The sequence below is a fragment of the Hippocampus comes genome, unplaced genomic scaffold, assembly GCF_001891065.2.
Source record: "Hippocampus comes isolate QL1 unplaced genomic scaffold, H_comes_QL1_v1.1 scaffold111, whole genome shotgun sequence".
NCBI lineage: Eukaryota > Metazoa > Chordata > Actinopteri > Syngnathiformes > Syngnathidae > Hippocampus > Hippocampus comes.
Genome location: NW_017805698.1, coordinates 3,859,161 through 3,982,336, shown reverse-complemented (window position 1 = coordinate 3,982,336; position 123,176 = coordinate 3,859,161). Strand labels below are relative to the sequence as shown.

The 123,176-nt window shown below is 41.3% G+C and overlaps 3 protein-coding genes across 5 annotated transcripts; 1 reads left to right on the top strand and 2 right to left on the bottom strand.

Annotated features, from left to right (window-relative positions):
- Positions 1-5,097: 5,097 nt before the first annotated feature.
- On the top strand, positions 5,098-89,418 carry LOC109523406 (glypican-6). 3 transcript variants are annotated; one of them, XM_019882544.1, is made up of 11 exons: positions 5,098-5,320; positions 5,502-5,697; positions 31,322-31,480; positions 36,379-36,770; positions 42,679-42,844; positions 61,016-61,146; positions 64,812-64,955; positions 65,785-65,814; positions 87,159-87,295; positions 88,107-88,282; positions 88,897-89,418. In XM_019882544.1, the coding sequence occupies exons 1-11, from the start codon at positions 5,318-5,320 to the stop codon at positions 89,100-89,102; spliced, it is 1,740 nt and encodes a 579-aa protein (XP_019738103.1). In that variant the 5' UTR covers positions 5,098-5,317; the 3' UTR covers positions 89,103-89,418. The 3 variants fall into 3 exon arrangements, with proteins under 3 accessions (XP_019738103.1, XP_019738106.1, XP_019738104.1); XM_019882547.1 differs by having other exon boundaries at positions 5,100-5,320; positions 5,499-5,697; XM_019882545.1 differs by lacking the exon at positions 65,785-65,814 and having other exon boundaries at positions 5,102-5,320.
- A 3,150-nt stretch (positions 89,419-92,568) lies between these two features.
- dct (dopachrome tautomerase) lies at positions 92,569-99,162 on the bottom strand. Its single transcript, XM_019882527.1, has 8 exons — positions 98,659-99,162; positions 98,285-98,584; positions 97,804-97,904; positions 97,376-97,542; positions 97,110-97,289; positions 96,896-97,031; positions 96,620-96,821; positions 92,569-93,733 (listed from the first exon to the last, which is right to left on the bottom strand). The coding sequence occupies exons 1-8, from the start codon at positions 98,939-98,941 to the stop codon at positions 93,561-93,563; spliced, it is 1,542 nt and encodes a 513-aa protein (XP_019738086.1). The 5' UTR covers positions 98,942-99,162; the 3' UTR covers positions 92,569-93,560.
- Positions 99,163-119,932: 20,770 nt separating this feature from the next.
- sox21b (SRY-box transcription factor 21b) lies at positions 119,933-122,167 on the bottom strand. Its single transcript, XM_019882529.1, has 2 exons — positions 121,939-122,167; positions 119,933-121,854 (listed from the first exon to the last, which is right to left on the bottom strand). Exon 2 carries the CDS (start codon positions 121,836-121,838, stop codon positions 121,092-121,094), a length of 747 nt encoding a protein of 248 aa, XP_019738088.1. The 5' UTR covers positions 121,839-121,854; positions 121,939-122,167; the 3' UTR covers positions 119,933-121,091.
- Positions 122,168-123,176: the final 1,009 nt, after the last annotated feature.

The following is a 123,176-nucleotide window of genomic DNA, read 5'->3' as shown; positions in this document are numbered from 1 at the left end:
ACACACACACACACACACACACACACACACACGCACACTAATGTAAATTTTGCAAGCAGTCAAATTTGGGACATGCTTGGCCGAGAAAGAGACACAGCACACACTCTATCCCAGGAAACATCTTCAAAGCCAGAGAACGCTGGTCAAAAAGAATAAAAAGTAACTTCCAGGAGTAATGGCAACATGAGTTTCACATTTCCTAATTTGTCAACACCCCACAGAGAAGAATGGAGTTTATGATTAATAATCATGATTGCACTTAATGCCACTTGAGACGTTTTGCTCACAAGCCTACATTGAACATTTAGAATCATTAACTGAAGGGAGCCGTCCTCCATATACGCCGTTGTTTCGGTGGCTTTAAAGCTCCGCTTGTTTGACAAATAAATATGCAAATTACAGCCCCCCTCCCACCCACCCGCCACCCCCCATCCTCAGGCGGCTTGCTTTTTATCCTGAGAATAATGGCTTGCAAAAATGAACTTGTACCGTAATTGTTTTTGGGTCGCACCAACTGCCAAGTCTCATTGTCAGGCCAAAAAGATTTCTGGAACAATACCTGTGCGCTGGCAGCCCACACGGTTCCTGTTGACTGATGCAAATTACAAGAGCAGCAAGCGCAAAAGCTTTTTTTTTTTTTCCCCCTTCTCTCTCTTTAAATTTATTTATTTTTGATACCTTTTGTGGGTAACACAAGCTGGAGGAATAACAAGATAAAATAAAGATCCCGGAGCGAATAATTAAAGCTAGAGTAAGGATCTGCAGTTTCCTGCTTCCGGACGCCAGCTCTGAAATGAAATTCATGTTTAGATACTGTTGTGAATATAGTCAACAGCGGTAAACCGGTAATTTCTATTTAAACCACCTCGAGAAGTTGAATACTAAAGGCAAACAAAAGCCGTTTGGATATTAACATCACGTCTTTTCAATGTGCAGCAGAGTTTTCTGTCTCTCTTCCCGCTTTCATGCAATTACAACACATTTTCATGAGTAAGAATGCTTTCCCCTCAAGCTTTTGCGACAACATTGTATTTGCACAAAGAACGCCCGTCAGTCTATGTTCTCACATCGACATTTTGCAAAACAAATGGAGTGAAACTGTGGAGCAGACAGTTTGGAAATGAAACCAACATACGAATATGATCCAGTCTAAAAAAAAATTCACGTAAGAATGAATTTAGTCATTCATTCATATATTCTTTGTCCTAAGCGTAGACCGACTAATATTAGTGTCGTATTGATGAACTGAAGAGGTAAGACTTCCCAATGAATAGTATTGCTGTCTGTCTGTTTTATATTGCCCCTTGGTGGAAAAGGCGGGCACACCACAAGGAGCGGCACAACAGCCATTCAATTGAATCGTGTGACAAAAACGATGTCAATCTTTTTAATTGTATCAAATTCTGAACAATATTTTGGAGGGTTTTGTTATTCCTTGCTGAAATATATACTAAAGCAGCTTTTTGTGTGTGTGGGTGTTGGGGGCGGGAGGTGAGGGTGTGTGTGCTGGAACGGTTTAACCCCTGTGCAATGCAGGTACACTTCATGTACACCTGACATGCGTTGTGTTGCAAAAACAAATGCATGCCATGCATGGGTTTTAAACCTGTGGCATGCATTCGTTTTTACAACACAACGCATGTCAGGTGTACATGAAGTGTACCTGCATTGCATGGGGGTTTAATGGCAGGTCCATTCATTTCAATGGGGAAAGATGATTTGAGGTACGATTTGAGGTGTTTTGAGTTATGAGTGTGGTCATGGAACAAATTCAACTCTTATCACCACTGTATTTTATTAAGAATGTTTGCATTTCAGTATTCATACAACTTTTTGGGCCTTATTTTCTGAGTAAGAATACTTGTCTCAAAGCATGCGTACCTGTTTTGTGACATTTCATTCGTAAGAATGCGGGAAATGTGTCAAATTTTGAGGCACGATTTTACCATTAAGAAAGCCTGCCTCTTCACATACACACATTTTTTGGGACTCAATTTTATTAGTAGGAATGTTTATCCCAAAGTCATTACCAGTGATTTGAACAAATTTTTTTAAAAGTCACAACGAGCAAAGAAGTCCAGCCGATGAAGGCTAAATGCTAATAGAAGCCATTTGTGTTCTCGTCTTTTAGTGCGCAGCAATGTTGGACGGCCGCAATTTCGAAAACGGCAACATTCTCGTGGTGAAACAACATCCCAGGTGTCCTGGCTGGTCCATCAGTAGTGCACACTACATTAAAAGGTGATTTGGACTCACAGCATTTATTTTTATTTTTATTACATAGGGAAGCAGTTAAGTTGATTTTGAACAGCTATTTTTAGCATAAAATAAATTGGTTTGTTTTTTTCTGGTACTCTTCCACTGCTGCTCAACAAGGGGATACAAAGTGGGATTAAAAAAAATATATACTTGAAATTTTGGGAACTCGTGATCTCTTTAATTTGGGCTCCCAAGTCCCAAGTCAAGTTAAAATTTAATTATTTTATTTCCATAATATATGAGCAAGTGGATGGACATGTTCGAGCATTTTTTTTGGGTATGTCTGCAACCTGATGCCTGATGCATACGATGCATGATCATTGAAAATGCATGAGGTTTCCTCTTTTGCATGCTTTCATACTCTCTCCGCAATGTTGATCATAATGTCGGACGAATGCTAAAATCACATTGTGAATATTGGATGAGCAAGTAACGCATGATGTAGATATGGAGTTTACGACTACAAGTTACCAGTACGCCAGCCATCTATTTTGCATGAAACAAAACATCTGTTATCATCGAGGTAAAACGGTGGTGGTTTCTCGTTCCCTACGGAATCATCTCCGCTGCCGTGGCAGCCATGCTAATCCACTGTTGATCTACCCCTTCGGATCAAGATGCAATCGATAATGTCATGAAGGCTTTGCCTTCTGCTCTTCATCGCAGCCTTTTTATCCATCACTGACTTCATGCACTTTGATACCGCATTAATGTGATTTCCTGTTTGGTGGAGCATAGAAAGACAATGGAATGGAATATGCTTACAAACAATAATCCCTCGCTGTACAGCACAAACGGAGAAAATTCACTGCTTCCTTGCAATTGGATTTCCATGGTACAGTAATTGCATGTAAATGCATGATTTTATGCCCCCTAGTGGCAATGATTAGCATTGGGATTACGTCAGAATCATCCAATCAGCAGAGTAGTAAGTGCTTTGAAGAGATGGAATGGTTGTTTCTCAACATTGATTCATGATACGTACTTTGATTCATACATTAGTGACACTCTGGATTTTTTTTTATTTTATTTTATTTTTGGAAGGCCTGGGGAAAAAATTGGCTAACTCAGTAAAGTCGACCACAAAAATTGGTTGACACAAAATTTCTGCCTCGAAATTATAACAAATAATTTAAAAACTAATTAGCACCATTTGCGTCGCCCGGAAACATGTTTGGCTGTGTCCGTGTTTGCCGCACGTTATGTTGCAGATGGACGCATTTAGTCAATGTTATCATTGTTGCTATGGAGGAATACGCACAAAAAAGATGCCCATGGTTTGGTTAAAGTTTCAGGCAATATGTACAATATATCCTATCATTGTTAGTTAGAAGACATTCTGTGGTGTTTGTTGACTACATACTGTAGGTGGTTTGGTTCTATCGAAGTAAACTAGCACTCAACAAGCTAAAGCCTCATCACAGTTTTTCCCATCTCTACTTTACGGGAGCAAAGCATCTTCTGCTAAATCGTCATGCCGATTAAACTTGTCTCATGCGTGTTGAGGCTTCTCCGGCTAAGTTAGCTTGGCTTAGCTTCCTTCCCGTAACTCTTTTCAACACATTGCTAAGCAGTGATTAAGTGTGAGTGTAAAGTTGTCTGATTGTTTTGGGAAATGTGCACTAAAAATAAATACATAGCAGGTGAGCGTGACAGTTGTGGCTGGATCTTTCTTTTTTTGTTTGTTTTGTTTTTTTGTTTTTAATAAGTCTCCCTATGTCTACTGCCAGCGGGCCATTGGAGCAGATATGAATGGTTGCGCTTGAACCGGGAAGAAAGAATGACACCAGATCCTGCCTTATATGAAAGTCAATATGAAAACATTGTTTACTTTGAAGTAAGTCTCGTGTCAATATATAGGACATCAACTATGGCAAACTTAAGCGCAGCACGGTGGCTGACTCGGTAGCGCATAGGTGGCAAACTCCGGTCCTCGAGGCCTGCTTTCCTGTATGTTTTCCATCTCTCCGTGCTGTAATACAGTCATCCCTCGCTACTTATCACGTTTCGGTGCATCGCGGATTTTTCAAAAATATTCATCATCAAAAAAAAATAAAATAAAATTGCGAAAATGCCGCAAAAGATCCGGGAAAGGCAGCGAAAGTCAGCAAAACAACAGCGAGTCACGTAGAGCAACATATACAGTACTACATGTATATTTCATGTTTATGTTTACTGTATTTTGTTTATGCACTAACCTAACCTATTTTATACGTGTGTGTGTGTGTGTGGAGAGAGAGAGAGAGAGAGAGAGAGAGAGAGAGAGAGAGAGAGAGATATATATCTATATACAGTATATATATATATATATATATACACACATACACACACACACACAAACGATCAGCTCATCAGCAAGCTCTGTAGGAGGCGAATAAGGATTCAGATCTTTTGTATCAGGTGTGTTGGAAGAGCTCGCTCAAAAACAGGCTGCATTCGTTTTTGGCTCAATTATTGGTTTGCCTTTCAGCATTGTTGTTTTCATCCATAGTTTTATTCGAGGAACTTTTGTCTTTAACAGTTAATCATTTCTATTCTCACAAAATGTAATGGGTAAGAATCTAATCTCTCGGCATTCATTCAATAGTTACAGTGAGGCTACAGCACATTTTCACTAGGAGGACTACTTATTCTTTTTTTTAATAGGAATAATATTGAAAGAACATTGATAGACACGTGTTATTGTAGGAATACAGAGAAACAATCACAGTGACACAGTTGTGCATCAGAAAATAGATCAATTCGGACAGCCAAGCATTCACATGAATCTCAATTGCCCCCTGCAGTACTTTTAAACTGGTCTCTGCTGTTAGATTCCAGTCCACATTTTGTGAGCTGCTTCGCACCGCCTGAGCATCCGATGCGCGGCGCACAGAGGAGGCTCTCCTCTGCACCCACTCGCACAGCAGTTGCACTTGAACGCAGCGCGCCTCGGCTCTCAGTCCGGACCGCACGTCTGCTGCAGGGCTAAGACAAGTTGAGCGCCAGTGGCGAGAAGAGCACTTCTCTTCTCTGGATCCATGTGGCACATTCATGCGCGCCATCTCTCAAGCGGTGCATGGTGGGGGCTCTTAATTAAGCACCCCTTGCTGCATTTTAAACCCATTTTCTCCTTAGGGACATGTGCTTCTACTTGGCTGTGCAGACACTAACTGAGTAAAAGATCCAAGTACCAGTGGATCCTCCTGTTGTTATTTTATTTCTTTTTTTTGTTGTTGTTTTTGTCTTTTTTTAATTAGTAGAGGATACAGCAGGGAAGCTCCTGGATCTTTTTATCCAAGTCCACAATGCTCAGACTGGAGATGCTCGTTTACACTTTTTCTGCGCTGTGCATCGCAGCCAAAGCAGAATTGAAAGCACGGAATTGCAGCGAGACGAGGGAGGCTTGTGTAGCCAGGGGCTTCAGCTTCACGCATGTTCCACTCCAGGAGATTCCAGGTAAGACTGCAATGCAACTTGAACACCAAGATGTTTATGTATGGGTTTGGGAAAAAAAAAACAACTCAGTTGTGCTCATTTGGGGTTTGCTGCTGAGTTTGAGGGTGGAGCAAGACCTCAACCACTTGTTCAGTTTCCATGTGATAAACGAACGTTTTCAACCTCCACTGCCAAAAGTAAGCCCTACTACACAAGCTACACTAAAAATACAATAGAATAAAGTTGGACTTTTAACGAAACCAAATGTAGTCTAATCCAAAAAAAAGAAAAAAAAGAGCGGACATATGGGGGGGGTTAGGCATCATATCACGAGAAGGATCAACAGAATAATGTAGTTTTACAAGAAGTAGGTTCTAATATGTGAAGTGAGACTATTTTGAGAAAAAAAGTCACAGGTAAAAAAGTGGAACCTTGTTTCATGAAGGTTGGTTTATTTACATAATTTCAGATAAATTGATTCAGTTTGATTTTTTTTCTTCTTTCCAATAATAGCACTAGTTTTATCTCTCAAGAAGGTGAAAAGTGCAGGTGATGATGCTATTAGGAAGCCCGAGAGAAGGTGCTGCTGTTTGGGCGGGTCATCGGCAGGCCCCGCCTTCCACTCTCTTGTCATCCCCACACACAAAGGTGACTTAGTTTTGGGGCTGGAATGGATTAATTGTACTTCCATTCATCTTAATGGGAAGAATTGCTTTGGTTTGAGAATATTTCAGATTGTCAACACAGTCACAAAATTAATTAAGTTCTTAAACCAAGGGTACACTGGAGAAATTCTGCAAGAAAAAAAGTTATGAGAACGGCCAAAGGACCTAAAACGAAAATGAAGCAGTCGTCAGAAAAAAAAGTAGAGCTTTTGAGAGAAAAAGAAATAACAATCAGAGGTAGTCACATCCGTAAATGTTGCCGCTCACTTCACTAGCTCACTTCACATTCACTAGCGGCCAGGCCATCCATCCGTCAAATCTGTCATCATCAATACCCACAATCATTTTATTGCTCGTCCATTATAGAACACTGTGAAAACAAAATCAAATATTTTACAATGAATATTTACAATCATCTATTTGACTCAAACATTCACTGAATAAATGAAATATAACATACCGTTTTAGGAAAAAAAAGTTGCCATGTTATAAGATTAAATTCATATCAAGAAAATAATGTTGTCATATGATGAGAAAAGAAAAACCTTTTGTGAACCAGTGGGAATTTTGACACTCATTCAGTTTGAATTCCAACTTTATTCTGTTCAAGTGAGACTTCTTTTCTGGGATGAGGACACATTTCCACCTCTTCTTTCCTTGTAATTTTCCTTTGTTTTCATTGAATCGTGGCCCTAATATTCCGTCGCAGAGGTCGGCGGTCAGCCTGGGTATCTTTACTTCCTCGAAGCACGCCAGTTAATTACGTGCGAGCTGCTCTACATGACGATAACAATATTTAATCCTAATGTGAAGAGTCCCTCCAGGCGGCTGCGGTGAGATTGCCTGCCTGCTCCGTGCTGGAGCCAACCCTGCGTGCATAGATAATGGATAATGAATGGTCAGCCATAAGCAGATTAACTAACCCGTCCGACCGTACATTTTAGCGCCAACGCCAGGCGGACTTGTGGCTTCCACTTGCTTAAGTGTCTCCAAACACAAGGGACTCTTTTTCCACATGATTAAAAATGCTATAAAAGGCAATTAAAGCGCATCTCACTTGCAATTATATTGTATAGCTGGCTGAGAGACTGACTGTGAGGCTTACCAACTGGAGATGCGAGACTTTTCCCACACTTGCAAGTCATCACAATACAGTTAATATAGCTTAGCATTCTGTCAATGAATGACAACAAACCAATGGCACAAATCTCCTGTTCATCGGTGGAAGCCAACATCACAAAAAGGGATCATCCATATCTATATTGATACAAATATCAATACAGATACTGATATCACTGAAATGGTGCCAGCAGTAGGCTTTTCTGTCAGAAATTGGTCTTATGATCGTGAAGGCCAGGGACGGTTTGAATGCCACGATGGAGCAAAATGTAAAAAAAAATGTTAGTCTGCTTGCCGGTGACTGCCGAAGTGTCCTTGAGCAAAATGCCATCCCCACCTCCCACCTCAAGTGTGCACAGCAGCACAATTGGCGCCTCGCCTTTCTGTGAATTTCTCCTTGTGTGCCTACACGTGTGATGTGCGATGTGATGAGTGCATTTAAAAAAAAAAAAAAAAAAAAGATGCAAATGCGATGCGTCAAAGTCCACGCTGCGGAAAGAAAGACGAACTATAGCCTTTGCATTTTCGAATTGTCATCTTCCTCATTATCGCTTGCGCAGGTAAAAAAAATATATATCCTTCTTTATTAACTATTTTAAAAATAGAAACACTTGAAATGCAAAATGTTGCTTTGTAACTGACATTTCATTGTCAGAATCAGATGTGTGCTAAATACCATGTTTCACATTAAGGTGCAAATCAAGTGGTTAAATCGGTCATGAGGCTAAAAATGAAACACACTTCCATCTAGAACAGCACTATGATATATTGCTCGGTTGATACCGCTTGACAGTATTATTAAAATTGTGAATTAGTATACTTACAAATCAGTTAGAAAGGATCAAATATCAATAGTTTGTTCTTTGATTCAATTCTGGGCTTGTATTGAATTAACAGGATGACACTATTGATCCCCCAAACTAACTTTTTACATTCCTCTCAGCTGGTAACAATGTGTAATTAGTGCCAACATTCGGAATAATCAATTTACATACGTGAATGGACAGAGTTACTTCCGCATTTAAGTACCCCGATTTAAACGACAAACAGGGACAACGTCATGATGCAAATAGACGTCATTTTCAGATGTTACTTTCTACAGTACTTCCTGTACTACAAAAACCAAGATTGATTGTGAAACAGCATGCTCAGAACACAAAACAACGCCCCGTTCAAAAGTTTATGCAACCCAGTATTCACATTAGAAAAGGGGGTAACCCAGGGGTCTTGTTCGGGTTTTTAAAAGTGGAAGTGAAATTGAAATTCAAAATAATGGACTTATTTTGTTATCATTCTATAGCCGCTATCCACTGAATTTATGTTCGAGTGCAATGCTAGATACATTGAAGATGCTTTCAGAGAGCCTATTCACCAAATACCGTTCGCTAAGCTCTCCATGGGGCACTACGACCTTTTGGGCTGCAGTTTTTCAATTTTGTGGTTCACTTTGCACTGATGCCAGCAAAAGCAAATATTTCACATTTTAAATGTGAAATGAACGTGTGAAGAGGATCTGGAAGTCGATCGTCACCAGTCATCAAACAGTCTAATTTGTAGGAGCGTATATTTGCATTCTCTATTTAATACAATAAAAGTAATTTAATCAGAGGACTGTGCTCATGACTGAATGCAGGTTTGGAGGTTTTTAATTAGGATAAAGGTGAGTGAGCTGGCTGTTGTTTAAGCGTTGCCTAGCAATGCATCTCACTGCACACGCGGGCACGTCGTCACCTTCTATGGCTTTGATGGCCAGCCGATACTGTTTCAAATTAAATCAAATGATTCAAAGCCTAACCTTTGTCACCATTACAATGACTGTGGTTGTAAATGGTAATGATAGACAAATTCCAAGCTACCTTCATGAGTCGATCACCAGGCGGTCACTAGCGGACCACGGAAGCAATTAATTGACTCAAAACGCGCAATATGAGATGACGTTTAACCATAAAGAGGTGCTAGACTTACTACAGCCTCCTGGTTGAGAAAAGTCTCGGGGACAACGTGCAATTTGACAGGGAACGCCCTCATTTCTGGGTCACCCCACCCAGTATGTGTAAATTTCACGAAGCTGTGGCCCAAAAAAAAACGAGGTACAGACAGTAAAAAAAATGCTGAAGTTGTGGTGCAAAGACAGAAACATTCGAATCAAGAATTTATTCACACCAAGTGGTCCCTTAGCCCTCTACGTTCACCAGATGGCGCTGCGTTAAAAAAAAAAAAAAGTTGTTAATGGTACTTGGAACCTACATTGTCATGCGTGTTGCCATGATACCATGATAATTCATCGAAGTCAGACAGACATATTTGGGATTATTTCCCCTTAGGGAGGTCTTATTGCGTGCCATTGTACTTTGTAATTCATGAAGCATCCCCCGTCACCTAAGGCAACATATAACATTTTTTATGGCTTCTCACGATTTAGTATTTCCATCATTTTGCTTCATGTTGGGGCAGCACCATAGACTGATGATGACGTAGTATGTCTGCCCCACAGTTATGAGGTTCTCCGGGTAGCCAAACTTTTTCACACATTCCCCAAAACTTGCATGTTAGATTCATTGAAGACTCTCTAAATTGCGTGAATGTTTTGTCTCTCTGTGTTCTGCGATTGGCTGGCGACCGGGGCAGTGTGAGCTCGACTCCACTTTCCCTATAGCTCTACAAGTATGAAAGTGGCTGGATTTTCCTTCATGTTAGTTGAAAATAGTCCAATTCAAAAGCAATAAAATGCTTTCGTTTTTCTCCAATTTCTCGCTGAATTCCTGAGAGAACACTTTGCGTTGTGTGAACGTGGGAAATGTAATAATTCACATTTCCGAGCATGACGGTCCACATTTCCAATTTTTTTGCGTTCATTGGCACGACGAAACTCGAGAAGAAACAGCTGCTAAAAGCACGACGGCGTTAGCGGCGTCGTTCAGTCATGTGTTCCAAACAGAAACAGCTGTGGTTGGGGGGAATTAAAGTCGGCAGTTAAGCATAAAGGTGAGTTTGCAGAAGTGATGGTTTCATCTAAAAAAACTTGGCACGCGGCGAGCATAGCATGGGTGTTTTTCATCCTGCATCAGCAGAAGTGTCTCACTGGGAGGAATTTTGTAGAAGCCAAGCTGAATGGGATGAAGAGTCAAGATATAGTGCTTATTTCAGATGATCTCCGACATGGGATGTGTTTGGACCTCCTAAATGCATTTAAAAGCACCACTTCACTTGAAGGGACACAATTTCCTGTACAATCTCGAGCTGGTTTGAAAATTGTCACTTTTGGCTGGCACTGCCAGAGATGTCAATTTCTTGTGGTTATTTTTATGGTTGCAGCTTGAAGTACATTGCACGGCGATTTGGTCACTTCCATCCAGCCATTTTTTTTTTTAAATCACTTATCGTCATTTAGATTCCCAGATGGGCTGGACACCAGCTGACTTTGGGTGAATCACAGAGTGCATTGACAAACCACCATTCACAAGGCCCGTCCTGAAATTTCACCTGAGAGCCGTAATGGCGCATGATGCCAGACTTTTGTTTTAGTTCCCATTATTTAGAAGTATAGTAGTCCATAATAACAAACTATTGGTGTCAACATTTCTGACAGGCCTTTTGCTTTGCACACAGCTAATTAAAAAAAAAAAAAAAAAAGTATAAATCATCCCATCTGGCGCATCTACGGTTGTGTCGATGAAGCCAGGCTGCATGTTTGATAAAAGGCCCACCTGTTCACTAGTGCCTGGAATAACTAACCCACTCGCACCTTTGCATCCGTGTCGCTGACATCACAAGCGGTCTCGGAAAAGTGAGTGAACAATTTCATCTCTCATCTCCAGATGATGTCACCCCTAGAATAGACGCCCTTTGATCAGCTCCTTTGAATGAGTCATATTGAGGCGAGGTGTTATAAGCACCTCAGCAAATTTGCGCCGGCGATGGCCGTGTCCTTGAGGCGTGCATCCTGCCGACTTCTCACTGACGCTTGACGTTAAAAATTGAAAACATCTATGAATAGGGGAAAAAAAACGTAAAAAGATGACAGCACATTGTTGGTTTTTGAGACGTGTCGCTAAGGTAAATACTGCAGCATCTGTTGACCGAGCAATTAGCGCTGTTGGAGTCTGGCTCAGAGCTGCTGTCACACTCGATTAAGTCATGCGGACGAAAGAGCAGCCTTCATATGGCTGCCACAATCTCTACTGTACAGGTTTCTATTTCATGAAACAGCAGTGCCGGTTCCATTCATGCGCCTTTGCTTGCCTTCACAGACATATTAGGATTTTTCTGATGTATCGCACAGCAGACACAACACGGGGTGACCAGTGAGCTGTAAAAAAAAACGTCTCAATTTGGATTTTCCAGAATATAGGCATTATTCATACTTCAATTAATACACTTGATCCTTAAATTCCACATTTTTGTCCACTTAGGCCAGAAAATATTTTTCTAAGGCAACAGGTAGTCAATAGTTTGACTATATGTCCATGCATTGCTAGAGCAGGTGAGCTGGAGCCTATCTCAGGTGAATTTTAGTGATAGGTGGTGTACTGTACACTCTGGACTGATTGCCAGTGTCGTCGCATAATTGCATAACCATACATTGACACGTTTAACTGAGAGTGATGGACTCAGCTATTTACTCAACCCACCATTTCTTTGTCTTTAACAATATGCATGCCTGTTAGCTTCTCAGGAAGGTTCCTCCTATTTTTCTGGGAATAGCGGGATAGTCACTCTCCCGGGAGGAGCAACGAACAACTTTTGGTAAACATGTTTGTGCAGATACACATCAGAGGTCAAAATGAGTTTTGGGTTCATATTTTGTCATTCTACAATAGCCAAGTTTATTTGTAGAACCCTGAATCACATTAAAGTGCCAAATGGCTTCGCAGACTTACAAAGATTGACGACATCCCCTTGTCTGAACTCTTCAACTAAACGAGACAAAACTAAAATACGACCCATTTGGGAGGAAGAAAGGATGAACCTTTGAGAAGGGACATCAGATGCAGTAATTCCCTTTTGTGGATGGCCAAGCTGCAGTGGATGCTGAGTGGGCAACTTCTATCGCTTAGTATGGTGCTCTACAACGTGAGTTACAACAGCATGAGAGTCCATTTCATAAAATGAAGAGCCACAGGTAGACACCTTTTAAGGAGATGGTTCTTTCTTTGGATCTGTCCCTTGTCGGTGCATACAGAATCTTTGCAGCAACATCTTCACTTCAATCTAAATGAGTCGATGACGTCCACTTTTTACAATAACAACTAATTTAACACGTTGCTCTCCTGACTACAATTAGGAAGATCACAAAACATTATTCACACGACCCACCATGCGACACCATTCAAACTCTCAAACGACGACATTTGCCGATTGCAGTTACATCAAGTCTGAATAAGCACAGCTCAGCGTCCGTCTCACTTCACTTCGTGGTGCAAGTCTCGCAAGATTTCCCACAAGATTATCCAACGCTCTTTTTAAGATGACAGTGCTCCATTTCTTAAACGAGGCAGCATTCAATACAACAGTCATAGTATTGTTCACTTGGTTACATATGCCAAAAGAAAACCTCCCGAAAGACATTGTCGTGAAATGATGGTAGAAAGCCGAATGAAGGTTGACCGAATGTTACGGCAAGTGAAGATTTTGTCATTTTCAAACAAAGCATTACTCGACAGAGAACAGTGTTTTGTTTTTTTTTTTAAACCAGCCCTGTGAGTGCTGTTTTACTGCCATCCTGCTGCCACGTTATTTGGAAAGAACAGTTAAGGTTAAGTTCTTAAACGTTGAAACCTCTTTCTGTGTACCTTCTTTTTTGCAAATATCTCAGGTTATAATATGAGCACCTGCGGCTTATAGAGAGTTGCGGCTTATGTGTGTACAAAATGTTTTTTCCTTTAAAAATGTAGTGGGTGCGTTTTATAATCCGGTGCGCTCTGTAGTCCAGAAATTACGTTAGCCTGTTTATTTAAAAAGCAAACTTTATTCTTAAAAATCAGTGTTTAAAAAAAAAAAAAAAAACAGAACAAACACTTCAAATTAATGATTTGCAAGCGTTTTATGTTAAGTGGGGTTGTCAACACCTGTTGAGTGCAACTCATAAAGTAACTTAGTTCTTTTAAAATCAAGTCATTAGTCAAGTAACAAAGTTACTTTAAAGTCAAGTATTACTTGAAACTACCATGAAACAGTAATTTACTAAGTTACTTTTTCAAGGTAAATGTGGCCACAACGTCAGGAAACTTGTTGAGTTGAATCAATAGCGCCAACTACTGGTCTAAAATTCGCCTCACTTGCTTCAAGACACGATCAATCAACAGTAAATTTGACAGATTTAGTTTGGATTAGTTAAGTGTTGAAATGTCTTGGAAATTGCTGCTCTGAACCATTTGATCCAATTCTGGGCCGTGTGCGGTTTCCCAGTTTTATGTATTCCAAACTCAACAAATTTTTGACAAAGTATCATGCTCAGCCTCAGCATGATTCACGAGTGCACTTCATGCTCGCAGCCGCCCAGTTTTATTCTGGTCAAAGCGATGCCGCAGGATTCAGCGGAGTCAGGGTGAGAAGGCAAACTCTTAACAGCTCCGCAAGTGTAAACTTTTTGTCAGCGCAAGGCCACGATTCAGCCTGCAGATGAGCTAGCTTGAGGCTGTTTGCCGATGCATGCTTAAGAGAAATTTCAAGATATTCTTTTGTCAAACCTTTTTGTACATTGGGACCTTGAAAGTTCTTTCAGAATTGACCCAAACCTTCTGAAATTGTTCAAAGCAACCATCGTGGTTGAAAACACAGTATATGATCTGACCTCTGTGAAACTTTATCCCATTGTGCATCGGAGGAAAAATTGGGTGAGGAGCACAGAACAGGAAATCTGCCACATGAAGTGCAACACATAAGTTTTTTGATTGGAGCCTCAGGCTGTTTGAGTTCAGCTCATAAAAAAGAGAAGCCAATACAACAGTGTTACTTTTATAATTTAGAATCAACGAACTTCTTCGTCCACACGTACGATAGTATATAATGTCAAAATGACACTAAAAACCTTGCCTGTACTGGTTAAAAAAAAACAAAAGCTTTATTGTGGTGACAGTTTGACATCAGGAATGAATTTATTCTCGTTCCAAATTTCCGTCCGAAGGAGGAGAACACACGTGGTGAGTAGAATAGCTGACAGTTAAGAAACAGCGACTCCAAGTCCGGGCTGCAGTGTGTGCTGAAGTGCACCATTCCTCGTTGATATAGAAGCATATTGCACCATCTTTTGATTTCTCCGATAGCTCCGTGTCACGGTCCGCTCATTGGAGACGGAAGCCGGGTAGAGGGAAGCGTGGTGTCCGGGTCGCGGTCACTGAGTCAGGTTTCGGTGACGCAGAGCGCGGCAAAACGTACAAAGGATTCGTTGGTCCTTGTGGGAAGTTCATCCATCTTGTTTGGTCGAGAACTTGCAAGAGCAAGATAAATCAATGGGAACGTGGTTTGAAATGATGAGCGCGCCGGCTCGGTTGCCCCTCTTCCGGCGTGGTTTCCATCCTCGGTACAGAGCAGCCGCCTCTCCGGCTATTAACTCCGAAAAACTGTGTGGGTTTGTGTGTGTTGGCGAAAAAAAGCGCGTCTTCTCTCGAGTAAATAAGCGGCATAGGATCGCCAAAATATGAATGAAAATGACGACAATACTAAGGAGCGCATAACCGAGGCAGCCAGTCATGCCGGCGCCATCTCGGAACAGATTGTGATCGACTCTAGCTTCAGCGCAATAAGCAAACGCTCAGCGTCACTGTCACAGGCATGCCTGTAGGTAACAAGGTTTATTTTTGTCATCCACACAAAGAACGGTATTTGTTATCAGTGTAAAAATAGGGTGCATCTCAACCCCCCCCCCCCCCCTAACTGTTGTCTGGATTGAGGTAGCGACAGAGATAAGATGTTACGATACGGTTGAGGCCACATCACAATAAAAGTCGCATCCGATGCCATCGTTTGTTTATTCTCAGCCATGAGCTGGACTGAAATATGAGTGTTGATATGATTTGATCCTTGGCCGCTTGCGTAAGGGCACAAATGAGCTTCGCTGGAGTGTGTAATGTGCACAGGTTTTCCCGCATCGTGTAATGGAATGGGGAGGATTAGAAAGGGTAAATGGGAGCACCTGCATGGTAGGGATGGGGTGATTAGGAGTGGCCGATGATGTATTACGAGACCCAAATGACCTTTGTGCCCGTCACACATGCCGCGAGACGGATCTGTGAAGAGCTGTCATGTTGATGCTTTACAATGACGCCTTTGAACTTCGATGCTATGCTTCTGCTCCACTCGCAAATCACCTGCAGTTTGCGCCTTCATATAGCAGGATCATCGTTCACGGGGACGTGTTATTGAAAAGCGTCTTCTTAATTGCTTGTTGGAATATAGGCGGGTCTCTTGAGTGCGTGCCCACCTGTCAAGTGGGAAATAACAACACAAAATATTTTTCGTAACACGCCGATGTCAGTAATGTTTCCAAAAGCAAGCCGTTCAGCGTTTCTATAACGTTACGCTGCAGCAGCTCATGAGCGTTACCACACCACAGGAACGTTGCCTGTGAGCTACCACACAAGAAGTGCAAAGCGACATGAAGTAACCATTCTGAAAAGTAATGAAAACATTTTTTATAAAGCTCCAGGGAGCCACTAGATGTCGCTAAAGAGTCACATGCGGCTCTGGAGCCGCGTGTTGCCGACCCCCGGGCCAGGTGTTTCCTTATTCGACTGTGCTGTCAGGGTTTTGGGGGTCCATCAACAATCAGGTTTCAAAAAAAACAAACAAACGATATATAAATAAATGGTGAGATAAGAAAAATGTGTTTATTTATAATTTGTTTACTGTATACGTTTACACAATGCACGCTGTATTTTTATCCATTGCTCTTCTTGTTCTTTCTCAATTTATTTAATGTTTTGTATAATTTTAAAGTATGTTCAAAGACCTTGCCATACATGCTAAAAACATGTCTCGGGAGTATTTAGGGTGTTTCTATACTTGGGTTGTGGGGAATGGAATGCAACCCCTGCGAAGGAGCGGGTTACTGTTTATGCTAAGTTTCAGATTTGGTGTTTCGTCTGTGAAGACATGCATTCGTACCCATTATAGGTTCAGCCAACATCAAAACTAGAAAGCTGTCTACGGTTCAGAAAAAAACAAACCATTATGAAGCTGAGAAAAGATGGACAGTCATTCCAAAACATTGCACAACCACTGGCCAAAGCCGAATGTCCTGAAGAACAAAGAAACTACTAACAGCTACCAAGTAACAGACCTCCGACAGGTAGATCAAGGAAAACTAGAAACCGCCGATGACAAAAACATTGTAAGAAACCCCTAAAGCAGCTCTTTGTGACATTAGCAAAACATCCAGAGGCTCGGAGTCAAGGTACCACAAAGAACTCTTTGCAGAACGAACAAAAGTAGAGAACTGCGCCAGTATCTTTTGGTGTCTAACCCGAATGCTTTCAGTCCACAGCAAAAATAAAAGCAATGGTGTAATATGTCTTCTTTAAAGGCTATTCTCGCACCTCTCAATGTAATCTGATGGTGTCACACTCATCCAGGAGGAGGAATTCAAACAAATGATGGCATTTGCTGCTGCAGAGGGGAGTTTTGTTTGAGCACCGACACCAAACTCGCATCTCATCTGTCGTGCTCGCGACGACCAAAACGGCCCCCCGATGCTCGCTCTCCGCAGAACCAATGCAAGGCGTCGTTTGCCTTGCTTTGCGGCGCCGCGGCCGCGAATGACGCCGTCCGCATAAAGAGCAGGAGCAGGGGAATAATTGAATTTTATAACCTGCGCCGAAGCGTGGGCCAAAGGAAGGATGGATGAATGAGCAGAGCTGGGAATTGTCTTCACTTTGTTTAACATTGTATTAGTAGTTAATGTCCCAGGTAGTGATGCATGCGCCCTTATAAAAACAATCAGTCGCGTTCCCATGCACCTTATGATATATTTTAACAGGGGCATGATAAAACACTGCGAACCAAAGCAAATATTGCATGCAAGTCATTTGACAGCGTTTTGGAGAGAGCGATTCTCACATATCATTATTTCAGCTGTCAGTTGGCACTTACCAGCAGTAAGTGTTGGCCTCGAGGTTCCCTTCCAATTCCACTTAATGCGGTTTTATATAACATAAAATAGCACGTTAGCATGTCTGACTCACCACGCTGATGTTTTTGTTCAAATCTCCCCTGTGGCCTTCCTACGTGGACTTTGCATGTTCTCTTTGCGTAGGTCTCAGTTCCCGCTCAGTGATGCTGTAAATGTTGGTCCCGTAGGAATGGTTGTCTGGCTCTATACATGCCCTGTAATTGACCGGCGACCAGTCCAGGGTGTAATCTGCCTTTCGTCCCATGTCAGATGGTGCCAGCTCACCACGACTCTGAACAGGATAAGCAGGAAGAGCAGATGGTTTTGCAGATGCAAGGGATCCAAAAGGCTAAGAAAAAAGACGGGGGGGGGGGGGAAACCCCATATGCCACATATACTTTAGTTTCTGTGGGTCCAAAAATTATGCCTACTCGGCATAAATGCCGTTCTAATTCAAACAGAAGACATCGTAAAATGTTTGCCTTTGTGATTTGCGACGTCGGCAGGGTGGAGTTAGTTTTTTTTCCCCCTACATCCGAAAAACATAAATTCGGTTAATTGAACACTCTAAATTGTCCACGAGCTCCAGCTCACGAACGAAGACAAGCGCGATAGACATAAGATGGATAGACGTGATCATTTAATAAATCTCTTCAGACTTAGTGAAGCAGCGTGTAGCATGCTGCCCAAGGTAAGTCTCTCGCGCAGAGTTATCGGGAAAACAATAGCATGTCCGAGATCACACGGCGGCTCCTGTTGTGGGAAAGCCTGACAGCCGCTGCCATGTTACTCAGAAAACCTTGCACGGCGCATCTGCTCCATATAACCTGGAACACAGGCTGTGCTGTTAATTGTTTTTCTATTTGGTCGCCAGCTGCCCAAAGAAAGTTACGGTCACAGATGGATTTCAAATTCATTATTTCAGGTTCAAAGTTTTTAAACAGCAAAAGTACCTCATTGAGAATGCATCTCCATAACCAATCTGCAACGGAAGATTTCAGTTGATTCTTTTTGTGGGTTTTGGTGTTCATCCAGTGTTCCTTAGCTCCAGACCCCAAGGCGGTGAAAGAGGCTTGTTTTTTTTTCTACCTGTGTCAGCTAGCTAGAATTACATTTTAGGTTTTGAAAGCATTGATTTATTCAGCTAAAATTTGCTCTTTTACGCAACATAAGATTTGGGAAGGGGATACAATTGGTCAATACAAAAAGTTACTTATAAACTCATGATGGCCATTTGTGACCCGCAGGACGATATTTTGTGGCCCACTACTTGACATTGAATTTTAAAGAGGAAGTCAGGCCAGTGGACTATCCAAAAGGAAGATGCATTTCGGAGGTGTAGGTATAGCTAGCTAAAAACCGCACGACACAAATGTCTCGGACCACTGCAGACGCAAACAAAAGCGCTCAAGTTCTGATACAGCAGGAGAGGGGTGACTTGTGTGCCACGAGATCCCATTTTAGCCACGCCCCAAAAAAGCAGGAAATCATTTCACATTTTCAGAAATGATCTTCGGTAGCCTATGCTGTATTTGGGAACCAATCTCTGAATTTACCTTACATAATGTCTCAATTGTGATGCTTTAAATTAATAAATGACCTGTATTTAAAAAAATAGAGTGGATAAACGAGGAAGTACCCTTTAGCATTACACATTGTTGTTTGACGCTTCCCATTGGTGAAACCACTACAAGGTACTATTTCTAGTTCCTGGATAACATATACAATTCCCACAGCTTGAAATGACAACTATAAACACACTGCCTATCCCTCCCCTTTGCAGTACTGTACTGCATGCATTCTCCATTTTGCAGCCGTGGCCCTTATTCTCCTCCTGGATAACAGCCCCCAACAGCGACGGCCATGTTATGTTGGTTTTCTCCTGTGTTATTTGTTGCCATTAGTCTCATGTTTCCAACAATGGGTTCATTGCAGCTTGTTTATTTGTAGGTTCACCCTGTACTATTTTTGAAGTGTTAAAACCGAAACTGAGGTGAGGAAAGCTACCTGACAGCGGATGGAGTGATTTCCCCAGACATTAGAAAGTTACTGTGTCAATATGTTTGCACCCTGTCAGTGTCGGTGGTGTGAAAGTAATTTTTAGCATGAACCAGGAGGCTTGAGCTTATTTTGTTGCTGTTTCTTTATGCATTTCAATTGCGTTTTGATTGTTGCAACCTTGATTAAATTAATGGAAGTAGAGCTTTTATATATATATATATATATATATATGTAAAAAAAAAAGGTGAAGACACAGACTATTGTTTTTCTTTCTTTCTTTTTTTTCCATTTCATTAATTTAAAACCACAAGCTGCCTGCACCGCATGAATCATTCAGATCATCACGGTTGGACTATTTCGATCATAAAAATCAATTTCAATAAAAAGTAATCTCTTTAGCCTGAATGCTTTTGATGCAGGAGGGAATCATCATAATTAAAGCAGGGTTTTCAGTTGAAAATTACAAATTTGGTTCCTTGCCGGGACCCAAACTGACTAAAATACATCGACATCACAGATACAGCAGCTCGGGTGTGTTCTGTGATTGTTTTGCTGCACCGCGCACCGGGTGCCTTAAATCTGTGCAGCGAACAATGAAATCTCATGAAGATCAAGGCATTGTGGAGGGAAATGTGCGACTCTGTGTCAGCAAGTTTGGTCTGAGCCACGTGTCCCAAAACACCTTCAACTGTGTGTATACCGTACATTAACTAATTAGTGCACAAGTGCATTTAAATGTTTATGGAAGGTCAAAATTAACTTCACCTGCATTTTTGGCTCATGGTGAAATTTCAACTTGTATAGCGCGTGTCCCAAACGTTTCTTGTAGTGTGTTTGTTACATATGTCTGCTTTCTTCAAGGCCTCACCTACATGTCAAATCCATCAAAGCGCCTTGTTGCGCCCATCTATCTTTAGCCAGCGTCCTGTTAATAGCGACACTTGGCCCTTGCACTCGCTAGGTTTGTTTTGAGGCGAGGGGAAAGCGGCCTGTGAGCGGAGTGCTGACGAGAGGTTAGTCCCGGCACTGTGGCGAGGTTTCAGCGCTAATGAGGAAGCCGTTAAATTCAGAGTGAAAGGTAATAATCGGTAAAGTGCCACCGGCTGCTGCCCCGCGGTGCCGTCGCCTCCGCTAAGTGGATGCAGAGCATGTTGGCATGCATGTCTAAGCAGCATTTGGACTGAAAATCCATAACAGCCTCCTCCTCTTTGAGTCCGTACTTTGTAATAATCAACATAAAAAAAAAAAAAGTAGACACCATGTTAGATATGCTGATCATCATTCCCAAATCTGTCGAACATGCACACACACCCACATTAATCTTAACTGCGTTGATATTGGTAAACCTTGCAGCAGTATTTTGCGCATGAATATTCCATGGCCATTAACCTCCAGGTTGTACATTTTATTTGTTGATTTTTCGTCTTAACTTGTATTTATTCAAGCACCTCTGCTTGGTGTGTTGTTGTTTTTTTCCCCTATTTTGGCCTCATAAGAGTTTATTTATTTCCCTTCATACTGGTAACTCCAGTGTCAGGGAATACTGCGACAATATTAGCGCCACAGTAATATTTCGTGAAAAAGCGAAAATGACTTTTTTGTTTGCCTCGGATGACCTCCTGACTGCTCATCATAAAATATGGATGCACTCTGTTCAATGGGAAAAAGTGGCGAAGCCACCAACGGGCCAGCAGCATTGGCAACATTTTTATTATATATAAATATTGATCAGTTTGCCTGAAATGGGTGATATATAGGTGAGGCAGAGTGTATTCTGCTTATTTGAACGAAATTTGTTCACATTTGGAAACCAGTTTCTAGCACAAAAAAACCTTGACAACAAACACGTACGGTGTGGCTGGAGTGTTACGGCTTTGAATGGGGGTCCACTTTCTTCACATAACTTCTGATCCGATGGATATTGTTGTTCTATTAAGACTGCTTGTCGAGGCTTCTCCTTGTTTGGAATCAGGCATTTAAAAAAAAAAAAAAAACGAACAAGAAAAAAGAAAAGAGTGCAAAATAAGTCAATAACTATGTCTTAACGCTGGTTGAGTTGAGGTGTCATGCAGACATCTTGTGTGATGACATTTTTTGGCCGAATTGCAAAATGGTGAAAGGGAGTGGAAGAGTGAGATGCAGTCTATCAGACACAGTTATTAGCCGAAGGCTGACCAATGACATGATTCAATGCATTTATATTGATTTCAAAATAATTATTCCGCACACACAGCAGTTATCTCTACTGTTTTATCCCAAGGTTATGCAAGATAAATCGCGTCAGTAAAAAAATGTCAATATTGTCTTTTTATTAACGCCTCAATTCTCAAAAATATGTTTCACTGTAAAAGATGATTGTCAGAATCTGAAAATGACGGCTGTGCATACAATCCGTAATCAAAATCAAACGGCAAAAGATAACCTGTTTGTGTCCAAACGACAGAAAAAACAGAACAATGAAGCTATCCTTGAAAAGGACAAACAATGACTACACCCAACTCTTTCTTCCCAGCATTGCGCAATAAAAGTGAAATACTGTGAGCACTGTGGCATACGCCAGCTATGGAGATGCTGTTAGCCTCTAACCAACTAACAACCCTCCCCTCCAAAAAAAAAGTTAACCTAACACAACTAAATCGTCCAAGTTAAAATTATTGCTGCCGAACCAACCAAAAAGTCTTGTACAGAACTAGCTATTCAAATATAAATATAAAGTTAGTTGGTCAGAAAGTTCAACTAACTAACTGAGCTAGCTAATGAACAAATGAACCAACTGACGCCCGAGGAGCCAACAGAATTTAATAAACATGACTAATTAGTGAAAATAACTACCCATTGTCCAAATCCTAAATATTACGCAGGGTCTCGCAATGTAGCTGGCAAACTACAGAACAAGCTAATGAGCAAATGAACGAAGGAACTAACCAGCCAGCCGAAACTAACAAACAAAGGTGGTGAAATGTTCTTCTCCTCACAGTACTTTTTTTTCATAAGGAAAACACCCACTCATTGATTCTGTACATTTTTTTTACCACCTCCATAGTGCATGTTGCTGTGAGATAGGTTGACATAGAAAAAAAAAATGTCACACCTCCTTGGTGGATGAAACCCTTTTTCTCTATATTGCTTTCTCCATCATGTCATCTCTCCCGAGGATAAAAAAGATTCGCGTCCTACACTCGCATCGTATTGCTTTCATTGTCAAATGTTTTATGTTGCCGGGAATTCATTTCTGTCTTGGATCTGTCCTTTTTTTTCTGCCCAAGGACAACCGGACGCCCCCCTGTCTCTACCTGCAGAAGCCGCCAGTTATTTAAAGCGCAGCCTGTCTTTCATTATGACTTGTGACATAACCCAAAATGTGATATAGTGTCACTGGAATTGATTTGATGAGAGTTTGAATTTGAGGAGGGAACTTGGCTATTCTGTACACAACGCCTCTGGAGACATTATTAAAAATGGAAAGGGAAGAGTGTGTGAGGATGCATTGGCTTATGCATGCATACTGATGTTCATGAACATTATAATTCACACTCATATCATTTACATCACATTGTTAGGATATCTATTTTAAAAACTGGATTTCTGTGGAAATGTTAGGAGGCACGTCAGAGTGTAGAAGCTTAACACGCAGAAAATGACAGTAAACATTCGTGATTCAGCCAACATAATGGCTCAGTTATAAAAATGACATGATTGCATGCCAAACTGACAGTCGATTTGGTTTGTACCGTATGCAATTTGATAATGCTGAATGACGTCGGTGATAATGATGATACGGTGTGTTGTAAGAGCTGTTACACATGCAATTTAGAGAGTGAATTATTTATATCTGCTTCAGTGGGGCGGTAGTAGCTCAAAGACAGGAGGATCACGGATCAGAGTCACGCTGCACACTAAAATGTCAATTTGTCAATTATTTGACGGAGAGATGTTAGTTTGCTTCCTGCCTATTATCGAGGTGCCTTTGAGCCATGTAGAGTTGCCACCTCGCAGGTCAAGTGGTGCGGCACTTCATGTCTCTTTTACCCTGAGTGCTGTATTTTCGTGACGAGCGCAAATCGGAAGTGAGGTGCTGTCTAAATCTGCGCAGGGACGGGCTGGAATTTGTTTTCATGTTTTCGCAGACAGATGGAGCTGGGCGCAGTTTGAAATGTCTGTTTTGCGCCGTTGTGGGTGTGAACACAGCCGGTTTGATTCTCCTGCCACTACTGAACGAACTAGTGGGAGAAACAATCCTTTATGCAACACCTCATCAGTTTTAAGTTGGTTCTTCCTAATGAACAATATAACCTACAAACAAAAAAAACAACCAACCAGCCAGCCAGCCCGCTAACAAGAGGATGAATTAACATTTGAAACTACAGTATCCACCCATCCATTTTCTGAACTGCTTAATCCTCACTAGGGTGCATGCTGGAACTGCTTGCCTGTGAACTCAACTCAACTGTATTTATAAAGCACTTTAAAACAGCCATCGCTGTGTACAAAGTGCTGAACATGGAGCAAATATCACACATACAACAATAAAACGGGTGAAGATTCTGAGCAAGTAGGCTGAGGGGTTTTGAGTACAGAATCAATAGTTTTAAATAGTACACGTGGGTTGTGGCGGTTAGCCTGAATTAGGTTTGATAAATATTCTCTTTTGGCCTCTTTAACTGTGATCTGGAAGTCATGCCAGCAGTCTTTCCAGATTTGATAAGAGACCTGCAACTTCTCTTTTTTCCCACTTACGTTCGGCTTTACGGCACACCTGCCTAGCTGTGCGAGTTCTGTCATTAAACCAAGGCTCGGGTTTAGGTTTTGAGAGCACAGTTTTTAAAGGAGCTACCGATTCCAGGATAGTGCTGCTTATAGATAGAATTGCTTGCCACCCCCCCTTCTCCCACCACAAATAAAATATGGCACTCACCCTTAAGGACAATTTTAGTGTGATAAATTCACCCACCATCCATGTTTTTGGAATGTGGGAGGAAACCATAGTACTCAGAGAAAACACACGCAGGCACAAAAAGAACCTGCAAACTCAAGACAGGAAACGCCGGGGCCCGAAATTGAACCCATGACCTTTGCGCTTTGAGTTAGAGAATCTTTAACAGTCGACCACAGCATATGCAGTATAAGTACAGTCAAACAGCAAAGGCAAGTAAAGTAACAACACAAAGGCCTGTGACTATCACCGTGAATGGATGAAATAGTGTTTAGGTGGCAGCAGATGGCAGAGCACACATGCTTCACATCTCTCTGGCCAGGTACACCGCTGATTATTTTTTAAAGCTTCCTGCTTTATATGCCACGCAGAAAAAAGGATACAGCATAATGGTGCTATACTTGTGGCGCAATTACAGCTAAGTGGATATAAGAACACGCGCGCCGTGTCTTAATTTAGACGGCCTGTAAAAAGCAGTTACTGTTTGTCAGAGCGACAACTACAAATGGATGAGAGTGCAATATGAGTGTTGCGAATCAAATTGACAGATAATATGCCTTTTTTTTTTGGAATACTAATACATTTTGGATATTTAGGATGATGCGCACCCTTTGGCTTGATTTACTAAAGGTTTGCATGTGCATGTGACGACTCATGCAAACAGATGCGAAAGCTGAACTACGTACTAGCAATTTGGATGGCTGATTTTTCGTCTTTAAATACCGCATCTGAAATGCTGGCACAAACAACCGCGCTGTGCTAATCATGACCAGGAGGCGCAGGCGAAATGAGAGACAGTGGAGAGAATGGATCTTTTCACTTTGTCTTAATATGTTTGAAATATGCTTGTTGCTCTTATGTTTACACTTCCAATTCTCTCACTTTAAATTTAATTTTGCTTTTGGAGTACGCTCGAAAAATTTGTATGGTGCAAACCATCTTTTGTCCAATATGCGTTATCTATTAGAATGAGTGCAAATGCAATTCATGGCCTGTTATTTTGGATTTTAGGAAACAATCGCAAGCTTAGTCAATCATGCACACCAACTGCACGTGTAGTATGTTGCAATAAATTTGCAATTTAGTGCCCGATATTTAGGATCTTAGTTAACCAGGCCCCCAATGTTAATGCTCACATTTGATTGACACTGTCAGAGTTTGCTGTATGAATCATACTGAGAGTTGTTTCTAATATTTAGACTAATGAATTGAATAGAGCTCTGCATCAGATCGCTGACATGCAAGTGATGCAGAGTAATTGCAACTCGTGATGGCAGTTTGCAAACACACTAATAATAGTGCCTCTGATTTCATGCTTAAACTGTTTTGCTGTAATTAAAATGAGTTAAAGCTCATTAGAAAGCTGCACATGCTCTTGTTAGGCAGACGCACGACGATTGGCTCAATACAGGAAGGTTAAGCAGGGATACATCTCCATGCTTCAAGCCTCTTTTTTCTGTCTGACAATTAATACGGATTCTGATGTGAAATAATTCCCTCTGAGTGCCTTGCTCAGGGTCGTCGACAGCTTCCGATGGGAATCAAACTTTCCATAGGACCAGCCAAAACAGCCATTAGCACGGAAACAAATGATAGCTTTGCTGTCAAAGAAATGAAGCACAATGAACAACCTTGAAGAACTCTCAATGGGTTGAGAAAGTATGTACGGTATTAGAAACTGTACTAATGAAGGAAAGAAAGCTAAATAGCTACAAAAAATGTTAAATAACTAGCAAATGAACAAAATAAAACAAAATCGTGAACAAATAAAAAAAAACTACAAAGAAATACAACGTACAACAATAATACAGTGATAAACGTGGCTAACTGGCTCACATAGAAAACATAGAACTAGCAAGACTACTGAACTAATTAAACGAATGAGCAGTACTAATGAATGCAAAATAAAAAACTAATTGTTTAGGAATATTAAAAACCAGAGCCATTAATGCTAATACAACAACCATTAATCCAACTGGCAAAACTAATAAACTAACAAGACAAACTAGCCAAAATAATAAACTGGAAGAACAAAAAAACAAACAAACAAAAATAAACAAATGAAATGTCAATCATGAAACGCACGAACAAGTGAATCTAAGTAGCAAAGTTAGCAAATGAGTGAAACTAGTAAAACTAAAATGAACTGAACTTTATTTGCAAAATGAACAAACAAAACTAACAAACCTATAAATTGACAATGAATTTTTTTTTTAATTAAAAAAAAGACAACCGAAAATTGGCATTAGATAGACAAACTATTAAGCGAAAGTAAAAAATGAACCAAACATTAGCACGTTTATTGAACAAAAGTAACAGAATGATTGATCCACAACCTTTTGCTATCATGCGTTACGCTTAGCACGGGTCATACGGAAAAACGGATTGTCATCTTAGTCACACATCGTCAGTTATATAATTCTGTCATTTATTATCCATTATTTTGTAATATATAATTTAGGTGATCTCATGGATGCGGGATTCTCCAGGATAATCTGGAATAATATAGGAATGTACCGGTAGTACGGTGTGTGCGATCGAAATTTAAAGGACATCTACTTTTTTTTTTTTTTTTTTGTCAATAGCCATTTAATTTGGCTTTTGAAAGCACACATGTTCCAGTTGCTAAGAATGAAATAACTCCCGAGATGCTCCTCCAAGATGCAGCGAATGACAACAGCTAACCCATTAGAGTCCAACGTTCAATTCAATTTTTGTTGTTGCTTACCATTTTTACACCACAAAGCACTCAGAGGTTTTCGTTTTTTTGGTTACTTAGTTGCTTGGTAACATCACGTATTAACCCATGGAAGATTGGGATAAAGGCCTGAATTAAGAAAATGATAGTTGTTAACGTCAGCTCACATGATTGTTCCGAGTGAGGGAGCGAACAATCGCTCTAAGTGGATTGAGCTGTGATGGAAAAAGAAAAAAGTGATGTGTGACGTATAAGTGATGTGTTCCACGTGTTTAAGAATAAATGTGATTTCCAATATATTTTTCTCCATTGTAAATGTTTTTTGGGGGGAGAGGTGAGGGGGGGGGGTGGGCATTGGAAAATAAGGTCTTCACTCCTCCATCTTGGCTGTGTGATACGTTGTTGGGCAGACAGACGATCCAGTGAGGCCACAGTGGTGTTTTAACCTTGAATCGGAAGGGCAGAGTACTCCGAATCTCGGTGTCCCTTGAAAGCCCCTTCCCCATATGCAGTGCGTTGATATATGACGGCCTTAGTGATGTTGGAGACTGCCAGAGCACAATGAAGTGATGTTATGTCACGAGGCTGCTTTCCTTTTTTTCCACTCCCTACTAGACATAACTAATGAAAAGGTTGCAGTCGGTATTTGCTTAAGATATCACACATCCTACATACACTTGTTGTATGAAGTGTATAAAACCTGCAACAGCAAATTAAAATCGACAACGCATCCATAGTTCCAAGACTGCTTATGAGTTCTCTTGAGATACTTTGATCCCAGACCACATACTTGATGTGTGTCTCAAGTCCAACCCTAAAGTGTAATTTTCTGTACTGGAAAGTCTGAGGACATTGTGTGTGATGCGGCAGTATGGATTGATAAGGTAACCCAAGTGAGTCGGGAGCTCAGTTTAGGATATGCAGTAAATAGCGTCAAAAAAATGAAAAGACAGAAAATCTCTTGATGCTGAGAAAATTGGCCTTTCGGAATCTCTGCTGTGAGAGCACTTGGAAAGTAAGTGCTGCTTTGTGCACTCGTCCTTTTGACAGTCATTAGTCACATTTAGCGCAGGGACTGGTGCTTACGTCGCCACATATCAGCGGCAGCTACTAACTTTTGAGGAAGTTGTACTTGTCTCAGTACTTTTAATACAACAGACTATTTACGTTAACTTCAGTATTGGTGTTAAGATGAAATGCTACTTTGACTGCCTTACACTGAGCTACTTTCCATTGGCTGGTTTACCTCTGCCGTAGTGTTGCACTACCAGTCTCGTACCAGGAATTTTCGCCCAGGAAAAATGATCCCATTATTGCCAAAAAAAACCCAAAAAAAAAAACAGTACTTCGGGTCAAGACATAAATAAAAAAATGCACTCCAATTCTGTGTCAGACGAGGCGCCACACAGCGCATCCACCATGGCACGGAAGGTGAAGCTCGTCTGTGACAAGGGTCAGCTGGTTAAATCCTTCCCATGTAAATAAATAAATATCAGAATCTGGATATTTATATTTTACAGTGTTATACATTTGCTGTGGCTTCGTCCAGCGCCCTCCATTCATTGACGCGCGCTATACGTACCCGCTCGGCGACGGCATCCGCGCTTATCAAATTATAAATTATAAATCCTGTCTATTACTGTTGTAAAATACAATACATGCGGTCGGTTGGTTCGCCAACTATCAAGCAATTAGAAGCTTAAAGCACACAGACGTATTTTTTTATGCATATATAAAAGTAATGGATGAGTCGCATCACTCGTGCCATGTAACAGATGATTTATACTTGAATATTTGCCTTATTGTCGCATGCGCAGTCTTTGTTTAATGATGTTTTAACTGACGTTTTTATCGTGTTATCATTCCAGTACCGGTATCGAAGCATTTTATGCAGGTGTCAAAGTCAACGTTTTGGTATCGTGACAACTGCTACATAACTAATGATGTGAATGCACAATGCCACAATGGCTGCGTGAACACACGATTTCAACATGGCAATGTCCTGCTTCAGTGGGTCGTATCTGAAAAGGACAGGCGAGTAAATGCAGGCGCAATGTTGGACCTCTGAAGTGCCAATTTGCCTACGAAAGGCATTTGATCCTGGCTTTCCACAATTCCCTTTCTCAAAGGCAGCCAGTCTGCCTGTGAAGAAGGAAATTCTTCTTCCCACCCATTCAGTGTCAGGTCCAGTTCACACAGACCAGCTGGATGTGGAAAAAGCTGAATATTATTAGTTATTACTAACATATAACAACGCTATTAAACATAACTTGAGCAAATTTGTTATTCAGTATGTATCAAACTGGTACCTCTGAATTCATCCGTAAAAAAGTAGCTCTCGGTTTCAAAATGTTTAGTGACCCCCCTCGATGAAGTCAAATAACCATTTTCACAATTTAGTTCTCCGTGAACCCAATATGCATGTTTTCGGAATGTGGAAGGAATGGCCTCCGCACTGTGAGGGCAACGTGCTCATGATTAATTCTCCGCGTGGGTTCTGTGAGCACAGATGTTGAGAACATTGTTGTGCACAAAATAATACTTGGAGTATGTCTGGAGGTCGACCAAATATGTCAATGAATCTTACTTATTGACATGATATTTTTCCTGGTGAATTTCTTTCTAATTTCTTCATCGCTAGTGTGGCGGTTCAAACGATTCCTCGTTTGCCGAGGGGGTCGGCGCAAAGGATGACATGACCCGGAATAGCTGTTTAGAAATGGATCGATGCCGAACAATAGTCACTGACTGGTGGAGGAGCTAAAACACCACGTAGCCATAAACGTGTTCAAATGGGATTCTAATGTGTGTGAAAGAGACTGGTCAATGAAGACGATCGAGTGTGGAAATAAGATTATGTAAGCAGTGAATGTATTCGTCAAGTTTAAAGATAGACTGAAGTTCCCAAGATTTCTGGAGCGCTTTCTGAATCACTGCTTAGGGGGAAGAGAATGATGGTGCATCATTAACTTCTCCCCAATGTCATTAATTATGTAATGCGCAGCCGAATCTTCTGAAGGGGTGTAGCGCCTTCTCTCCCACTGATTTATCTTTAACTTAACTTTAACTGGTGGCGTCAACAATGCAATTCATTCTCAGCCCGATCAGGATGGTAAAGTGCAAGATGTACGTACATGCTGTCACACTAAACGCAAAGTGCCAGTTAGGGAACTTTTGTCTTCTTTGGAAATTATTTTGATGCATGCCTCCAGTCTTTAGATTGGAGGCATGCATTTATTTCCCTTGAATACATTTTAGATTTGGTTATGTGCCATCATGCTGCACCGTTGATTATTCCTGGAAAGAACGTGCAAGAGAGAGAGAAAAGATTTTCCAGGATTCTTTGTGCCACGTGCCAAGAATGTCACTGTAAATCTTTGTAGTCATTTAGCTAAAGAACATTCAGCAAAGATGACAGCCATGGGAAAACTTGGCCAATAAAGAAGTTCCGATGTTTTTGTAGTGGTGGGACTTGATATAAACAAGTATGTAATTAATTATAGGCTTCACATTTCACCATAAAAAAAATACGGTTGTCCCATTGAACATTTCATGCATTCATTATCCGAGCCGCTTGTCCTCACAAGGGTTGCGGGCGTGCTGAAGCCAATCCCAGCCGGCTTTGGGCAGAAGGCGGGGTACATCCTGAACTGGCTGCCAGCCAATCGCAGTCCCATTATTAAACGGTGTTTGCCAATTCAATCACTTTTTGGTTGGCAAATAGGCATAAATATTCGTGAACGTCATCTGTAAATCCATCAATCCATTTCTTTCGCGTTGTCCTCATGAGATGACCTGGAGCCGATCCCAGCTGACTGTTGGCATGAGGTAGCGTACACCCTGGAATGCTCATCAGCCAATCACATGGTTGCGGTTCGGCAAATCCAATCAATTGCCTTCCCAAACATCTTATTAAAACTGATTCATGGAGTTTGCTGGTAATATAATAAAACAAGGATTAAAAGGCAAAAAAGGTGAATTAAAACAGTTTGGTTTTATTTTAATGTTTATGCTAATGGGCTAACCTTCATCATGTAGGCTACAAATGCCCATTTAAAGAATTTTGATGGTGTCTGGTGGTTAATATATTTGCCTGACTTGTTTAGCGTTTCTTTTCACAGGCGAACATCTGCGAGTGTGTCCACAAGGCAACACATGCTGTAGCCAAGAAATGGAGGATGCCTTCGGTCAGCGGAGCAAACAGGAGTTTGGTGATCTGGTGGATGAGATGAGTCATACTTTGAGGAGCATGTTCGTATCCAGACATCAGAAGTTTGATGGTAAGTCACCTGTGAATGTTCAGAATGTTTATCTTGGTTGCCAGCATTTTGGACCTGGTTATTTGGTAGGTTGTATACATGCTGCCGTAATTCCCGTGTCTATATTCACAAGATATTTTTCTCAAAAGAGTGGTTTCTCTTTGAAGTTACTCCGTTTTTTTTTTTTTTTAATAATTAAAAAGGTACCAATCTAAGTGCTAGAAGCGCTATGCTGGTGGAATGAGATAAAACTGTGCATGAACAATACCGTACGTATGGGCTACAACATTTTGGTTCATTTTAATAAAATGTTCTGTGAAAATTTGCAGCGAAAATGAGGGGTGTTTTGGCCAACTTGGTTCTGAGGCTGAGTTCGATTGATTCTATTTCCATTAACTGTAATAGGAAAAAGAGCTTTGGTTCACAAACATTTTGGTCCGTAAACAGAACTATATAGTGATTTTTTTTAATCGAGGTTCCACTGCATGTGAGATCAGAAACTAACTTTGTTAACTGGTGATAATCTGCATCCAACAAAACGACCGGTAAGCTTTTGGCTTTGACATGATAGCAATGGGGCTGTGGGGATGTTGGTGATTCTGCATGATCGTGTTTCTGACAGTGTTGACTCCACTGCCATTGTCAAAGCAGAGTTTCTGGTACCGCCATCCATTTCGCAAATCACTGAATGCTTACTTGTTACACCCGTAGTATTTGCTAACAGTCTTGCGTCAACACAGCGTGACTCGCGTATCGTGGCTTCCATGGCAGCGCATAAGCTACACTTCTGTCAGTGTACGCATCTCGGAGGGGAATTCATAACCGGCGTGAAGACAGAGAAGCCATGCCACTTGCTAAGCTATCAACATGTCGTTTCAAAACACCAAAATAAATAATTGGGTGATACGGTCCACCTGTCACAAAGGTCTCGCTGGATCCACCTTGTAGCGGAAAGTAACCACCTTTGAACACAAAATAGGGACCAATTATTCTGTGCAGTGCCACAGATATTCACCTCATGTGGAGGTGACTCGCAGTCCAGTCTACTGACATGTTTCTCGCTCTGCATTTATCTTTTTTTTTTTTTTTTTTTTTTTTTTTAATGACGAACTACAAGGAACATGAAAAAGACTGTCGGTGTTAATTTGATAAAAAGTTAACTGTTTGTAGCGCTTCACTCTATTCCCCTCAACCCCTCATATGGAGATGAGAAGCCCTTATTAGTATGCAAGATGGCAGAGTAGCCTTCCTCTCGTTGGATTAAACAAAACACAGCTTCTTGCTCAGCAGATTGACAAGAGCAGCCTAGAGCCAAACTTTGCATTATTAACCTCTGTTTCATGGTCTTGTGGGCCGAGCTGTGAGATGAAGCCCCCACAGCGACTGCCTTGACCACTGGGCTGATGTTACATGAGGCGGAGGGGGGAGGGGGGGCTTCATTACTCAACACGGACACACTCTTACCTCTTTACCTCCTCAATGGAGTTATCTCCTCTTAATAAAATATAATAATCCCTTTGGCCCCCCCCGACATGAGACTGTGCGGGGAGGGATGTCGTATTACCTCACATGGCGAGGTGAAAACTCTAGGAGAAAAAAATAGCCACCTGTCTTTTTGATGTTTAAGGTGATTTCAATGGCGCGCCCGGTGGATTGCAGCATATAAAACTTTCATTTCTTATTAAAGTTGTGCCCATTAAGTTTTAATTCCTCGTTGACTTTGGAGCTCTTGACGTTTCCTTGGTAACAGGAAGTATGGCTTTAAAAGGATACCTCACACTCCAGTTGAGAATTTGTCTGACGAGACGTCCGAAAAAAAAAGTTGTTTTTGTGTTTATAGCAGCCGTCAGATTAATCCATGTCATTGTTTTGTTTTTGTTTTGTTGTTTTTTTTAAACAGAAATATGCTTTCATATTATCTCTGTAAGGTGTCCAAGCAGTCCTTCGGAGGGTCCTATAAAATATAAATGAACCACAAATTTTAAAAATAAGCAACAAACTCCATCTTTTTTCTTGCGGCCACGTCACACTTGTTGGACCGATGGTGCCTGGAAAAAATAAAGGAGGCTTATTATAGAGCTTAAGTTTTTAATTACAATTTCCTATGGTATTAATTTCAAATTGGAACATGCTAAGCTGATAATGCTTCACAGAAAGACCCAATCGGATTTACTCGTCCAAACTGCATGAATGCACTCGAATCGAGGTAAACTTCAAGTACCACGTCATCAAATAAGACCGTGCTTCCCCAGTATTTATTGAGCCAGAGCACCAATTTTACATCAGACAAGATTCAGATAAAACTGTCAAAAAAAGTATGAATGCTGAAACAATCATCTTGTCTCAATTTACTCACAAAGTCACTGAGAGTGAAATCTCGGCCCGTTCGGTTGCAGGAAGTCACGACTTACTCCACTGAAGATATATTTGTCATTCACGAGTAATGATTTCTGGGTAAATGACGCGAAAGTGGATGATTTTACGCAGCACTCACGATCGTTTCTCACAACACACTGGATGGGAATCGCTTCGCCAAGTAATATCATCGACGACAAATGCAACTTAATACACCGCTGTCAATATTGTGTTCTTTCAAAAATATTAAAGCAACAACAACAAAATTAAATAGTAGAACATGACACCATTTTGGTAATGTCGGAGCTGGAGTGAGGTCCGCCTCTTTCATCCAGGAATGTATACTCTCACTCTCCAATGGACATCATTCCTGGAAGCACATGAATAAATAAGCATTTTTATATATTGTGATCTACTGCTGTCGATGGATAGTGAATTTCACAAGCAGGGAAGGGAAGACTTCGGCTTCGTCCATGCGGATAGTTCCCTCTTGGGGTTTACTGCCATTCTTCATAATTTCATCAGCGGCAGAGCAGATTCTGGTTTGAAGTTTCGCCTTTGTTCCTTTGTGCTTCCACCCAGTATTGATTGCTATATTAAGTGCCATTCATCAAATTAAAGTTTTTGAAATGGAGCGCGTTTTGTCAGGATAGAACAAAAGCAACGTAAATGGACGCGGGTGATTCACTGGTAGGAGATTGGAGAGGAAAGCGTAAATCTAGATACTGCATTATTTATTAAGCTTGTGCATTTGTGAGTTCATCCATTTCTCTGCTAAGCAGCAAAGGCGCGAACGAGATGAGTGTTCGTGTTGGTGTTGAGCCGAAACATGCCCAAACGGCCATCCCATAGTTCATGTCGGCGCTTTTTAGCACTGAATTAACGCCTGGCATTGAAGGCCCACCTACACAGTGATGTTTTCCTCTCGAAGGAGACTTTGTGAAGAGCATGCCTATCAATGTGTGGGGAGATAGCGGATACATTCCAATCAGAAAACCTTTCGGCAACCTCTAAGTTTTAAAACAATTGTTGTAAAAAAACCCCCCCGAAAAATATTTCCAAGCTTTTCAGCAAACTGCCACGGCTGTCAGAACTGCGTTGTCATTAATAACAGCGCAAACTGCAGTTGATGTGTTGTTTTGGCTCTGTACAATAAACCTGAAATGAATTTTGACAGATTTGATCTGCACTACACAGACTGTAAACATTAAAACTTATTGCTTCCCAGAAACACGCTTTGTGTGGAGCTCTTGTTCGTACATCTTCAAAGATAGTCATAAACAATGCTGAGGTTCAAACTGAAAAAACATCTTCCATCTCAATAGGGTGGTGGGTGGGCTGGAGCCCATCCCAGCTGACTTTAGGAAAGAGGCAGGGGCACACCATCAGTTCTCCACTCTCATTTGGAGATTTGGCCCATACACTTGCTTTTTCCTTAAATGAACTGTTTCACGTGTAGCCATGACAAGTTCATCATCATCCACGTCAATATTTTGGAAATGTTAAAATCATTACAAGAATCAGATTCCTCCCGCTGAACTAGACATTCAGTCCTAAGCTGCTCTTCATATTTGTGCTCTGCCTGATAATATTTTCCAGACTGTCATTGTGAGCTGAGTGTGGACTGTCACTGTCCACACTAATGTTGGCAGGCAGCTAACGCAACATGACTTTCAGTAAACTTGCGAACAAATAAACACATTGTGCTTGGGCTGCCTGCCAATATGCTTCACGGGCTATTTTTTAGATTTGGGTTTCAACAAGTAGCTACCGCCTAGCTCGGCGCATAGTCGCAATGGTAACAAAATATATTTTTTTGTTGGCGCACACTCAAAACAGGCTGATATGTGTTCCTAACCCACTCACGGGGTAACTGCAGCTTTTGAGTGGATTGGGTTGCTTTTACTCAAGTTAGGTTAAATATTTTGACTCATCAGATTGGGTTGAAGATGAAGGCGGTTGCCATTTTTGATGGCTTTGGTAACTTAGGTTGAAGTCAATTTAATGTCGCATTCTTAAAAAATTGTGGTGGTAGCTCAGTGGGTAACACCCAGGCAGGGTGAATTGCCCACCAACGGAAAATGGGTGGGTTGGGTCAAGGGTATCTGCGATTAAAAAATGTGCCAAAAATTTCAAGTCAGTGACTTGACAAAGGAAAGTGGCTTCTACCTCTGAGAAAATTGCTGTAATAACATGTTTATTATTTCTGACCACAGTTATGCAAATTACCTGGTAACCCATTTTTTTGTTTACTTGTTTTTTTTTCACCTCATGTTGGATTAAATCCTCAACCCAATGTAACCCAATAGCTCTTTTGGAACCTGCGATTTCACCCAATTAGAATTGCTTTTGACCCAGCAGTTTTAAGAATGCACACCCTGCGGTGAGGGGATGTGGGCGGAGTGAATACTGGCTCATTTGCATGAGAGAGGTCCGCCCCCTCAATGATGGCATTGAGCGCCCTCCCCCCACCAAACCCCCCAAAATAGGGGGTGAAAAGTTGGCAGGAATTGCCGAGCAAGAAATTTACACCAACAAAGTTACTCATTCAATTTTCTTTGCAGAATTCTTCTTGGAGCTTCTGGAGAACACCGAGAGGTCCTTGAACGAGATGTTCAAGCGGACGTACGGCAAGCCGTATATGCAGAACGCCGAGGTTTTCGAGAACCTCTTCGCCGAGCTCAAGCGCTACTACACGGGGGGCAACGTCAACCTGGAGGAAATGCTCAACGACTTTTGGTCGCGGCTGCTGGAGCGCATGTTCACGCTGCTCAACTCCCAGTACGTCATCACCGAAGACTACCTGGAGTGCGTCAGCAAGTACACGGATCAGCTCAAGCCCTTCGGAGACGTGCCCAGAAAGCTGAAAGCTCAGGTCACCCGGGCGTTCATCGCTGCTCGCACTTTCGTCCAAGGACTCTCCGTCGGCCGCGAGGTGGCTCAGAGAGTCTCTAAGGTAAACTGTAGAAGGCCTAAGAATCAACAATTTTTCTTATTTTTTTTTTTTGTGCATCATCCGCAGATTTTAACACGCCCGAGGTCATGTTTGCTGTTTGCGTTACGAGCTGGCTTTTCTCTGCTGTTTCACTCTAAACAACTTCTTGTCTCTGAATAATTTTTGTGTAGGTCTTCAAACAGCTTAAAATGTGCAGATGTTGTTTTCCAGAGGTGACATGCAAAAGAAAAGACAAACCAAGAAGTGGTCAGTGTTTTTGCAAAGTTTTCCCACAACATCTACCAACCATAATTAAGACGTCCGTCCTTAATATTCTGTTTGATGTAACGTACTGATTTAATGCCTCTCCTGCTTCTATACCGGACTGCCCCAGGAGTGTTTGCACTTTTGATCATATACAGGGTGAGATTAAAGGAAGAGGCACCGGGCTAAATCTTGGATTAATTTACAGCAAGTGTCACTATGCAAACGCACGAACGTAACTCCTGTGTGTTAATTTCACTCTGCCATCACTTGTGGTGATGTTCCCTCTCAAGCAATCTCAAAGGACCTGTTATACGTGTTGAGTAAAAGTGTGAGCAGACACCTTCCAGTCAAACCAAAAAAGACGTGATCACGACTTTAACCAAGCGAAAACACTTCAATTCCACTCCAGACTCAAATCACATGGAATCACCTTCATCATGTCACTGATTTGGAATTTAACCCCACCAAGCAAACTACGACACTATCATTAAACAGTTGATTGATACTAAGGGTTTAAAGCCAAAGACGTATTTGTTAGCGACAACTGAATGAAAACATCCAAAAAGCTTTTCAAAAAGGAATGACTTTTGTTGTGAAAACAACACAAAGGAAAATCCAAGATAAGCAGGCAAACTGTTCTATAATTTATAACTGACTGTCCTTTCAGTGGACTTTCTCAAAGCACATAGAAGATTCCCCCTTAGGCAACAGACGTGATCATGGAAGTAAAACATACAGTACTGAGGACTCAGAGCAGTGAGTGCTTTGTAAACTCAAAGGGGGACTTTATCGGCTGAAACTAACAATGAGCCAGATATGGTTTCAGACTCTTAAGGTCTTTCTGGTTAAAATTCCAATGATTTATGATCAATCATCATTGGCATCTTTAGAACGATGTGTAAAGAGAGATCTCTCTTAACCCCCTTTGGAAAAAAAATACCGGTACAAATTTTCAAAATGATCTGTTGATTGGACTGACTTCCATATTCACTGTTGACACTTTTATGAACACGGTTCAATATCCATAAACAAAATATTTGGTTTCAGATACATACATTTCAAAATAAAAATATCCAAAAGTGATGAGGACCAAGGATGAAGCCCTGAGGAACCACATAGTCTGCTTTGTATACAATGGATTGCAAAATTTTAGCGCTCCACCTGCTGCATGTCACACAACATGTTTAAACAATACAGGGGCTCCTCACTTAACGAGTGAGTTCCACTCCTACAGTGGCAACATCACATAGTTGCAATGTAATGTAGTTGTTGAAGTGTCCATTTTAGGATTATTATCCAGCCATAAAAAATGACCTTGCCTGAGTGATTTTGTCTAATCGGTGCTGTAGTTGAATAAGGTATACTATACAGATTGGGCATGAAATCCTCCGTCCATTGTCCCAACGTGTATGCCATTAATCGCTTCTCACAGATTGTCCTTGTTTTTCTGGTTCTTTAAAATAATTAAAGCAAAAATTCCACAAAAGTTAACTAAAAAGCAAAATGTCCCTATGGTGCTCGATGAACTGCGTGACATTTTACTGAAGGAGTTCCACAGTGCTTCAGTGATGTCTACTGTTCAGTGTCCCCTTCTTACATTCTCTCTGTCAGTTGCTTGACCTGCGTGACCTAACGGAGCACTAATGTACCAAGTGGGCCGAGGTGCAACACGCGCGTCACTCAATAGCAATCACTCACAGCCAGTGAGTCACAGGATGAAGGAGCATGGAGAAGAGCGAGAGGCCACCTTCTCATATGTTCGCCTCCGTCCCTTCCTCTTTATGAGCAGAGCAGCCTGGTCATTTGCTCGCTGCTGCTGCCACTGCTGCTGTTTCCCAGCATGTTGATGCCGTAAGAGATGAATGTATGTGTGTGGCAAACAGCCGTAGGTGAGTGCATGCCGGCTGTGTCCAATTCATCCCTGAGATATATGACAAGCTGGAAGGAGAGTGGAGAGAGCTCATCTTCTTGTTTATTGTGAAGAAGTGGGCCCACGGGTGTCACACATTTAACTCCGAGGCGGAGAGGCGTTCTTATATCTAGCACCTTAGAGCTGCTATCGCCACTCGGCTGGAAAGAGGTAGCAAAGGGAGGGGGAAGGTGGGAATACGCATGCGGGTGTTTGTATTGATGCGGCACACCCTGGATGCAATGATAGAATGCACACTGCTTCTGTCAAGTCTTGGGCACATCCCATCATTCTGCTGTGACGTTAACATGTGCACAAACATGGATCTGTGATAGATTTATTGAACAAAGCCGCAGCTCCAACAAAGCCTTCAATGGAATATTTCCAAGACTGCATATCAAGGCTTTATCGGGCCAGTATTGTGCAGGAGGAGTCCCCGTCCAGCCTCGTCCTTTTAAAGCGCTTCCGTCCCAGCCCACCCCCCACCTCCCAAAAAAAAAAAAACACGCCCGCGCAAAGGCGGGGGGGGGGGATAATTAATACCCTACAGACGAGACAGCGCTTGCTTTGAGCCATACATTCACATAGCACTGCTGATCCCCATCTTGAATGGCGCCTTTTGCAACAACCACAAGCAAGTCTTATCATAGAAAATATTTACATTCCATATACAAAGACGCCGTCTTGAGTACGTGGATGCCGCGGCCGTATTGGATGTGACAAAATGAAGCAAATTGTGAATATTCTTCCTACTTGGAGATGTATCATCAAGCAAAATATGTTTGATTGAATGTTGTTATCCTAGCTGCGATCGATGGCCACCGAAATTTATGTTGACATTTTAGTGCTCACATCAATGTCTGAAAATATTAGAACGATCGCCCAAGTATTACGCATTTTAGGGTGTCTTCCTCTTCATAGAGCCCCTCACTACAAAGCTTATGTCACTTCACGAAAGAATTGCGTCGCCCATAAAATACAAAACACATGACATGTCTTGCAACATTACATCATTGGCATCTTTAGAACGATGTGTAAAGAGAGATCTCTCTTAACCCCCTTTGGAAAAAAAATACCGGTACAAATTTTCAAAATGATCTGTTGATTGGACTGACTTCCATATTCACTGTTGACACTTTTATGAACACGGTTCAATATCCATAAACAAAATATTTGGTTTCAGATACATACATTTCAAAATAAAAATATCCAAAAGTGATGAGGACCAAGGATGAAGCCCTGAGGAACCACATAGTCTGCTTTGTATACAATGGATTGCAAAATTTTAGCGCTCCACCTGCTGCATGTCACACAACATGTTTAAACAATACAGGGGCTCCTCACTTAACGAGTGAGTTCCACTCCTACAGTGGCAACATCACATAGTTGCAATGTAATGTAGTTGTTGAAGTGTCCATTTTAGGATTATTATCCAGCCATAAAAAATGACCTTGCCTGAGTGATTTTGTCTAATCGGTGCTGTAGTTGAATAAGGTATACTATACAGATTGGGCATGAAATCCTCCGTCCATTGTCCCAACGTGTATGCCATTAATCGCTTCTCACAGATTGTCCTTGTTTTTCTGGTTCTTTAAAATAATTAAAGCAAAAATTCCACAAAAGTTAACTAAAAAGCAAAATGTCCCTATGGTGCTCGATGAACTGCGTGACATTGTACTGAAGGAGTTCCACAGTGCTTCAGTGATGTCTACTGTTCAGTGTCCCCTTCTTACATTCTCTCTGTCAGTTGCTTGACCTGCGTGACCTAACGGAGCACTAATGTACCAAGTGGGCCGAGGTGCAACACGCGCGTCACTCAATAGCAATCACTCACAGCCAGTGAGTCACAGGATGAAGGAGCATGGAGAAGAGCGAGAGGCCACCTTCTCATATGTTCGCCTCCGTCCCTTCCTCTTTATGAGCAGAGCAGCCTGGTCATTTGCTCGCTGCTGCTGCCACTGCTGCTGTTTCCCAGCATGTTGATGCCGTAAGAGATGAATGTATGTGTGTGGCAAACAGCCGTAGGTGAGTGCATGCCGGCTGTGTCCAATTCATCCCTGAGATATATGACAAGCTGGAAGGAGAGTGGAGAGAGCTCATCTTCTTGTTTATTGTGAAGAAGTGGGCCCACGGGTGTCACACATTTAACTCCGAGGCGGAGAGGCGTTCTTATATCTAGCACCTTAGAGCTGCTATCGCCACTCGGCTGGAAAGAGGTAGCAAAGGGAGGGGGAAGGTGGGAATACGCATGCGGGTGTTTGTATTGATGCGGCACACCCTGGATGCAATGATAGAATGCACACTGCTTCTGTCAAGTCTTGGGCACATCCCATCATTCTGCTGTGACGTTAACATGTGCACAAACACGGATCTGTGATAGATTTATTGAACAAAGCCGCAGCTCCAACAAAGCCTTCAATGGAATATTTCCAAGACTGCATATCAAGGCTTTATCGGGCCAGTATTGTGCAGGAGGAGTCCCCGTCCAGCCTCGTCCTTTTAAAGCGCTTCCGTCCCAGCCCACCCCCCACCTCCCAAAAAAAAAAAAACACGCCCGCGCATGGCGTCAAGAAAAAAGGCAGGGGGGGGGGGGATAATTAATACCCTACAGACGAGACAGCGCTTGCTTTGAGCCATACATTCACATAGCACTGCTGATCCCCATCTTGAATGGCGCCTTTTGCAACAACCACAAGCAAGTCTTATCATAGAAAATATTTACATTCCATATACAAAGACGCCGTCTTGAGTACGTGGATGCCGCGGCCGTATTGGATGTGACAAAATGAAGCAAATTGTGAATATTCTTCCTACTTGGAGATGTATCATCAAGCAAAATATGTTTGATTGAATGTTGTTATCCTAGCTGCGATCGATGGCCACCGAAATTTATGTTGACATTTTAGTGCTCACATCAATGTCTGAAAATATTAGAACGATCGCCCAAGTATTACGCATTTTAGGGTGTCTTCCTCTTCATAGAGCCCCTCACTACAAAGCTTATGTCACTTCACGAAAGAATTGCGTCGCCCATAAAATACAAAACACATGACATGTCTTGCAACATTACAAAATGCCAAACTTTGAAAAATGTGCAGGACTCTCGCATGCAAACATTAACGTATTCATGGCGTAGACGCCTGCCTACCGAACCTTATGTTCAGTAATGATGTGATAGGCTGTTGCAGATAAGACTGGCCATCAATCAAACCAAAATGACATCACTGTTTATTTACATTTTTAATGTCTTAGTGACAAGCAACTCAACAATAGTGTTTCACAACACAAAAATAGTACCGGGTGCCGAGACCTACAACACAGCCCGCTTTCTTACAAGGCTGGATTGATCGTAAGTGAAATGGGTGTCAGTAGGCACTTTGTTATGTTCTCTGGCTGTACACTAGGCGGCAGTGTTGCTATAAAGAAAATACAGAAGCATTTACAGTTCCACACACAGTGAAGGTATGGTGAAGAATCTGAAGTTTTATTTTACTTTATGTTAACTGTTTTGTTCAGCGCTTTGTTAGAGCTGCCGCTGTTGTGAAAGCGCTATATAAATCAGCATGTATTGTATTGCATGTATTGTAAGAATCTGAAGTGTGTTTGGAAAGGGTGAAAAACACATATTACACTCAACAATCTAATTTGCGGAATGAATAAGACTTATACCATTCCATTCCTGCAGCAATTGTCAAGTATGATTATGTCTTTTCCAAAGGCGCTCACAGCTCCACTCTTTGTGTGCTCTTACAGGTAAGCAGCACTCCGGCATGCATGCGAGCGCTGACCAAGATGTCGTACTGCCCCTTTTGTCAAGGCATGCCGGCCGTTAAGCCCTGCAAGAACTACTGCCTCAATGTCATTAAAGGCTGTCTGGCCAATCAAGCCGACCTGGACCCCGAGTGGAACCATTACATCGGTCAGTGTGCTTCATTTCTCACTGCTCTATTGGAGTTGATTCCCCTCATGTGCTGCTGAGCGCATGTGACTAATAATGCGATGGAGTTGGATACGGAGGCCAAAATAGAAACCTTTGCAGGTGACATTGTTGTAGTGTGGAAAACCCTGATTGGAATAAGACTCAGGAAAAACAAATGAACCGATATGATCTTTGATAAAGACAATAGAGTAGGACAGAATGTTGTACATCTTGATTTGTCTCACAATTGGGCAGTTCTAGTTTCGCAGAGGCAAATTTGAAATGTGTCTATTTCATACTAAATTTTATTCATTATTCGAGGGGATGGAAATTCTGCTAATTTCACATGAAAAATTGACCCCAAAAAATGTACATTGCGGGATAAACATTCAAACAAATGAAGTTTGGGCCCGAATTCATGTAATTTTGACCGATGTAATTTTTTCTTTTACATTTTGACAATAATAATGTATGTACCGGTATGTTTTGAACAACCTTTCGTTGTTAGCAAAACAAGTCATTACAGTGTTTTACCATGCCCATCTAACAAATGAAATACATAAAAATGCAGTAACTAAAAATGTGGCCTTTCTAACCGTTTTAATGAAATAATAAACAGAGGCTGTTAATGATTTGGCCACATTTAGATTAAAAAAGAAATCTGTAAAGTAACTCACATGGAAAATAATGGTCCATCTTGATGATGCATATGCCTGTGTAGGCTAAAATAATTTGAATCAACATTGTTGTTCTCACTGGTGAAGCTTACAAGAGTAACTTAATATGGATGAGAACAGATGGTCGATACCGCAATGCTTGTCTTGTCAATTTGACAGTTTGTGTAGAGTGAACTTGACTTGGAGGAGAGCTTTGCTTTATGTTTTGACAACACCGGCTTCTCCTCGAATGAGAAGTTATCTTTTTTTTTTCTCCCCTCCCTGATGTTCCCTCATTGCACACGATTTTCCTCACCGGATTCTTCTCTCCCGTCAAGCCTAATGGGGATTTGTAACCGGGCGGGGGAGCAGCCCGTCAACTTGAGCGCTGGGAACATGTTCCGCTGCTGAGACAAAGAGCGCAAACATCAATGTAACATTTATATATTAATTTCATATTCCATGAAAGGCCTTTGCTGGCGCACATGACTCCAGCAGGTAGCACGTCGTGTCAAGGTGCGACACTAAAAAGGGTGACTGTGCTGACAGCCTGTGGCAAAGAAAACACTGAAATCCCATCCCGGAGTTGAAGCTCTTTCCTTGAAGTCATACATTGCCTGCTTGCTCTCTGGGGTTACTTTGGGTCGTTTTGGAGGACAAAACATCAAAGTGTGCATGTTTTATCTGACTATCATTCACCAGTGTGTGCTTCCACAGCGAGATGACTTTTTACTCCTTATTTTGTTCTTACCTTTAAATCCTGTGTATGCAAGTGTTACAGCCTGGCTCTGCACTGGGCTGGAAATACATATTTTAGCGAGTCACGACTGAGTGAGAAGTGGGGAGAAAAGCAACAGAACGGTAACGGTTCAACCGTCATTATTTGTGGGTCTGGTCCAACTTCTCACACTTGATCACATCTATCTTCTTTAAATGGTAAATGTTGAGAGTTTTTCGAGAAGCTTTGCATAAAACAGACTTGATGCAGCAGAATGGAGAGAATATCAATAAAAGTAAATGCAGCCTTGGCTTGGTAATCACCGTTCCAAAAGTTCTAATAGCCTGAAACAACCCCAAATGCACAAAGATACCCGGTCTGTTCTAATATTGCCTTGCGAGCGACCCTCCTCCGCCCCCCAACACATCCCAAAAAAAATGCTATTTGGCTTATATACAGTATTAGCCTATTTTGGCCATTTAGTGGGATATTGCACAAAAGTGTTTATAACACGTGACCAAACCCGACAACAATGCCGCAAGAACTAGTATAATAACTGGTTTAAGTGAAACTAAAGCTAAAACGTTTTTTCTTTATGTTTGATGTTTCGGGACAAATGTTAAACACGTGTCATTTATTTTTACAAATTTTATGAAATATGTGTTAAGGGATAAAGCGGATCAGAAAACGGATGGATGGACGGATGTGTTAAGCATAGCAAAGGTAAAGGCGGCAGTGAGTCAAGTGGTCGTTGAAGAAAAACGCGGAGCCAGGCTGGGCAGCGAGGCACTGGAAGAAGACAAACAAGAACAATTGATTATGCATCTCACAATATGATCATTTATGTGAACACAAATGAAGCCTAAACATGAGATATTGTCATTGGCGGTACTTCATGATGACATATTGTGTCAAACAAAAGTCATTATATACATTTAAAGGGACCTACGGATCCTTTGTCTTAGTCCCCAATGATAGGGTGCCACCATTTATCAGTACCGGAAGGAAGTGCTTTCACCTGTTTTGCCGAATGCCGAAGTTGGTTGCACATTTTCTGGATTAGTATAGTCGAAACTTCCACAAAAGTGAATTTGACAGAAGCGAAATGCCCAAATGCACATTGCTTGGAATGATTATTTTCCTCGAGTTCTTCAAATAGACACCGTCCCAATTAGTTGCCAACTGCATCATCCACTCCAGACAAGTAAACATCTCTTTCAAACATTACATCTTCTCCTCAGTAAAAAAAAAAAAAAAAAAAAAAAAAAACAAGACTGGGAAGCTAACGTTCACGCATGGGCATTACAGTCTTAACTGCTGAACTGATCATCATTAGTTCATTTTTAGTCCAATGATAAGCTGATTAATTCAACGTTGTCACCTCAACAAAACACAAGCGCAAAAGGCAACGAGGTGTGTTGGTGACTTGGGTGGCCAGACAAGGCAAAGAGTCAGGCAGTCAGTTAGTCGGATGCTTGGTTAGCCAGTCTGTGGGTTGGTCAGACAGTCAGTTAGTAAGTTAGTTATTTAGCTGGTTGGACAGCCAGTCTGGCAGTCGGAAAGTTCCATTGTCGGTTAGTCATTGGGTTAGCAAGCAGAACAGTCAGTCAAGTAACAGATTGGTCAGTTATTTTGTCTGTTCGTTTTGTCAGTAAATTGGTTATTTAGCCATCTAGGCCATTCGTTGGTCAGCAGCTGGTTAGTTTAGGTGGATGGTCGGTTAATTAGTCAGTGAATCCGTCAGTCAGTCAGTTGGTTGTTTAGCTAGGTGGTTGGACAGGCAGTCGGTTGTTTTGTTGGTCAGACGGACAGTTAGTTTTTAAGCGAGCCGATTGGATAATGAGATGGTCTGTCAATCAGCCATTTGGTTCTCGAGTTGGTCAGTCAGTCAGTTGGTAGATCAGTCATCACTTAGTTGCTTAGTTAGTTCATCTGACAGTCAGACTCATGATTAACTCACAGAAACACACAAACGAATGTCCATGTTATTCATTTGTTCATTTTATACAAGTTTCACCTTGGCAACAGGCAATATCTGTGCCTCACTGGGTGATATCCAGTTTTGTATTGTGCCTTATTAATGCAGGAGCAGCTTTCAGTCTGTCTTCATCAGGCCTTCTCGTGGTCAATGACGCAGCGCTTTTATGAGTTTTGCCTGTGACATTTCAAGCTAATTTTAATGGGAACGATCTTTCGATTAGCTTAAGGTCTCGCCATAAAAGTTCTTCTGAACATGGACAGACAGAAATATGTGTCGAATTTGTATAAACGAAGCCATAATATGCAAAAATGACTTTATATGCCCGGTCTCTGAGGCTTTGGGCTGTGGGGTGGCGCACAGCGTCAGCTAAAAAAATCCATCTCGATGGTGCGCCGTTCACACCAACATCATATGTCTGCTCCACTGAGCACAGACGACAAGCTTTTGGAGAAGGTGAAAAATAATCCAGGCAAAAAATGTGAAAGCCTTTAAACTCAGACGCTGCACCCAATGATAGCTACATTTTTTTTCCAAGCAGACAACAATCTCTCGCTTCAAATAAAACACAGCACTTGACATTAACGAGACCTCGCCTCTTATTCCTTCGTGTGTGTGTGTGTGTGTGTGTGTGTGTGTGTGTGTGTGTGTGTGTGTGTGTGTATGGGGAGGGGGGGGGTGTTGACAGTTGCACCATCTGTAAGTTCTAACAGATGCACTGCTTCTGTCTGTACTAGTTATACATTCAGTATATTCCGCAAAGATTTGACATGATTGAAAGAAAAAAAAATCCATCTTTTCAAATATGCAAATGTATCCATAATACAAATGACACTGGGGTGCCTTAATCACCTCCTCCCACGGTCTGACCAGTCCTGCAATTATTCATGAAGAGATTTTCTTTTTCAAAACAGTATGAAATCCAAGCCCTCATGCACCCCCTTTTTTTTTTATTTCATCAAAACAAGAGAGTAATTAAATGATCCAATCAAATATTTCATTCACGCTGACTGGAAATTCCAAGGTTCCATAACATGTAAATACATATTTATTGGGACCCTTATGATTGAACAAGAATCTGTGCCAGGATGCTGGTTGGCCAAAGGCGAATTATGGAAATTTCTGTTCCAGGGTCAAATTGTGTCCATCATCAAAGCTTTATTAAGCGTTCAGGCAATGTTTCAATAACCATCCATCCTTCCATCCATCCATTTTCTGATCTGCTTATCCTTACAAGGGTCGCGGCGCGTGCTGGATCCGATCCCATGCGTGTTCGGGCTATAGGCGGGTTGCCAGCCAATCACAGGGCACACATTGACGAACAACCATCCACACTCACAATCACACCTAGGGACAATTTAAAGTGTTCCATTAACCTGCCACGCATGTTTTGGGAATGTGGGAGGAAACCGGAATACCCGGAGAAAACCCACACAGGCACAGGAAGAACATGCAAACTCCACACAGGAAGGCCAAAACCACAATTGAACCCTGCACCTTCGAACTGTGACCCCGACGTGCTAACCAGTCGACGACCTGGCCACCCTCAATAACAATATTTTATATTTTTAACTAGAATACCGGAAAGTAAAGAAATACACACACACACACACACACACACACACACACACACACACACACACACACGCACATTAAAAAAACAAAAGGGGAAATATTGGAACATATACATCGCACTTCAACTCATGCTCACTGCAAATCTAGTAGCTAATTAGCAATTAGTCTCATTAAACAAATACCGATCTGTACTGAGGTCTCGTGATGTTTTTGAACTGTCGGACTTCTGGGACGATGGAATTACCAGGTGCATTCATGTACATGTTCTGTGTGATCGCACCAGAGAACATGATGGATGATTACTTAACATTTTCTTTGTTTGTTTATATTTTTGCACATTTGTCTCGAAAGTCATTTAATCTGTTTGTTTCTTCTCTCGTTACAATGAATAAATCACAGTCCAGTGAATCACACAACAGATTAAACGGGTTCTGCTGAGTCCGCCCCTCGTTAATCCATTTTTTTCCCCCCGGACGGCAAAGCATCCGAGGCGAACTTGTCTGTTCCTCCAAGACGACGATTGCTTTGTGTGTTAATTATGATAACAGATGCGTATTAAACAACGTGATGAATTTCTTGTTCAACCCCTCCACCCCCCGCTGCCAATAACTGTAATATCATATTTATGCTACCACTGGATGTGTGCTTTGCAAAAGCCGAACATTTACGTTTTAATGAGAGCGGGATTGCAATTTAATTATGTTAATTAGACCAGTCTGGAGCCGCAGCTGTCTGTCTTTAATCTGTACCTGAGAGAAGTGGAATATTTGAAATTGCTATTGAGTAATTCAGTTGCAGTTCATGTGTTATTGGGCACAAGTACTGGTTTAAAACACACAAACAGTGATTCGAATTCCAAAATGAATGTGTGGGGATAAAACTTTCTTTTGATCCTTATCGGGCATTTTTTGAGGGGGGAGTACATTTGGACTAGTTTTATCCGGTAGCGTAGTTGTACATGCGACTGACTTTTGTGTAGCCTTCATGGGCTTGATTGCCCACTCAGTTTACGGTCAAACTAAATACAACACAACTGGAATTACTGTACTTATTGTGTACTTAAAAAAACAACATGGCGTTGTCTTAATGGTCCATTTAGCGTAATGCGAATGAAACAATGCAAAACGCTATAGATGGGACAACGGATATCATCTGTGTTGCCATAATATCACTCTTGAAGCAACAGATACTTGAACACAAAATGTGGAGCAACACAAGTTGATAGACAATATGACAATACTCAAAGATATTCTATACACGTTGTAAAAACAAGACCACTATTACTGCAGCTTATTGAGTTGTGAAACGACTCTTCGTGTGTGTCTCAATGTCAGTACTGGCCCCAAATGGCCCAGGCACGCATAACAGAAGGCGCAGCACCATGTCCATTGAGTTAAAGAAAAAAAGTGGCATAAACTGTTTAATTCTTGTACATTCTATTTAATGATGTTCCCGGTCCATGCTTTTATAAAGAAAAATATTATACAATACTGTTTTTCTTATTGATAAACACATTATCCTTGCTTTGGGGGGGTTGGTTGGAACCGATTGGCCTTTTTTTTCAATGGGGAAAGATAATTAGTGTTGATGATGGTGACTTATTTTTTACATTTTCATATTTGTTACGAGGGCGTAAGTGTTACTTAGAAACACGCCCGTGTATCTGATAGAAGTTTTATCACAGTGACACCAGTGTCTGTGGGACGTATTATTTTTGAATCCTTTATTTCTTCTGAAAAGCCTCGAACTTCCCTCAATGAGACAAAAGGTTTCATATGCACATTTTTTTCTGTCTTTGTACATGACAGTGCTTTTTGAACTTTCCACAGCCTAACTGTGGTGAAACATGTCGTGGGGCCAGTTATTTTGTCGGAAGTGGAGACGCATTTTCATAAATAGCTAGCTTACGATGGATTTAATTGGTTGTTTATTTCTCGCTTGATGGGTGGGCAGACACTTCAGAGACGCATCTATTTGTACACTACAAGCCATTAAAAAGTCATTTTCCCCTCCCAAAATGCCCCTTTTAAGCCAGAGGTTTTGTTAACAGTGTTCCATGGCATATTTTACCAGCAGTACCTCAGCCTTCGGTATATTTTCACTCTTCCTGTTCAATTTTACTGAGGCTTGCGCCTAGGGCTCTTACGTTCAAGAGTATGCTCTGAGGCAAGGGTTAAACGTTGCTACTGGTGTAGACCTGCAAAATCCAGCCTGGCTCGGTGACCCTCCTTCCCAGCAGGTTTGAAACGGATCCAATTATCAGCTTTTGTGAACGAGCGGAGGTGGAAATGTAATTGCGAGTTATTAATATTTCAAATAGATTAAGCCGACTCCCACTTTCTGCTGATAAAGAACGAAAATGACAGGGGCATGAGTGGGCAACTGAAGCGGGAATAAAGCTAAATCACGGCCATTGTGTCTGATATTATACGTTTGCAACAGTATTATGTGGGCCTTAGGTTGCAGCTTAACATTGTGCGTGAACCTGTGTTGGCAAGAAAGAATGGCCTTGATACATTTACGTGATGTCATTCAATGGAAAGTTTGTTTTTGAAGATTTTTATTTCTACATTAGGACTTTGAATCGGCAGTATGTTTTGACAAAAATGGTACTTTCATGATGATTCTGGGAGACAAAAAAATGTCCTGCGATCACAAATAAACAAAGACAGACTTCACAGCAGGCATGCAAACAATATATGCAAAATGTTATTTTGCCAAAATGGGAAAAGCCTAATGCACAATGTTGTGACTTGGTTCGATGGTGTGAGTCATTGTCCAGTAAGTCAATGTAATTCACATGCAGGCAAACACATTGCTCGGATTCGATTTCATCATTGCTTTGTGTGACGGTCTTTATTGTGCACGTCGCCATGTGTCAGTCCGCTCAGTGGTGCACAGAAAGTTGTGCAAATTGGCACATCGCAAGTGTCACATCGCATGTTATGGACGCCTCACTATTGGTCTCTTTTTGTCCGTTTTACAAATTATGTTTGCATACTTGTTCAAATAAACAGTGATTCTGATATTGTAAGATCATTCGGTTGTAATTTAGATTTTTAACCCAATACAATGAAAATAAAATTGATGTTGGAGGTAATGGTCAGCTACTATGAAATTGATAAGTAAAAAGGGTAAAATGATACAACTTCATGAAAAAGGCAAAGTTATGAAAGGAAGAAGTAGAACAACAAAAATATTGGAGGTAATGGTCAGCTACAGTATATGAAATTGATAAGTAAAAAGGGTAAAATGATACAACTTCATTAAAACATCCATTTTATCATCTGTTTTATCCTCACAAGGGTGGCGGGGTGTGCTGGAGCCCAGCCGTCTTCGGGCAGTAGGCGAGGGACACCCTGAACCGGTTGCCAGCCAATCGCAGGGCACACAGAGACGAACAACCATCCGCACTCACACCTCGGGACAATTTAGAGCGGTCCATTAACCTGCCATGCATGTTTTTGTAATGTGGGAGGAAACCGGAGTACCCGGAGAAAACCCACGCAGGCCCAGGGAGAACATGCAAATTCCACACAGGAAGGCCGGAGTGGATCAAACCCACAACCGCTGCACTGTGAGGTCGACGCGCTAAACACTGGACCACCGGACCGCCCCTCATTAAAACATTGTGAATTAAAATAGGCTGGTCTGTGATATGAAATCCAGTCATGTTCTTGATGTCATTTTAAAAATATGGAAATTCAGACAAATTATTCTGGAAGTGGATTTCTATAGATGGCTCTGCTATGGGCTCACCCCCCGATCCTTTTCACCTTTTTTACCTTGTTTGTTTGTACTTGTGAACCTCCATGTGTTTGTTTTACTGTCTAAAAATTGGCATGGATGTACAATTTCTTTGTGGTTTAGAATCCCAGAGTGGGACTCACCATTGTCCTGTGACGTAAGGATAAAGAGATTTCATGCTTAGGTCAAACTGTCTTTGTGTCGTTTAACATAGAGGTTCCATATCAAAGCTAAAAACCAAATATGTTTTTTTTTTTTTTTTTATGTACGAAAATTTTGCAATTAAAAATATACAGTCCCTGCCATAATTACTGACACCCCAAAGATATGTTTTTTTTAGCTTGAAGCGTCGAATAAATTGATGTTTTTGTCTTCAGTACTGTAGAATCAAAATAAAATAAAATAAAAAATAAAGAGAGGAAAATCCAACCTTTATAATTAATTTCACCTTTAATTAGTTAAACAATAGGCTGACATCAAATAGTATTTATTTGAAGATTTCTTAGAATAACGGCACCTTCCTACTCATGCCAAATAATGTATGTGCCGGTGCACTCAAGTCATAGAGTTAGAGCACAAGAGATACAAAAAGAAACTAACTAACCTAACAGTACTTAAAGCCAGTTGGGAGAAACATCATGTCTCTTAATGTCACCATCCGTAAGTGAATTTAACAGCTTGAAAGAGGTCATATGGCAGAGTGAAAAACAAGTACTTAGCAGGCGACACTCTTCTTTTCCAAGCGCAACGTGTCTTTTGTTCCTGAAGCCTTAACAGATGCTCTGGGTTTCAACAATGGCACTAAAAACCATTTTCACTTAGCCCTCTTGAGTTAAATGTGTCTTCGGAATGGCCGTTAGTGTTGCTTAAAACTCCTAAATGCTTTGTAAAACCCCAGGGCGCAGGTAAGAACAATATGTTCACAGTATGTAGTTTGGTAGTGCAGTACTTCACATCAGTAATATGCAACAGGAGCTCCTTCATTGATGTGTGATCTTTCAAGATGAGTTCCAACTGACTTATGGCAAACTTCCCCCTGGACTGGTTGTCAGTTAATCACGTTGCACGTATACAGACAGAAAACCATTGACACGCACATTCGCACCATCCGTGAGTGGGAAGAGGAACTGCACCAGCACTGTCTGGAGGAATTCAGGCAGGGGGTGGGGGGGGAGAAAAAAAAAGCACAACACCATCAGTGACAAATATGTGCATTCAAAAAAACAGCAGTTCTGCTTAACTTTTTGGCTTTGATGTTGTGTTTCAGCACACCGTGACAAATCCGCAAATGAATGACATTTACGCAAAGCCACCACTAGCTAATTAAATCAAAACCAAAACCCACACTCAGGGAAAATACATAAGTCAGGACTAAACTCGAATGGCATTCCAGCTGTATAATATGAAATTTAACTATAATTTCCCGCAAAATTGCGGCTGTGGAATCAGCTAAAAGGTTTCGAACCGTTCAACATTAGTGACTCATCAATTTCTTAAGGGCTCGTCTCAGTTCAGGAGTATAAAATGATGATCTCTGGGTGTGTTTTGCTTTGTCTTTGGGGTTTTTTGTTGTTGTTTTTTTGTGGCTTTTTGGTAAGACGAAGAACAGCGGAATGCAGAGACAGAGGAAGTTTAAGAGAGCAATAATTAGGAGACTGAAGAGCGGGTGGCGGAGGTGTTGACTGCTAACGTTAGCTGCTAGCACAGCTAGCACAATAGCTGCACGTTTATTGGCTTGCTGCTTTATGCGTCATTAATGTTACTTTACTGTATTTTTTTACAGTGGTTGCGAGACAAAAGTTAACTTCTGACACTCGTAGATGCTGCTGTATGAATCAAAGCTTGTTCTTATAAAATCTCGCCTGTTTTATGATGGTGATGCTGGAACCAATTATTTCTATTTCCTCTATATCCTCTACGAATTATTTTTATTTGCAAGTGCTTGACCATATGTTGTATAATGGATAGCTTCTTACATGTATATTACTTTTACATTTATTTATTTTTTTATTATCAGGCATGTTGTGAACCAAACCTATACTGCTTGAGAGTGAAGTGCTTCATCAGTTCCACAATTTGCATTTCATTTGCTGCAGAGCGGGTGACCTGCGTTGCTGCTGTGCTGGCCATAAGTGTAATTCAAAGTAGATGAAGGCAATTTGCCCACAGCTTCCTCCTTGCTTGCTAGTTTGTTTCAACTCCATTTAATCCTAAAGTGGAGCGCAATTGCATTCATGGACGTACTCTCATGTTTCTTAAGGTTCCAGCAAAATTCTGAGTGATGGTGGGAGGTGCAGTGCTAAACATGACTTATGTGATGTATCGAATTAATGATAATGCACCGCATAGTCATTATGTCAACTGTTTGGCTGCACTAACGGTTTGTCTAATTGTATCCATCTTTAATACTTACGCCAAACGCTGGATCCTTAAATGCTCTCGTAGGTTGTAAAATGTAGAATTCAACCAACATTTTAGATGAGTTGAGTCAGGCTTGAACCGGGGTTCCCATGGTGACATGTGGCAATTGTATGTTATTTTATTTTATTTTTAACCAATCTTTTTCAGCTGCCTGTTTATGTAAAATGTTGGATCAAAATGCCTTTTTTTATGCTGGGACAGTTTTGCTGTGCAATGGGGGAGTTTCTTCCTCTTTTCCATTCGAGGTCATCCCTGCGCGTCATCCCTTTCCATTTTAGCCTAACTTCTGCATCCTCCCTCATGTCTTCATACTGTCTATCGGTCTTCTCTTAAGTCTTCCTCTCTTGCCTGGAAGCTCCATCGTCATCACTCTCCCAACAATACACTAACCATCTCTCCTCTAGACGTCTCCAAACCATCTAAGTATGCTCTCTCCAAGTTTGTCCCCGAAACTTGTCACGTCGGCTGTGCCTTTAATGAGCTCATTTCTAATCCAATCCAGCCTGGTCACTCCGAAATAAAACCTCAAGATCTTCATTTCCGCCACCTCCAGCTCTGCTTCTTGTTGTATCTTGGACGCCATTGTCTCCAATCTGTTCATCATGTTGAAATACTCCCTCTGCTCAACGCAAGAAAGTAATTATTTACTCGAGGAAAACAGATAGAGTTAGAGCATATAGGTCTTTTTAAATACATAATAAACAAGCGGAATTCAATAAATCGGATTATCATCAAAATAAATAAATAAATAAATAAATAAAATAAAACGTTTCTTTCAATTCCTCATTTCATTCAGCGAAACTCATAATACACACTCATGAAACACATCGTGAATTTTCAGAAGGAAGTCTGACCAGATGTGTGTTGTAAATGAAACCCAAACCACCTCTTAACAAGTGGAAATGGGTTATTTTTGTTTTCCTCCCATTCTTTTTTTTAAGTACCATTAGTTGGTTGGCTGCGCCACAGATGAGGTGCACAAACCAAAGTGATGCCACAGCTATTTTTCATTCCACTGAAAATACTCTCTCGAAAAATAGACTCATTCACTTTCCTGACTTCTGCTCTGCAATTTCATCGCTCCTATTTAAACGCACATCAATATTGTTGAAGTGCACGGACGAAAAGTGTCTGCTGTGCTGTTCAAATAGGTAGGTTTTAAACCAAAGTGATGTGCATATTGGTAAAGCTGACGTCTATTGTGTTGCTTCAGCATGGTGCCAGTGCTCTACATGAGGTACGGCTTCTGATGTTGTCTTTAAAAGCCCAGGGCTCAGAATAGGACCTGTCTATCTCTAAGGCTGTGTCTGCATGATAAAAAGATTTCTCACAGTTGGATGCTCGCCTATCTCTTGCATTGATGCTCGGAACATTTGGCTGAGAGTACTAACTATGCCATTGTGGTCCAAATGCAGACGGGCCAATCACAGTGCTCCACAGAACACAGGTCTGACGCTTTGTTGAATTCAATAATATATTTTAGAACTTTATCCATTTTGGGAAAACTTTTGCCCTTTAAAAATGTTCTGGGTGTCTGCATAAATGACACGTTATGTAAATAAGTCGGAGGAAACCTCAAATTAGCCTAGGTAAGGGCAGGCTTTGGTTAAATCTATCCAGTCAGAAGAAGCCCTCAAAAGGAACAATTTTGTCTGCTCTAAGATAAGCAATGTACAGTGATACCTCTAGTTACAAACGTCTCTTCATACGAAATTTTCAAGTTACAAAACGTCTCAACAGGAAAATATTGCCTCTTGTTGCAAAATACATTTAAAGATACGAAAGGTAAAAATAAAGTATGGGCCGCTCGCCGCAGCTGCGAGTTTCCTGAACGCAAAATCCTTATAGCTGCTCTGCCATTGGCTATTACTTAGGATCTTCCTAGCATCTCATTGGCTAAGAAAGACCTCCGTATGTGTCAATATGTGTAGAGAAGATGTGTGTCGATGCAGCGTCTTCGTCATTCGCCCAGGAGGTGTTCTGATAGTTTTTACGTAAATGTGAATCACCCAGAAAAAGTGTTCACCAGTCGGGCGATCGCTCACTATGCTGATGTTTGCATTGGACATTTTCGAAGGATTGTTAAAAGCCGACAAAAGCAAACGGCCTTGGATCAGTTCTTGACAAAACACCAGGCAAAAATCACTTCTGAGAGAGAACGTGAACTATAGAGGGCAAAAAAACGTTGAGGGCACAGTTCAAAGTTAAATGACCATCATTTTTATTCTTTTCTCTATTGTTTGCTTTTTACATTATGCACAACTCTCATTTAATGTGCCATCATCTAATTGTAACATGTATTTGTTACATATTTTGATGCATTTTGATGCTTTAGAAAACATTTATGTCTGAATTTTGCGGGGGCTTGGAACGGATTAGGGCATTTACATGGAAAACGTGTCTCTACTGACAAAATTTTCTAGTGAAGAAATTTCTTCCACAACCAATTCATTTTGTAAGTAGAGGTACCACTGTATCTGCATTAACTGTAAAATAAGGGTATGCTTGTTCGCTGCTGATTTCATATGAAATAATGATCAGCATGCTAGCTCCAAACTTACTTTAAGGACGAGCACAATGTTTAGGCTCGTTAACCAAAATGCGAATGTTATTCTCTTTTTTCACTCCTGCTGAAGTTAGCAGCAATGGCTCGCTAAATGCTCCTTGTTGCAGCATTTGCACCAGGCTGTTGCTTTTTGCTTTGAATGATTGGACTAGAACAAGCCAGCTTTACAGGAACAATGTTAATTCTCAACTATCTTGATTGTCAGGCGATACCTTGGATGACTTCTGCAGCAAAGGTTTCTTTATGTGCCCGATTTCCTTGTGTCACTTTAACACAGTGGCTGTAACCTTCAAAGACGCATCACACACCCTTCTGTTTAAAATGTCCTTTCTCCATAATGAAATGCAGGTAGTGGAAACCCATGTTGAAAGCTTGTCAGACTTAGTAACTAAGGGTATGTCGTTCCCCACATGCCACAACTTGTGGAACGGTGGGCTTGTCTGTGGGCACTTTTCTGTTACTTTGAGGAGCCAGTCTGATAAGTGTAAGGAAAAACATCAGGGGTCATTGGAAATGGCTGCCGTCATCGCCGTTGCTAGAGGCAACGCAACTTTCTTATTAAAAACTACGACGAAAATGACTTTTTTTTCCCCAGTCAGCTCCTTTGACCTAAATTGTCGCTACATGCACTCGACAGCTTTCAAAGTCATGCTAGATGCTTCTAATTTTTTTGTGCTGCAAGCGAGCGAGCAGAACAACCCAAGCATATTTACATGGTAAGCAGATTAAACTGGCAGCTGAATGAGAATGTCAACTACCGTCTGAAACAAAACCATGCGGCGCATTCAGTGTCGGGAAACGCTCCGAGTCGACTGATCATCATCGCCGCTCGCAGGCGAGTTCAAATTTTTTGCTTTCCAGATGAAAGTGTCATTTACTCTTAAAGCCTCAGTGAAGCCAACCACTGAAGTGCTACTTCACAAGGCCATTTGGCACTGATGCGGTCTGCATATTAACAACTCACAGGTGCATCATGGGATATTTCCCGTCCACAGTGTCAACAAACATTTTTTTTAAACAGGCATAAACATAATTGGTGAGGAAAGGAGTAAATGGAGCCCAAGCTGAGCTAATGTATCTCAGCCATTAGTGACCTCAGGCCCCCTAAAAAATGACAGATGGGACAGAATCTCTCTTCAATCAATAATGAATGTACAGTCTCCAGTTTTGTTTGAAAGGCAACATCCATATATCATTTTTCCATAGCGCTTATCTCGACTGGCTTTGGGCAAGAGGTAGGTTACATTCACCCTGGACTGGTCGCTGAGTTCATTGCAGAGAACTTGTAGACAGACAGCTACGCTCATATTGACGCCTCCAGACAATTTAGAGTCCTCAATGAACCTAACATGGACATTTTTACAATGTGGGAAGAGTAAACCTAGGCAAGCAAGGGAAGAACATGCAAACTGCACACAGGAAGGACGGAGTCAAGATACAAGCCCCAAACCTCACAAGTGCTAACCATCAAGCCAGCTGTTTGTTTCTAATTAAGGAAGCCGAGCCCAACGTGTGGGAAAAGACCTTTAACGCAGGCAGCAGTTCGTACGCTTTACTGTATGCATGTGGTGCATCACCCCATTGTAAAACACAAATGTCCCAAATTTTTGCAACCTCACTGAGGAATCAAGTGAATCCTACTTGGCAGAAGTTAAAGCAGCACAAATCCACGCCTGGTGTATTTAGCACTTAATGGTGTGGACAGGCGCTGCAGAAACCTAAACTACATGTATATCCACTTAAAAAGTCAATTTTCAATGTCACCCTTTATTTTTTCTACCATTTATATTGGAAAAGCATTGAACTACTTAAGATCGGGCTTTGTCTTTTGGTCTTGGGGCAACTGTTCAAGAGGGTCTCATCTCTGAATCGATGAGATTTCAACTCAATGCTGTCACCGATGTATTTATTCTTAAGACAAGAACTGCAGTCCAACCACTGACATGTATTGAGTCATATACTTTTCCCCGAAGCCAAAACCATCACGGATTCCCACATTTCCGCAATTTGGCACTGAAGGTACACATTTAGGTCACAGATTCTGTCATATTTCTCAAAAGCAACCAAACTGCTGCTTTGCTACTTTAAGATATTTTCCGAGTGACAGCAAAATGTTTGTTGTTTGCCAACTATAAATTCCTTATTTTTTTAAACCATGTGGTGGATTTATGGGTAGACGTTGCTCTCTAATTTACCTTATGTCATCATCACCTATCAGACAATTTCCTGTATTATTTCTACCATTGTCTCGCATTTCATCGATTTCTAGATATGTAGTTTTAAAAGTCCGAACCAGGTCTTGACCTCAAACCAGGGCTGAGCAGTTCCAGTCCTGGAGGGCCGCGATCCTGCATGTTTCCCGTCTCTCCCTGTTGCAACACACCTGATTCAAATGAACAGGTTCAATATCAGGCTTCCACAGCTCTTGATGATGATCTGATGATTGTTAAAATCATGGCCTTCACTTTGTCTCTTTTCAAAGTCTTTGTCTTGGTCTCACATTGCATCACCATTGGACAAAAATGTGTCTCATCCCATCAAAATGTTGCACTTAGCTTGGAAAGATCTCAAAGTCTTGGTCTTTGCTTGGTCACGTCTTCTTATAGTCTCTTATTTCTTTCAATGTTTTGGGGCTTGGTCTCAGATTGCCTTGGTCTTAGTCTTCACTTGCTCTCAAATTGCCTCAGTCTTGGCCTCATGCCCCAAATGTCGTGACTTGGAAAAGTTATCTTAAAATCTTGTTGACTCGGTCTCCCTTACTTTCACATTGCATCGGATTTAAATTGGTCTCCTCCCCTCAAAGACTCGAGCTTGACTTTGTCTCAATGCGTACTTCCTTTTTTTAGTTTTTTTTAGCAACTACATTGACGCTCAAAATGTTCTACTCTAAATCTTGCGTGTAATTCACTTTCAGTGGCTGAAGACAAGCATGTTTTGTTCTTAAATTCTGTAAGGAATCAAACACTCAACTGCGACAGCAGCGAATAAACTGCCACAAGTATTCATGCCAAATGGGGTAAGGAAAGCAGAAAAATGTTATTCCACCCAAAGAGAAGACAGCTCATGGGAAAAGTAGTGATCGTGCGCTACATTGCCATTTGAAGTGGGTGATATTTGGGAATTATTCCATTTTGATTCCGTTGTTTAACTCAGAACTGCCATTTAAGAGTGCGTGTTGCATTAGCAGACATACCATATGGGGGGCTATCACACATTCAAAGGACTCTATTATACCCATTTTTAGCTTTTCTTTATAGTGCAACCGCGCAGGGGACAGCGGTGCTCTGATTGTGGATGTGCTTATTACTTTACATAATTTCAATGTGCTGGTTTTAAAGGGGTTAAACGGGTGCAATTAATGGAAAAGAAAACAAAAGTTATCCATGCAGACAATGCCGCAAGTGTCTTGACTTCAATGAGGCTCTGGCTCTCGTCCACACAGTCACATTAATGAGGCGTTGACCTTCCCGTAGCGCCCGCAGCCAGTAAGAATAGGTGCTTGGCTTTTCCATTAAATCAATGATTCATCAGCGGGTTTTGGTCGCATGGCGCCAAACGAAATCTGCTTGACGTGACGGGGTCAATCAACATCAAAATTACATTTACCCTGAAAGGCATTGATGCCTTCTAATTTGGTGACGGTGTGGTGAGACGGCAAGAAATTATGAGACAATGCGTGATAATAAAAGAGACAGAAACACATGCTGTGTGAGGCGATCAGCCTTATTGATTTCGAAAATCGGGCTGAATTTATATATATAAATCATTGCTGCCATATCTGACATTACTGTGTGGCGCTATGGGATAATACTTGCAAAACAAATGCTCGGTCTATATATTTTTTCTTTGATTTTGATGTCTTTCATGTTGTGTTAATCTGTTCAATTAGTCCAATAAAGCTTCATAAAGCCAAAGAAGAAGCAAAAGAAAGCATCATTTTCTGCTCGCTTAACTGTGGCATCAGGAGATACTGTGAGGTGTTGCGCGATATGCTGATGTATTATGTGATGTCATCCATGGAAGCAGTCCATCTGCCCCCCCCCCCACCAGAAAAAAAATCTCCCAAATGTGAAAGAAAAAGCAAAATATGTATAAAACAATTAACTATTCCTTTTTGTGATCAACCGAGTTAATCGAGGCTTCGCTTCCTTTTTTGGAGACATGCAGACAGCGAATGTGGCACATTAGCTCAAGTATTAATTGAGTAATTAGTGTAACAAGAATGTCAGCGCTAAATGGAAATGACTCTCGACAAAATTACGTTTCATTTACTGAATTAGTTTTTGAGGTCATGCACATCTCGTCTATCTTAACCCTCTTATCAATATTTACAATGTTACTGTAATGGCGTTTTGCACAAAAGTTTATGGACAAGACGCGAGGCTCTTCTCAGCACATAAATATTCATATTTCATTATTTGATATGGTTCATATCATTTTAAATTCATAGCTTGGGATAATTTCAGTGTCTGCATTAACTGTGTCCCCCCCGCTCCCCGTCTCGTGCCAGACGCCATGCTGCTCGTGGCTCTGCGACTGGAGGGACCTTTCAACATCGAATCCGTCATGGACCCCATTGACGTCAAGATCTCGGATGCCATCATGAATATGCAAGACAACAGCGCCCAGGTCTCCTATAAGGTATTCTACGTCTTGTCGCCTACGCTGTGGCAGTACACCAGCCTCGGGTGTATAATTCGACACAATATCAGTTTAGGCGCCGTGCGTCAATTACATGTCTGAGTCTGGTTCGTTTTCACGAAAACGAGACTTAGAAAAATGGAACATAAAAGTGACTCATTTCGACCTTTCTCAGAATTGTATTCCAACAGATATGGAAATCACAATATGCTAAAGTGTTTGTCTACACTACAGCATGACATTAAAACCACGTAACACCCCCCCCCCCACACACACACACACACATACATTGAGTTGAGAGACTTGTCAAGGAGAGGAGAAGTAATGGCTACTGACAAAAGTATTTTGTTCACATTTGCGTTTTTTTTAATCCTACACACACACATTCACACACACACACACACACACACACACACACACACACACACACACACACACACACACACACAGAACAAAAACAAAACAGATGGATCTATACAAAATGTTTGAGCTTTTGAGAAGTTTCATGCACAGACGACAAAGCTGTCAAAATGATCCGCAGTGACACAGAACTGCAGAAATTCGAGAAACCATTGAACGACGGCAGAAAGGTGGTCGCATTGCACGTACGCCGAAGCTCATTATCTTGAGGCGCGCGCACAACTACAGCCCTGTGCTTCATCTTTTTGCGAAGTCGTGCGTGTCCTTCAGTCTTCACAAGAGAACGATAACAATGAATGTTTCAAAATGGTGATGTTTTCACTTACAAAAAAATGCAGATGAGGGGCCAAAGTGACACCATTTTTGTCAACAGGCTTGTCTTCGTGTATATTAACACCAGAATGTTCGAAGTTTCATTTTGCTTTCTTTGCTAAAGAAAAAATATAAATGAATTGAAAACAAAAAATGAAATGTTTTTAAAGTTAAAAAAAAAAGCATCACTTTTGGTCACGATCAATGCACAGTTCACGAAGGAAGCATGATAGAGTTCATTATTTTGAAGGGCACACATTCAATTACTGGATTTCCACATCCACACGCATGCCTCCTCCGTGGTGTGTCTTTCAGTGTTGACAAATGAACGATGAAGCAGACAATTTCAAACTTCCCAAAAGTTTGTTGTACCCCCATCGGGTCTCCGTCACTGATAAATCCGTCGAAAGGTTCTTATTTCTGTCACAAGTTGATCATATATGCAAAATCAGAGTTAAATTCATGACGCATGCCTACCAGCCAATTTTGAGTGTTGTATGTTCATGAATTACAATTCCTTCGAAATGGTGGCGGTTGGCCGCGACCTTACAATCTGCATAAGACTGATTTTTTTGTGGAGGGGACATGCTACGATATGGAACACAACCGAAGATCATCATTGCATTGAATAGAAACTTATAGAATAGAAACTGCAGGGATCCCATTAATCACAACAACTACTTTTCCTAGAATGCTGACATGTATTTTTTATTATTTGCTGTTGTTTGTTTCAATGCCCGTCTATCGAAAAAGGATGGCGACCACCAAACATAAAAGTCGACCACAATGAATCTTCAGTTGTCAAAACCTTAGTTTACGTTTGCGGGTGAAGGATTTTCTTGGAATTTCGCAGTCAGAGAATATAAAACAGACACAATATGTTTTTGTTTTTGAAAAGGTTGACAAGCAGTTTCCAGTTGCGCGAAAGAAAAATTCCACTGACGTGAAAACAGGGAGTGAAAACACCACAATTTGTAATTGTTTTTATGTCAACTTGTCTCATGAAATCTATTTACAAAAGCTTGGGGTGTGTTGACACGAGAACAATCAACAGTAATTGAGTCAAATCAGGGGGTTTTTGTTTTTCCGCTTTGTTTTTCAGTTCCAGATGACAGCGTTGTAACACAGAGAGCTGCATCAGCAGCCAGTTATTTTTCTTATTCACAGTAAATGTACACCGATTACCGTCATTGTCTTGAGCGGCACAAGCGAAAAAAAAAAAGAAAAAAAAAACAACAAAAAAAAAACCCCGCCTTGTGCTCTTCCATTCTTGAATGATTGTGATGCACTTGCACATGAGGACATCCTGCATTTTGGAAACGATCATTCTTTCAGTGTGCGGTAGTGTCCAGTGTCCCTGTGTAATCAATGAGCCCTTATTATCTTGCCAAAATACCTTCTAGCCCAAAAACACATCCACAGTGGATTCAGAACATGAAACATGGTGTGAATAGAAATTGTAAGATGTTCTGAGGCATTATTAAGAGAAAACAGTGATGTTTGCTTTGTGATCAGGCAAAACAAATTCTTTTATTAAGAATTGGATTCAAATTAATGTGGAAGGGATTTCATAAGAGCTCAATGATTCAACAAAACATGGCAATAAATAATATCATGAGATCCCTATTCAGTTATCGTCATCATCAAAAAATTTCACAAATTCTGCCACTTGTATGGAAACCCATGAGCCCAACTGTCTCAAGTATTGCCTTTCGGCTGCGCTGTTTCAAGCTCCACTGATGTCCACCAAGCTTCATTTAAGGCCGGGGTGTCAAACTCATTTTTGTCGTGGGCCACATTGTAGTTAGCGTTTCCCTTGGAGGACCGTTATGAATGTGAATTTTTTGAAACCATATACATGTTTGACCACCTCCACAAATTACATACACAGTGAACGACAAATAGATGGATAACTAGTTTTGACATCAGAAGTCAAGAATAATGCTTTGTTATGACATTACATATGAGAATTTGAGATTTTGGTCTAGATTTTAGCCAGCATCATGGAAGTTGACGTATTTGATTCACTTTCGCGGGCCACATTAAATGATGTAGCGGGCCAGATCTGGCCCCCGGGCCTTGACTTTGATAGCGGTGATTTAAGGGATGCTACACAGGATCTCAGTTGGGTTGATTTCAGGAGATGGGGGACGACCACACCGAAAACTGTTCGACCTTTGTCCTTTAAATGAGGAAAATGATGGAATACCAAAGTGTCCTGCATTGAAACCAGTTTAGAGGAGAGTCGGTGGAGGCCAGCGATCACCAACCCCATCAGCAAAATCTGCAACGCGTGACAATGATGCTAATCATTTGAATCAGGTCTATTGGAAGAGGGAGACATCTCAAACATGCAGGATCGGGGGCCCTCGACGACCGGAGTTGGTGACCCCGAAACAGCCTGTAATGTTTCATATTTGCATTATTGGTAACATTCCTATAGTTCTTTGGCCTCTTGACATGTATTTGATATTGAACTTGGAAAATACCTGAAAAGTCAGATTTAGGCATTACATTACTTCAGTAAGAAATCAGTAGTTGATGTGATTTTTTTTTTTTTTTACCACCCACAAAAAAAAAAAAAAAAATGTGGAATGCTGGAAAGATATTTAGATTCCCACATGTTGTTGATGTCAGTTGGAATTCGAGTCTTCTGCAGGCTTTCCCCATACAACACATCCAGTGGCGCTACTGTATATGTGGTGTTTTTCCAAAAGCTGTAAAACTTAAATAACGTCAGTGGCAGCCCAGCTGAATTACCGTCAGCGTCAGCGTGGTTACCTCAGCATGCGGCCCATTATATACCAGAAGCGTGTGGTGTTCAACCAATGGCAAAGTCTCCGAGCAAACATCATGTTTTCCCTCATTCTCTCCTTCCCAAAAAGTCATTTCGGATCCTGACCGTCGGGTGCCCGTGTTTTTTGTAATTGCAGGCTTTTCAAGGTTGCGGTCAGCCAAAACCCGCAGGAATGACTAGGTCTGCCCGTGGCGTTCCGGATGTGTTCAACGCCCGCTTCAGGCCATACAACCCAGACGAGCGTCCCACCACGGCAGCTGGCACCAGCCTAGACAGACTGGTAAGGGCATCAAGCAACACTTGCTTTCCGCGACATAAACACCATTTGTCTTTCTTGCAAGCTGACGCCGTTGATTAAAGCCAGTGATTTGCTGAGCTCCCCCGCCGACGGCAATTCATTCCGCGGACTCTTCCCGCATCTATTGATCGCCGTTTGTTAACGAATCAACCACCCCCCTCCCCCCGGAGAGTGAGGTGTGCCGTGACGTGCCCTTCTCCTGCCTCTGTGTGCTTGGCAAACAGAACAGACAAGGCTGAAGGCTGTTTTCCGAGGGCTGACCACAGCCATTGTTTGCTGCAAAGCCAGCCCTTTATTTCATATCGGGTGGGCTGCGTGTTTGCGGGACTGGACGTTGATACGTGCATTTACCATCTCCCAACAACCTTGAGGCCTAAAATGCTGCGACCGCGGAAAAAGGTTAGCGTTGACAGCCAAATGAAGCTCAGGAACAGTTCTCATCATAGCGTGCATACTTGTGCAGCCGCAATGCCTTCCTTGCCTCTCCTTCACAAACCTGCGGCAAATGGTTGACATTGTTCAGAAATAAAAGTAAAAGTGGTTTATTCCGACCGACCGCTTTAGTCACTAGCCAATTTACCCACGCTACGAAAAATCCAGTCTCTTTATCCTTTGCCTTTTTCTTCCTCAATGTTTGCTTGTCTGATTCAATACCAATTAAGTTTTTCAGCTGTCCATTTGCCAGCTTTTGATGGGGTTTTTTTTCCATGCATCGTATTCATTTTGTCCTCCCATCAGCTCATTTATCCACCTACACAATTAATTAAGACTTTCTTTTTCTCCCCTCTTGTTTCTCTCTTCTGCAAACCAGAGGATTATTTGGAAAACCATGCAACACAGCGTAAGATTCAACATGTTTCTTCTTTTCTACTTGGGGGTGGGCATTTGAAAGACTACAGGCGTAAATGAAAGATCAATTCATTGTTATATATCCTGTATATTTTTTATTTCGACTATCTTGGGCTGACTGGTCATAACCTCTGTTTCGACGTAACCGCCTTCTATCCATCTATTTATATGCTTATAGCACTTGTCCTAATTAGGATTATGGGTGAACTTAATCCATCCGAGTTTACTTTGGGAGAAAGCTGGGGTACACCCTGGACTGGCTGCCAGAAAATCATAGGGCACATTTAAAAAAAAAAAAAGAACTGTTTACACTCACGTTAACTCATATGAATAATTTAGAGACTTCAACAGGGATCAGGGTAGGCAAGCGAGGCAGTGCTGACCCATGCTGTCCGTTCAGCTGCATATGAAGAGTTAAAAATAAAATAAAATTAGGCTTTCATAACATTAAATATCAAGGGAAGACCAAATGTTCTTGTTTTATTTTAAAGATGAGAGATCTGGGTGGGGGCGGGGGGGGGGGGGAATGACAAAAACAACCCACAGGAGTAGTATGCACGTCACTAGTCTTCAATTAAACTAACATGCATGTTGTTGAAATGTGGAGAACATGCAAACTTCACATGGGAAGAACCGAGCCATGATTGCTGCCTGCTAGTCACTTATTGAGCAGAATAATGGTCCAGGGTTACGTTGCTGTTAACGCCACGTCCCATAACTACGGTGCTTGAGTATGAACATAATGATAAAAATGAAAGCACGTTTCAAATAGTGAAACAGATAAAGTGTACATTTTATGAAAAAGGGTGATAGGAAGTGAACCAAAAATGAATGAGAACGTTTTATAATGTTAAGCTTATAAAGAGCATTTCTACTGGTCAAAAGGCTGAAATTTATCTTCCCCCTGTCATTTCAGGAATTTGAAATTCTTGGAACTGATAGTTCCTGGAACTGAAAGGTTCCAATCAGTCAATCAATTATGTTCGACGCTCCAAACCCCGATCTCAAAGTTTCCTGGACATGTCACACTCGTAGGGTCGATAAATTATCCGGAACTAAATTTAGCCAGGTGCAAACACTTTCCCAACACACAATGGTCCTCCCAAAAATTCCTTGTTCCGAAATAAACTTCCTGCTGAAGTTAGTTGAAGAAATGTGTGATAGTTTGTACATTTTCTTGCGTTAGTGTGCTTTTGCTATACCACTCAGTCATGTTGGTTTTCTTTAGATAGCAAACTAATGTGATTTTTGCCTCATTGGCTTTGACATTATCCCAAAATTTTATAACCGATCTATATAACAATGAATTGATCAGTTGTTATGACCATCACCACTACTTCTCCTTGTTTTACCGCTTCAAAACAGCAATTACTACATACGTAAATGTGTCAATATCCTTACTAATCTCTGTGATTAGCAGCATCTGTTGAGCACATAACATCAAATGGTTTGATGCAGAAGTTCATGCCACCGTGCCGCACAGCATCTGCCTTTAAACTTTGTTTTATTACAACAAAGTCATTAAGTCATCACAGATAGCTCGACCATATGCCAGCGTGTCCTCATGGTGGTGAAGGCCCCTCAACACACCTTCCTCAATTAACCTCTCTATTCTGGAAATATCCCCTGTCCGATGTTAGTTAATAGCACGGGCAACAAATCAGGAGGTGACCTGGTCTGACAGAGCGCTGCGGCCAGCATCTGCTCTAATGGTACAGCGACACGGGCCCGCAGCCAAGCGGGCATGCGGGGGCTGCTTTATGAATAATCAGCCGGGCATTCAGACAAGAAATTGCAGGAACAGACAGGGAATGTGTCATATACGTGAACTACGCCGCTGAAAATGCGGAAAATAGCACAGCCAAGGCTGCCAAGCTATAGGTGACACATCAGCCCATCGTGATTAAATCGGCCCTGTAATCCAGAGTATTATTGTATCATCATATCATGGGCAACAGTTATGCTCACGCCATCAAACATGACCTTCATCTTCGTAGTGAGTCATATTGTGAAAAATATTGAAGTTCGTTAATGATGCCGGAATTGTTTTGAATGTTGGCGGAGGTGTTTGAGGTCATATTTGAAATACCATGCACATCTGCTGTGAACTCACTCCGGTGGCTTACCTCCAGCTGCTCAATATTAAACAGTGAGACGTTACCGACACGAACAGCAAGGACGTTTATGCGAAGCGGGGATATACTTGAAACTGTCGCCAAAGTCAGAGAGTGGACAACTTTACGTAGATTTCTATTGTATTTTTTTCAAATCTGCACCAACAGCCGACCAACTTACCCCACTTACTACCGTACAGGACCTGTGCTCGTGGCACTCACTTTTGGTGGCAAGTGACTCAACTTACTTCACCAGATGCAGCAGTTTGACAGATATAATTATTAAGTATTCTTAAAAAAAAGCCTTCGAGTTTATTGCCACTCTCAGCTGAAGGTCACTGTCAAAAAAAAAACATAAATCTAAGAGAATTACACATTGTGTATGTAAAGTCACCACAGAGCTGCTCACTATGAGAAACTCCACAGGCTCACAGACTTACATTAGCATCAATGTGGTTTTGTCGTTACTCAGTAAGAAATGGATATTTGAACACAAAAAGTGTAGCAACACACATAGACCACATAAACATACTCATGGGAATATATTCTTTATCTGCTGTGAAGAACAACTGATATTACTGCCTTGCTGAGAAGCAATCCTTCCTCACCAGCTACCTCACCCATGTACCAATGTGAAATCCTACCTACCAGTTACTCCCAATGCACCTTATTCTACCAATTTACAAGACTGCCCATCTCCAATCTAAGAATTTACCCACCAGTTATTACAAAAGTAACCTTCCACCCAAATTTATGCTACCCATATTATCCTACACGAGTACTACCAAACTTACTTACCCAAACCATCGGCTATCACACACAACCAGACGAACCCTTACTTCCCTAAGAATTGATCTACAAACTGGTGATTTTGACTAATAAAAGTTTAAATTAAGGTGAAAACGGTCCATGTCGTGAAAGTAAACTGATCCGCGCGCTGGCCCCTAAAGCAGAAGAATGTAATTTTTTTTGAAAGGTGGTCTGCGCCTTTTTTTTTCCCTCTGTTTCCCTTTTCTATTAAAATACACCATATTTTATTCAGCGTGCGACTGCTCTGGTTGAAAGGTTTTCCCGGGACATTCTCTTTTCATGCGCAACATAAAAGGAAAGGAAAAGTTGAATCGCAGTGCCAGTTGTGACTCTTTGAAGAGAATCTGACATCCTGTTATTGTTTTGTGCGGCTTTGTCTCTGTTACAAATAGAATTACGTGTCACACAGTCCAGCAGCTGCTTTGCGCAATCATTAGTGGTGCAGAATTTTTACGTCTTCTGTTGCATCGGCGGTATAAATGGATTTCATGCATAGAGCGCATTTTTGTTTTCTCTCACGTTGTCCTCCTTTACATACCGATGCATCATAATTACCCAAAGTTTTATTTGCCCTTTGATAAGAATGTCTTATGTGGATCTACAGCCTTATGTTTGTTCGCGAAGGCATACTGAATGGATGTCAGGCAGGGGGCGGGAAGTTTGAGCAGCGGTGTCCACCTCCAGCTCAATGAGCCATGATGCTTTAATTGCCTGACATTCTGTCAGAGCAACACCCCCCACCTCCACACCTCCCCACATCACCCCCGAAGCCCAGCCAGAAATGGAGATCATGAAACTCCAAAGCTACGATAAAGGCACCGCAGACCGTTAAGTTCAGAGCCACATTATAGATAAGGAGAGAAGCATTTAATTTCGCAATGGTTACAAGTTTTAAAGGACTTTTGTGTCGTTTTGTACAATACACGGTCTGCCATTGTCTAAGCATATACGGCGGTGACATAAAAAGTCAATAGACGTCCGATTCTTTTTCTTAAATGAAAGAAATGATTTTATCATTTAAATAGTCTGCCCTCAATAAATTCAAACAACTTTCACAAAGGAGGTGTCACGAATTTGAAAAGCCGCTTGACTTCAAGTTCAAATTTCTAAACCGTTACAATGACGCCTGTGGGGGCAGGGGACCATGTGCCTAGACAAATGCTAAAACCTTTTTCATTTGTGGAGGCAGCGCTTCTGTGTGTACTTAGTACAAAAACACAAACACAAATACCCCCCCCCCCCCCACAGATCTCTTGAACAACTTACCACTTATCAGAAGCCGGCGCCATTGGCTAACATTAACCCATTCATGCACCCTGTAACCTGATAACATGATAAGCTGTCCACTGTAGTAACCGCTGTCCCTGCAAGTGGCAATCTGCGCATCCTACAAAACATACTGCAGCTCTGCTGACCTTTTTTTGACGAGTTTGCTGGGGTGCCGCACCTGTGGATGATATGGTGTTTGTACATCGCAGGACCTCTGCTTATGATGGTATTTTAGACCGTGTAGTCTGGTGTCCAATCTATCAGATCATGTAATGGGTGGAGAAACTCTGGGGGCAGTTATGATGTAAATTAGCCCTCGTCTTATCAGTGCAGCCAACATAAAAAAAAAAAATAATAAAAATAAGCGATTTGGCTGTTTTTTGTCACACTTTAGCACTCAAGAGAACAATTAGTTTACAAGCATATCATATCCAAAGTCAGATTAACAGTGGAAATAAGTAAACAAAGTAAAATAAAGGAAAACAGGAAGAGGAAACCAACATTTTATACAGTAGATCACTTGTGTCAAACTCAAGGCCCGCGGGCCATATCTGGCCCGCCGCATCATTTTATGCGGTCAACTTCCATGGCGCTTGCTAAAATGTGTACCAAAATTTCAAGTTGTCACATGTAATAAATAGGCATGTTGAGCTATTGCAAGCATTTTCTTCTTTTACATTATTACAGAAACTTAAACAACAGGGGAACAAACTACTCTCCTTGACTTTTGTTTCAAAATCTATTAATTGTGTACTTTATATGTAATAATACGAGAAGGTGATTCAACGTTTATACACTTTCACAGTCATAATGGCCCTCCGAGAGAAACTGTCACTACAATTTGGCCCTCGACAAAAATGAGTTTGACCCCCCTGCAGTTGATATTCTTGTTACTTTTGTGCGGCATGCATAACAAAACACATTGCCCTTATGATCATTTTGTCAGTAAGGTTCCGGTTAAGTACTAATATAGGTAACAAAGCAACCATAAAACTTTCTACATTTCCAGCTCTGTTCATTAGCACACATTTTTTTCCTTTAGGCTTGACTAGTAACCTTCTGTTATGGCATCCCAATTTACACAAAACCAAAGAAGAAATACTAAATGGTTTAGCTGTTCACAAAGATGAAGTCTCACACTGGCTTCTTGTGTGACATCTCCCATGATAATTTTTGGGGTATTTGACTTTGGAGCTCTCAGTGTATTTGCCATGATCTCTTTTGTCATTTTTTTTCCTCCTTTGGAGTCCTTGTTTTGCCTATGAGAATGGTCAAAGCTTGATTATTGTGAACTCACCCCCATGGCAAAAGCTATCATTGCAGACAATTTATAGCTCCTTTTTCTTTGTAGAGATATAATTTACTGCCGTCTCTCTGCGCTCGCCTCCTTGCCATCCTTTGCCATGTTAAACATTTCTTTGTACCACTGTATGAGGCTTACATTGTCAGTAGACAATCAACAGCGGGTATCCACCGTGTATTTAGGCACACACACCACAAGGTTTGTCCAAGATCGCCACCGCAATTCCAAACAAAAAAAACAGACAAACAATTCAAAAGAGGCATACGCTGCCAGACATTTCTGGTAAAAAAAAAAAAATAAAATAAAACATGTGGGTTCACTCGATAGAGGTGAGCATGTACGATGACAAACAAGACAAACACAATGGGTCCCTTCACTGAAGCCGTTTGTCACTGTTTCCTTGTTCCTTCTCAATTCCCCTAAGGTTTTGTTCAAGGAGATAGAATTTGCTTAAACTTTCCTGTCACTGCATTTTTCTGCATGGTGTATTAAAACAAAGTTACTAATTCCTGTTGCCACAATCACCCACCCTCACCCAGATGCTTTGTGTTGAAAAATAGAAAACGTGTTACTTACAGCAATATCCAAACACACACATGGACCCCTGAGACTACACTCTTACCGGGCCTCAAGTCAAAATAAATATTCACGATATACTTTGCCGCGGGGCATCCGTCACACAAATACTGTAGCTTTGTACAAAATAAGGAGATTCGAGATAAAGGGTTTAGAACTGCAGAAAGCGGAGGTGGAAAAAATACTAAGAGTTGGGTTGAGCATGTCAAAATAAGACTTGCAAGTCTGTATTCACACGGACCTGTGTAACCCACTTAGCAGTTTAAGTAAAAAAAAAAAAAAAAAATGTGTAATGAGTCTATCAATTGGAACTTGGGCAATTTGGACTCGCATCAGAAGAACCCACCCATACGTTTGAGCAACAATAATGACATAATACAGATCACCAGGTGTGGAGTGAGTGGAAGTTAGCACGCCTTTGTCGTGTGAATATCGAAATGGTGCGTGCCACTAGTCCATCGATTCAGGGTACACGACAGTTTCACCTGTCCCAAGTATCCTTTCAATGAGACACACCACAGATGGCCTTTGGATCAAGGATCCCACATCTGACACTATTTGTCTCAGAACTATGAGGAGTAGTACCATTAATTTAGGTTTGAACAAGGGTCTATTAGGTTCGAAAAACTGTACAGTGGTACCTCTACTTACAAAATTAATTGGTTCTGGAAGAAATTTCTTAACTAGAAAAGTTTGTAAGTAGAGATGTGTTTTGCATGAAAATGCCCTAATTCGTTCCAAGCCCCCCCCAAAATTCAGACAAAAATGTTTCCTAAAGCATAGAAATGCATCAAAATATGTAACAAATACATGTTACAATTACATCATCGCCCAATAAATGAGAGTTGTGCATAATGTAAAAAACAAAGAATCGAGAAAAGAATAAAAATTATTGTCATTTAACTTTTAACTGCGTCCTTGTCGTTTTTTTGCCCTCTTTATTCCATGTTCTCTCTCAGAAGTGGTTTATGCCTGGCATTTGGTAAAGAACTGATCCAAGGATGTTTGCTTTTGTCGGCTTTTAACAATCCTTCGAAAATGTCCAAGGCAAACATCAGCATCGTGAGCGATCGCCCGACTGCTAAACACCTTTTCTGGGTGATTCACATTTACGTAAAACCATCGGAACACCTCTTGGGCGAATGACGAGGACGCTGCATCGACACTGAACTATCTAGCAACACACAAAGACACATATGTTAGAAGTCCCTCTTAACCAATGGGATGCCAGGATGATGCTCGGTAATAGCCAATGGCAGAGCAGCTATGAGTATGTTGTGTTCAGGAAACTCGGAGCTGCGAGCACCGGACCTGACTATTTTTACCTTTCGTGTCTCAAAAATTTCTTTCGAAACAAGAGACAATATTTTCCTGTTGAGACGTTTCATAACTTGAAAATTTCATCCGAAGAGAAGTTCGTAAGTAGAGGTACCACTGTATAGGCTACCTCCCTCTTCCACACAGGTATCCCATTTCAGTGATACTCTTGCTTCACCCATCCGCACGTTTCGCACCGGGATTCCCATACTCAAGAGTCCCTTCACCTTCAGATGCCCTCCGAGCAAAGTGCCCTACTTCTGACACCATTAATGCAGAACTCTGGTGAGTAGTACCTCCGCACCAAATTTGAACCAAGGGCTATTCAGTTTAAAGAAAATGTACACTCACCAAAAGTTTTTGGCATGCTAACCAGAAAGTTGAAACCACCGCTAAACGCCCCACTTCTGCCGCCATTAGTCACAATACTCTTGGGACTGGGTCATATGGGTTTGGAAAAACCTTTTTCAGTCACCGCAACACAAAAAAAGGCCTCTTTGGGCATGGCAGCCACATCCTGTACATAACCATGGTGACAGAATGCATCCCTACAGAACCGCAAAAATAAAAATAAAAGTCAGCCACCTTTAATTTCCCTCAGGGATTAATAAAGTCTGCTTTAAATTTGAGCCCGAAGGCGGAAGTCCTGTTGTTTAGGTCGCTTCGGTGCAATAAGGTGGTGGTGCATTGAATTATTATCTTTCACTCTGCAAGACTTGGTCTTTTGTTCTAGTTTTCTGCATGCTTGCCTTTATTTTGTAGTCCTATGGCCTGCCCAGCTAATAAATTGCTATTGTTGAACGTGTGATTTATGATGTGCGCTTGATTGAGCTCAATTTTTTGTTCTTATTGTATATATTTATGATTTGTTTATGATTTGATCTGCTGAGTTTTCTGAGCTGCATGCCAACGATCCTGTTCACAGCTCAAGTACAGCATGTGTTGATTTGGCTAGCTTAACGTTGCGTTAAATTTATGTCTCTCGCTTTTCTCTTTCTTTCTCTCTTATGTGCTCAGCAGGACACACAGAATAAAACATCCGAATGTGGTTTGCGAAGTGAGGGGAAAAGAAATTAAAAAAAAAAACAAAACAGCCACTCCTTTCCCAAACATCTTAAACCTGACATTATAAGCAGCCCAGAAATATAATGCTGCGTCAAGCCACTGGGAAATTCTTGTACTGGATCCAGTTTAATGGAAGCGAAGTGAGCCTGTCACTGTCCACAGCTTCGTTCTCGCCAAGTTGTTGTACCTAGCAGGCCATGTAATTATGTAGATTCCAAAGATTCTGACATGTTTCTTCATAGACCGCGAGAAATAACTCGTCTATGAGCGCACATGCCGCAAGTGCGGCGTTTAATTTAACCTTCGCAGCATTCTCGGTGAGGAAGTTTTATTTCGAGGCATTACCTCTACTTCCCTGGAAATGAGTATGACTTTCTAAATGGGGAAAGTCATCTTCGCTTCCTAGCGCAGGCCAACCACCTGTGAGTTTGCATTTTATTTACCACAAGAAGGCTCAGAAAAAGTCAGTGCTATAGTAGGACACTTTGAGCATTCTTGCCGTTGTGGGCTGAAAGTTGGAGACATTTTAACTTGGAAGCTGGAATATGCTTTGGAGGCCTGTATTTTTTTCATGCAACATGGTGGGTTTGCAGGAATTACACAAATGCCTTATTATAAAGTGTTGCACACATGTAAATAAAAGTAATCGTAGCAAGATTTCAAAATTGTCCATCTATTTTTTTGTGTGTGGTTAAGATGTATCAGTTTGAAGATTTTCCTCAGCCTATTTGCCTTAACTGGGAACGGGGCAAATAATAGTGAACGGAGATAATGAGTTTGATTGGTAGTTGTCAGGTTTAAAAGCTTTTCAGAAAAATATTGTCATTCATCCAGGAAACTAAATTAGATCATCATATTGAGCGTCGATGCGCTCATGCATTCATACCAAAGTATGGCTCAAGCACATGCCAACCTAAAAATCTGCTAATGTGGAAAGTCAAAACGTTTACAGCTTTGGCTAACTACAACGTGCAAGTTAGCATGAGCATGTTATGTTCACATGTAGCTAACCTCTTGAAAACATAAAACTATACAGCTCAGCATACTAGCATTAGAATGTACACACGTTACAGTTTGTATGCAGCAGCAGTTTTTCCATGAACCAAAAACTCCCATCTGTCATGTTCACCACTTTGACCTCCCAGGTGATGCACATTCCGTGAGTTTAAAATAAGAGCATAATTCCTGTTGCGCGGGTCACTCCTACAAAAGACCGAACAGCACAGGGGATTGATAAAAATGACATTGATTTTGAATGCTAGCCAACAAAACAGTCAAGATAGCAGAAGGCAAGATGGAATTGGTCTTTTGACCTCTCTTTCTCTCACTGTCAATGTTCTCTCGATGAAGTCCGGGAGTATTTGAGATTAGGCTCTCGGACTCTTGTGGCAGTCAAATGCATTTTTCTTTCTCAAGGTCTGAATTCATTACTTGACCATTTATTTCACAGCCAAAGTGTACTTCTATCTTTTGTGTGAAATTTTCCAGTGAACAGAGGGGAAAAAAATTGATTCACGTATTACAGCTGCTGCCATGGCAGCCAATACCATTGGATGATAACCTGGAAGCAAGAAAGTTCATCAAGTTCGCGCACACCTTTCACCACATTGACAAACTTAAACTGCAGTTAATTCTTACTTGTTCAGCCAAGGAGGGGCCTACCAAAACGTCCAATGCGGGCTACACCCACGACGACAGCAATTTGCAAGGCAAGGGCAGGGACACAAAAGTGGGACACAGTAAGGACGAGGTGATCTCAACCGCCGCAATTAGCATGCTGCTCTTGATCATTACACCCAGGCATGTAGGAGTTTGCAGCTTGGGTAAATAATATCAGAAACGGCCTCACAGTCATCCATTCATTTTCCGATCCGCTCACAATGGTCGCAGGGGGTCCTGGAGCCTATCCCAGCCGTCTTCGGGCAGTAGGCGGGGGACACCCTGAACCGGTTGCCAGCCAATCGCAGGGCACACAGAGACGAACAACCATCCGCGCTCACACTCACAGCTAGGGACAATTTTGAACGGTCAATCAGCCTGCCGTGCATGTTTTTGGAATGTGGGAGGAAAACGGAGTACCCCGAGAAAACCCACACCACCTTTCACTCTAACTCTCCTCTTGCATATGTGCAAGGAGAGTGAAAGTTTCATTTCCCCTTCAGGGAATATATTGAGTACAATAAATTCAAATTACATTTAGAAAGTAATTTTCCAGAATAAAAGGCGTAATATTCTGAGAATATGACTTTCTCGCCTTGTTACGGTTTCACTAAAATATCATTTACACCACTATCCCTGGACACCCAAAATGTTCAGAACGCCTCAACAATAAAACTGCAGATGACAGCAATGCTATTCCCAAACGTATGACTTCCTGTCTATCAAAATAACAAATAATTCTTAAGATAGAATTGCTACGCCAACAAAAAAAATAGCTTATTGCTTCACAGCATTTACCCCCAAGGAATTTCATCATGTATCCTAATTTCTAGGATGAAACGCCTTCCAGCAAAACGCTTTCAGACACCTTTGTCCTTCCTATTCCAGAAAAAAATTGATTTTTTTTTTTTTTAAAACTTCAATGCTTGGTGCTAAGGTACCAAGTGCTCCAATTTGACACAATGGAGTAGACCATAACATTCAACAGTCTCTTGCGAAAGAAAGAGTGAATGAACTATCTTTATTTATTCAGAGCACACTGCAGGGAGGTTTGATTTAAAGCATTATCAAGCATTAAATAAAGGCCAGGTTTTGGTGTATTTTTTTTGCCTCTCATGTCACACTCCTGCTGGACCAGACTTTCTCAGAACCACCCACCAGGAGCCCCGTGGTTAGCATTGTTGCCGCACAGTTCTGCATCTGAATCTCAACTCGGAACACGTTGTCTGTGCTTGCATTACACACGTTAATCTTGCCATTCAAAGTGACATGATCAAAAGATATCTGATCATGCAGGAAGGTGGGACTTAAAACAGAAATTCACCGCAGTGTAGGCTGGATGAATGGAATCAGAAAAACCCAGCGTAACTGTTCAAAAAAAGTTGAGAATTTCAGCAATTCCATTATGGCTCTTTGCTATCAGGTCGTCATTAGCATTATTTAGTAAAGTATTACAAATGTTCAGTGCAGTCACAACACAAGCCACAGTGAGGTAGAACAGTGGGCAGACTGAAAGGTCAGTGATGTAATTGTGTCCAAATTCAGCCCCGCCATTGTCCTGCATGTAGATCATTCATACTCGTCATCGTGCTAATGAGGCACATTGGCCCTTTAACACTCCAGGCTAGCTACTTCTCAGGGGAGCTCTTTCCACGTGGCCCATTGATGACGGCTCCATTCCCCGCCGAGCATCGCTTCCCTTTAATCATCCCTCTTGTTCAAACTTCCACTGTCGTCGCCGCGGGCGAGTCACAAGTGCGAACTCACCACTGTTTCATCAATATTCTGACGTTTCTATTTCCTTGCCGCAGGATTGTCGTGTGATACATTTTCCTCACAGTGATGGACTGTACCGGCCATACGGGGTTGCTGTCACGGGACTTAAATAGTTTGAGGCGATACTATGTAAAACACGATACTGAATTTGACCTACACTGACAACATAAAGAGGGGGAAAAAATGCATCATGCACCCTGACAGTTTTCTAAACAGGGCCTTTGTTGACTCTGGCATAATTATTGGTACGTATGTACCCTGCTTTAGCTTTTGGCTTTGACATAAGAGTAGTTCTGTGTTGTGGCTGCCAAGTGTGCAGAAATTCCAGTGAGGTTTTAGCCCAACTGTGGTGTTAACAGTAAGGCCAAAATGTGAACAGCTTCCCGTCAGACACATTGTCGGACGTCGGGCAGTTGAATAAAAATTGATTTGGTTCTGTAATTTTCACACATGAAAGCTGGACAGGCACTCTAGTGACCCCAAATGTGCATGTACATTCTAAGCCAGGGGTGTCAAACTCATTTTTGTCGTTGGCCACATTTTAGTTCCCGTTTCCCTTGGAGGGCCGCTATGACTGAAACCAAATAAAAAAAAGTAAATTATTAACGATTTATTCAACTATTGTTTAAGTTACTGTAATGAGGGGTTTGGTTACAAGAAAATGGTTACAATATGTCTTATTTATTACCTATGAGAATTTTAAATTTTGGTAGAGATTTTAGCAAGCATCGTGGAAGTTAGCATGTTTGATTTGCTTTCGCGGGCCACATAAAATGACGTGGCGGGCCAGATCTGGCCCCCGGGCCTTGAGTTTGACACCTGTGTTCTAAGCGAATAAAACATAACTTTTCCATACGACTGTGTGTCCCCTTTAAAGCGAGCTACCATGAAAGTGCTCTCTCTAAATCCAGCGTGCAGTGTGATAATCCCAATCAAATTCCAGACAGAGGAAAGATATGTTAGTCGTGTTAGTCGTCTTCTATTTTTGGAGTCAACTTTTTTTTTCTCCTTTTTTTCCCTCTTGTGTGTATTTCAACACAGAGATTTGCCGTCACGTTAAATTAAGGGCACGGTGACTCATTTTCTGCAACACACGTTCGAGTTGAAAATACTGTTATGTCTCAAGGGTGTGACAAGATTTGCCGTTAAAATTTATTAATGGATGGAGAGCAAGTTTGACAGCGAAATCGGTGACTACGCGGCAGCCAATCCAATCTGTACTCGCTTCCTTTGAGGCAGCGTTTTTTTAATCACATTGTGTGACAGGTGATAAATATGCATTAGTTAAAAGGCATCAATTGGGTCTGCATCATACAGTTTTAGATGCTGTCGCTGAGATGCAGACATTGTTGTGTTAGTTTAAAAAAAAATGGACCAGCCTCCAATATAAAAATGCAAAATAACAGAAAAAAGCAACCTCAGTTTGTCAAGTGTCCATTCCCGGTAAGCGGCGTGATAACGATCACACGGGACTGTCACTGTCACCACTCTCAGCGGGAGCTATTAGAAAGATGGACATCCGGCACAAGCGGGAGCTTTGTTGAGTTCTCCGCTTTAAATGGTGTTTGCAGTCTCTCGCCATGGCAGATTAACACTGGTTTGTCATCATGGGGAAGTGGGGGCGGGACGGGTGGAGTGGGGGTGGGGGTTTATGGTATATAGACCGGAAGCCTTCGCATCAAGGAGGCACATATAAAACAGATTTTTTAGTGGTAGTTCACATGGTGTTGGAGCTGGAAAAGTCACACTGGGGAATTGGTGTTGATTGATATTGATTGGCCTGCATCTACATGCGATCAGCTTACCTGCTGAAGTCTCCTTAGACAGGAGGACAATGAGGGCAAGGAGCCAAAAGCAAACAGAACATCATGACGGGGATCCTTTCAGTGCATTCACTTTCTACTCATGTCGTGATTGCTTGAAAAATATTTAATCCAGTACAAGATGAGATTTCTTCTTCGTGGAACCCCAAAGCCCAAAACAATCCGTTTCATGACAGTGGTCGACATCAATCCATCCATTTGCTATGAGTTGGAGTTTATCCCAGCTGACTTTTGGTGCACCCTAGATCGGTCACCAGCCAATTGCACATATAGACAAACAACCATTCACACTCACATTTGCATCGTTGGACAATCATACAAGTAGAAATCAGTTACGCTGGTAAAACTTACAAACAGAGCATAAACCCATACTTTTACATTTTATTACAATGTTGCTGTGTCTAAAGACGAGTAGACCTGACGATAATTGGGCACAATTTGAGTATTTTTTTCCCCACTTCCAACTAATTGTCATATGTCTCTGAAACATAATGCAGAGAAATTTTCTTTTGGTGTAAGAGTGATTTAATTTTTTTTCCCTCCCCGATATGCTCTGACAATCGCAAATGTCAAACCTATTCAATATTTATGACGGCAAATGTGTGTGTGTGTGTGTGTGTGTGTGTGTGTGTGTGTGTGTGTGTGTGTGTGTGGTCAAGTGTGATTGTGATGTAAAAAGGAATGCTAGCCAATTAAGAAGCAGCCTGAAGCTAGCGTTAACAACTTTAATGTATTTTCCAGATAGGTTTACAGATTATTTTCTTCTTCTTCTACTACAGTAGTACGTTTTCTTCTTCTTTGTACTATTTTGTACAGTCTAGCTGCCCTGCAGCACCATGCTACCCCCCACAGGTCAATTTTGGTACCACGATTGACATCTGTGCTGGAAGAGAATTTGTAATGCTTGTCATGGTCATCCCGACCACAGTCTGTTTGAGACGCTAGAGGAAAAAAAAATCTGTGTGGGTCAGCTTTAGATCAAGATGTTTTGGGTATGAGATGACACAGTCTCTACTGGAGTGCTCCATTTCTCGCTGCAAATTAAACTAGTCACCTTAACAGCCACGTGCTAAGAAGTCAATATACTATGGGAGGCTTTCGTTTAATCTCTACTGGTATTGTTAGTTATGGTGTCTCATCTTGACTGATGAATTCGATGCAGCTTTTGGTTTTAAACCGGGGCCGGAAACCGGGGCTGAATTCGAAACTGTAGAAAAGTGGGACAAAATAACCAAAGAGCAATGCCAATTCACATGAATGTACCAAAAAGAATATTTCTAATTGCTTTATTTGCATATTGTTGCTGTCCTGTGAAGAACACGTATGTCAAGTTTTGTCATTTAAAACATGTTTTCCATCAATGGGGTGTTAGCATTTTGAAATGAACATTCAACGGTTTTTTTGTTTGTTTGTTTGAGAATGACAAAAACTAACAAATATGTTTTTCAATCGGACGGCAACAATATCAGCATATATACAAAATAGCAGCTCCGGCTTGGAGCTGTTCATTTGTAGTCTTGGAACAACAAAGGAAAACTGGATGATACAAAACTGTACATCTGAAACTCTCAAGGTTTATTGTCTGGGCCATAATTTATCAAGAATCTGTTGAGAAAGCAGGGCTATTCTGACCATGGCCTGTGAGAAACTATTGCATCTCTCCTCAGAGCGGTCGTTGGTCAGCCCGAGGCCTGGCGGGGGTCTGGTATGAGCTCCGCCTTCCTCCCTGACCTCTGTAATTGAGACGCAGGAAGAACACTGCAAACGTGTATCAAATGGAAAGCTATTTTAACGCAGACTGCTGTAGTGGTTGCCAGGGAAAACAAATCCATTGAGGAGTCGTCTGCCCCTCGCGGTTTTGGTGGCGAGGCCTGCTGCGGACTCTGTGATTAAAAGGAACACGCGCTAATTTAGCTCCAACCGGCAGCCAAACTCGAAAGTCAGTGTCAGGCGGGCAGGACATCCCGAGATAAATGGCTATTTAAATAGATACTGAAAGAGGCAGAATGCCAGATGGAGTTACTCTGTGAAGGAGAAACTCCAAGGGCCATGCGTCAGGTTGTCGTCAGATACGCTAAAGCCGTGTTTCCACCAAACAGTGCAGTTCAGTTGGGTTCACCACAGTGCGGTTCAGATCCATAAATCCCTATCAGGCTTCCACCGCGGGTTGCGCAGGTCGGATGCACACAGCTGGGTCAACTACGTCAATAGTGTGACATCATAGCGGCGAGACAAGATGTAATTCGCCAATGAATTATGGCAAAAAGATAAACACAGCCCAGTCCATAAGCTAACAGCATGCCTTGCTTAACGCAAGATGACCATAGTGTACTACTGTGACGGGTACCCCAGACAAACCTCCTCCTCTTTCATGCCAGCTTCCCTTATGTCTTCCCTCACAACATCTGTCAACCTTCTCTTTGATTCTCTTGATTTTACACAAAAAGCATTAGCAAGGACTTTTTTTTTCATTTACAGCCACCTGAAAAATATACTGTGTTGTAGTGTTAATCACAGATTTTTAAAAAGTGCCTTGACACCGACTCTGACTTCAGCATTGCCAAAAACATCAAGTAAGGGGGCCCATATAGGTAATAAAAGACTTGATTCAGGGCTGATATGCAAACTATGGAATGCCAATACTTGACTCACTTCAGGTGCTAGAAACCCATCATACCCCACTGTGCTGGAATTCTTGGCTTTCAAATTCTTCCACACCTAACTCATCCAAGCATGTCTTGATGGACTTGGCTTTGTGCACACGCTCCATCAAGAAAACGTCTTACCCCCAAATTGTTCCTACAAAACTGGACGCATCTGTGATCATGATCGATTGGCTACAAGGTGTTTCTTAGTGCTTTACTACATGTCGTGTACTCTGGCTATACTTTAATTTGAAAGTCAGATACCTGAAAAGGTCACAGGAAAGCTGCCCGGCACGAGTGCTGAGCTGAAAGACAGCCGCCAGTTCGCATGCAGAGATCCACGTTGAGTGATGTGTGTGTGTGTGTGTGTGTGTGTGTGTGTGTGTGTGTGTGTGTGTGTGTGTGTGTGTGTGTGTGTGTGTGTGTGTGTGTGTGTGTGTGTGTGTGTGTGTGCATAACAAATATTGGAAGAAAGGCTGTGGAGCATCTGCACACAACACGCCCACTCTAAGAATGCAAACACAATTATCTCATCGGCTCATGCTGTTTTTTTCCCCCCATAATTAATTATTTTCTGCAAACACATCCCCATGTCTCATACAGTTTGTAAATAAGTAGTCTTCTATTACATCCAATACAAGTTGAATTGAGGAGAAAGACGGTTTAATGCTTTCCTCAGCTCTAATGCTTTCCTAGCAACTTTTAAGTTCTTTTTAATGCTGAACTAATATTCTGAACGTGGCTTTGTAAACATCTCGTCTCCTATAGTTTGAAGCAAAAAGTCACATGGAAGAACAGGGCAGCTTCATTAGTGATGTATCACCCATGCCCCACTTTTTCTGAGATTTAAGAGAAGCAGAGAGATACCGTACTTCTTAGAATAAGAGGATTTTTGGTAGAAGATCACAGGCCGTGAAGCTGCGGAACCTTCGCCTTCATTTAGGACAAAAGAGTACTGAAGAGCAAAAGAGAGAGGCGATCACAAAACGCAATGGAGTCGTAGATGCGTCATGACGGGCTTGCTGCACTTTTTCTTGCCTCAAAGCCACAGTAGGATCTTGAATTGTTTGATAAACACTTTGGATTAAAGCAGAATCGGCAATCGGTCCCTTTGAACAAGGCTCACAAAAACAATTATGATTTGACCCTTTGTTTCTGTGATTGAAACCTGTTGCCCTTTTCGGTGTTTGAGGCTGAGATCTGCAAAACCTCCAATTTATGTCAGCTGGAGTCTATTCCAGCTGACTTTGTACAAAAGGCTGGGAACACCTTGGACTTGTTGCTAGCCAGTCGCAGGGCACGTTTCGACAAACCATTCACACTTACATTGTAAGACTATTTAAAGTTTTCAATTCAACTACCATACGTGTTTATGGAAAGGAAGAAAAAGGAGAAAACCCAAAAATGGGAAGACTCCAAACAGAAGATTTTAACCCAAAACCTAGGCTCAGAAGCAGATGTGCGTACCACGAGTTGATCACCCCTTTGTTTCAGAAAGTCAGTTGAAATACTGACTTGAATACCAAGGAAATGAAAATAAAAATGTGTTTAAAGCTAAACAAAGTCACCAAAATATTACAAGCACCTGTCAGCGCACCGCAGAATGGCCCTAATGTAATCTGTTGACTGTGCTTTACTGTATTTTAAGGAGTGGCAAGAGAAAGGCTATGTAGGTTCCTCCCTCACTCTGCCTTCCGCGATGATATAGTGTCATCTAGTGGACAGCGCTGGTAACTGCATGCATTGGGGCTCGTTGCACTGAGTTATTTATGGGCCATGTGGAGTAAAGAGGGAAGGAGGCTGACCTTTCCCAGAAGCATCTTTATTGTTCTGTGAAAATGTTTTCCCTCTCGCATAAATGACCTCCATCAATCATCAAATGCATAAGCGGTTTCCCTAAACACTTGATTTATTTGCCACTTAATCCCACTCAGAATATGTCAAGAAAAGTAAGCCATTTGACTTCATATCAGAGTGCAGGAAGCAGTGAGCTGGTGAAAGACAATAGAAACAAAAATATAAATCAGTAATCATCATTATTAGCCTTTTTTAAAATGACTTTTATTCATCCATCTATCCATTATCTAATCATTTTATCCTCACAAGGGTCGCAGGCATGCTGGAGCCTATCCCAGCTGTTTTAGGGCAGTAGGCGGGTGCCACCCTGAACTGGTTGCCAGCCAATAGCAGGACACACATTATCAAACAACCATTCATGCTCACCCTCATACTTAGGGACAATTTAGAGTGTCTCATTAACCTCCCATGCATGTTTTTGTAATGTGGGAGGAAACCGGAGTACCCGGAGAAAACCCACGTAATTGCGGGGAGAACATGCAAACCCCATACAGGGAGGCCGGAGCCAGAATCGAACCCTGCACCTCTGCACTGTGAGGCGGATGTGCTAACCGCTCATACACCTATTATTATTATTCGTTATCGTATTATTTTTATTATTATTATTATTATGATTATTATTTCACTTTTACAATTTATTGAGTAGTCAGATAACAAACATTTCATACATTAATAGTAGTAGTGGTAGCAGTATAGTGGCAATGATAATAATTATAGGCGGTTCAAATTTAGTCTCACTTATTTTAGGACAGGTTTGTTTTTTGGAGCCGCCTTTAGAAATGGCCAAAATGACCCAGTATCAATGGCCACTTTCAACCAAAATAGGACACTCCTCTCCCTTTTGGGGCATTGGTCCCTAAAACTTATATGAGAATCTCCTCATGATTGACCTGCCAATCAAATTTCACATTTCTTAGTGCAACTGGCTTGGGAAATTGAAGTTTCCAAGAATGTCATGGTATTGAGTCATCAAATGTTGTCGCCGTGCTCCGCCCACCCACGCAAATTGGAATGGTTCATATTTCATCACAATTGGACAAAATCTTGACAGAATGTTAGTTCTTTGACATAGATCAATAAGTACCGTACATGCATCAAGCCAAAATGGCGGACTTCCTGTGTGTTTTCCTTCATGGTTCACGGAGCCTTTCTTTATGGTTTACTCATGGTGAACATGCTGACGAAATTCCATGGAACCATCAGTGAAACTGGCTATGAGGATTTACTTTACGAACATTTTGGCGATGATTCGAGAAAGTCCTCAAAAAAAGTGTTTATATGGTCAAACAATAGCCTGCAGCACACCTGCGACCTTGAGGATTGGCGGTAAAGAAAATGGATGGATGGATGAGAACAACCAAGAATCAAAGCAATTTTAAGAGGTTCTTTGCAATGCATGCTTGCGACCTGAGTAAAAGCTTTCAGCATACCTACTTTTATCAAAAGATTAAAACAGAATACATTAATGCATTCCCATTAAGTGTTTAGAGCATCTATGTTGTTGCACAATCATCCAAATGAAGCAACAATGAGCCAAGACATCCCAAGTCGAAGTGTAGTTTACCTATTTCTGCATATTTGCATCAGTAAAATGTAACTTTTCACTCTGGTTTCAATCCACATCTTTTCACGGACCCTGCAGATGTCGAGTGACATTAAGCTAATCTTGAACGCGCAAAGGTTTTTTTAGTTCGACATCGCCCGATCGTCAATCTGTGGCTGCAGAGTGCGTCTGTGGTGACCCTCTGGGCAGCATCAGAGCCGCTGAGGTGCCTTGGCATCAGTGTGACAGGATTAACACATCAAAAGCGCCGTGGAGGCCCACAAGCGGCGTGGCAGGCTCAGCACAGCACCTTTCATGTTCTGCTCAGGTTCACCGCAATTTCACGAGCCAACCTGCAACCCGGGCACCCCCCCCCCCCCAAAAAAAAAGATAATATGGCCAGCCCGTCTTTATCAGGAGCTCTCCTCAACTCTAGCGAAATATGTCACATTTTGTGTGCTTGATGAAAGTTTGAAGTTGAACACGCTCAAGTCAGAAAGCGCATAGTAAAGTGAGATCTGTAAGAATGTTTGTCATTGCTGCTGCCGTCCTGCCTGGTCTAATATAGGGACATAAGTCAGGCTGTGCACTATTTGACCTCGCCCAGCCCACTTGCTGACCTGATTCTTGAAATGGTTTTACGCAAATGCACAAACTCTGTCTGAACCCACATGACTACAAAAGCCAATCAAGGATATCTACGTACCTTAATGTTTCTTGACAAGTGGATTTGTTAATTTTAGCAAAAAAAGTCTGTGACAAAATTTTCATTTTTATTCCTTTTTTTTTTTTTAAACACATCAAGCAAACCCCAGTATGTTTGACCTTCTTGTTGTGATCCTATCCGCCGGCGTTCAATGAAAACTCAACTATTTGCTTTTTTTGTTGTTGTTTTTGTATTCAAGTTAAAACAATACATTGTGGTTATGCCACTATCTTGTGGGATCGTGGTGCTGAGGAACTTTCATTAAATAAGTTGAGGATCGTGTGCTGAGGAACTTTCATTAAATAAGTTGAGTAGCTTCATTTAGTATATAATAGGGCCACCAACACTTCCTATTGATAGACTGATTTATTGATTCACTTGAGCGTTTTTTTTTTTTGGTTTTTTTGTATACACAGGTACACACCCACCGGCCAAAACGTTATTTCATGGACCATGACTTTCTTGATTTGACAAACCAGCCAAGATTTTGTGGGTCAACTGTACTGTATAGTGGTTGAATAGGAATCAAGCCTATTTTGGAGGTTTAGGTGGTCTGTGGGGGTCATTTTTTTAAAATAAGTTGCTTGGTCCTTTATCCGAAAAAGTTGACACGGCGGGGGTGTGAAACCATTCTATGATAACAGGTTTTAAAGGTTAACGATGAACAAAATTGCAACCCAAATTTTTGTATTATTGTATAAACTCATTTAAGGTCCCAAAGGGGTACATTAGTAGACGTGGTGGTGAACAATGACCCCTCAACAGTCAGTGGCCACACTAAATGTTTTACTTTATGACCTTTATTCTCTCTCTCTCTCTCTCTCTCTCTCTCTCTCTCTCTCTCTCTCTCTCTCTCTCTTTCTCTTTCCTTAGGTTGTTGACATAAAAGAGAAACTCAAGCAGTCCAAGAGATTTTGGTCCAGTCTGCCTGAGGAGATGTGTGTGGACACCAGACTGGCTGCTGGGAATGCAACTGATGACCAGTGCTGGAATGGACACACCAAGGGGAGGTAATAGGCACCCCCAGCGGTTACGGAGGCTATAGTCTCCCCATTTGTGTTGCATTCACCCTGCTGAGAAGTAGGATATTTTGCAGTTTGAGCTTTTCAGGTCTGACCTCAAAACATTTCCCTTTAGATCAAAATTCCGTATTTTTTTTTTTTCTGTTTCAGATGTCTGAATAGTTATTTTTAAAATGTAAAGGGGACATATTATATCACATTTACTTTTAAAAGTAACTATCTCAAATCATGTTAAACTATAATATATTCTTTCTTCTCCAGTTACTCGACATACCGGGATGTGTTAACTTACATTATTGTCCTCGGTCCATTATAGATCTTCGACAAGTTTAGTCATTTCGCAGCACTCACACACACTTTCTAAGGGAATTACCGATGCTTTCAAACCTGTCGTATGTGTTTATTTCCAAGACTGACATGTGTGTTTTTTCCGAGGGGAACAAATGGTGTACTGGCAAGCAATAGTAATGGAATTGCACAACAATCCTCTGCTGCTTTATCAAAAAGGCCGTTGTAGCGTGTCAACTGTTCGAAGCTTTATTTATTTATTTATTTTTAATGGCCAAATGGAATGTTGTGTCATGTTGTAGTGCTTTGTCTTCACACTCAAAGGCATCTCATGAGCATGTGACTCATCAAAAGATAATGGTCTCCTCTTTCTTTCTAGGTCAAGTTTCACAAGATGCCTTTGTGTGTTAGTGAGCGCAACATGTACACTTAAAATGACGACAAAAAAAAAAATAAATCTGGCTTGCTTTTATCCAAATACATCTTCATTTGTTCTTATTCTCTCACAAAGGTATTTCCCAGAAGTGGTATTGGATGGACTGACTAACCAGTTGAACAACCCTGAGGTCAATGTGGACATCACCCGTCCAGACACGTTGATTCGTCAGCAGATCATGGCTCTCCGGGTGATGACCAACAAGCTGAAAAATGCCTATAATGGCAACGATATCTACTTTCAGGACTCAAGTGAGTTATGTGCTCGGCTTTTTCCTCTTCTTCGGTTATTAACGCTGAAGCTACATGGAAGCATTGGGGGAACATGCAAACTGCACAAAAGATTGCGGAGATTCGAAACCAGACTTGTGGGTCAAACAATCAGAACACATATCGGCAACCCTTCATTTTTGTATTCACACTTTGCAATTTAGCAACCTACTTCAATGTAAAAAGCAAGAAAAATAAATAGAAAACAAGGAGGAAAGGAAAGAGGACAAAAGAATAGAAGAAAAGATTCATCTTCAATCTGTTCTGTCACACTCGGAATCAGCTAGCAAGCTAGTGGCTAGCACAAGATGCTACTGCAGCAGTCTGTAGCTTAACTTAGTATACATTCTTGTCATATGAACCCGATGAAGTTCTTTGTTTATTAGAAACTTATTAATATGCTGCACAAGTCCTGTCAAGCCAAAGCAACGGAAAAAAGACCACAAATAATGTCAAGAAACCATCAACCAAGCACCTGCTGTACACATGATTGTAGCCTTTTTTTATGCATAAATGCATTTCTTATCCATTAAACATTGTCGTGTGTTGTTCTATAAATCCCCAGTATTAATTTATGTTTGCTTTCACCACTGTAGGTGATGAGGGCAGCGGCTCAGGCAGTGGAAGCGGCTGCACAGAGGCCTGCCCCACAGAGGCGGATGTGGCGCCTCCCGAAGCCCCGGCCGTGGAAGCCGACCGGAGAGGTCCAGTGGAAAGCTCTTCTTCATCCCTTCTGCCCCCCATGGGCCTCTTAACCACACTGGCCCTCTCGGCTTTGGTACTCCAAATACATTGGAGATAATGCAGGAGAAAACAGGCGGGGACCATCTTTGCCAGACAGTATTCAGGCTGAAGAAATCAAGTGAGTCATGCATCAATATTGCCACTTTCCCAAAGAATGCACATCCATTGACTTGATAGGTCACAACATCGTTCCTCTTTCCAGTGCTGAAGCCGACCCCCACAAACTCTGCTTGAGAGATTAAAACTATTTTTATTAAAGGAAAAGAAAAAAAAACACTCTTTGCACACATACCTGTAAAACAGGCAGTAATGTCTGCCCTCATGTGGATGAATATAGCACGCACTTTGATTGTTTGGACTTTTTGTGTTAAGGAAAAAAAAAAAAAACACTCTTTGCACACATACCTGTAAAACAGGCAGTAATGTCTGCCCTTATGTGGATGAATATAGCACGCCCTTTGATTGTTTGGACTTTTTGTGTTAAGGAAAAAAAAAAAAAACACTCTTTGCACACATACCTGTAAAACAGGCAGTAATGTCTGCCCTTATGTGGATGAATATAGCACGCCCTTTGATTGTTTGGACTTTTTGTGTTAAGGAAAAAAAAAAAAAACACTCTTTGCACACATACCTGTAAAACAGGCAGTAATGTCTGCCCTTATGTGGATGAATATAGCACGCCCTTTGATTGTTTGGACTTTTTGTGTTAAGGAAAAAAAAAAAAAACACTCTTTGCACACATACCTGTAAAACAGGCAGTAATGTCTGCCCTTATGTGGATGAATATAGCACGCCCTTTGATTGTTTGGACTTTTTGTGTTAAGGAAAAAAAAAAAAAACACTCTTTGCACACATACCTGTAAAACAGGCAGTAATGTCTGCCCTTATGTGGATGAATATAGCACGCCCTTTGATTGTTTGGACTTTTTGTGTTAAGGAAAAAAAAAAAAAACACTCTTTGCACACATACCTGTAAAACAGGCAGTAATGTCTGCCCTTATGTGGATGAATATAGCACGCCCTTTGATTGTTTGGACTTTTTGTGTTAAGGAAAAAAAAAAAAAACACTCTTTGCACACATACCTGTAAAACAGGCAGTAATGTCTGCCCTTATGTGGATGAATATAGCACGCCCTTTGATTGTTTGGACTTTTTGTGTTAAGGAAAAAAAAAAAAAACACTCTTTGCACACATACCTGTAAAACAGGCAGTAATGTCTGCCCTTATGTGGATGAATATAGCACGCCCTTTGATTGTTTGGACTTTTTGTGTTAAGGAAAAAAAAAATATATGTGTGTGTGTGTGTGTAAGATTGTTTAAAAATGTGCTTATTGATGACTTAAAGTGGTACAGTTATGTTCAATGTCACATTTCAATCAGATTCAAAGGATTTAATGGCAGGAGTGACAGGGGCAAACAGTATATAACTTGCAACTTCAAAATCATCAGTACTAATCATGGATTGTCCTTCATTTTAAATCATTAAATATATTTTTTTTCATTCATCTATTATATTCTTACAATGATTTCAGCTATGTCTGAAGAGTCTGTCTTCATGCCATGTAGTCATCAAAAAGGAAAAAGGCAGATATTGTATACTTTCCTTTGCCTTGCAACAGATTAATTAACTTTCTGCTAAATTCTTTCAGATTTTTGGGTGGGGGGGGGGGTCTGAGAGTAGACAGTCTGTGCTGATGTGCCTCCATTGCCATTCTGTATTTGTTCACAAGGATGATTATGTTATGATGATTATGTTGTTAGTGTCTATCCATTGAAAGTACAGCCATTCTGTTCAAAAGGTCTGAATGCTAAAAAATATTCGATCACTGTTAGTGAAACTGTACTCATTAAAATGCATTTATGCCTTCCAAAAAAAAAAAAAAAAAAAGGAAACATTATGAAGGCCGGCAAACTGTTGTGTAACTTAATTGGATGCGGCTAATCAGGAATTTTGTATGTTAGTTCGAGGCTAGTTCGATTATGACTAAAGAAATCCAGCATTTGCGTGAAGAGACACTGAATGAAGAAAGGACATAACGCATCCTGAATTATAGTCACATTATTATCACACATTCTCACAAGCTGTGAACAGGGTATTGGACTACAGTAAGAGTTCAGCATTTCATCTATTTTGATATATTATCATTACTGTTTCATTGGCCAGTGAAGTACCGTATTTTCCGCACTATAAGGCGCTTTGGAGTATAAGGCGTACCTTCAACGAATGGTCTATTTTAAAATTGTTTTCACATGTAAGGTGCACCACATTATAAGGAGCATAGGATAGAAGTTACAGTAGTGGCTGCGGTTGCATTATGCATCCACTAGATGGGGCTACGCTAAAGGGAATACAATACAGGTTAATTTATATAGAGCTTTCACAACTGCCGCAGCTGTAACAAAGCTCTTCACAGAACATTTAAAATACTGCGTCCAAGAAATCAGAATGTTGATCCATATAAAAGGCGCGTTGGATTATATGCTTTTAGGTGCGCCCGATAGTGTGGAAAATACGGTAGATGTTCTGGATCCGAATCTCAGCTCTGGCATTCTGGAGTGAAGATTTCATGATTTCATTGTGCATCTATACATTTTCTCTGGGTATTCTGGATTGCTCACATTGAAAAAACAAACAAGTAAATTGAAGCCTGCAAATTTTCAATGGGTCTGAAATGCTTGTTTGCTGATTTATACACTGAACTGGCGATCAGTCCAGGGTGTAGCCTACCTTCCCCAAAAGGGGCAGCTGTGTTTGGCTACAGCTATGGAGTTCAGAACATTCAGAGACCTTGTCCCATACCATTCAAATTCACATATGCAGGAAGCTGGAGTAACCTGAGAAAACACTGAAAAACATGAGCCCGGATTCAAACCCACAACCTCTGAACTGTGAGACAGAATTGCTAACCAATCATCCACCGAAATAAATAGTATACAAATCACAAAATTACAAAATACATAAATTATCACAGAAATTTAATCAAAGGCCGATGTCAAGCTTCTACGTCCTCACACATCTTTTCAAATGTTGCCCCTGTCTATTTTGCCAAAACTACTGCAATAGCCACGGTTCTAGAAAAACAAGTCACAAAAATGCCCCGGGAAAAGGACAAAAAAATACTTAGTACGTCTCAAAGTGTGCCATTTCTATAGCTGCACTAGCACAATAATGAAGAATATAAGGGGGATTATTAAAGCGAGTGTGCGTCAAAATGCACAGAAAAGGGTCCCCTGAACGTGTTTTGTGAAGCCTGAACGTCGGTGTGTTTGTGCAGTACAGGCGGGCTGGAAGGCGACCACAGTCACCTGTGAAATGAGAATCCGTGGAGAGTGGAGAAACGGACAGGCCTGAATGCGTCTCGTCAGTAGAGCGTATTGTTGAGGTGGTCGGGGGCCTGGCCACCCAAAAGCAGTTTCTGTGCGCGTCCTCTGAAAGCTTGTGTCATTCATTTCATAACATATCAGCAAGGATTTATACGAGTGTACAGCGTGTCATTCAAAAAGTATTCTTTATAGTGCTCTTATGTTTTGTATCATCAAACCTTTAATGGGAATATTTTTACAATACAAATTTGGGGAAAAATGTATCCAGAAGTGGAAATGCTTCAAGACAATATTTGTATTTCTCATCAGTGCATTGTTGTTGTTACATTCAAATGAACTCCAAGCAGATGAGGAAATATGCCTTACAATGCAATGAAAGGGGATTGCATTCAGTGTTTTTGTACTGTTCTTAAGAATAAATATTTCTTAAAAAAAACATTCCAATAGGTTCTCATTTGTGATGACTACGGAATGCGAAAAGACCGAGTTTCAATCAAAATAGATGACATACATTTATTGTGATTTATTTATTCTTTTTTACTACACGCATGTTCAAGGACTCAATTAGCCTATGTTATGATTTTCATTGTTTCCGTATGTCACGCATCTCCAACAGTGATTCCCAACCACCGTGCAGCTGTATATTAGTGAGGTCGTCAGGTCGCAAAAATAATGTATTTACTACAATTAAATGTATCACTGTTCATCAATTGATACCAGTGATAAACAGTGACGGACAGAACAATAAATTGTTTCTCCACTAGATGGCAGACGGGACAATTAAGCTTGTGTTTGAATAAACAGCACCAAATTTCACACTGAGTAAAAACATTTGTGAGGATATTAATGGAATTAATTTTAGTATACACTATATACTTTATGTGACATTTTTGTTTGGTTATGCACTTTGTCCTCTTATAAAGTATGTGTCTTGGATCAATAAAGGTTAGGAAACACTGATATGCATACAACAGGGTTTGAGAAACTTGTCCCGATGAGGGACCATTTCACTTTGTATGTGTCGGCCAAGTTTTATGTTATTTAGTCTGGATCAAGTGCTCTAGTTGTCTGTATACACGACCCACCCGGTGTAGGTTCCCCACCCCTGATCTACACGATTAATAATTTCCTTTTGTATCACGCAGGCCACTGTAGGTTTCATTCCTTTCCGCTTCTGCAAACTGATAGGGATCTAAGCTTCCTCCGTGTACTTCCTATGTGTGAAGTCAGCTTTTATCAGGGGTTCGAAGCCTGTGTTTCTGCGCTGACGAAGGTAGAGCACGAAGATAAGGAGAAGCGCCAGGAGCCCGATGAAGACTCCCCCGAGTGTGGATCCCACCACAAACACGGAAGATCCTCCTGCATCTGGAAGAAAAGAAAGAAGCGGACAAGACATTAATCACTTTCCATCAAATGCAGAAATTACATTCAATTGTATTTTCATCCATCAATTTTCAAAACCGCTCACCATTATTATGGCGGTGGATAAGCTGGAGCCTATCCCACCTGATTTGCATGAAAAAGGGAGAATACCGTATACCCAGGACTAATTGCCAGCCAATTGTATTAGTTAATGGCCAGCATGTTTGCCTCACGGTTCTGAATTTGGGGGTACAAATCTGTGACCTCTGCCCTGCGAATAACTGGTGACCATTCCAGGATGTGCTCTGCCACCAGACTCCAGCTCATCAGCTACGCTAATAATGAAAGGCACTATACAAAATGGATGGACATTTTAAAAAACTAGCTTTTCACAGCATATCATTGTGAGTGGAGAACTACAATGCAATGCAAATTGTAATAAAAACAAATGTTTATATTGTATATTATTATTTTATTGTATGTTGAATAGTTACAATTATTGTATATATCTATACATTTATATATATATATATATATGTTTGTATATGTGTATAGAGCTATATTGATATTATTTTTTATAACAGCTTTTCTATTGCAATACTGTAGGTGTACCTAATAAAGTGTCTCAGAAACCCCTGTAGGTCGTGCAGCAGTTTAAAACAGTGTGGACAGTTTAAGTAACTACCCAACTCTGTGATTTTTATTGAGGAAATAAATGCCGGTTAAATACATTTGCCCTTGTGTGTCAAGACGCGTAAAAAAAAAAAAAACCCGGAAGAATGTATTCCCGGTTGACGTCGTGAAGCGTGAAGACGCAAAATAGATACAGATATAGTAATAGAAAAACTTCACCTCGAGCAGGTCCACAAAAATTCTATATGTTCTTTACGTGCTATTTTTGTCCCAGTTATTGGCCCCTTTGGTTTTTTTGTGTGTGAACACTTTCGTAATTGTGCGATTTCTATACGATTTATTGTCCACGGGGGACCTTCAATTGGCTCTAGTGTGCGAAGCTATGTTAACCTTAGCCACGTAGCCGCTAACGTCACAAGGACTTCGGAGGAGATTCTACAACGCGACGGATTTTTTTTTTTTCCTCCTCTTTCACCCGACCAGTGGAAACAGCTGTCCGCTTGGATGATCCTTGGAGAGATATCAAACATTTTTACATGGTAGGAAGTGTTTCTTGATCCCAATAAGGAGTCATTCCGGGGATTTAAACGGTCAGATTAAGAATTATATGGTTTTTGGTTTTGAAAGGAGGTTGCCAACAGGTGGGATTAATATGTGTAAGGAACGACTCTTGACCGTGTGAAAGTTTTTAAATTTGGCGAAGTTTGTTTTGATGAAAGAATGACATGGGCTGGTCACAGCCAAACGTGAAAGAATTGCATCTAAATCAGTTCTCAAAAAGCTCAATGTGTTTCACGAATATAATATTACATAATTGTCATATGCATTTGCTTATCATTTTTATGGTTAATTTTGAGCAGAACTCCAAATGTGTGCCTAACTTTTGTAGGGTCAGTACTGCGGACCTTGAGTTGAACACCTGTTGACTCTGGCATTTATTGGATGCATTTTGAAACATTATGTTTTTCTCTCTTTTTATTAAGTGCAAAATGACCTCTACCTTGACCTTTTATTACACTTAAAAATCTTTCACTATTTAATTCATCTAAAGGGGCTGACAGTACATTCAATGCGTTGATCAAGTACCCTTCGAAAGTGTTTCATATCTGGCTAACCATTGCAAAGCTTGCATCATGTTTCATTTTCTTGTTTTTGCAAGGCATACTTCAGATGTCCACCTCGTCTTGTGTATGCAATATGGAAATGACATGTCAATCATGAATATACTGAAATCATCAGAAAGAGAAACGGACCACTAATTATTTGCGAAAAATACACCCCCCCTCCCCCACAAAAAAGTTTTTAATGGCTCGTATGCTTCACTTTTTCATATATTTAAGCTCTTTAAACAATAGTCTTTATTTATTAATTTATCTTTTTAAGGTGTAATATTTCAATATTATTCACATCTTTATTATAGTCATTCGGCTTGCATGCTTTGCTTGGATGTTGTGTTGTTTTAACTGTGGAAACTACTGAAATGGGTAATTAATTGTGCTAAATAACGTGTCTACCCATCCATTAGAACAGCATTATCCCCTGATACCTTCAATCAGCGAACATTAAGTTTTTTTCTCATGCTTTTGCTTTTGAGTGCCTTTTTTTGTTTGTTTGGTGATGTAATCGCAAATTCGTAGAATAGCAGAAGTGGTAGACACACATTTGTTCCGGTTGCTCACTGCAATATGGGTTTAACAAAAATAATAAAAGAACATAATTACCTTCAGTCGTGTACTCAAGTCAACTATGTTTCGTACCAATGCCTTGAAAAATTCCCCATCACATGTTTTAGTGAGTATATAATTCATCATTTAACTTAACGTTGTTCTCTTCTTTTTTGTAATTATGTCATGTATGTTAAAATGGGCGATGCATGACATCTTGCCTTAAGCTAGCAGCGCTGTCCAATCTTTTCCATGTTGGAAGTTTTTTTTTCTCAAAAATTTAATATTGTTCAATATATATCTGTTTACACTTGTGTGAAAATATTAGTAGAAGCATTGCTTGTCCGGTTAGTAAAAGTTCCATCATGGTTAAGTATGAGGAAGTTTGAGAAAAAAAAAATTCTTCTTCTTGTTTCGGGAACACAATCTTTAAATTGAAATCTGCAAATCACAGCTCCTGAGACTGTATTACCGTATGTGATTTTGCTTCAATTGATCAAAAATACTCGCTATTTCACCTCATAGCTAAGATTAAAAACAAAAAAAAAAAAAACAAAAAAAAAATTACCTCTGACATTGACCACTTGCTTACCTTCAAAGGCAACAGCGTAGGAATACCCCAGCTGCTCTGATGGAATGTAGATGTCTTCATTTGTAATTGGAGGGAAGAACGGAACCATGTTGTAGTCCCGGTTATGACCGATGGGGGCCATTTCATCTGGGAAGCTGGCATTGGAAGGGAGAAACCTCCTCATCCACTCATCGAAAATGGCATCAGTGAAAGCGTGAAGGACCTGAAAGGCAACCATTCATAATTGAGTACTCCTCGCGCTTGACTTGTGAGCAACCTGTGCAATCGGAGTCTGACCAGAAAGATGGGGTCATTGGCTGCAGAGTGAGGCAAAGAGCTGGTTCCGTTGAGTAAAGCGTGGACCAGATTGTGAAGATTGTTCACGGTGTCATCCAATTCGCCGTTTGGTCTGTCATACCCTTCCAGGGCGTTTCTGGGTGTTAAAACACGAGTGTTAACAGAGTGCAGTGTAGTCATGGATGGCTGAACATGATCTATTCTAAAGGTCTACCTAAAACTGAAGGAAGAGTTGGTGAAATATGGAGGGCTGTCAAAGTCCCGGATGCCAAGGCAACTGCGAACATCACTCATGGTGGGCAGAGACGTGTTTGCTCCTCTCATCACGCCTCTCTGAATCAAACCCTCATTGGTGCCATTGCAAAGAGTCACCAGGCGATTGTAGTCATCCAAACTGGAACAAGGAGCGCGATACTTTGTGATTAATGGCAGTCATGTCACATTCACTAACCACCGTAGTCTTAGTGCTGTCATGCAGACCTGTTACACACCACCCCCCAGTTGGAGAATCTTGACTGGTTACTGATGAGGGAGGGGTTGTCTGGGTTTCGGCCTCCCAGCAAAGCGTCTGTGCACACGTCACAATCATTTTGCCCCGTCGCAAAGTTCCAGTATGGTACCGCAAAGTTTTCATTGCCAGTCAGCCTCTGGGGGGAAAAGCAGGGTAAAATGGTTTTATGGGTGTTAGTAGGCTTTTAGAAGAAATATGTACTCCAGTTCTGTGTGATTCATGATGTTAATTCGGCAGATTGATACAAATGTATTTTGAAATTGTTACTTTTTGTATACTCGTTTCCCTCTCTCAATAAACTGTTCTCTTGTAGTTCATGTGTTGACGCAATCATCCAATTCAGAGCTTTTAGTTAACTTTCAAGTCATGCTTTTCTAGGAAATGTACATTTTTGTACCTGTAGGTCTCTTTCCAAGCTGAGGAGGTGGTACCTGTGCCAGGTGATGAATGCAGGTCCTTTGTGTGAGAAATCGATGGCTTTGAATGGGCGGCCAGGACCTGTTGTGGAAATAGTTTTTGAAATCTCATGTTTGGAATTGAGGGGGAAAAAAATGTTTTGCTATGACAATGACCATCCATAAAATTAATTTTGGGCTTTTAACACAGACAGCAGCTCCGAAAGCCATGCGCCAAGAACAGGCTGATGGCAACAGAGGATCATGCAGAATTTTTTTGCTGTAATTTATGCATAATGAATTGCCTTATATAGTGTAAATGCTATTGAAGTGTCACACACCAAGAAAAGCAGTTCTTCAACTCAACATTTGTGTATTCTCTTGACCTAGATAACTTAGAATCTAACAATCATTGCATGGCTCTATTTTTAGTCAGTGTTCTTGAATTTGAGTGTTATGATGAGAAGGACTACAACTACTTACCAAGCAGAGTATCTCGGACAGAGTAGTAGTGTTGCCACACGAAAAAATCATAGATGGAGATGTTGGCAAACTGGGGCTCAGTTCCATTTGGCCCCAGGAGGCCCAGCCAGTGCTGGGTGGCGATCATGTAATCTGGGTGGATAGTGGTTTTAGCCAGTTGCAGGGCATCCAGGAACTCCTGGAGCTCTGCAGAGGTCAGCGTGTGGATGTCCTTTCGAATGACGGGAGCTTTCCTTTGGTCGCAGTTTGGTCCAGTCCAGCCAAATTTGCACTGCCCACAGTCAAAACCTGCAAAGTTGCCTGAAACGCAGATAAAATTACTCGACACAATCATTGGTAAATTGCTTCATACTATATTTATGTGCATTACTCACCACTGCACCTGCAAGTCTGGTTGAAAAATTTGGTGGGCCATCTCTCCCGATCATCAACGTTCCTGAGTCTGTATGGCCCGCCCCAGGGTTTGGTGTCGACCCGTACGGCGGTGCAGTTTCCTCTCCCCGTCAGGGTGCCACATACGTTTGCAGGATCGGAGCCCAAGGCAGGGCAGCACTGCTTGGACAGAATCCCCTCCACGGTGCAACACGCTCGGGGGAACTGAGCTTCACCAGGTTGCAAAAATAAGTAAAAAAGGCTGAAAAGTAGTGCACCCGTCATTTTCCACTGGTTTGTTTATTCCGGTCAGTGGCGGAAAATCAGCTTGTTGATCAATTGATACGTAGCACAAGTGTGTAATATCCCTCCCTGTTGTGGTCCTCCTGCTTGTGTATCTTCAAATTAGATGCGAAGAAATTTTGTGGAAATGGCACTTTAAAGTCGAATCATCTTGTGTTCCAGTTGGTTTCATGCACATTATGGACGGCGGTATTTTGTAACGGGGGCTTTAGTAGAGCTGGGTGGGATTAGACTAGTTGGTCTTGTGACGATCACCTGACGGGCAAGCTGAGAAGCTAGACTGAGTTATGGACCAAGAAACATGTTTGCCTGAAGGGGCCATTAGGCATAAGACTTTAATGCACTTCATCAAGACTGTATTCAGTAGGTTCTCTGAAAAGATGAATCAGATTAAGGTTTTAGCCGACAAAATGTAACAATAAGTGGGTTAACATAAGTGCACAAAATAACTGGCTAATTATATTAGCAAGTGTTGTAATTTCTTTGAAAGACCAGCATTACCTAAGGGCAGGAGAGATTTGGGTGAATCTTTCACTTTGTTTTCCAAAAGCATGAGGGTTGGGGGTGATGCAGGAAAGCAAATGGTGCAATTCATGTGATCCTAAATCGCTGGAACACTGACATTTGGCTTCCTATTATGCTTGCAGCTAGGGCTGAAAATCACATCACTTGTAATGCATTATGAATGTCATATTTTGCCAACAATAACGGTAATACGTCAATGGGATAAGCAATATAATTAAAGCAAATCAGCTTTGATATGTCATGCTAACGAGGCAATTACTGGAGGATAAACTTGTGCAAACGCATTCCGCATACAAATATCAAAGAAATGATAGTTAATATATGAAAGCATCTCGCATTTTCATTTTTGTGCAGGGGCAAGTCTAGTTTAATGTTTTTTTTTTTTTGTGAATTTGGTAGACCGCGCTACGCCCTTGGCGCATCTGGCAATTTGGTGACCCAATGTCGACTAGATTTTAGACTTGCTAAAAGCAGGTCTAAGTAGTGGTGCAGGAGGTGTAACACATTGGTGGATTTGATCGAGGCGCAAGCAGACATATTCTGAACTCCACGGACGTGTGTGGTGGATGTCAGAATGGGACAAATCCTCTGAATCATTGTAGCAATCAAAGTATCGTCATTATCATCTTAAAAATATTTTTAATCGCACCCAATTGGGGGTGGTAGACAGTCTCCAAGGTTTCATCCACAGAGACCAACTTTACTTTCTATATATAAACTTGAGTTACCTAGTTACACGTCAGAAAGTTAAGTCTTCTAGGCCCTGCTGTGTCCAGCCCTGCTCTTTGTTTTTTACTTTGAATTTTTGCAGAGTAAAACTTTTACTTTGAAACTTTTCATCTCCTGTCTGCTCCTCACGTGACAGTGACACTTTGTGTCAAACTCAGAAGGATTTTCTCCGAACAAAACATACCAATGCATTACAAACCCACTAACACCCTCAGACAAAAGCTGGTCCGCCCCAAGGACAAAATCCCAAGGAGAAAGCTTAGTGATGTTGTTTTACAGCGCAGTATAGCAAGGAGTGCAATGACCTCTACATTGGAGAAACCAAGTAGCCGTGACAGAAGTGCATAGCACAACATCGACGAGCAGATTATTTGAGTCCAGAGTCAGCAGTTCATTTGCATTGCAGAAAGAAGTGACATTCTTTGAAGACATTGATGACCAAATTCTGGATAGAGAGGACCACTGCTTTGAAAGAGCTGTGAAAGAAGCCATCTCCAAACAGAGGAGTTTTGCGGCATCACCTCTCATCCAATTCAAGCAATGTCCTGACATCCCTGCTGCCCAAGATTGTCTCATTCCACTGGAAGAGTGGACGTAACAAGGTGCAGGTGAATGATTGACCACTAGCCTCGTCAGAAACACCAACGACCTGTTGTGCTGTGACCACCCACAATAGGCGCAAAAAGGGACGATTCACACCTAAAAATAAGTAGCCTTGTGAAATAAAGGTGAAACGTCTTCAACAAACCAAAAAAGTCCAGTTGCCTCAAATCAACATTTGCAGATTGCAGTGACTTGATGACTGAGGGTCGACACGTCATTGGTTCATAATTCGAAGGCTAATAATAAAACATTAAGAAAATGTTGAAACCGATTACTGATTTGTTTTTGTAAATAATGACAAATTAAAAACGAATTTATCTTATTTGCATGCATATCGGACACCAATTGTACCAATGTACTTCATTTTCCAGTGTAAGGTGTGTATGCTTTATTTGCATCCTTGCTTTTGAACGTCAGCCAGTCATCTGTGGTAGTCGTACAATAAATTTCCCTACATTGCAAAGCATCATTAAGTCCTAAATTTCTTCCTGCAGTCTGCGTATGCTCATGTGGATCACAAGACTCTCTCGAGTATCCCTTATGTTGCACTTGTGACTGCGTTTCGGTTGACGCAAGCATCAAAGTGTGGTTGTGACTCAGACGCATGACTGCCGGGGTTGTCTCTTTCACCCGGCAATAACACACTGTGCATTCCAGCCGCTTGCCTTGTGACTGCTGACGTTTTAAGTCAGAGTATGGAATTCGGTGTCAAAACGACAACGAGACCCAATCGCACCACAAACGAGGAAAGAATTATTTGGACGTCTGCGCTCATTGCTTTTATGTGAAAGCAAACACGCATCCACCCACGTTTCATTGCAACTGATGTCGTCATTTGTTTTTGTGTGCATTTGTTTTACCATTCTGCAATAATTACCAAGCCGATGGGTTATAGTCACAGTTTGTTATGAATGTCCTTTTCACTCTTGATTGTGGTTCCTATTATTTTCGTTTGTTTTACCATATACACCAACAGTAAATAGTACATCATCTCAGCGCCTACAATACTAAAACCTGATAGCGCCCTGGGAAAACTGTTTCGTCTTTTCCACAAGAGGTCTCGTGAGCTTCACTGGACTGACGAGGTTTAGAAGAATTCCTTGCCCGGAGTCAAATGGAATGTCAGAGTGGTTGTGCTTTTATCAAGTGCCTTGAAGAGCAAAGGCACAGTAAAGGTGTTAAAATGAACCGTGATTATGGTATGATTTGGATTGGTCCCAGTTTTACGGTTCACCATACGAATGATGCCCTGTTTTGCCTTTTGCCCGCTTAAAAGGGCAAATCAAAGAAAAGATAAACAGCATTGAAAGTTAAACAGTTTACGAAAATGTATAATTTGTGCATTAGGAGCTTTGCTTACTAACATTGAAACTTCACACGTAAAGCACAAATTTAAAAGTGTGTGTGTGCGTGCGTGCGTGCGTGCGTAAACCGTGGTTCCTAAACCAATCATCCATCCATCCATTTTCTAAACCGCTTATCCTCACAAGGGTCGCGGGCGTGCTGGAGCCTATCCCAGCCGTCTTAGGGCAGTAGGCGGGGGGGCACCCTGAACTGGTTGCCAGCCAATCGCAGGGCACATATAAACAAACAACTATTGATGCTCACCCTCATACTTAGGGACAATTTACAGTTTTCCATTAACCTGCCCTGCATGTTTTTGGAATGTTGGAATGCGGGAGGAAACTGGGGTACCGGGAGAAAACCCACGCAGGCGCAGGGAGAACATGCAAACCCCACACAGGAAGGCCGCAGCCGGAATCGAACCCTGCACCTCTGCACCGTGAGGCTGACGTGCTAACCAGACAACTGCCGGGCCGCCCATGATTCCGAAATACAGAATTTTCTTGAAAAATTAACACCAGTCATTTATAAATATGAGTTGCCATCCAATGTTTTCATTAAAAGTCATTGTTGTTGCTGTATTTTATTTATTTATTTGTTCTTTTATTTTTTTTTTACTAGTGTGCAACCATACATGCTTTTAAAAACAGACTTGGTTTTTCCTGCCGAAACACAGGATGGTGCCAAAGAGCTGTGGAGAAACAAAGAGTGAGGTTTATGGGATTTGAGACATAAATATGAAGATTGAAAACTAATTACCGGTAGTCTTCAAAAGATAGGCCGTATACATTTAAGCTTAAATAAGTTGAATTAAAAACAAATTAAGCTGGATAAGACACTGAAACAATATAGGACTCCTAAAGTTCTTAACAATAAAAATAGGACAAAATTCTTGCAGAAATATAATAAACAATAAGCATAATTATTTCCATAAATTTTGAGTCAGCGCAGTTTGACTGTTTTACATACTAGAGACAAGCAAATAAAAAAAATGCCTTGACAAAGTTAATACTCATTTTGCTTTATAGATGTATTCGTTTAACACTATATTTAATATTGTAGTTGTTCATACTGCATGGGAACAGGGAAATATTAGATTCAACTCTCAGTGACACACTGCACACTGCAACTTCAGCAATACACAGTTAAATTTGTATTCACACCAAATAGTCCAAATAAATTTTAGCCGTGATTGCTCTTGTAATGTTTCTGGTTTGTCAGGCTGACCCCGTGAGAAGAGAAATACATCCTGGTGCAGTACCACTAGACAACAGGAGGAGGGCAGTGTTGCAGTGTGTGGTTGCCACTCGTTGGCAGGGGCAGGGACAAGCGGCGCTGACAGTTTGTATTTCCTTCAGGATGCTCGGGCCAAATATGCCATGAAATAGTCTGGGATTGGACATCTTTGTACTTTAACTGTCACCATTTAAAATGTCCACCGTGCCGAGCGGCGTCTGGGAGCGCAACACAGTCGCCTGGGTGGTAGGCAGCCATGTGAAATGAGTAGCCTGTATAGAGTTTTAATCCTCTTTAAGACTCCTATCCATCTCCAAATTAATATCTAGGGGCCACACATCCCTCTGCGAGCAGTGTGTGTGTGTGTGTGTGTGTGTGTGTGTGTGTGTGTGTGTGTGTGTGTGTGTGTGCGTGCGTGTGTGTGCGTGTGTGCGTGTACGAGAGAGCCCCTTCTCACATTATTCACTGGAAAATAAGATTAATAGTTATGCTGGGAAACACGCTTGAGGTCAATTAGTTCAGAGATCCTTCGATAATCATTACGCTATGAAGCAATTCAAGGACATAAAGAACAAGTCGTTAGAGGTCAATATGCATTAAAATCCAATGTGAAGATGCTATCCCGGCTCACCAGTAGAACAGAAACCTATAATACTCATTACATGCATTTAAATGAGGCTGTCCTAATTACTAATCAGTCCCTTGTACCATTAGAGATGGAAATTACAAGTACAAAACAGAGCCTTGGGCCTCATTCACTCAGAATATATTAAAGTTTTGGCGTCAGTGTCATTTTTTTTTTGTGACTACCCAATAGAACTTTTCCCCAAGTAAGGCTGGCCATTTGACGGGCTAAATTGTTAAACTAGTGGTTGTTGTTGGGGGGACCAACATCAAAACTATCAACACCAACAAATATGCATTTGAAATTCAATTATGCAACAAATTTTGTAATTTAAATCAATGTTCATCTTAGATAATACAAATGATAAGAGTGCATTCATTCACTTTAATATCTAATTTCAAAGTCAGAGTTTTGAGAGCAACCTTCAAAACTTTGTCATGAGTAAGAACGGGTTTTAAACTAAATTTGGCGGATCCACGTTGAAGGAAATAATCGGTTGACATTTTAAGAATATTTGTGTTATCATTTTTGATGGCTAAAAATACTAATGTGTGTTCATCCACGTGTTTTATTTCAAGAGTCGAAACAATTATATCGTGTAGTCCGTGTCATCTTTGTAGTTTGGGATGCAAGCGCAGACGTAGTGACGGAATATTCAGAGGTCTTGTTTCCGTACCAGTGTGTCAAAATAATTTTCTTCTTCAGGTCAAAAACTAGGTGACAGTGAACCAACTGTACCTTGTTGGCTGGTTACAGCCAAGTAGTGCACTCAATTTTGCCTCATTGGCTTTGAGACAATCAATAAACAAATCAATTCCAAACCGTCAATGGTCGATTCATGGACTGATTGTGCTCATCTGTAGTTATACCTGATCTTATTTCAATATAAAATCACAATCCAAAATTGTGCAACACAAAAGAACAATAGAGATTATAGCAGAGCAATGCTGTGTGTTGTATTAAAAAAAAATACAATCATATTTCCAGTTTATTTTTCTGTACCCCCAATCAGAATATTGGCTAGACCCCTTGAGTGAGTCTTTCGTTTTTAGTGATTCCCGCCCACCACTCTGGCAGCTTTATCCATTTACATTTGAGCATAATGCCGGCATTAGAGGAAGCACAAGGAGGCCCCGATAAGTTACAAAGTGCTGCAGGGGTAAACCTCGTAAGAGAGGGCTTGGGAGTTATTTACAGCGTTCAAATCCTTAAAAAAAAAAAAAAAAAATGCCATGTCTGCGGGATGAGATTGGTTTTGCAGTCGATGCCGTGCACACAAAGCAAACACAATGCAATGTGGAGGGTGTTTAGCTGTAAATGACCAGATGACATTAATTCTAATTGACTGATCTCATCCCATGCTTGGGACCTCTGTGCGTGTGATGTCCCTGTCTGAGCACAATGTTGCACATAAAACCCTTGAACCGAAACACTAAGATTGCATTTTCTTTTAAAGAAGAGAATTCTAAAACCAATTTAATTTTCATTGAAGCAATGCTTTTAGCTGTGTGGCATTTTCTATTCAAATTCTCTGTTTTGATTGCCTACTTTTCACAATAAGAGCACTCCAAATTTGCAAAGGCATTACAAACGAGGTTAAGGGCAATGGAATTCACCCCCGCTTCATCCGCCCCACTCCCCTTATCTGCAACGTGCTTCGTACAGTTGTTGCATGTGAAATGCATTTAATTGCAAATAGAAAAGAGCGCAGAGAGAGAGGCAACAATGCGGCGGACTGAAGCGCTTCCCTCGTCTGCTTTTCAGCGAGCGCATTCAAATCGAAGCGGCCAGACAATGAGGGGAAGGAATCGTGCCTTGAATAGTTTCTCTTTCTGTCCTTTTTCCACTCTCCTCCCGGCCAATCCTCATCCTTGAAAGGGGCGGGGTTTGAAAGTCTTTGCCGCCATAGCACCACCTGATAGCACAGCGGTAGGAGACTTGCTAACGCAATTCATCACAAGACTCTGTAGGTCTATCTGCATGACACGTCCATGCTACAGGGCTACACACACACACACACACACACACACACACACACACACACACACACACACACACACACACACGATAAGGCTGTTTCTCTAGGGCAGTGGTGGGCAACCACAGTGCCCTATGGGCCACGTGGGGAAACATTTGCTCCATCCAATTCCAAAAGCATTTTGAACCTCAGCGTAACGCCAAAACATTTCATCCATAAATGCTAAGAATTAATAATAAACAGTTGTTCAGTCGAAGCATCATTTTTTTTTTCCATAGCACAACAGCCGCATCCAAAGGTGAAACGGTGCCTGATAGGAAAAAGGTTCCGCCCCCGAAGCCCCCAGACCCTCCTTGGAGGGTTTGTGGCAGGGGGCGGGCGTCAGGGGGCTCATGGTGCACAAAGTGCTTGAAGCCTCATGGGTCTTTGTTGGGGCAGAACACTCCCAGCGGGTCTGCTGACAGCGTCACGGCACCGAGTGGAAGAAGTTGAGGCAAGAAAGTGCACCCTTGAAACTTTCTATTTTCCCCCTGCTTAACAAAGATTTATACATATTTATACATGCCCAACTAGACTGATAGCAAAGTGGCGTGATGTGTGTTTGGAGGGGGAAAAATCTTGGAATTGCAGAGGTAAACTATATGTAAATGCCATAAAGTAATAGACTTGTAGTGCAAATCACACCATTTTATCTTTAATTTTGCTTTCGTATCCTCCCTGCCACCGCCACTGCCGCCACCCCCCACACCGCCCCATCCTCTTTCCTCTGGCTTAAAGGTGCATCAGAGATATGCATTTAAGCATATTCAGAACACGGGGCGTGAAATTAAATGTGTGGCAGAGTGAGAAAAATATACAGACGCCCGAGATGCCTTAAAAATAGTCATTTATGCAGATGGAGAGGAATGGGATGACCCTCTCTCCAAGCATTTCTCCCCTCACTGTTCTTCCCCAATCTTGCTCTGTATCTTCATTTTTCATTGAACTCGCCAGTTTGCTGCTAAGCAGCCTTGTAGATAAGGCAAAGTGCTAAAAGGAGACGACAGAAGGAGCTCAGTGGGCCCGTTTCTATTGCACTTTCACCCAAGGCAATGGGCAGAATTTAACGGATTCCTTCCAACATATGTTTTTGCCAGATAAGTAAACAGTGTGTGTCGGAAATGAAAAAAAAAAGCATTTGCAATTTAATGACATTACAGCTCCCAGCTTAGCCCGCCGTGCTGCGAGGCGAAGAGCAGAGAAAGGGGAGACTGGAAGAATGGAACTGGGTGTCATCAATGTTTTTTTTTTCTTTTCCCCCCTTGCAAGAAGCAGCACTGAATTCTTCTCATTCTTTTCACACAAAAAAACTCTTCCTTTCTCCATCCCTCCTGCTATTTTGTTCTCCGTCTCTGCCCATAGTTTGAAATGAAATTATCTAATATTTTATTCGAGAAAAAATTGCCTGTCCTCCATCGCCTGCTCTTCTCAGCTAAAACACACTGACAGTGGCTGTGAGTGCCACCCACCCCATTTCACTAAAACCTCTTTTGTAAGGCTTTCTCAATGCAGAGCAAGAGTCCAATGTGAAGACTCACTAGGTGAGGGGCAAAGGGAATAACCGCGGACTGTTACATTGGACTGGCTGTAAATAATCCGTCCATTTTATGTGAAACCCAGTGATCCCCCCCACCTATCCCCCTCAAACCCCGCCGGCTGTCGGTCTGCAGCCTTCTTCAAGAAGACTAATTGTGCAGGAAAGCAGATTAGTGCTCGGATGTACTCCTTGACCATGTGCTAATGTGATGACAAATTTGGGGACCCTGGAAGGGAAAGTCGTCGCACGCCAGGGCACTTTTGGCAAGGGCTGTAATCTGCCTTTGGTATTAGCTCAGCAAACCGGCTTGTTTGAGTATGGATCAATCGCTCGCTCATTATTTTTACAAGAAAGCTTTATATTCAAGGCGCTTTGCTGCTGTTGATCTCTCATTAAGCATGCTTGCATGTAAATGCACTGGCAAACCTTGTGTAAAGGATCTGTCACCCCAGGGCCCGGGCTTGCACAAGCACGTAAAGGAGAAGAAGAGGCCAGGAAATTTGGGTCAGCCGCCGTCGCCAGGAACTTGAATTTCAGGTTTCGCTCTGAGCCACCTGCTTGGTTTTTCTGCATTTAACGTGTTTTTTGTTTGGTGGCGTTGTGTTTTGAATGTCAGCCCTGGAGCCGTTCAGCAATTTAGGAAGCACAATCAGCTTTGTCTCAGTATCCCTTCCAAGTGTTCATGTTACCTCGCTAAAGTGCCGCCGGCTCTTGCTTTACACGCTCCACATTCACACATGGTCATTCTTCACCGCTTGGCATCCTGGCTGTACACCTAACAGGTCAGATCGGGTCAGACCCGTCCGATAATATTACGCTGCGGCGAGAGGCGACAGAGACTTATGAGCGCCTTGCTAGTCAACTAACTTCGCCTGTTTGCCCTGAAAAGGAACTGACATGTGACACACGGGATCTTAACGCCACCTGAATGGAATTAACTGTCAGGATGCATTGAGCGTCAAATTAAGCGGGGGGAATATTTTCAACTTGTTTACAAACATCCAACAATTCCGACATCTGTTTTCATGACAAGAGATCACGGCGCGGGAGCTGCGCAAAATAGAGCCCTCTGCCATATTTGGCCTCACTGTACACTGCCATGGTGAATGACGCAACACGGAAACGAGCCTGACAGCACCAGGCGTCGGCTGTGTCTCTGTTTTAGCGCCCTACATACATAAATCTCTTATTGCTGCGTGTTAGCTATGTATATTTTTACACATTCCTGCCTTGTTATTGATATTTGTTTGCTTTTCGACATTCAAGTCCATTTGTGTCTCTTGTGAGTGCTTGCATGGCTTCCATCTCTTTGGAAGGGGGAAAAAAAAATATGGTGCTGTCATATTTTCAGTTTGTTCAGTTCCAATTGCCCCACTTAACCTGCTAAAAATGCCTGAGCTGTCAACACGCCATGTGATAGCAGCCCTCAAAAGTTGTCATTTAGTTTGTGACATCCTAGTATTTAATAGCGTGGACAAAGCTGAAGCTAAATAAATATTGTCTCTCGTGTACAATACTGTAGCAGTTTAGCAGTTATCTGAAAATCTGTAAAACACAAGAGAGCTGATAACAAATAGCCACTTGTGCAACCTTTGACCCCAGTTACCTCAAACTCCTGATGCTGATGAGGCTGGACCGAGCACATTGCTCGCAAGAAACAAGTATCTCACAGTCCTTTGACCTTAAAAATATCAGACATCTTGGCCGAAAGGTGTAACACAACCCCTCTGACGAATGGCAAGCTGTGGTTTTCGTGTGACTTTTGTCACCTGTTTCAGTCCATTTCTGAACTGTATAACCTTCGTTGTAGGTTTCAGATTATGAGATTTTGAGATACCATTGTCGGTCCATTAAACGCTTCTCTGTGGTACGATAAACAATAACATTCGAACATTTAAATGGTTTTGTGTAGGAAAGGAAAACTTTGAAGGAACGCTTCATGAATTTTTCATGTGTGGCTTGATTGGTAGTAATTCAGTCGTTTGGCTTGGAAAAAAATGCATAAGAGCTGTACAATACACCTCTATATCTAATTTTAGAATCCCCTTAAGAAATGTACCTTTGACCCAAGATGCTTGTGCATGCAAATTTTGTATATCCTTTTAAGATCTCTTATTTAAAGAAATGTTGATTTAAAACATGAATTGTTCATAGACTCTGTTGGTAGAGCGCTCAAAAAGAATATCCGCATATTTTACCCTCAACCGATTTTTCTTCTTCTTTTTTTTTTACATAGACATTATCTCACAAATTTTTAGTAAATAGAAACAGACATTGTCATATTCTAACATGTTTTCATGCACACACAAGTCATGCAAATTTAACCATTGGGCATATAACACGCGATTGTAAGTCTACTTTGTCTGACCAATAACTGTAAACACAACATGGACAAGGCACAGTGTGATAAATTGGCTGAATGTGAATATATAAACTGTCGAGGTACCCTGCTTGTGATGTCTTCTCTGACCATTCATAATAGATTGGTTCTGAGGACACTTCGCATTAGCTCCCAATCAAGGTATAAAGTCATGCTTCTTCATCAGTAGAACTAATGGACCATTGCTTGCGGCATGTTCCGATGTGCATGTTCTGGATTTTCTTTCAAATTCAATTAGATGTCACCCTGAATTCTTGTTTTTGTTTGTTTGTTTGTTTTTTAACAATAGGACACTTTATCATGTGATGAAGCTCAGTTCTATGACATGGCATTTATTCAACAAACCTACAAAATCCATAACACATAATCTAGTCTGTGATGCTAGTTGGTCTTTAGATTTGAAATGTCAAAATTAAAAAAAAAAAATCATTGAGATTAATAATACTGTATGTGGAATAATTTGTTGCAAGTTCAAAAGTGTCACCATAATGAAAACAAGTTAATAGTATAATAATAATTCATAATGTCTCATTTTAATAGGTATGACAATTAAGAGCCAGTAAGAAGAGGTTGGCCAGTCCAATATTAATCTGTTAAAAAAAAAATCTCACTAATCTCCCATTAACGTGTAAAATCAAAACGACTAATTTAATGTGAAACATTAAGGGACACAACTTTTGGAGGTGTCCGTCAGTTCCAGGACTGGTATCCCAAAACTTGATTTGAATCCAAACTACAAAATTTCTCCTTCAAAGTAGCTCACCGTGGAGTCTAAAACGTTCTCCCAGCTATCTCTGCCATGTGTCAATGCACTCCCAGAAGATTCTTCCGGGTCCAACGCAACTTGTCATCACCGCCATCCTCACATTGTCAAGGTCTTCAAATTGTGTCGCCTTGATGACACTTAAGCTTTTCAAAGAAGGGGGGAAAAAAATCACAGAGAGCCAGGTTGTGTACGTATGGACATTGCGCCATCAGGAAAAAAGTTCTTGTCGCCCAGGATCCTCAGGGCATTTTGAACAGGCGTGCCGTCACGGTGAAGCGGGCGTGAGTTTAGTCATAGTTTGGGTTTGAAGTTTTACGCAGTGATTCCATCTCAAGAAAATTCAACAATACTGACCCCGCCCCGTGTGGCTTTCATTACCATGACAACCAGGGAGGAGATCGGGTGTTGCAACTAGGAGAGCAGCTATTTGTTCACAAAGTAAAAGTTTCATACCGTCCGTTTATTTCCACTTTTGGAGAAAGCACTTCATCACCCAAGCCAAAAATGTATACTTGTCAGTTAGTAAGGAGTAGTTGAATTATTTCGTGTGTGTGTGTGTGTGATTTCAGTTGTTTCAGCGCATTAAAAAAGTGCTTAATACTAAAACCAGTATGACATGAAGTTTAGTACTGTCTCCCATAAAGAGACTTAACAGTAAGAGCGGCCCCTGCAAAAGATTACTGGTGCGCAACCACATCATTTGGCACCCATCTATTCTGTTAATTACAACAAGTCTGCAAGCATTTGACTGCTAAAGTGCGATATTACAATGCGCGCGCTGCACTCCTGTAATCCTGTTAAAAAAGCAAATAAATAATCTCTGTGAATGAATGTTGGCAATAGTTCTTCTTTGAGGAGTGAGCAAGAGGGAGCCTACACACCACCGGCATGAAGGGCTCACTCACTCGCTCACTCAGTGATGTGTTGTCATTAAAGGTGCAGTCTTGGAGCCCCCCAGATCTTTTTGCTGTAATGGGCAAAATAATCTCCCGCTTTGATAGGCACACGTCGCAGAGAAGTGCGCCAAGTGACAGGTACTTATCTTTTTGCCTGTGTCCTGTGTTTAAGAAAGATATAATTCTTTGTGATTGCTCCTCGGGGCATCGGCTCTTCAACTTCATTATTTCTTCTCATGATAAATATATATATTTATACACTCCCTCCTCCTCGTCCTCCTCCTTGAAAACCTGAGAATTAATACCAAAGCTGGCAATCTCTGCCAGCGGTCATTTGGAAATGGAACAAAAAAATGTCACATCTGTTTAAAGAACATTTTTTTTTTAGGTTTTCTCGCATGACATTATTCTAATTTATTGATGGATTCATGGAATAATTTTGTGACTCCCCTCTTTTTTTTTTTTTTTTTTTTTTTTGCTTATTAACTTCATGATTTGAGTGGCTATCAAGTGGCTATGCAGTCTTTTCATCAACTTTTGTCACAATATTCCATTGAACCTCTCACGGTGGACTTTTTTTTCCCTTCAATTGTTTGCATTTAAATCGATGTAGTCCTATGCCATGCTTTATATTAAATGGGCCTGGTGTCTTAATCCTTGAGACATTGGCTGAATAGAAATACTGTATGAAGTTGTGACTGTAGTGAGCCGTATTTGACAGCAGTGGGAGCTAGAGAGTCTCTGTAGAGACTGGGAAGACCCTTATTAATGTATTAGTCTTTAATTGTGCTTAATTTCTTAGTGACGGCGAACAATAACAATTAATAAAATGCATATTATCGCTGACTTGTGAAAAACACGTCTGTTTTTGTTATATTTTTTAATTTGTACATGTTTTTTATGTGTTACTTCTGATCTAAAAATCAATTTTTACGGACTAACAGCTCTTGTCCTTGTGATTGTATTAGGCTGTATTTTGCATGAGGACATTTTATCCCACGTTTACAATTAAATGATTTTTAAGAAATGCACATTGTCAGTTGAGACACAAAACGCAAGCTAAATATAACCATATTTTAAATATCCTGATGGGTGTCCCCATTAAGTTGCACAAAATTGCTGCTTTGTCAAATATTAAGTGATGATGAAGTAATGACACAATTGATAAAGAAATACATAAGACGTGGCCCACCCCGCTATCTATGCAACCCAATAGAAACCTTAAATCTGAATAAATCCGAGGTTTGGAATTCAATCAAAAATACTCAGGAAAACTATCCGGTGAAACTTCAGCTAAGTGAGCATTTGACAAATTAGCTCCAGAACAATTAACAAATGTGTGTGCCTTTTTTTTTTGGGGGGGGGGGGTGCATGACAATAGAACCATAAACGTACTTACTTGAGACGCAGTATATCGACGAATGCAGCACAAAAGTCTCAGTTCTGGCTGCTCAGCACAGCACAAGTAAAGCATAGATGACAATAATGAAGAGCAATGAACTGTATATCAGACATGTGCATCCAGAACTGGATCCTTGACATCCGGTGAGCATTGCCACGCATAAGAAATAAAGAGTCGACTTGTTCTTATGCAGTCCCAAGCTTCTCATCACGCTATAGCTAAGTGAACAATCGCACTTAAAGAAGAATGTACAGAGAGGGTTTTTTTGTTCAGGGCCTTCCGTTTGCTGGCACAGTGGACAATGACAGGGTGGATGTTTTTAGCCAATGTTAGCCTCTAATGAGCACATGGTGAAGGTTCATGGGGCAGCATAATTCAGTTAGCAAGCTCACTTTTTACTGTTTAACAACCACATTTTGAATTTTGGAAAGGTTTTTATATCACTTACAATTTCACTATGACAGAGTGGACAACATCCAACTGCTTACATAATATGCTAGAAGCTACGAAACATAAGCGTAAATATTTCTTCTACAACTTTCTGCTGTTTCAGCCTCCCATGAAGAAAAACAATACTGATCATAATGTCACTGACGGCATCAGAATATTTCTTGAAGGGGCAGTTAGCCCATGACGACAGGGTGGACAGCAATGTCTGCGATAATTGGAAATTTAATATACAATTAATTTTTAATGAACATTTAACCCCTTTTTATGCACACTGCCAAGTAGAAGACCGATGTGTTGGATATGCCAAAATCATGCCCAATCCTGTCCAAAAATGCTGAAGGAAAATGAAGGAAACACATTTCTAGAGACTTATTATTGCACTGGTGCGAATGTTTGGCCTCTTATAATAACACCTCAAAGTTTTATTATTATTTATAATTTTTTTGTTGTATATTTTTGGCCCAAGTAGTGTTTTATATACAAATATTGACTATAATTGTAAGTTAAGGAATTGGAAGATAAGCCACGAGGTCTACCCTGCAGCCTTGTCAGGGAAAAATATCGACAGTGAAATTCCTTATCCCTGGTTCTTGTAATGCTTGTTAGTGATGTTGTATCCAGTGACACTCCAATACTTACCTTTGAGTCTTTAATACAATAAGTCGGAAGTACAAAATTTATGGCTGAGTTAAAACAGCAGCGCAGGGTCGTGGTCATCCACCTTATACGAGAGCAAGAAGTCAAAATCAGTGCCAGTCCCTCCTTTCCAGGAAGACGTGCCTATCCTTAAGTGTGCGTGGCCTAATATGAGTGTGTGGATATTTAGTGTCATCATTGTTATCGAAGCATGAGCTAATGTGTGTAGTGAAAGCTGCCGCACAAGAATATAATGATTGACGACGGCACTTTCCTTCCGACTTGCGTACAAATTCGGTTAACATGCCCGCCTTCGGAACAGACTCTCTGAAGACCGCCTGTACCTGCCCACACGCCTTCTATAGCCAAATTCAAGAATCGGCCCTCTGATCTCTGTCCACTTATTGTATGAGATACTTTTCAACAAACTTCTTGAAGGCATAGTCAGACTTCAGAGGCTGTGTGCCATGTTTCTAGTGGGAGAGGATACTGTTGAGTACACAGACATTCCTCATTTCTGTCTGTGACCTTGGGCACAGCGACATGTACCGTTGGCATGCTTCCATTTGCCACGTTGGGCTGTCATGGAAAAGGTGCAACGCAAGATAATTTTGACTTTTTTTTTCTTCTCCCTTCCCTCCTGGGAGCGCGGAAAAGTCAGAAATACAGCAGTTCACAGCGTGGAGATTACAGGTAATATGACACACAGCCTTCATAAACATTTTTGAGCCGAGCCGATGATGGAGATACTGCTGCAGGAGAGACTTTTCACACTTTGATTTGCCTAAAATGAGGTGGAAGAAGTCAGTGATCACACTCTTTGAGCTTCCTCACAGTCTGTCTGTGCACACGCACGTACACACATGCGTACCGACAACCAGGTGAGCGTGCACAAACAAATAGAAGAAATATCCTCAAAGAGACCATGTTGATGTTTTATTCATGTATGCGGAGGGGGGGGGGGGGATCCTAAAAACGATCCATCTGAAGCCATTGAAGTCAGGTGATAATCCACATGCTCATGGGGCGGCCCTAGGGCGAATTAGGGGACGGGAAGCCATTGTGCCTCCATCTGAGGTCAACACGCTTGAACTGCTGATACATATGGATGTTAATTTGCCTAATCTCACTCATACAAATGTCTTACAGGCAAACGTATAAGGCTTTGACATCAAATCATATCAGGGCATCGGAATGGGAGCTTTTTTTCCCCCTTTTTAATTTTTTTTATTCATACAAAGAGAGCCTTTTGTAGGACAGTGAAATGCATGTTTACGTTTTGCAAAATACATTTCAAAGTATTGTTTTGATTGTGATCACATCGTTGCACCAGGTATACTTGTACTAAATCAGAGATGATTTGAATTTTCTAACGTCCCCTGGAAGCAATACTCAAATGATTCAGAATAAACAATAGGTTGCTCAAACGGATGACTGTATACGAGCAATTTTTTTTGTTCTTCTTCCAATGTGGTTCTTTTTGTTGTTGTTGTTGTTGTTTTTTTTTTTTTTTTTTTAGAATTGCATAATGAGCCAGCCCAAAGAACTGTCCTGCATCATGCTGAGATGCTGAGCGCTGTTCCTCATGTCTCGCCTGTCTCATCTAACTGAATAAGATAACTACCGGTATAATCCAAAACATCTGACATATTCGAGTTAGTTAAAATTGGGCAGTATTAGCTCAGAAGCAGCGCTTTAAAGACAGCTCTTCTTTCTATTGGATTTCATTCGGTGTACAAAATGTTGTGGCCAGTGGGAAGGGTGACACATTGCTTTTAAGACCCATTTTCAAATGTCAAAGCAGATGCTTTCAGCCCTTTAACCGTACTGTCATGAATGAAATGAAAACATTCAGCATAAAAAAATAAAATAAAAAGAATTAACGCTCCTCCTCTGGTGACTTGACTAAATGTGCTTCCTCCCCCTCTCTCCATGCAACCTTGACGCTCTCCCCGATGCAAGAAAAGCAAATGCACTCATTGCCTGTAAGGTCAGGCATAAAAATGTACTTTCAATAGTAAAACTGAATCATTTCCTCCGGTATAGAGCAACCACTTGAGTTCCTCCAATGTTCAGCATCTTCACATCAGGGCCAGTCACCCATTCACAAACATAGTTGCACACACATATTTAGTGATTAAATGTGCAAAAGAAATCAATTCCTATTCAATCATTTGTTGCCCCTTTGCAAAAAAAAAAAAAATACAAATAAAAAGAAAAAAGAAGAAGAAGAAAAAAGAAAACAAGATCCAAAATGATTTTGATAGGGCTCAAGGTGAGTGAATAGTGATGTCAAAATCATTTTGGCTGTGCCTTTTTCTCCGGTGCCACAGCGTTATCGAGGTCGCAGTGACAGGATAAAATACCGAAGGAAAGTAGCATTGAGAAGAAATTCTCATAGATGTAAAAAAAAAAAAAAAATGGGTGTAAATGTATAACCTGCCGTGAAGCCTCCGGAGAATGTTATCAAATTGTACTTGAAAATATGAATTATTCCTGTAATCCATCTTGATTTTTCTAACCTGACATCTTTTTTGTCGTAACCTTATGACTTTTCTGAACAAAAATCAAACTTTTTTTTTTTAACTCGTAAAATGCTGCAGATAACATGAAGCTTTTTGAAGGGTTTAGTTCCATAAGATTGCAACTTCCATTTTTCTTTTTTTTTAACATGGTTTGTTTCTCTGATTACTACATCTTTATTTTAGGAAGCACCACATTTTTACGAATCTTTAAAAAATACAAATCTGATCCTGTTCTAGTGTAGTAGCACATTTGTTGACCCCCCCCCACACCCCCCCCAAAAAAGGAGCCTTGCCTTTTTCTGAAAAGACTGATTTCACATTTTAATATGAGGGGGGTTTTTTTGTTTGTTTGTTTGACTGATTTCTTGTAATATTTTTTTGGGGGGTGAATATTAGTTTCTCCCTTCTTCCAAATTTTTTCCATTCCATTGTCTCTCAATTCCTTCGCTAAGATGCTTAATTCCCATAACTAGCGTTTTTTTTTTTTTTAATTCCTGCAGTAGTACAACTTTGTTGACTTTTTTGTCATGCCCAGAGAATTTTTTTTTCAATAAACGTTACAGATTAGCTCTCAACTCTTTATTCTCTCAACCAAACTACTGACTTTTCTCGCCTTTTTTATTTCTTGCATACACATTTTTTTTCTTTTAGAGTTGTCACCCCCCCACCCCAAACAAATAACACTTTATTTACCTAAAACTAAAATTGTGACATCATTCTCATATCATCACACTTCTTGTTACCCAACACCTTTTTCTTCATAACATCGAAGTTTTTCTCCACCTTGTGGGTTTTTTTTAAACATCATACTGTGGTTCTCTGGTAGTGTTGCAGCTTTTTTCTTATAAAATTGCATGTTTTTTTTCTCAAAAAAAAACCCACTCTATTCCTGCATTCGTGCAACTTTATTGTCGCAACATTACAATTACTCTTGTCACCTAACAACTTATTCTCATCATTGCAACTTTTTTTAAAATAACACCATGCACTTTAATAAGTAATCTTTCTTGTCATAACAACAAGACTCTCATAATGTTGTGATGGAATGCTCATAACATTGAAATTTTACTCTCAAAAATGTTACTTTATCTCTGTAATAGAACTTTTCACACATGAAGTGTGTCGGAACAGTTCCCAGACTGGTGTCACAAAAAAGCTAGACAGTATTTGAAAACCAACTTAGGCCGCTTCCTCTCATGTGTGGGCTCGTGTGTCTATAAAGAGATCATGCGACGTTTGCTTCATTCAATATGCGAGAAGAGGGGAATTGTGGCAGGACAACTTGGGGCTGTTTCTCTATGGCAATGCTGTGAGCATCTGACAGTTCCTAGCCGGGAAGAACGTCACATCCAAGAGCAACCTCCCTACTCAGGCGACCTGGCTTTGTCTGGTTTGTCCATTTTTTTCTCTCTCTCTTCACTTTTTTCCAAGCTCAGCGGGATCCGTTTTGAAGACATGGTCAAGATGGCTGCACCAATAGAACTTTGGGTGATCCTGGAAGAATTTGTCCAGGATTGCTTGCAGGTGTGGCAGAGAAGTTTAGGAAAAGTGTGTTGAACTTCAGAGAGAAGAGTTAGACTTTGGAGTTTGGATTTGAGATCTTCTGTGACAGCATTGCTGGAACTTTAAGCCTTTTGGGGGGGTGGGGGGGGGGTGCGCAATAATGTTGTGGTTCTATTATCGTAGCATCACACCTTTTTTTCTTGTCGTGTTGCAATCTGTTTCTCACAAAACTGCATTCCTGTAATATAAATGCTGTATTCTCATAACCTTCTGATTTTTCCCCCTTCACTTATAACTCTACGATTGTTGCGTTGTTTCCCCCTCAATGTTCATTTTTGTTCAGGTAACTTAATTCTTGGAACCTATAAAAAAATTTTGTAATATTACATGTTTGAGTTGCTTTTTTTATGCCCCGAAAAGGCCACTTAGTCCTGACATTTATTTTCATGAACGATAATTTTCCGAAATGCATAAACCCCTTGGTGAGATGCAGACCCCCCCCCCCCTCTCTTATTCACTTGAAGACCTTGGAACCAAGGCTGGAAAACGTTTTAATAGGAAGGCCTTTTCTTCCACTTCTTTCCATAGTTGCATCTCCACCTTTCCTCATTCAGGGCCCGTCTTAGACAGAGAAAACATAGGCCATCTATTCAAAAGGCATTTAGTCCATTTCTTTCTTGGCCGGTAAACCCATTCATCAATTGTTCTGGTTTGTAGATTGCATTGTGATGCTAATCTGGCGTGTTAAATATCTTTTTTTGTTAACCCTGCCATCTTCTTTCACCGTTTTGTCATTCCGTTTATCCAGTTTTGGCCACCCATTTTATTTATTTATGCGCCTGCTCCTATTCACGCGCTCATGTATTTTTTATTATGTTGTTTCACTGTCATGCAGTGTCAACTCACTCCATTCAGTGTGGGCTACTTGAAGGGCTTGCGGGGACAAAGCGTGTACACATTGCACCGCTATTCACTCCGTCCAGCTGGATCGCTTGAGAGAGAGAGAGAGAGAGAGAGAGAGAGAGAGAGAGCGAGAGAGAGAGAGAGATGGTGGGAAGGAGGGGAGGGCGTGGGGGACCTTGTGAAAAGAAATCCTGCACAATGGACACAGAAGAAGTGCACAATGCTAACAGTTTTCCAAATACCACTGATTGCTTTCATCACAATGAGCGAGAGCGGCCGCTTTTCTTCGAGCTCCACTTCAACAAACAACGCTCGCACAAAACCTTCCAACCCGCGTTTTGTGCGCAAACAAAACCCCCTCGACCGTCTAAACAGTCCCAGAGAAGAGAGAAGGAATTAACAAAAAAAAAAAGAAAAAGAAGGGGGGATTAACATTTCCTCTGTTTGAAAGATAAAACATCATAAAAAGGATGGATTTTAATGCAATTGATTTCTAGGGAAATCATTTAACAATTACACTAAACGGCAGCGCAGTTACATGAAATTACTCATCCAAGTGTTCTTAAATACGAAGAGTCATTTTAATACATTTTGTGGGGTTTTTTTCCAATGTACCACGAGGTCACTTTGCACGTTCTTTTTAAGTGGGTGGTGGGATGGGTGGGCTGCGCCCCCCCCCTCCCCCAAGGAGGAAGTTCCACGGGTGTTGCAAACGCGGAGCTCCGCTCAAAGGGTTTAATTAACCGCGACGGAGATAATTATCCCTGGACTGTCCAAATTAGTTTTGCATAATCGCCCCGATCCTTATGAATCAATCTTCCACTGTAATCGAGTAAAGGGGGCCCGGATTGAAATTCATCACACACAAACATAGTTGAGAACACACGGTGATCAGCAGGTTGTTCATGTCCCTTTTAATTCAGATTATATAAATGCACTTTCAGGAGGTGCACCCACTTTAAATACACTCTCAGTGACACCGGACAAAAGCGGCCGTTTTGGAGGAGAAGGGGGTATTTTACATTTCACCTGGACTCCACAGAGAGAGGGAAAAAAATGATGTTCGTCACATCAAAAACTGTAATCCGATTAGTTTTTAATCCTGTTCAGTTTTATTGTTATGATTATTATTGTTCCCGTGACGTTTCTCAACAGGTGACACATAAAAGAAAACACAAACATACAAATTCCATGAGAGTTAGTTGTTTTAAAAAATGGTTTTCTTGAAATCCCTGCACGACACAAGAGGAAGGGTTTATTTTAAAGTTTTTTTGTTTTTTTTTCCTTGGGGGAGTTAAATTTATGTCTGAATTGGGTCAAATTAATTACCGGTACATCCTCTTGAAACACCTCATGTGCAAATTCACTCTTGTCCTTTTTATTTGCTCACCATAGATTCCACTAAAACAATAAATATTACAGACATCTAGAAAATGGTTTAAAAAACTCTAAATCAGGAGTGGGGAATCCAAGGCCCGTGGGCCATAAAGGGGCCATGCATGGGTGCAAATTGAATCATGTCGGCCATGCGATTCCAAAACAAATAGAGGAACTGTTATAAAAAAAAAAAAGTCCCAATAGTCTAACTGCGCATAATATAGAATAATAAATATTTGCGCCATTGTATTTTATTATAAATTTAGTAGGACTTTATCAAAACTGCAGAGATTCCCCACCCCTGCTCTAAATGTACACATAATGCGAGTGAAATGTCCCTGCGTGGGTGCCTCAGAACACTAAATAAACTGACTTTTTTTGTACATGTTTTTGTTTGTTTGTTTTGCAGGTGTGTCACAATGCTTCCACGGTGCACCCACGAACCGTCGGGCAGTCCCAAATCCAACAGGTGCAATTAGCAGCCCCCCCCAACCCCCACCCTCCTTTCGTTGGTAATTGGCAGAAGTTTGGCGAGTTCTCACGGAGACCTTAAATAAAGGTAATCATCCATATACATGTGATATATGCACGCGTCATCCCATGTTCGAGTTTGTGCATGCATGAATCAAACTAATGCATCAATAGTTTGTTTGTTTTTTAATTCTCGCGTGGGATCGATCATAACGCCGCCGCGTAAGCGGGATAAGGTTCGAGCTGAGGCTTCCCCATTCCGGGGAGCAGGATGTATGCGAGGGGCGGCTGGAGTCCGGTGGAGGGCCACGCCGTGCAGTTGCAAGGGATCATGTAGCCAGGGTTCCCTGGGGACGGGTGCGAGTGGGTATGCGTCCCGGCACCCACGCCGGCACCGCCGGTCCCCGCGAAAGCACTGGCGGCGCTCGGCGGGTAGCCCAGCGGGGACGCGTAGGGGAACGAGTGCGGCGAGAGCTCGCTCATCTTGGAGCCCAGGTCGAAAAAGGAGTAAGGGTTCGTGGACATGGACGGGTTGAAGAAGACCCGAGCCGCCGCGGCCGCCGCTGCCGCCGCCGCCTTGTCCGGGTTGCCGATGATACTCTCGGGCAGCGCTCCCGCGGAGAGGCCGCTGACTTTGAGCGCGTCGTGCTCCCCGAGGTTGTAGGGCACCGGGAAGGAAAACTTGTCCTTTTTCATCAGGGTCTTGGGCTTCCGCCGGGGTCGGTACTTGTAGTCGGGGTGTTCCTTCATGTGCATGGCCCGCAGACGCTTGGCTTCGTCGATGAAGGGCCTCTTTTCGGACTCGGTCAGAAGTTTCCACTCCGCGCCTAGCCGCTTGCTGATCTCCGAGTTGTGCATTTTGGGGTTCTCCTGGGCCATTTTCCTCCGCTGGGCTCTGGACCACACCATGAAGGCGTTCATCGGGCGTTTGACGTGATCCATCGGTTTGGACATACTTCACACTAACTCTCTGAAGAGGAATGGACACACGCGCGTACGTAAATAAATGCTCTCACTTAGTTGAGAAAATAAGCGTCACGCGTCGTTTACTTACTTCTGACTTTAATTCTTCATCCCACCCGCGAGTATCTTCTGCAAAAAGAGAGAATTCCTTAAAAGTGTCTCCTCTTCATCCTCTTGTCCACGCTCAAGCAAAACGACAGTGGGAAGAAAAACACGCAGTCTCGTCTCGTTGTCCTCCGGGTGTCATCCAGCATCAGAGGCAGCGCGCACGCAAGTGGATGACAAGTCTCTGTGGCCGCGTGTGAAATACTGCCTGTGTGGCAGGTAGTGAAAGTGCTCAGTGGCGCATGCGCACTCGAACTCCCATCGGCGCGGATCGACTTTTTTTTTTTTTTTTGCGCCCCCTTCCTCTTTTCCTCCCTCTAACTTTACTTCCTCTTTTTAAAAGAGATGCTCAATGGGCGCAGTGTTAGCCCGATCATTGTATGCCTTAATAAAAGCGTCCGTTTTTATTTCTATTAATGCCCGCGTAATCGTCCATTATACGCACGAACGCGCGGAACTCTTGGTGCGCTTGTTCACCTCGCTTGGCCTCACCTGCGCTTCACCCCTCCTCACCCACCACCAGTGCCTTTTAATACTAACCCAGTCTTTCATATTGTCCTATTTGGTGGCTATATTGAGCCACTGAGGAGGTCTGAAGTGTTTCTAATCGCGCTCGGTGAAATTAATTACTTTCCTCAACCCACCATCAATCCCACAAACCCCCACATCCCCTTCCCCATTTTCCCCTCTTTTCACTTCAAAAGACCCTCCCAAGGGCAGACAGCCGATTCACAACTTCGCAATTATTATACTTATCTGCTCGGACTTGTGCGGTAAATTGTTGGTTTGCGGTTTATTTTCCCCTTCTTGCACCTTCTTTGCTCTTAATTATTATATATGTCCAACAAAAAAATCAGAGAATAGCAGAGGGCTTGGAAAAATATAAACGAGGAATTATGTCTGCAGGTGAAACATTTTAATGAATGACAATTCAATTCACAGTTTAATTCCCTTTTAAAATATTGACATAAAAAAGCACAGTAAAAGTACATAACAATTCTGCACAATTAAAGGCATTTTTTTTTCTAAATGAGTAATATGCCAGAATTGAATCCTGTAGTTTGCCAGAAATTATTTAAGACACTGCTCTCATAATGATTTTCATTATTTTGTCTCAGCGGCTTGGTGCAGAGGCTGATCACAGTCTTGAGCAGTGCATGTGAAACACACACACACAAACACACACACACACACACACACACACAAACACACACACACACACAC

What these genes read in the sequence shown, in the direction of transcription:
- LOC109523406 (XM_019882544.1), top strand. An exon ending in GGAAAACCATGCAACACAGC is followed by an intron (nt 65,815 to 87,158) that starts GTAAGATTCAAC and finishes CTCTTTCCTTAG; the next exon opens with GTTGTTGACATAAAAGAGAA. An exon ending in AATGGACACACCAAGGGGAG is followed by an intron (nt 87,296 to 88,106) that starts GTAATAGGCACC and finishes TCTCTCACAAAG; the next exon opens with GTATTTCCCAGAAGTGGTAT.
- dct (XM_019882527.1), bottom strand. Translation starts at nt 98,941, where the DNA reads ATGACGGGTGCACTACTTTTCAGCCTTTTTTACTTATTTTTGCAACCT. An exon ending in AACTCTTCCTTCAGTTTTAG is followed by an intron (nt 97,032 to 97,109) that starts GTAGACCTTTAG and finishes TTTAACACCCAG; the next exon opens with AAACGCCCTGGAAGGGTATG. An exon ending in CTACGCTGTTGCCTTTGAAG is followed by an intron (nt 93,734 to 96,619) that starts GTAAGCAAGTGG and finishes CTTTTCTTCCAG; the next exon opens with ATGCAGGAGGATCTTCCGTG.
- sox21b (XM_019882529.1), bottom strand. Translation starts at nt 121,838, where the DNA reads ATGTCCAAACCGATGGATCACGTCAAACGCCCGATGAACGCCTTCATG.